This window comes from Aotus nancymaae, unplaced genomic scaffold, assembly GCF_030222135.1.
Source record: "Aotus nancymaae isolate 86718 unplaced genomic scaffold, 86718_ANA_hifiasm-v0.15.2.pri h1tg000089l, whole genome shotgun sequence".
NCBI lineage: Eukaryota > Metazoa > Chordata > Mammalia > Primates > Aotidae > Aotus > Aotus nancymaae.
In genome coordinates this window covers 12,885,170-13,029,348 of record NW_026988504.1, presented here as the reverse complement: position 1 = coordinate 13,029,348, position 144,179 = coordinate 12,885,170, and the positions used below count along the sequence as shown (strand labels likewise).

The window sequence follows — 144,179 nt, the reverse complement described above, 5'->3', positions numbered from 1 at the left end:
GCCACTGAGAAATATCTTCATGTTAAAGGTTTGTTTACAAGGAATTGCTGTTTCCACTTGCTGGAGCAGCTCTTAAATATTTTTTTTTCTAAAGTTGTTTTTTCCAACCACTAAGTGGATCTAAACATTAAGTGTTTCTGAAGTTGGTTTTCCAGCTCCTGGACTACTATTAACTTCTGCTGGGATGAAACAGAAGGTTGCTGCCTCCACTCAGCCATCCGTAATGTAAGAGCGTAGTATTTTGAAGAATTTTTAAAAAGGGCTTACTGCACAATATTTATATTTCATTCACATCAGCACAGGACAGTGTTGACACAAAGTTCCATTGTTGATGTTGGCTGCACCTTTTTTGCTTCCATCCCTCAGAGCCTAACTTCCCACTCCCACTGATGGAAGCTATATTTGCTCCAAGAAAGAGGCCAACCAGATAAACCCAGACAAAGCAGAGCCCACAGAGCCTCCCCTTTTTAAGAGGAAAAACTGAGAGATCCTGTACTGAGAGGTCAGTTTGAAAGGAGAAATGATAGAAAACTTCTTCCCGACCTTAGAATCAAGGCACTTTGAGAGTTAGATGTCTCTCCCTCTCTCCCAGAAGGGAGGAAAAATGAAGTGTGCTGTGGTTTTTCATAAAAATCCATATTTCACACTTCCTTATGATTGCCATTATCAGATATCTTTAAGGAATTTCTCACATTATGTTCCAAAAACCAGTTAGAGTTAGTATGCATTGGCAATCATGGTAACCATGATAGATAAAGAGATGTTTGCAGAACAAAACTCCAGCACCTCCCAGGCTTAACACCTTCTATTACACTGTAATACTTGAATAAATACTAATAATAGATCCCCAATGAGCAAGAATATCTTTATATAACATTTTCCTTCCTTGTCTTCTCCCTGTACCACACACACATGTTCATCCGCATGTATGAGCACTTCTTTTTGATCAGCTTTTTCATCTAACCTCTTTCCCAAATTCACAGTCAGATTGGCAACAGTTGCTGTTGTTGTAAACAATAAGTAAATATCCTCAAAAGACCATTATCATCTTTTGTCAAATTTTAAATTCCGCTTATTTCTGGGAATTCAGGAAAGAGAGAGAGAATGAGAGAGAGAAACAAGGAAGGAAAGAAGGGAGGGAGGGAGGGAGAGGAATGATGGAAGGGAGGAAGGAAGGAAGGAAAGAGAGAAAAGAAAGAAAGAAAAAGAAAAAGAAAGAAAGAAAGGAAAGAATAAAGAAAGAAATGAAGTAAGGAAGGAGAGAAAGAAAAGAAAAAAGAAAGAAAGAAAGAAAGAAAGAAAAGGGAATGAATGACTTTATAAATATTTTCTGTAGGATCCTCTGGAACCAAGATTAGTCCTCAAGTAGTAGAGACAAAATAAAGTAAAAAATAAGCAAGCTATGTGTGGCTATCATGAGACTAATATAGACTTTCATGACATCTTTTTTCCCTTGATTTTCTTTAAAACAACAAAAATAAGCCAAGCTCAGGGCTGATATCAGGTTGTTTTGATTCTAAGAACATAACCTTGCCAGTATTTTACCAACTCCACTTTGTGTAGGCATGTTGTTTTTTGGCTCATTTGGAGATGAAGAAATGAAAGTTCATGGATTTTTCAGTCACTGGCTAACCCACCTTCCTCCCCACCACTCTCTCTTTTGCCAGCATATTCTTCATTCAGCCTTTGTCCCATGAGGGATATAAGTTTAGAAGAGAAACCTGTAGATAATTAACAGTCCGGAGTGTCTGTCATTCCTTTGATAAAATGTGTTGGGTGTGGTTTCTCAACATGCAGTTGATAAAATGCATTGGTGGTGTTCCATTTCATTTGACTTTCCATTAGTTTTTTTTCTTTTATTTTCCTATGAGAATGTGTTAATGGCCAGCTTCTGTTTTCAATCATGGGGGACATTTCTATGGACTTATTTTTACATTTTCCAATAAGAAACATATTCTGATCCTTTAAAGGTTAAAAGTAAAGTATGGAAGGGTGAGTGACAGAAGAAAACCTTCCCTGCTGGCTTAAATTAGCAAAAGTGTATGTAAGTGTGTGTGTGTGTGTGTATGTGTGTGTGCATGTGTGTTTGTGTGTATGTCTCTTTAGTATCTGGATTTTCTTTCTGACTCAGGGACAGAGATCTTCCCATATTCATGATTTGTTTAGTTACTATATAGCTTTAATGCCCTAAGATTGGAGAAAGAGTCACATCATTTCATTTATCTCTTTGGCTTAAGTTCCTTACTGGGTAAGCATGAAGAAAACTCCTTGGGGCTTTGAGCAGCAGATTGTACCTTGAATAGCAAAATAGGTTTGTGTGATTAGGTTTTATGCAGGACTGAGCAGGTGAGGGTGCAAATGAAAAGAACACTGCAGTGAATTCCAGCTCACAGCTTTGAAAAGCTGTCATTTGAATAAGTCACCCAGCCTTGCCACCCACAGGAGCCTCAGCAAGCACATGGGTGCAGTGGGTACTGAATAAGAAGAAGAATCCCTGGAGAGAAGTCCTGCTGCCCTTCTGCAGAGCCCTGACTTGCCCAGGAAAGGAGCTCACATTGTCTAGATTTTATTATTGACAATCTAGGGCAGTAGGCACACAGCTCGGTCTGCATTAGCATGCAGATGTACCTGTCTTTGAACTTGAGATGCTAGTCCTGCTTGGAATTCTCTTATGCTTCCATTCTCCTATATGTTAAAGGCTCAAGATCTTGACCTGTGCCTTGTATATACATTAAAATTCTCACTTTGCCCCATTTAGATATCTGAACTTAAGACATGTCTCTTCTTCTTACACTCAGCCAAGCTGAGGCTTCTCAAATGTCATCCTCAAACTATCTACATAGATTCTGATTCTTGGTTTTGTCTTTAGCTAGCATACCACTTAGGACACTGCCTTTATTGTGAGTTTAATATCCCATTGGTGGTACTTCTGCTGTGTGCCCTTCTAGCCTTTCCATGGACTAGCATGATTCATCTCTGGGGCTGCCCTTTCTCAGGCTCTCATTACTCTGTTAGAGTCCCATGCCTTCATTTGGGCTGTTGCATGTACAACATTGAACTGGCTTATACCAAAAGGCCGGTCCCATTTTTATTCATCCTGAAACTGGAACCAGAACTCTGATATTTTCTTCTTGAGCTGGAGAACCTCGAGTTCTTGGATAGAGACTCCTCTTTCTGTTTGCCATCACTGTTCACTGTTGCTATCACTGCAGCCCAGTCCAGCAGATGATGTCCACCTGCCACTGCTGATGCTGAGCACTGACATCTATGGTGGCAGACACTTTTAGTTGGTTACTCAACAGCCATCACTACCACTCTCACTTTTTATTTACAAACAGAACCCTGGATTTTGCTCAGAATGACAGTAAGTCCCAGTGATAATTTATCATTTTCTAACCCAATCATAGTAATTATAGTCATTTTTGTTTCCTGTTTATTTTCCAAGCTTCCCTTGAGGCCTTAGAATGTTGTTATCATATGTATTAGTCCACTTGCATGCTGTTATGAAGAAATACCTGAGTCTGGGTAATTTATAAAGAAAAAGAGGTTTAATAGATTCACAGTTCCACATGGCTAGGGAGGCCTCAATCATAGTAGAAGTTAAAGGAGAAGCAAAGGCACGTCTTACATGGCAGCAGGCAAGAGAGTGTGTGCAGGGGAACTGCCCTTTATAAAACTATCTCATCTCGTGAGACTTATTCACTCTCATGAGAACAGCATGGGGAAAACCTGCCCCCATGATTCAATTACCTCCCATGGGGTCCCTCCCACAACACTTGGGGATTACGGGAGCTACAATTCAAGATGAGATTTGTGTGGCACAGAGACAAACCATATTATTGTTTAAGGGAAAATCCACTGAGGAATATTTGAAAAGTGCTTTAGTGACACTAAAAGAGACCAGTTTATAAAGAGATCTTGTTTGCTCCAATGATGGACATGGGTGAGGGACCCAAGTGTCAACAGTTGGAAGTGAATGTCAGAGGCTGCTTGGTCTGAATTCCAGCTCCCTTGCTTACTAGTTGTATCCTCCCCATCTAGTTATCTCAGCTTTTCATACCTTGGTTTCCCCATCTGTCAAATGGAGAAAATTATCATGGCACCTACCTTATAGGGTTGTTAAGATAACTAAATTAATTAATAGCCATTGAGAACTTAGAATGATGCTTGGGTAACAAAGCATTTTATTGCAATAAAAGCAATAAATCCTGAAAAAACATTTGTTAAACATATGAACATGGACATCTTTCAAGGTGAATTTTGATTTATTTAGAAAACACTTAACATAGCATTATTTTTCTGTGAAACTGACAGTGATAAAAATGAGTGATAGGGTTCAACAATGGCTAGGTGATGAGGAAATGCTTGCTTTCTGACACTGCTTTGCAGAGGGTAAATTATATATCTTCTGACCTAAAAATCTTTTCCAAAAATGCAAAAAATATTTAAGGATGGAATAGTAGCCCATCAACAATGATAACATATACTTATGTTTTTTGACATGAAATATTGTTTAGGGTTAATGAAGAAAAGAGGTGACACAATATTTTCTATAGAATAATGGCATTTATAAAAAATATTTTAGTCAATGTATTAAAAATGTGTTGAAAATATTAGAGAAGACAGATACGGAGTAATGGAGAACTGGATGATTGAAAATATTTTCTTTTTTGTTTATTTGAATTTTCTATGTTTTCTATGATGTCTTGAGTGGCTAGTTGGAGAAGAGCATATATAGTAAGATTCCATTTTTATAAGACAAATATAATGACTCATAGTAATAAGTAATGAAATCTAGATAGTTGCACATATAAAACTGTCTGGAAGGATATATACCAAAATGACAATAGTTGTTACTTCTGGATTAATGGTATTATAGGTTATTTCATTTTAGTTTTTGAATATTTTTGCTTTCTGTTTTTACTACAATTATTATGTAACATTCTAAATTTCACAATTTTTTTTTTTTTTTTTTGACAGAATCTTGCTCTGTTGCCCAGGCTGGAGTGCAGTGGTGCAATCTTGGCTCACTGCAACCTCCACCTCCAGGGTTAAAGAGATTCTCCCACCTCAGCCTCTCAAGCAGCTGGGCTTACAGGCACCCACCACCACACCCAGCTAGTTTTTGTATTTTTAGTAGAGACGGGATTTCACCATGTTGGCCAGGCTGGTCTCGAACTCCTGACCTCAGTTGATCCACCTGCCTTGGCCTCTGAAAGTGTTGGGATTACAGGCATGAGCCACTGCACCCAGCCACAATTTTTTTGTAAAAAGAGCTAAGCAGCATATCTTTCTGGTACAAATGGTCCTACTAATATTATTCCTCTGTAGGTAGCCAAGTAGGAAAATTCTATAAGTGCCAGATATTTGAGCTTATAAAGATTCCAACAGAATCTTCCTTCACTTCACCACCAACCCCACACATTAGTCTGGAGATATTTATATTTGCTGCCAAATATCTGCCCCAAATCATTCCATATTGCTGACATTTTGTCAGATTAATAGATCCCGGGTGATATGAATATGTTGATTTTGTGTCAGACTGCCAAAGAATCATTTTTATAGACAAAAATGGATATGATAAATTATGTTTATTGAGGTCCCGATGTTTCTATTTAAAGATGTCTGTAGATACTCAGCCCCTTCTAAAGGTACCTTAAAATTGCTCTTTAAATGCATTGTACTACATCTTTTCTTTCATGCTTTGAGAGCAAATCAGGGTTATGCTGGGGGTAGACACTTTTGCCCCTGTCTTGTGGTTTGTGAATTCCTTGGCTCACCTGTCAATGTAAAGCATTCTCAAGTTCATTCATCAGTCTAGGAAAATGCTTTTCCTTTTTGGAGAACCTGGATTGATTGGTTGGAAATATAATTTGGTTCCTGTGTTTGTGCTGGATCACAGATTAGAAAGCAGTTTCAGTTTGCACTGGCTCTCGGATTTCTTTACTGGTGAAATTCAGAAGTACAGCAAGAGACAGGAAAATCGGAACTGTTTATACAATCTCTTTTCTTACTTTCCTTGAGTGTTTTAAAGAGGAAGATCTGGGCCTCCAAATTTCGACCATTGGCAGCATACTATTGTATGCTGTCAATTCTTATTCCTTTAACAATTCTTCTGTGAACTGGAAGAGAACAAGGCAGCTAGCGGGGGGTAAGCGTAAGTGGAAGGCATTTCCTTGGGTATCTTGTGTGAGACACAGTTCTAGATCTGTGGAGGTAAGCATAAGTGGAAAGAATATTTCCTTGGGTATTTTCTTTGTGTGAGACACAGTTCTAGATCTTGGGCATTTATTCTCTCCATTAACCCTCTGACGTTTCAGAGAAAACTGATGTTTTGAGACAGTATCCAATGTACCCACGGACATAGCTGCGATGATTGACAGAAGTAAGTTCGAATGCCAGGCCTGCCTTCTTTAAACCAGAAGTGTTCCCACAATGCTAAGCACAGGAATTTGAGCTTATGGCTTATAGGATTCAAGGCCTGGAATGCTTCACTGTGTTGTATGTAGATCAAATACAACAATGATGATGATGATGCAGGAGGATGGATGGAGGATGAAGATGGTGATGATAATAGTTCCCACCTCAGTGTGATTACCTTGATTGCAAAGCTCAATGTGAGCGACGCCCTATAAGCATCTGACTTCTAGTCTGCTGTCTTTTACCCTATTCCTATTGGCCACATTCGCCATAGGGAAAAGCAGCTTTGATAATCGGTGGCATGTTTCATAACTGTTCTAATTGACATGAAAATAAGCTCTCCTTGACTCATCCTAATGTCTGCTCTTATCCATACATCCCAGAATTTAAAGCACAGGTCACATTGCAAGTCTCCATCTTTATAAACTTCTTAAAGAATCTGACATGCATTCTGATAGCAATGGCATGCACAACACTTCCCAGATTCTGGAATTGTCTGTTTAAGAAGGTTGCAGAAGCCAGGCATGGGAGGCTCATGCCTGTAATCCCAGCACTTTGGGAAGCTCAGGTGGGTAGATCACTTGAGGCCAGGAGTTCAAGACCAACCTGGCCAACATGGTGAAACCCTGTCTCTACTAAAAATACAAAAAAATAGTTTGGTCATGGTTTGCACGCCTGTAGTCCCAGCTACTCAGGATTCACTGGGAACCCGAGAATCACTGGAATCCTGGAGGAGGCTGCAGTGAGCCAGAGATTGCGCCACTACACTCCAGCTTGGGTGACAGAATGAGACCCTGTCTCAAAAAAAGCAGTGGGGGAGGGGGCTTGCAGAGTGATCCTCATTATCAGACTCCCATCTGATTGGCAGGATGTACATGGCCACGACTTAATCAACTCCTTGGGGATGCCTCAAGAGGAAAGATACAGTTTCTGTCACAGCCCTGGGGTCCCAGGCAGCAAATAAATAATGCTTTTCCTGAAATGGCTTAATTTCATGCTTCCCTTTCCTCATTTTTTCATGGTGCCTGGGGCCTGAACTTTGGATCAGGGGAACAGCTTTGTCAGGAATTCTTCCACAATTTTATCGTTAAGTTTTAGCCATCATATTTTAGTCCTAGAGCCTACGATTTGTTTTTTCTCTAAGACTCCAAGATGCTTCTGAGTCTTTGAGAGGCCTTTACAGAGTGAATGTGTGGGATAGAGAAGAGGCAGGACAGGGCTTAGACTGGGAGAGGGAGGAAGACACAGCCAACCACCGAGTGGTAGATATAATAATCTGCACTTGTAGGTCAGTCACTGTACAACTGTCTTTCTTGCACATGGATGCCAAGACTTGAGTATTGTAAAAGGGAAGGACGCAGAGAAGTAGACTCCCCGTCATGATGCTGTTACTAATAGGCCAGGTCCAGTGTTAAATGCCTTTATTTTCTTAATATCATTTATTTCTACCACTGCATATAAGTTGAGTATTTTATCTATTTTCACTGAAAATAGGTTTAGGGACAAAATAATTTGCCTGAATTTTAACTGCAATAAAAGCAAAGCCTGATTAGAATCTTTGTTTCTCAGTCAAATCCTTAGGTTAAAACAAATAAAAACAAGATCAGTCATAAGAAACAATTTGGAATGTTCTTAATAAATGATAATATTCTTAATAAATGAATGATAAATGTTTGAGATGATAGATATCCCAGTAACCCAGATTGAATCATTATACACTGTATGCCTATATCAAAATGTCACATGTGGGCTGAGGATGGTGACTCTGGTCCATAATTCCAGCACTTTGGGAGGCCAAGGCAGGAGGAGTGCTTGAGGCCAGAAGTTTGAGACCAGCCTGGGCAACATAGTGAAACTGTATCTACAAAAAAAAAAAAAAAAAAAAAAAAGATGGGAGGGATCCAAGATGGCCAATTAGGAGTAGCTCAGGATTGCAGCTCCCAGTGAAAGCATGGAGGGACTGCAGGGAAGTTCACATGGCAGCTGGGCAGAGCCCACAGCAGCTCAGCAAAGCCTCTGCAGGCAGACAGTAACTAGGTTGCCTCCTCGTTGGGCAGGGCAGCCCTGAAAAAAGGCAACAGCACAGCAGAAACTCATAAATAAAGCCCTAACTCCCTGGGACAGAGCACCTGGGGGAGAAAAAAAGGGGGAGGGGGTTTATGAGTTCTGCTGCAGCAGACTTAAACATACCTGCCCAGCAGCTCTGAATGAGCTCACAGCTCAGCACTTGAGCTCCTATAAAGGACAGACTGTCTCCTCAAGCAGTTCCCTGACCCCCATCTATCCAAAGAGTCACCTCATAAAGGAGAGCTCAGACTGATATCTGGCGGGTATCCTTCTGGGACAAAGATAGCAAAAGAAGAAACTGGCAGCAACCTTACTGTTCTGCAGCTGCTGCAGGTGATCCCCAGGCAAGCAGGGCCTGGAGTGGACCTCAGCAGTCCTACAGCAGAGGGGCCAGACTGTTAGAAGGAAAACTAAGAAACAGAAAGAAATAACTTCATCATCAACAAATTGGATGTCCACTCAGAGACCCAATCTGAAAGTCAACAACTACAAAGATGACAGGTGGATAAATCCACAAAGATGGGAAGAAACCAGCACAAAAAGGATGAAAACACCCGAAACCAGAAAGTCTCTCCTTCTACAAGGGATCACAACTCCTCACCAGCAAGGGAACAAGGGTGGATGGAGAATGAGTGTGATGAATTGACAGAATCAGGCTTCAGAAGGTGGGTAATAAGAAACTTCTGTGAGCTAAAAGGACATGTTCTAACCCAATACAAAGAAACTAAGAATGATGAAAAAAGATTTGATGAAATGCTAATGAGAATAAACAACTTAGAGAGGAACACAAGTGAATTGATGGAGCTGAAAAACACAACACGAGAACTTCGCAAAGCATACACAAGTTTCAACAGCCAAATTGACCAAGCAGAAGAAAAGATATCAGAAGTCGAAGATCAACTCAATGAAATAAAACAAGAAGGCAAGATAGAGAAAAAAGGGTAAAAAGGAGTGAACAAAGTCTCCAAGAAATATGGGACTATGTGAAAAGACCTAATCTACATTTGATAGGTGTACCTGAATGTGATGGAGAGAATGAATCCAAGCCGGAAAATACTCTTCAGGATATTCTCCAGGAAAACTTCCCCAACCTAGCAAGGCAGGCCAATATTTGACTTCATGACCAAAACACCCAAAGCATTGGCAACAAAAGCCAAGATAGACTAATGGGACCTAATCAAACTCCACAGCTTCTGCACAGCAAAAGAAACAGTCATTAGAATGAAATGGCAACCAACAGAATGGGAAAAATTTTTTTGCAGTTTACCCATCTGACAAAGGGCTGATATCCAGAATCTACAAAGAACTAAAACAGATTTGCAAGAAAAAAACAAACAAGCCCATTCAAAAGTGGATGAAGGATATGAACAGACACTTTACAAAAGAAGACATACATGAGGCCAACAAACATATGAAAAAATGCCCATCATCACTGGTCATTAGAGAAATGTAAATCAAAACTACATTGAGATACCATCTCACGCCAGTTAGAATGGTGATCATTAAAAAATCTGGAGACAACAGATGCTGGAGAGGATGTGGAGAAATAGGAACACTTTTACACAGTTGGTGGGAGTGTAAATTAGTTCAGCCATTGTGGAAGACAGTGTGGCAATTTCTCAAGGACCTAGAAATAGAAATTCCATTTGACCCAGCAATTCCATTACTGGATATATATCCAAAGGATTATAAATCATTCTACTATAAGGACACATGCACACGAATGTTCATTGCAGCACAGTTTACAATAGCAAAGACCTGGAACCAACCCACATGCCCATCGATGATAGACTGGACAGGGAAAATGTGGCACATATACACCATGGAATATTATGCAACCATAATAAATGATGAGTTTGTGTCCTTTGTAGGGACATGGATGAACCTGGAAACCATCATTCTTAGCAAACTGACACAAGAACAGAAAATCAAACACCACATGTTCTCACTCATAGGTGGGTATTGAACAATGAGAACACATGGACACAGGGAGGGGAGCATTACACACTGGGTCTGTCGGGAGGAAATAGGGGAGGGACAGCAGGTGGTGGCGAGTTGGGGAGAGATAGCATGGGGAGAAATGCCAGATATAGGTGATGGGGAGGAAGGCAGCAAATCACACTGCCATGTGTGTACCTATGTAACAATCTTACATGTTCTTCATATGTACCCCAAAACCTAAAATACAATAAAAAAAAATTAAAACAAAATAAAGTGTACCTTTTAAATATGTACAATTTTTAGGTATCCATAAAATTTTTAAAAGTACATAAATTCTGCTTTTTAAAGGCTATGCACACTAATTCCAAAGACGATCACAAGACATGACTTGAAAACAACGTACAGAGCAAGTGAATTTGTAAAACATTTACCAGTTGAAAATAATTTGGAAAGGGGACAGCTTGTGTTATAGGTGAGCTCTTCAATTTTTATTTTTGTAAGTTCTTTGGGGTAACTTGAACTAATATTTGAGTGCTGACAAGGTTTTGGAACTGTCTTTGATAGCTTCATATGAGATATTTGAGAACTAATCATTTATATGCAAATTGTAGCTGCCAGGTCCTTGAGAATTGCTATATTTTCTTAGGTAGAGTGAACTCCAGGAAACCATTTTCATAGTATTAGCTTTCTTCAAAAATTCTTTTTTCATAGATAATAGGAAAGTTAATTTAAACCCATATAATCTCAGTCAAATTATCACAAATTCCAAAGGAACTGAGTCTGAGTTAATTTTTCTGCAATGCAGAATGTGTATATTTATACAAAGTGGAGACAGAATAATGGAGCAATCAGAATCAGATGCAGTTCAAGCAGGAAATACAATAAATTATAAATTATTTATTTTTTCATGGATAAAATGGAAATTCTATCTTGTGACATTTGATGATTTGTCCTAATCTAAACAAGCTGTTAGTCTCTAAAAAGTGTAATATATCAAGGTGATTGGAGTTTCTGCATTAAATTCCAATTTAAGCATAGGCTTTGGAACTGGACACATTGAAGGACCAGTCCAGTCTTTGCCACTTAGGAACCTGGTTGGGAAAGTTGCTTTGTCTCCCTAAGATTTCATTCAATCCTCTGTAAAACAAAGGGGTGTTGAGAAACAAAATGAATGTATTCAGAGCTTCAGTCTCTAGAGTAAAGTAGGGGAAAAAAGGTGGTTATTGTCATCACATTATTATTTTAGTGTTATCCATGTAGCTCAACGGAATAATTTTAATAATGAATATGTTCTCTTTCATTAGGTTTTTTAAAAAAATACGATAAATTCCATTATTTTCCTCTTAAAAAACCTTTTTTAAGGAAGGTGTGAGGAGATGGGAAGAGATGGTTTTGGCTGACCCTTGGATGGGCAGACACATGCTGAGGTTATAAAGGAATGCTAACTCACCGCTTTTGTTCTCAATGAAGCAACTGTAATACTTGACAAGGAGAAATCCTTGAAAGAGCTTCATGGCTCAGTTAAATCTGCTCAAGTACTAGAAAGAAAGGCCTTGCTAACATAAAAAAGACACATCTGCAGTACATTTTGGTTGCAGTAACAAAAACTGGACAAGTCCCTGGCCCATTCAATCACAAAAATTTACTTTCCCCTTGTGGAAGTTGAACATTTTCCATGGGTTCTTGTTTGGTATTTGAATGGGATGGTAAGTAAGTTAAGCGTTCTGGCATGAACAATCCTCAGTAATGTAGGGTGCAATTTTTACTTCCCCACAAACACTTAGACATTTCTTCTGATGATTATTTAAAGGAATAATACTACATTAATAAAATATCGTTTTCTTTCATCTCCTCTTGTCCTGTTTGGAAAGAGTAATTTTGTACCAAAACAAAACAGAAAAACCACCAACTCAATGTAATTTTTCTGGTTCAACCAAAAAAATCAAAGTACAGTAGTGAATATACAAAACATATTTTTCCCTGGTACCTTTGGAAATACTGTAAAACATTTTCTTTGCCATGCCCTGGTATACCTTTCAAAGGAAATTGGATAGAATGACAAGGGAAGGAAATGCACAAAACATATGAACAGATATAATTCAGAAGGGTACAGGCTACCTGTAGTTTAAAATATTTATTCCTGGTTGAATTTCATGCCTCTGGCTGTTCTCTCTATCATGAAGTGTTCCATTTCTGAAAGTAGAAAGCAAAGAAGGAAATATCTAAGCTGTAAAATGTTAAATTGCTTTCCAAACTTGTTCCAATTTCCAACCACATCAAGAAGGACGTCTGAAAAGACAATCAGCTTTTACACTAACCAAATACATATACAATTATTTATTTTTAAAAAATTTTCCTTGGGAATGCACCATCAAAGGAACATTTAGGGTTATTCTGAGGCTATTTCCCTTCAATCCTTTAAAAACTAGTTTTGTAGCTACAGTATATTTGTCTTTTTTTCCTTTAAAATTTTTGTAAATCAAATAAGCCACAATTCAATTTACGTAGGAAAAAAGTGCCTACAGTTGGATATATTTTATCCATTTTCTGGGAATAATATGTTGGTGCCCTCCCAAAGAACAACTTAAAAAGACATAATCAAAACCTTACTTTTCCCATCCTAATACCAAATAGGAAAAGGATTAAACCTTGATGAGATCTATTTTACCAAGATGTAACATTAGTAGGTCTTATGAAGGAGTTGCTTGTCTATGAAGTCACTTCCATTTCGTAGGACATAGAGTAGAAATTAGAGTTCTGCTTGCATGTTTTAGAACTTGGATTTATAAACAAATTAACATATTATTCTGTGTACTTCAGAAAATCCAAAGGATTTAAAAGACTTCCTTGCTAATTAATTGTCAGGTAATCAGTATTTTTGATGAGTTTAGTATAAATTTGAGTTACATGCAATGTTTTTAGCTATAAAAATGGTTAGAAACTAATGACTTAGAGTCATACATTTTGATAAATCATGTATTTCTTTCTTTTTTCTTTGTGGAGGAGGGGGATGGAATCTCACTCTGTCACTGAGGCTGGAGTGCAGTGGTGTGATCTCAGCTCATTGCAACCTCCGCCTCCCAGATTCAAGCAATTCTTCTGCCTCAACCTCCCAAGTAGCTGGGACTACAGGCGTGTGTCACCATGCCCGGCTAATTTTTGTATTTTTAGCAGAGACAGAGTTTCACCATGTTGGCCAGGCTGATCTGGAACTCCTGACCTCAGGTGATCCTCCCACCTCGGTCTCCCAAATTGCTTGGATTACAGGTGTGAGCTACCACACCTGGCCATGAATTATCTATTTCTAATCTTCCATTTTATCTCATCTACTAGGTTATTAGCTTCATTTTCTTTGCTTTAAAATTTTGGGGTGCCTCTTTTTCCTGTCTGCTCTCTCTCTGTATTTGATATACAGTTAATTCATTCTCATCTCTCATTAATTATCATTACATTGTATATTGTCACCTATACCTCACTTCTGTCCATTGTGCTACTGTTGTTATTGATTTAAAAAAAATTTTATTTACTTGCTGAATGTACTTACATTTTTACTAATTTAATTAACTTTACACATATCATAAGCACCATAGTACATTGTTACGATTTTTGCTTTAGAGCGGTAAGTTACCTTTAAAAGAAATTAAAAAGATAAAACGGACTTTTCTATATTGATGTTTTTAATATTTCCAGTGTCTGATTATCCATCCATATAAGTTCCCTTGAGCCAGAAGAAACAGCTGTATATGTTCTGTAGTGCGGGTGGACTGGTGACAAGTTTGCTCAAGTTTTATGTTAAATATCCTCATTTTACTTTTCTTTTTGAAGATTCTTTTAGCTAGATATGGAATTCTAGAGTGACAAAGTTTTGTTTTGTTTTTCCTCTCCTCTGCCTTGGCATTTTAACATTGTTGTTTCATTACCTTCTGGCAAACCTTGCTTCTGATGCGTGACAGTATAGTTATTGCTATCACAGTGGTCCCGCATGTAAAATGTAGATTTCCTCCTTAGCTGCCTTTAAGATGCTCTCTTTATTACATACATGTGGCCAACAATCGTGTGAAAAGATGCTTAACATCAATGATCATTAGAGAAATGCAAATCAAAACCACAGTGAGATATCATCTCACACCAGTCAGAGTGGCAGCTACTAACAAATCAAGAAATAGCAGATGCTGGAAAGATTGTGGAGAAAAAGGAACACTTGTACACTGTTGGCGAAAGTGTAAATTAGTTCAGCCATTGTGGAAGACAGTGTTGTGATTCTCCAAAGACCTAAAAACAGAAATACCGTTTGACCCAGAAATCCTACTACTGGGTGTATACCCAAAGGAATATAAATCATTCTGTCATAAAGACACATGTATGGATATGTTCATTGCAGCACTATTCACAATAGCAAAGACGTGGAGTCAACCTAAATGCCCATCAATGATAGGCTGGATAAAGAAAATGTGATACATGTACACCATGGAATACTACAGAGCCATAAAAAAGAATAAGAACATGTTCTTTGTAGGGATATGAATGGAGCTGGAGGCCATCATCCTTAGCTAACACACACAGAAACAGAAAACCAAATACTGCATGCTCTCAATTCTATAAATAGAAGCTAACTGATGAGAACACATGGACCCATAGAGAGGAACAAGACACACAGGGGGTTTTCAGAGGGTGAAGAGTGGGAGGAGGGAGAGGATCAGGAAAAAAACTAATGGTTACTAGGCTTAACACCTGGGTGATGAAATAATCTGTTCCACAAACTCCCATGACACAAGTTTACCTATGTAACAATCCTGCACTTATACTTCTGAACTTAAAAGTTAAAAAAAAAAAGATTTTTCCTTATCATTGGATTTCAGCAACTTGCCTAGATGTGATTAACTTTGTATTTTTTCTGCTTATCTTCAGGCAACTTTTTGAACTGTGTTAATATTTTTCATCAAATTTAGAAAATTTTGATAAATTCTTTAAATATTTTCTCTTTTCTACCCCATTTTATCTCTCATCTGTATATTGAACTGTTTGATATTACCCTACAGCTCACTGATGTTTTAATTATCTTTTTAAAACATCTGTGTCTCTATTCTTTATTTTTGTCAATTTCCATTGATTTATTTTCAACTATAGTGATGTTTTCTGATTCATCAGTTATGCTGTTAATAGCCCATTCAAACAAATATATTTTTAAGTTCTAGAATTTCCATTCAGTTCAGTTTTAGTTTTCATTTCTTTCCTGAAATACTCTACCTATTTATTACACCCATCAGTGTGTTTTTTTGTCCTTATCTGTTATTTCCAATAAACTGAGTCACATGTGATTCTCATTCTATTGACTGCTCTTCCTTGATTTGAAATTAAGGGTGATATTTTCTTCTTCTTTCGCATGTATCATCATTTTTAATTGCATTTTAGCACTTTATATAAAAGAACAGTGGAGACTAAAGAATCTTAAAAAAAAAGGTATTTGTGCATTTATCAAGGAGTTGCTTGTCTGTTCATTCTCTTTGGTTAAGGTAAGGGGTTGATCATTTGAATCCTTCTAAAGTGGGGCTGAGAGCCATAGCTCTTGTTAGATTTTTTTCATCTGTGCCAAGCCCAACCCTAAAGCTCTGCCAATATTATCACCTTTTATGGGGTCAGAGGTGGTTGACATACAATTTCACCTTTAGATTCCATTCTGGCAGGACTTTGGAATCCAAGCACTGCAAGAATGCACGGGACTAGGTGAGCTCTCTTTGCCTTTAGCTTACCCTCCATTACTTTTTTTTTTTCCCACACAGTTTGCAGCTGGGATGGAGCTATTGTCAGGTTAAAGGATTTATTTTTGTGTTTGAGGCTCTTTAGGATTCTTTTTTTTTTTTTTCACTAACACCCACTGTTATGTAAGGCAGCTAATTTCTCCTCATCTCTCCAAAGGGATGTCTTGTTTACAGTGCACCTGCTCCTCCTTGTGTTTGCACCTAGCTCAGGAGCCTTCCTGCAGGTGTGGAAGCTGCTGTGACTCTAGCCTACTTATGGAGGGCTTGTTTCTCCCTGGAATTCAGTTCACCAAAACTTCCTTTAGCCCATCGCTCCTCACTCACTCCATTCAAAAGTACACTGGGTTTTTGTTTTTGTTGATTTTGGTCTTGTCTTTTATTACTGTGACCATAGCAGGAATGATCTATTACATCCGTTTTTAGTTTTCTACATTTTGACTAAAAATTATTTATAAGCATGCATTGCAAACAACACAGTCTCTGAACCATTTCAAAAATCACCTTCTCTGAATTTCACATCATGTCTCTTCTCTTATTTCCTTTTTTAAACACTTGATCTCATTCATTTTTGACTATAAAGGATATTTATTATCAGTTTTGTCTCCAGCCTTATTTATTCCTTTCATTTTTGTACATATCTGTTCTTCATATGTTCCTGTTCCTCATCAAGACTAAAATTCCTGAGTCCAAAACTCCCAAATCTTCTTTTTTATTATATGAGAAGTTGTGTTGTGCTATAAATGACAGAAATGTATATATATATATATATATATATATATGTGGTAAGTTTTGACATATTTATACATCAATGAAGCCGCTACAATAAAGGAATTAGCATAATCATCACCCCCAAAATGTCCTTATTTCCCTCTATGGATTATAAAAGGATATAAATGATTTCCCTTTCTAACTTTCCTTCGCTCCCACATCTTTAGACAACCACTGATATGTCTTTTATTCTACAGCATGTTCTAGAATTTTATACAAATGGAATTATATACAATTAATACAATTATATACAGTCTTTTTTGACTGACATCTTTTCTTCAGCATTAATATTTTCAGATTCACCCATGTTGTTACATGTATCAACAGTTGATTTCATTGTTGAGTCGTAGTGCATTGCATGAGTATATCACAATTTGTTTATCCACTCACCTGTATGATCACCATTGGATTATTCTCAATTATTAGTTATTTCAAATAAAGTTGCTGTGAGAATATGGCACAAATTTTTGTCTGGAAATATTTTAAATTTATATTGGGTATATACAAAGAGTAGAATGGCTAGATCATATAGTAGGTATATACCGATCTTTTTCATAAACTGCCAAACTGTTTCATGAAATGGTTATATCATTTACATTTTTACCTTATATAAAATTTCCAATAGCACCACATCCTTACCAACACTTGTCAGGGTTATTCTCTTGTTGTAGAATTCTTCATTTTTTAAATTATTTATTTATTTAGAGATGGAGTCTCACTCTGTTGCCCAGGCTTGAGTGCAGTAGCATGATCTGGGCTGTCTGCAACCTCCACTTCCCACGTTCAAATGATTCTCCAGCCTCAGCTTTCTAAGTAGCTGGGATTACAAGTTTGTGTCACCTTGCCCAGCTAATTTTTGTATTTTTAGTAGAGACAGGATTTCACCACATTGGCCAGGCTGGTCTTGAAATCCTGACATCAGTGATTGGCCCACCTCACCCTTTCTCAGTACTAGGATTACAGGTTTGAGCCACCACTCCTGGCGTCTTGTTGTAGAATTCTAATTACATGTGTAATGATATCTTATCATGGTTTTAATTATTTACATTTCCCTAAGAAATAATGATGCTTAGCATTTTTATGTGCTTATTTTTCACCTCCACATTTTCTATAGTTAAACAGCAGTATAAAATCTCTTGCCCATTTCTTATCGGGTTTTAAAAATATTTTTGAGTTTTGAGAGATTTTAAAGATATTTTGGAAAAAAGTTCAAATATATTTTGGATAAAGAACTTTATTGCACCAGTGTTTTGCATAGATTTTTCTCCCAGTCAATGTCTCGCCTTTTCATTTTCTTAACAATATCCTTTAAAAAGCAGACATTAAGAAAAATTTGCTGAAGTCCAGTATATCAATTTTTATCTTTATACATCATCCTTTTAATTCAAGAAATCTTTGCATAACCCAAGGTCCCAATGATTTTCTTTTACATTTCTGATGATTCATTTTACATTAATTTCCTCAATGTTGTAAATTTAAAGATGTGTGGAGGATTGGTTGAGTCAGGCTAATGTTTTCCTCACTACCTTGAGGTTCCTCAAGGTATGATGTGAGAGTCGCTGTAACTAACATCATTCTCTACCTAGAACCTATGATGTTCTTGAAAAATGTATTCAAAATGATGTAGTTATAGCTAATATGTATGTCTAACTGGATGGATATATATTCTCTCACACTCTCTCATTTAGCTCAATGGTAGCAAAGATCAAAGTCAGGTGGATAATGAAATTTCCATCATTTCATTCCAGGAATAGTCTCACTTAATCCCCTGGTACTGCCACCAAGGCACTTTCAATATTAAATTATAACCTGAATTTCCAACAAAACTTAATGAAGATAGTTCTCATATCTTTGTGGGTGGCTTGCTTATATGTAAGAATTAAGAAACCTTGCATCTTCTCTTCACTTTCAAAGGCAGGAGAGGAGACTTAAAATAGTATATTGTCAGATAATTAAAAATTTAATGTGAATCTGAGAAACGTAAAAGAAAAATAGATGTGTCCTTATAATTTTATAATTGACATTCCTTTAACAAAACACAGCTAGTTGCAGGAGATATGCCTGAGTGTCTTGAAGGTCAAAATAACCCAATTAAAGACACACAGATGGATTTTATATGAGTTCATTTCACTAGATGTGAAATATGCTATCTCTTGTTTTGCAATATGAAACATTAAACAGACCTCTCTGATGGTGACTTAGGAAGGACACAGCAAAGGTGGGAAAGATTAGGCAGTTGTAGTAACTGGCAGACTGAGTGCCTTCCAAAACTTTGCCTGGATTCATGAGGCATATGCAAGTCAGAGGATGCAAAGAAAGTCAAGGAGGTATGTGATATTTTATTAAGATAACTGCTTAGTAAAAAGCATTATTTCACTTCATTTCCACTCACATTTATTTATTCATTTACTCATTCAATTTTCATTGAGTACTTAGGTTTAGGGCACTATGATAGGTCTTGGAAAAGGTATATGCTATCGCTATATCATATACTATCTCTGTTCTCAAGGTGCTTACAGACTATTTGGATATTAAAAATACACCAAAAAAGAAAAAAAAATGGAATTCAAAAGGTAGAAATATAATATGTGCTCTTCTAATGCAGTCAGAATTGTTTCGTTTTTGTTTTTTAGTGAGGAAGTTTGGAAGTCTCTTAGTGGAGTAATGAATATTGAGTTGCAAATCTGAATGAACAAAGAAATGAATAAACTATCCAGAAATGTAGGATAAGGTGCTCTAAGCTATGAGGACAGTGTGAACAAAAGTATACAGGTAAGAGAGCCCAAAGAGGGTATAAAAACACTGAACTGTTCAAATGTAGTTGTGTTGAATATTAAGGAGAAAAAAAAGACAAAGATGGAAAAAACTCTGAAAATATTCGTATGTTCCATTTACACGTTCTGAATCTCCTCATGGAGTGTAAATTGGCTAAATTGTTTTCAAACTATCCATATTTTCATGGTTTGCATGTGGGCTACAATGCAAAAATCAAAGTTTCTGCTGAGGTTAAACAATTTGCCCCAGCATTGGGCCCAGAACACTTACTTCACCATTCAATTGGCACAAACCCTGTAATGGTTAATTTCACACTTTTGACTTGACTGGGCTATAGAGTGCCCAGATATTTTGTCAAACATTATTTTGAGTATTTTGGTGAAGATTTTTTTGGATGAAATTAGCATTTAAATTGGTAAAGTGAATAAGGCTGATTAACCTCCTTAATGTGAATGGGCCTCATCTAGTCCATTGAAAGAACATTAGCCTGATCCTTTTGCAAGTAAGAGAGAATTCTCCTGCCCCATGGCCTTGAACTGAGACATCAGCTCTTCCTGCTTTTGCAATGGAGTCTGTCCTTTGGAGCTAAACTGGGACACTGGTCTGCAGATTTTGGACTTGCCAGCCTCAATAATCATGTGAACTGTGAACCAAAATTTTCTATAAATGTCTTTGTGTACGTGCATGCATGCGTGTATGCACACGTGCTTGCGCACACACACACACACACACACATATCCTATCAGTTCTCTGGAGAATACTGACTAACCCAAACCTTGTAGGATTCTGGGTTCTCATATACACAACAACAGAACCTCTATGAGCCCCTTGGTATGAAAAATAGTGTTTAAAAATCAGTGCCATTTCTTCCAGGTAAGAGCCCCACTTCTGCCAGCCAATGACCATTTCTCAGTCTCTGACACTACAGCCTGGCAAAAGGAAACGATGACTTTTGCAGTACTGAGGAAAGAACCTTGTTCCAGTTATTCACCCTGACCATTTCCATCTCAAGGCTATGTGGTTGGCTGTTAAAAATATTCGTTGCACTTGCATTGGCAAATATTTTATTTCTCCAAATCGGATCTAGAGTCATAAATACCTGTATGGAGCTCAGCTGTTAAAAATAGCTCAATAGCATCCTGCAAACAGTACATACTTCCTGTTGAACCAGATGGAGAAATCTGCACACACCAAGCCAATGTGGAGAGAGCAACAGCAGTCACTGGAACCTAGCCACTTATGCCAGAGGAGCTGGCAAAGGTCTGCACATAAAATGTAGTCTAGACCTGGTCAAGCCTTTAGCTTTTCCAGGAAACTGAGCTCAAAGTGAGGAATTTGGGCTTTTATTTTCCCTAGTGGGAAAATACTTAGAGATCATTCATATGATACTCCATGATTATGTGTAAAAATAATGTTTTTATTTTCCTTCTTTAAACTTCTTGCATTACTTTTCTCTTTGGAACCTTCAATTCAACATGATTTTTCTAAGTGCATTCATTCAACAAACATTGAGCATCCTTTGCATGCCTATACAATGTAAGGTCCTCATTTATAGTCTCTAATGCAAATTGATCTATGTCTTCATTGTCATTGTCTCTCTCTGATACTTCAAACTACATCCTTCTGGTCACTTTACTACTTCTTACTCATCTTCTTTTTTTTGCTCTGGCTTGATGATTTGTCCCTTTCTCCCTCTCTGGTCCAGAGAAACTTGACATAATGTGGCAACTATTTCCTTTACATAATGATGGGTTGGGAAGGAAGAGGTGGGTTAACTTTCCTAATAGTCAGCAATTGGAAGGAGTCACCTCTACCAATGTCAACTGGCTCTTCTCCTCAGCCTTGATTTTTTTTTTTTTTTAAGTGTATAGCAACAGGGAAAGGTCTATGCCTTTACTAACTTTTTTTTTTTTCAAGTAAATAAATTAAGAGGAATTATAATGGATTCTTCAGAGTTTTCTCCATTTGTCTTGCAGATTTGATGAGAACACCTGCTAGATTTGATGAGAACACCTGCTTTTCTTAACCTTAGGGTTAGAAAAAATTGTTTCTCTTGCCTTTGAATTTGCAGCTAATCAAAAAGTAGGAAACGAAGATAATATAATTCATTTAGGTACTCATCTGACAAGCATAATCCAAGACATAATGAATTACATATTTTTCATGAATAAAATACACTTTTCATACACTCATTGAATCCCAGAAGCTGAACACTCAGACGATGTTAGATACAGAAATTATTTCCAAATTAATCAGTGGTCCACATTTTTGCCAAAATTTAGCAGTAGAGTCATTTTAGGACAGGGTCTGGCAAACTTTCTCTTTAAGTGTCCAGATAGAAAATATTTTCTGCTTGTGTTGGCTATGCAGGCTTTATTGCAAATACTCAATTGGGCAGTCATAAAAGCAGGCATAGATGATGCAAAAATAGAAGGGTCTGTGCTCTAATAAAACTTTATTTACAAAAGCAAACATGAGACCACTTTGGCCTGAGGCTTTTGTTTTATGACAGTAAGTTTCAACCAATAAAATAAAATCCATAGAATATATTTTAAAAAGGTATTATTATTATATTACTTAAAGGAAATATAATAAAAAACAATGTGTCTTAGAGATACCCAGAATGAATGCTATAAATGCAGTTCAGAGCTCTTGTCTCAGGCGTTAGGTTTCTGGAGAAGACCTAGAAATCTGCATATTAATAAGCATCCCTAGAGACCATTTGCACGAACTTGAGAACTCCTACCACTACAGAGCCATGAATGCATAGATTAGCTTACCCACAAAGCAAAAAACCTAGGAGGCAAGATGTTGACTGGGTGGGCACTTTAATTCTTTCTGAGTTGTGTTTCTTTTAATTCAAGGTATGATTGACTGGTTAAGAGAATGGGTTTGTGCATCAAAAAAATATGGCTTTAGATGTAGTATATGTCATTTCTAATTGGGAGACTTTTGTTGGTGAAATGGAGCTCATACCTATGATATATCTAGGATCATGTGCGAAATTAATAAATTGAAGAGTGCAAAGTGCTTAGCATTCTTCCAGTTTCATCGTCAGCAGTCACTTTGTAGAAGATGTTTTGATGCAGTAATTACCCACTCCTGATTCTGTGGTTAATAGGAGCTAATTCTGTTCAGGATTGTGAAAAGAGAGTATGCGATGGTGAGAGAATGCTCAAAGGTTCAGCCTCTGTCCCAGAAATCACATAAACACAGAGTTAGTACCTTTCTCTTTTGTTCTTCAATGCACAATGACTTGATTTCGAATTATGTGAAAGCAGAGTAGGTTTCCTGATTGCTCACCCAGTTAGAGAAAGAAAACAGAAGCAGATGAGCAGTTCATGAGTTAGCCCTCTTAAGAATGATCTCTTCACTTATTTCAGAAATAAAATCCTTAAATGTTAAGAGAATATGAGTAGAATGTTTGAATCTTAGAATCACAATACTATTGATCCCTTATTATGTGGCAGGTGCATTTCATATGTTACCTTAATCCTTATAACACCAATAAGTGGTATGTGCCATTAATGCTGCATCATTGGTAAGGAAAATAAAGGTGGAGAATTCATGGGTTTCACCAAAGTCTATGCAGTGGTAATATCAGAAATGATATATGCATACAAACTGCCAGTCTTGAACCTTTTTGAAATATCATCATTTTCAACACTTGCAGTTCATTATAATCAATCTTAGAAGTAAAAACAGTAATACTGCTCCCTGAATTTGATTCATTTCCAGGGATTCTGATTTAATCTGTCTTGGGTGGGAATCAGGCATTTGCATTTTTAAAGAATAGCTTCCCCTTTACTGCCTATTGTGTGTGAGGGTTGAAAAGTACTGTACTTCACACTACTTTGTTATTTAAAACTGCATGTTTTCTTCATATAAGTAATCCCCTCTCCTTGTATGTGTCAACATTATTAACTACAGTATCTATAAACATCTCAAATGTTAAATTGAGAGCAAGCCAAATACTAGGATATTTAAAAACCTTGTCTTGACGTCAAGCATGGAAGATCAAATACACTAACTTTGTGGTTGCCAGTAAGTATTCCCAGTGTTTGTCTAGCTCCAAAAAAAATTATTGTATTTGTTTTTTGGCATCTAAAAACGGTCAGTTCCACAAACCACGTTTGCTTTTGATCAAAGGCAATTCTAGGTCACTGGCTGAATCGGATGGGTCCAGCTAGTATTCCTAATCAGATGGTGTCATCCACTCTGAAGAAGGTTGACAAAAAATTAAGTAGTGTTTGGTGAGTTAATATGACTGAACTCAATCAGATACCTGGCCCTGTTAGACTTTTATTCTTCAAGGCCACTTTAGCCTGAAGACTCTTAAGAAAGAGCATGGAATGTGTAAAAGCAACCTAAGAACTGAGGAAAGGTGAACAGACCAGGTCACTTTGGCTTCTGTAAAATGCTAATGGCAAGAGATGAGACTTTACCTGCAGGTGAAGTTCTGGGAACACTGGGATATAAAGTGGTATGAAATTGTGAGCTAGATTTAGCTGGATTTGGTTTTCCTTTGGTATGACATGGGCATGTTAGTTGATATAGTTTGGCTGTGTGTCCCCGCTGAAATCTCATCAAGATTATAATCCCCATGTACTGAGAGAGGAACCTGGTAGATGGAGATTGGATCATGGGGGTTATTTCCCCCATGCTGTTCTCCTGATGGTGAGTTTTCACAAGAGCTTATGGTTTTAAAAGTGTGGCACTGCCGGGCACGGTGGCTCACGCCTGTAATCCCAGCACTTTGGGAGGCCGAGGCAGGTGGATCACGAGGTCAAGAGATCGAGACCATCCTGATCAACATGGTGAAACCCCGTCTCTACTAAAAATACAAAAAATCAGCTGGGCATGGTGGTGCGTGCCTGTAGTCTCAGCTACTCAGGAGGCTGAGGCAGGAGAATTGCCTGAACCCAGGAGGCGGAAGTTGTGGTGAGCTGAGATCACGCCATTGCACTCCAGCCTGGGTAACAAGAGCGAAACTCCGTCTCAAAAAAAAAAAAGTGTGGCACTTACTTGCTCTCACTGTCTTGTACCACCTTGTGAAGGAGGTGCCTGCTGTTCCTTCACCTTCCACCATGATTGTAAGTTTCCTGAGGCCTCCCTGGTCACATGGAACTGTGAGTCAATTAAACTTCTTTTGTTTATAAATTACCCAGTCTCAGGTAATATCTTTATAGTGTGTGAAAACGAATGAATACATTAGTCAATCTGTTTAATAAACCCATACTGTTATCATTCACCTGGAGAAAACAATAACCTACTTCTCGAAGTTAAAAGCCTTAGTTTTGGAGATCATGAAGGAGACAGGATTGGACTGCAATAAGGGATGGTTGCTTATGATTATGTATTTCATACATTTTACCGGGTGGCATGTTTATGTGGCAATTATTTACTGCCTTAGATATTAGGTTAAAATAAGCAATTTTTGTTAATTATATTACCATGACACTATAATTTTGTTAATATTTTTGTTAAATAGGGCATAAAGGTTTTGAGTAGCAAAAAAGCTGAACTGATAGTATTTATAGCTTATCCTTAGCATATGCATATATCTTGGATTGATTTAAAATCTTTATTTTAATATGAGACTATGATTTTTTCTGCAGGAAGAATTTATACTTTGTTTCTAGCTTCCTATGAAATTTTTTTCCAGATTTTTGGGGAAAGTATCTTTGTTATATTTGAGAGTCATTGAACCTGTAATTTATTTATTCACACTGAAAACAGAAAATGTAGCTAATATTAACAATAGTTTCATAAGTTATTGAGGACTACCAAGAAATTTAATAGCACATAAACCACATGTTAATGATTAGAGTTCTTTATTTTACAGGAGTATATATTTGAGTTAAATAACATATTCCAGTTCCTTATTAGGGAGTAAACTAGAATAATCAAGGTGATGTAAGATTCTCTAAAGGCTTTACATTTGATCTATTGAAATCAATTATTCTGAGTGGGTCTGAAGGGACAATCGTGTTTTATGGGTTGTAGGTTATTTGGTTTTAACAGCTTTATTGAGGTATAATTGATATCCCCCCAAAATTACACACTTAGTATATACAATTTGATGAGATTGGACATATGCATATACCTATGATATCATCAAGGTATTAAACATCTCTATCACCTCCACACATTTTCTTTTTCTCCTTTGTGTTTTTGCATGTGTGTGTGAGAACATTTAATATGAGATCCACCCTCTTAACAAATTTTGTATTACACACTGCCATATTGGTGACATAGAGGGCACTATGCTGTACATCAGATCTCTAGAATTTATTCATTTTGCATAATTGAAACTTTACACCCATGGAACAACTCTCCATTTCCCCCTCCCTTCCAGATCCTGGCAACCACCATCCTGTCCTCTGCTTCTATAAGTTTGACCATTTCAGATGCAGACAATTCTACCATTTTAACAACATGGATGAACCTGCAGGACACTGTGCTAAGTGAAATAGGCAATCCCAAAATGACAAATACTACATGATTCCACTTATGGGTTTCTTTTGAAGGTGGCTTCTAGAGTTTCTCAACCTGGACAGAGCTGATATTTGTGGTCGCATGATTCTTTGTTGCAGGGAGGAAGGCTGTCCTGTGCATTGTAGGATGTTCAGCAGCATCCCTGGTCTCCCCTCACTAGATGCCAGTAGCACCCTTCCCCAGTTGTAACAACCCAAAATGTTTCCAGACATTGCTAAGTGTCTCTTACAGGGCAAAATTGCCCACCTGCTGAGAACCACTGTATAAAGGGAGGTGAACTTTCACCCCTGGAGAAAATATTCTTATTTACTTGCCATGACTGTTTGGACCAGGAATATGGTAGTCCTTGTCCTGAATAAGTTTTTAATTAGATGAGAGGGTTACATGCTACGTGGAAGCTATGGTATAATGGGGGATTTAATTCAAGGTTAGAATCTGAAGATGGAGAGAGACTGTTAGATTTTAGAAGGAGAGAGGGCAATGTATTCACAAAAGGCAATAGTTCTGAGAGGATCCTTATCTGTGCTATAAGAATGCTTAAGAGTTCATTAACCTCATCGTGTATTATACATCTACATTTCTATTGTGATTGATGAAGAAACTAACATTGGGCGTTTAGCTGAGTTAACTAGAATGCACAGGTAATGAAAGCAGGAGCCACATCTCTCTTGCTCATCTTTTCATAGCTCTGAAAGGGTCCACTTTATGAAGTAGTACTTAGTATTTGTATAGAAAAGTGAATAGATAAAAAAATAAATGAATTACAGGGAATGTAAGTGCATCAGGAGATCTGAGAAATGTTCTTTCTCTTTTGAGAGAGGGTCTCGCTCTGTTGCCTAGGCTGGAGCGCAGTTGCATGATCATGGTTCACAGCAGCCTCAAATTCCTGGGCTCAAGCAATTCTCCCACTTTGGCCTTCCGAGTAGCAAAAACTACAGGTATCAATCACCACACCTGGGTACACATCACCACACTTGGATATGCACCACCACACCTGGCTAATGTTTTTACTTTTTTGTAAAGATGGGGTCTCCCTGTGTTGCCCAGGATGGTCTTGAACTCCTAGTCTCAAGTGATCCTCCCACCTCTGACTCCCAAAGTGTTGCAATTACAGGCATGAGCCACCATGCCTGGGCCTGAGAAAAGTTCTTATTCTGCTTCCACCTTATTGAGCAAGTCACTTCACCTTCCTGAATGTCTTGATCTAAGAAACGGATAGTGTGTTAGGTGATCTTGAGGGTTTCTTCAGGCTGTGAAATCTCATGACTCTGAGAAGGTCACAGACTGTGTTGCATAATCATGATATTAAAATTCTTTGGTAACTTGAGCTATGAAAACTTGTGTGTGGGGCAAGTTGGTCTCCCTAGTAAGAGTTTGTTTCACCAAAGGCAATCAGAGAATGTTGGTCATAGTTTCCCAAAAGAACACATGCTACAGGTGGATACAAAATGAGGAGTGGACAAAAACAAGCTTCTAGAACACATAACTTTTTATTATGTATGTTAAGTATTTTTTTCTTTAATGAGGGTGAAATACTGAAGATCTAGTAAAAAGAAACTATTAACCAACATTTAAATTGTCTGGAAACAGGATGGAATAATCTCATAATAAGAAATAGTACTATTCACATATGGATTAAATGTTAAAGTTATTTTTTGCAGGTATTTTTAAAATAAGTAATAAATGTTCAATATATGTTTTAAGATATCTCTTGTGGTAGAAATAGATTAGTCCTAAAAGATGTTATTTTTCCTAACATATGGTCTGGTTGTTAAAAATTTTAGAAACTCATAATATTATAACAAGAACGTTCAGATGATTAATTAATTTTGGAAATTCATCTCTCACCCAGACTCTAAGCCAGACAAACTACTTCCACAGGAAGACTAATTACCACCCACATAAACTAGTCAGTAAAAGTGACCACAGTTTTACATCCCTGCAACTTGGAAAAGCAGAACACAAGCAGATTGCAAAAAAAAAAGCTGCTCATACTCTCAGAGCAAATCCAGATGTAAAACCAATTTATTTTTCAACTGTCTACCTATGCTGATTTAGCCAGGGTTATGTAGATAATGCTAAGTGTAATTTATGGTTGAGGCAGACTTGTTTGGCAATGCTGAAGGTTTTCTGTGGGAAATTAGAACAGATAGAGGCCTCCAAAAGCTATCGCGACTCTTAAATTAGAGAATGTTTGGTTGATGACAGGTACAGAAGATGTGGTTTTTCACACTGGCTGCTAAGAGTGCCTAAATAGGCATGGCATCCAGGATTAGCTCCATGTGTGGCAGTCTGATGCCAGTCATGCGGTGATATGGTTTGATTGTGTCCCACCCAATCTCATCTTGAATTGTAACTCCCACAGTTTCCATCTGTTGTAGAAGGAAACTGGTGGGAGGCAAATGAATCATGGGGGTGGGTCTTTCCCATGCTATTCTTGTGATAGTAAGTCTCACGAGATCTGATGGTTTTATAAAGCAGAGTTTCCCTGCACAAGCTCTCTTCTCTTTTCTGCCACCATGTGAGACATGCCTTTCACCTTCTGCCATGATTGTGAGGCCTCCCCAGCCATGTGGGACTGTGAGTCCATTAAACCTCTGTCTTTTATAAAGACCTACCCAGTCTCAGGTATGTCTTTATTGGCAGTGTGAAAATGAATTAATACATGTGGCAATCCTAGAGGAGCAGAGAATCAAGCTATGGATGTTAGCAGGAAACCACTGGGATGGCAGGAAAATGACTGTAGTGCTGATGGCATTGGGAAGAGAGGGCAGGGAACAAAAGAAGCCAAAACTCAGCAAGGATCAGAAGCTCTAGTACTGGGGCAGATGTTGAAAACAAAGAGCATCTAACCATGGTATATGGCCCTGGAGGGACAGTTATAAACTGAGATCATGAGAGAAATTCTGCCAAAAACAAAACACAGATTTTCAGAAATTCCTAGACTCTAGAGACATGGAAAAGAAAGAGAATCGTAAGTTGGAATACAGAAAAGGACCCCTCTAGGATCCAGCACTCTGGGACTGGCAGAAGGCCAGAGAAATCCTGGGAATATAAGAGACCAGGTTGGATAGAATCTGATCAGGTAAGCAGGATGACTACCTTAGAAATATTTAAGAGCTGCCAAAGTTGCTTCATTCAGCCGCAAAAATCTGCTGAGTTTTTACTATAAGTACCATAGTAGGCTTGGAGATGATAAAGATTAAATCAGAAATAATCTCATTCTTCCAGCATGGGCTACATAATGAGAACCCATCTCTACAAAAATATTTTTTAAAAATTAGTCGAATAGGCATGGTAGTTTATACCTAGAGTACCAGCTCTCTGGGAAACTGAGGTGGGATGATCACTTGATCCCAGGGGTTTGAGGCTGCAGTTAGCCATGATAGCACCACTGCACTCTAGCCTGGCTGACAGAGCAAGATTCTGTCTCAAGGGGGAAAAAAAGAAGAAACATTCTTATTCTTGAGAAGTACATTTAATCTAGAAAGGGAGCAGGGGAGGCATAAAGGTCAAATATCAAAATGCTATGGAAGGGCTACCTAACTTAACTTAGAACAATCAAGGAAGGCTTCCTAGAGGAAATGGCATTTGAACTAAAACTAGAAAGAAAATTAATAAGAATAAAGTGGCCAGAAGCTGTGACTCAGACCTGTAATCCCACTGCTTTGGTGGGATTACAGGCATGAACTGAAGGTGAGGAGGACCCCTTCAGCTCAGAAATTTGAGATCAGCCTGGGCAACATAGCAAGATCCCATCTCTCTGAAAAACAAACAAACAAACAAAAAATAACAATATGGTGGTGCATGTCTATAGTCCCACTTACTCGAGAGGTTGAGGCCGGACAATTGCTTGAACCCAAGAGATTGAGGCTTCAGTGAGCTATGATTATGCTCAGCCTGTACAATAGAGCAAGATCCTGTCTCAAAAACAAGAGAAAGAGTAAAGCAGTGAGAAAGTACTGTGGTTAAAAGTGACGCAAGCAAAGGAAAAAAAGTTGCTAATAAACATGTGAGATGTGTATGTGTGTTTGTGTCAAGGGATGGGAAAGACAAAAATTTGTTTGGTATTTGGATATAAATTCAAGGCAGGAAGTAGCATAGACATGAGTGGAATCTATATAGGGGGAATACCTGAAAGCAATTGTTATGTCATGCTAAGGAGTTTGATTTTATCATATAGGAAGTTGAGCAAGGTTATCATCAAGGTGATTCCTTAGATGTCCAAAAACCCAAGTCCAAAAATCAAGTGTCTGGAGAGAGATTGTTTTACTTGGGGACTCAGAAGAATCTGTTCTATGGCTCTCTTAACTTCTGGCGATTGCCATCATCCTTGGTGTTCTTTGACTTATAGACACATGACTCCAATATCTGACTCCATCTTCATCTACATGACATTCTTGCATGCATGCTGACATGGTAGCATGCCATCCTTGGTGTTTCTCGGCTTGTAAAGGAATAACTTCAATCTCTGCCTCTGTCGTCAGATGGCAATCTTCCTGTGTGCCTTCTTGTTTTTACTTGTTGCTCTCCTTTCTGTGGGTATCTGTCTCTTCACCTCTTCTTATAAGTATGCCAGTCATATCAGACTAAAGACTCAATTTACTTCAGATTGACTTCATCTTAATGAATCAGATCCACAACAACAGTATTTCCAGATAAGGTCATATTCCAAGGTAACAGGAATAACATGAACTGCCTGGGGGATACTTTTTAATTCAGTATAGATAAGTTCACCAGTAGACTCTACATAGTCAAGAACAGAATCAGTGAACCTGAAGACAGGTCAAAATAAATTTCCAAAGCTGAAGTACAAAAAGAAAATATAGATTTGATGAGTAGAAAATATATAGATGAAAGAAAACAGAATGGATTATAAAACAGCTGTGTGGTAATATCAAATGACGAAACATACACATAATCAAAATCCAAGGAGGAAACAATCAAGAAAATGGGACATTAGATTATTTGTAAAGAAATAATGGCTGAGAATTTTCTAAAATAAATAAATTTTCTAAAATAAATAGGCACCAAAACAGATCCAAGAAGCTCAGAAAACACCAACCAGAATAAAATTGTAAAGGGAGTGAGAAAGAGAGAGAGATGTGTATGCGTGCATGCACACACACACACTCCTAAGCATATCATATTCAGACTGCAGAAATTAAATATAAAGGGAAAACCCTGAAGATACTTGAAGAAAAATGAGACATTAAACAGTTAAATAAACATAAACAGTTAAGTAAATTAGACTTCTCATTAGAAGTAGTGAAAAGTAGAAGACAACAAAGTCGTATTTTTAAAGTACACGCAGGCAATAAACAAACAAACTTGTCAACCAGGAATTCTTTACCTGGAAAAAGTATCTTTTTAATATTTGGAGAAATAATTATTTTCTCAAACAAAAGCAGAACAGACTTTATTATGAGGAAAGCTTATGGAATCTTAAAATTCCATAAGCAGAAGGAATATGATACCATACTGAAACTTCAACCTGCAGAAAGAAATGAAGGGAACTGGAAAGGAAATAAATGAAGGAATATAAGATTCATCTTTTGTTCTTCTTAATTACTATAAAAGAGAACTAATTGATATGGTTTGGATGTGTAGCCCTGCTCAAATCTGATGTCAAATTATAATCTCCAATATTGGAGGAGGGGCCTGGTGGGAGGTGATTGGATCATGAGGGTGGAGTTCTCCTGAATGATTTAGAACCATCCCTTTGGTGCTGTTCTTTTGATAGAGTTCTCATGAGATCTGGTTATTTAAAGGTGTGTGTCACCTCTCCCCTCTCTCTCTTTTGCCTTCTCTGACCGTGTGAAGACTCTTTGTCTTCTGCCATGATTATAAGTTTCCTGAGCCTCCTGCCCCCAGAAGCTGAGTAAACTCCAGTATTGTGCTTCCTGTACAGCCTGCAGAACCATAGGCCAATTAAATCTCTTTTCTTTATAAATTACCCAGTCTCAGGTATTTCTTTATAGCAAGATGAGAATGGACTAATATAGAGAACTGGTATCAAGGAGTGGGGCATTGCTATAATGATACCTGAAAATGTAGAAGTGGCTTTGGAACTGGGTAATAGGCAGGAGATAGAAAAATGAGGAAAAATTTGGAACTTCCTAGAGACTTGTTAAATTGTTGTGACCAAAATGCTGATAGTAATAAGGACAATTAAGTTCAAGCTAAAGAGGTCTGAGATGGAGATGAGAAACTTATTGGGTACTGGTGCAAAGATCACTTTTGTTATGCATTAGCAAAGAGGTTGGCTGCATTGTGCTCCTGCTCTAGGGATCTGTGTAGCTTGGAACTTGAAAGTGATGATTTAGAGTATCTGGAAATAAGAAATTTCTAAGCAGCAAAGCATTCAAGATGTGGCCAGGCTGCTTCAACAACCTATTCTCATATTCATGAGCAAAAAAATGACCCCAAACTGGAACTTATATTTAAAAGGGAAGCACAGCATAAAAGTTGGGAAAATTTTCAGCCTGGTCATGTGGTAGAAAAGAAAACCCAACTTTCAGGGGAGAAAATTCCAGCTGGCTACAAAGATGTCTATAGCTAAAAGGAAGACAAATGCTGATAGTCAAGGCAATGGGCAGAAGGCATCAAAGGCATTTCAGAGACCATTGCATCAGCCTCTTCCATCACAGGCCCAGAGGTCTAGGAGGGAAGAATGGTTTCATTGGCCAGGCCAGGGTCCTGCTTCCCTGTGCAGACTCAGGACACTGCTTTCTGCATCCCAGCCACTCCAGCTCCAGCCATTGTTCATAGAGGCCCAGGTACAGCCTGTGCTGCTGCTTCAGAGGTTGCAAGCTGCTTTTTGTTTTTTTTTTTTTTTTTGAGACAAAGTCTTGGTCTATTGCCCAGGGTGGAGTGCAGTGGTGTGATCTCAGCTCACTACAGCCTCTACCTCCTGGATTCAAGTGATTCTCCTGCCTCAGCCTACTGAGTAGCTGGGATTATAGGCACTCACCACCACACCCAGCTAACTTTTAAATATTTTTTAGTAGAGATGGGGTTTCACCATGTTGGGCAGGATGGTCTTGGACTCCTCCTGACCTCATGTGATCCACCTGCCTCGACCTCCCAAAGTGCTGGGATTGTAGGTGTGAGCCACCACTGTGCCTGGCCACAAGCTGCTCTTATGATCCAGAGGGAATATACAGTATAAAATAATTTGTATGATATTTATGGTATCTTTTATCATCATAGTCTATGAGCCTATTATGATTATTATGAAGCTCCTGCACCATTAAATAATGGGGACAATGTCCATCAACTAGCTGCCTTTTATTTCTCATTTGGACAATAATTTAGTTAGTCAATTGGAGAAGATATTTACATTTACTTTATTATTCTTCATGGAAATAAAAATAAAAGTAGAACTTTTAACTTGACATCTAGAATTCTCATAAAAATGACTGGTACTGACTGAAGGAGCTGAAGGCATTCTATAGAATTCTAAGATAACCTGTAATCTTATATGTATATATGTGTGTGTATATGTCAATATACAGGACTATGTGTGTATACATCTATATCTATACCTGTAGGTCTAGATCTCTATAAAACCATCTCCTATAATTCATTACAGAATCACTACAGACATTTATAAGCCAAAGTGGCAGATATATTAAAATAAATAACTATAATATTTTAACTCTGATCAATGTTTTACTAGTATAGTCCTTTCATATTCCTATGCAGATTTCTCTAACTAATATATATTAAGAAATAAAGTTCTATTTAAACCAACAGAATAAGTTGGGAATCAGTATATTAGCAAATGATTACTAGAAACATATTTTTTCAACTTAACGATTACATCAGAAATATACTTACTGAGAATAAGCTGCATTCCTGGTAATGAGAAGGCAAAGAAAGATTCTGCAGGATTTGGCTCCACTAGATCTCCTTTTGGCAATTTAAGGTCATTTACCATAGTGACTAGGAATTTCAAAAGGTACATGTGTTATTTTCAAGGAGAAAGAAATAGAAGGTACTTAGGTTGGTTTAATTTGCTTTAATTGAAAGGGCATAAGGACATTCAATATTTATGTATTCACCTTCTTTTAGTTTCCCTGTGCTTTGCACAGGGAAATGAAATGAACTTTGACATTGTATAGCCTTGATTTATAAAACAACTCTACTACTTATTTTTTAATAGTAAATACTTAAACTTGCTGATCTTTAGTTTCTCCTTCTTTACAATGAAGAAAAATATAGGATTTCTTATAAGAATTATATTAAATTAAATAGCATGTGTAGGAACCCTAACACAATGGTTGGGTCATAATCACTCTTAATACACATTAATTTTATTAATCATGTCTTACTCCTTAGGAACTATTCTTCATTTATTACTCAAAGGTGCTTCTGTATGGACAAAGATAGTAAGAATTGCAAACAGTAAGGGAGAATTTTTATGGACTTGAGAAAGCTGTAATGAGAAATATGTGGCAGTCTAATGGAGAACTGAAATAAGTTAATTTACACTGCAAATCATATATTCTTTATATTTGTCAGGAACAACCATAATTGATTTGAAAGTGGACATGTGATCTCTAGGTGTCATTTCAACGACATGTTGAGTGATTACTGTATAGCAGTGTGAGTGAAACTTTTATCGACTCAGCCACTTTATAATTCTGTAAATTATGGAAAACTGAAAGGAACACAAATGTTTCTTGTGTGTTGACAGGCAAGTGAATTTTGTCTGGAAGATTTATAATTGACTTCTACCCTGTAGAATAGGTAATTCAAATAGTATATGTTTTTACTGGTAGTGATCCATTTTGCATCTATTAGCAAATTTTTTTCAGAACTTGTGATTACCTGTATTTGCATCTGTGTTTAGATTTTCTTTTGGACTAATTTTAACATCCCATGAATTTCTTCATTAATGAGTTAAAAAATTGACACACATATTTATTGTATATTTTTATGAGAATCATAATTTTATCCTTCTGAAAATTATGTTATAACAAACTTGAACTCAGGTCTTCTGTTTCTAATCCCAGAGTTTATAAATGGAAAATTCAAAGGAACTAGATAAACCTTGCCTCTGTCAATTGTAAATTCCAAAAAAGATTACCCAAAACACATTGATCAAACCTACTACAATAAGAAAAAATGCCACTTTGCCAACAAAAAGTTTTTACACTTACATACAGGGAGTCTGAAGAAAAAGAAGATTGTCTTTATTTGCAAAGGCATGATTGTGTAAGTAGACAGTACATAAAAATCTATAGATAAAGAACTCACATTAAGAAGCGATTTTATCAAGGCCTCTGGATACAACAAGTAAATAGAATTAAAAAGATACTATTTATAATTGAACCAAAACAAAATATTTAGGAATAATATATAAAATGCCTATATAGAAAACTGCAAAATGTTAGAGAGAGAAATAAAGAAGACCTAAATCAATACATACATATTTGGAAGAGTCAATATTTTATAGATTACAGTTCATCCTAAACTGATCAATAGGTGGAATGCAATCACTTGAGGTGCTTTCTGGAAACTGGTAAGTCAATTCCAGAATGTATTTGGATATGCAAAGGACCAAAAATAACCAAGAAAATCTCAAAGAATAACAACCAAGTTGGGAATGGATAGTTTCAGGTATTAAGAGTAATAATGCTGCAACATTTTTGAAAGTGTGGCATTGGTATAAGGTAGACAAACAGAACAAAATGAGAAGCCTATAAAAAGAAGACGCAGGTATGGCTGTTTGATTTCTTACAAAGGTGAGACTGCAGTAGAGTTTAGAACGAGTGGCCTTTTCAGTTATTGGGCCTACGTCAATTTGGTTTTCTAAGTAGATAAACATCTTTCTTCTCTGTTGTCAACTCCTCAAAAGACCACCACAAAACCTGTTGATTGAGCAAACAAAGTTTATCAGATTCTGTTTGACAAAAGTCAGCGAAAACTATATGAGGCTTTGGATTTGGGCCTAAGTGGTTAAAGTAAGCTCCTTCAAGGCTAGGAACTGACTGAGATTAGGAAAAATCAGTTTTGTAGTAGTTTAGGATTGGTCATCACAAAGACAGGTTTGAAGTAAGTTTAGATAAGGAAACTGATTTTTTGATACAGAAGCTGCTTGCCCTGGTGAGACATCTATTATCCTGATAGAAAAGGTACTCATAGATAAAGGAAGTATTTTTTGAGAGAAATTGGTTTGCAAGAATTCCCTGGAGCAAAGAGTTATGTCATGTCTGGGTTCTCTGTCTAGCTCTGTTAACTATATGAATGCAGTTATCTCTCCTCCACCCTCTACCTCACACTGTATGCAAAAGTCAATTCTAGGTGGAATGTAGATCTAAATCTACGACTAAATAAAGCTTCTAGAAGAAGAAATAGGAAGGTATTTATGTGGTCTTCAAGTTGGCAAAGCTTTTTAAAATCAGACCCAAAAAGCTCCTTAACCATGAAAGAGGGAAAGGTGGATAAATCAACCTACATTAAACTATGAATCTGTTCATTCAAAATAAACCATTAAGAGAGTAAAAGGGCAAAAAAAAAAAAAATGAGCATAAAGTTTGAACAAGAACTTGACAAAGAGGGCATTCCAATGGTTATTCAAGCTGAGAAAATTATATTTTAATAATCCAGCAATTCTATTTCTCTAGGTATATACCCAAAAGATGTACATACACATGTTCCCCAAAAAATGTACATGATAATTTTCATTAATGGAAGAGTCTATAAATAAATTTACTGTGTATCCATACAATGAAGAATGAATAAGCATGAACAAATTATTGTGACAGGCAGCAACATGTATTATACCTACAAACATAATGCCAGGCAAAACGAAGCCAAATCCAAAAGATAATAGACTAGATGTTTCTCATTCCATAAAGTTTAAATGTAGGCAAATTTCATCTAGGTTATTATAACTCAGAACAATGTTGACCTTTGGTAGTAACTGGAAGGGGACATCCAGACCTTCTGCAATGTTATAAATTTCCTATTTTGTGATCTGAGTGCTGGTTATGCTTACAGGCTTAGTTTGTGAAAATTCAGGAAACTTTCTTTCTATACTTTTAATGGATTTTACAAGAAAGCTGTAAAAAAGGGCAGAGGAAGAAGAAGAAGGCTATAAGGAAAGGCAAAAAGGAGGAAAGAAGGATTAAAGGAAGAGTCACTTTCTAGGGATCTGCAATCTAATAGTCATCATCATGACATGGAAAACAATGCGGAAAAAGAGACTAAACTGATTCCTGTTCACAGTAACCAAAACAAATTGAAGAATGAGAATGGTAATCTGAAGTGTGCATAGCTTGTTCACCTCTTTTAATTCTTAGAATTCTCCACTGAAAATTGTTTCTTGGTGACAAGCTTAGTTCTTCATACCTCATTAAAGAAGCATTTACAGCTGAATGGTTGCTATTTCTCTTCACATGAAGCCAAATTTGGATTTTAATTGACAGCCCAGACCCTGTTCTCTTTATTTCCTATGTGCAATTAGAAAGACAGAGCATATGTTTTGAAGTCAAAGCTCAGGAATGGGATGTTTGGAGTTCCTGAAGTCATTCTTCACTCTGTGAAACCTAAATTCGTCCCACTCTCTCCTGACTGCACATGTGCAGTGTAACATTTGCTGCAAGGTGACTCTAACATGAGCTTCAGCTGACATCCTTTCTGCTAGTTCCAGAAATACAAATTAGCCTGTGTTGGCAGAAGATTAGGAACTGCTCTTTAAGCAGTCTTTCATTCTGCAGTTTTATTTTCCATTCATCTTGCCAAGAGAGTATCTTTTTCCAGAAGTTTCTCCTCTGCTCTCCCCTGCCCTTTTCTTTTTTTTTTTTTAGTTCTTTTTTTCTCTCCAAGATCCAAATGTATCTGTACTGAAGTCTCTTGCTGTTTCTTATCCTCATATTTTTATACTGTCAATTGCTTTCATCTCTGCACTTCACTTATTTTAAAATTTTTGGCCAGTAGTAAAAACATACATGAATTAAGAACAAGCCATGAAGTAGATAAATTACCTGTTTTGTTCAATAACATTATAACATTTCATTTACCATTTCGCATATTTATTTTTTTAATTTTTGAGACAGAGTCTCATTCTGTCACCCAGGATGGAGTGCAGTGGTGCAATCTTGGCTCACTGCAACCTCCACCTCCCGGGTTCAAGCGATTTTCCTGCCCCAGCCTCCTGAGTAGCTGGAATTGCAGCTACCCACCAACACACCAGGCTAATTTTTTTTGTGTGTGTGTATATCTTTAGTAGAGATGGGGTTTCACCAGGTTTGCCAGGCTGGTCTTGAACACCTGACCTCAAGTGATCCACCTGCTTTGGCCTCTCAAAGTACTGGGATTACAGGCATGAGCCACCACCACCGGCCACCATTTAGACATTTTGAATGCTTTAAGTTTGAGATGTAAGATATTAAAATAATTATAAATCATTAGCAAATATGGATTACTTATATGCTGTCTATAATGATAGTTTTATTTTCCCTTAAGTCATAGAAATATCAATAAGAGGATATAACCATCTTCCTACTCCTCTACCTTTCAAATTTAGCTCCTTTAAGAATATGCTGTTTTATAGTATCTATCTGGGAAGTCTAAGTATAATTAGCCCATTACCTAATGCGTTCATGTGTCTAAAGGCAGCTCTCTTTGACTTTAGTAGCAGTGGAATGGGGAGAAGCCAGGGCCAGTTGCATTGCTGATTCTCTGCTCTCATTTCCTTCTGATTCTGCCATAGTAGCTCTTGATTTTTCTTGCTTACAATTTTTGAGCTTTGGATGTCTCTTCTCTCTCTTTTTTTTTTTTTTTAGGACAGAGTCTCACTCTGTGGCCCAGGCTGGAGTGCAGTGGCACAATCTGAGCTCACTCCAACCTTAGCCTCCCAGGTTCAACTGGTTTCTAGTTAATTTTTGTATTTTTTTTTTCAATGGAGACTGGGTTTCACCATGTTGGCCAGGCTGGTCTCAAACTCCTGACTTCAAGTGATCTGCCCACCTCAGACTCCCAAAGTGCTAGGATTACAGGCATAAGCCACCACACAGGGCTTCATGTCTCTATTATCAAAGGCCTTGCCGCTTACGCACAGGAAGGATGACTGCTCAGTGCTGGGGTCTGTAGTTAATCTGCACTATTTGGATATCGCTAGAGAGGGAGGAAAGGACAGTAGTTTGGGCCCAGTGGAAACTCTGCCTAGGGACCTAAAACCGAGGCATTAGTTAAGACGTTTTGTGGCATTAGCTCACACCCTCCCAGTTTAAACTTTTTAAAACATTATTCTTTTTGTCATTGTTTTCTATGAGGTTGAAATATCCAGGCTTCGCCACTAAGGAATTAAGGTTTGCTCTTTTCTTGATAAGATATTTAACTGAATTCCTATTTTGAACACATAATATGTATCTTTATGAAGTTATGGACAAGTTCAATAACAACCCTCCCCAAATCTTGGTTTTATTTTCACTCTGTTAGAATTGATTAAGGCTTCTATGGAGAAAGAGTCACCAAAACACTAACATTTTACAACTTTTATTTTCCTTTTCATGTTTTATTTGTAGTACCATTTGAACATAATTCGGTGATAAAGCCAGTGAAAGAGGGATGGATTTGGACATACGTAGCTAGAATTAGAAGTTCTAGACATAATGTCTACTATATTTTAAAGATTAATGAGTTATTATTTTTTAATCTGGACAAATCAGTGGCCTAGAAATTCAGGGAATTGTTAGAATTGAAATTTCAATTCTCTCAATTCTTTGTCTATTTATCTGTTTACTGTTCATTTTCAGGGGAAGATCGTGACACTAAATATGACAATGTCATTTGGGTTTCGTTCTGTGAGTTGTAGGAGAAAGGTGTGTGCAGTCCATTGTTTTTTTTTGGTCTAGTTCCATCCTTGGAAGAAGGAGGAGGAGAAAGAGGAAAAGGAGGAGGGAAGAAGAAGAAGAAGGAGAAGGAGAAGGAGAGGAGGAGGGAGAGGAGGAGGGAGAGGAGGAGGAGGAGGAGGAGGAGGAGGGAGGAGCAGCAGCAGCAGCAGCTCCATCATATTTGCTCCACCATAGTGAAATGTTACAATAGTGTAGTATCTAACTCCTCTCAGTGTTGCTTTTAGAAAACACTGATGCAAATAAACATGAGTCTTTTCTTCAAACCACAAAAAAGATTTAAACTTTAAGTTAAATGAAATACTTGTCAAATGGGTTAATGAGCAATTTTCCATGTGGACAGGGGTGGGCTCTGATTAGAGAAGGAAGCAGATGAAAAGGCTCACCTGGATTTAGAGCGAATCATTTTATGTTCATGTATTAGGTTGGTGCAAATGTAATTGTGAGTTTTGCCATTACTTTTAATATGGCAAAACTTGCAATTATGTTTGCACCAACTTAACATATTATCTATCCCTTCATTTTCCAAAGGGATACTTTCACCTTCCAAAGGGATACAAAAATGATCACTTAATGGGAGTCTAGAAAAATATGCATAATTATAATTTCAATTAAGCTTTACATAAAATATGCTAAAGTTTTCGATGTGTGAAGCTTGAGAGTTAGAGTTTTATTATTAATTTTTACAATAATATTTTATGGCCAGTACTTTACCATCAACTGAACATATTTCTACATATTATATCATTTAAGTCTCAGAATGATCTGGAGTGGTGGGTAAATAACAGGTATGATGATTTATATTCTAAAAATAGAATCTTGAGCATTCAAGATGTTGTGACTTTTCCATCTCCAGGGTCACATATCATTAAAGTAGTGGGCTACGTGTTAGCATTTTAGCATCTTTTCAGTGGATTATTAACTTTAGAGATTTTAAGAACACTTTTAAAAATTCCATTTATTTTTTAAAATTATCCACCCCCAACCTCTAACTAAAAAAGGAATTCTCTTTGACCAGTTGGTAATTGAATTCATTACCTGGAACTAACTAGAGAAGAAACAAAACTAAATCAAACCAACTGAAAGAAAAAAAATAGAAAATTGTAACCCTCTTTAACTGAATTTATTTAAGATATAACAAGGGAAATGAAAAAATTGGACTATCCTGACGGATAACTTTGTTTGCCAAACTGCAGGCAGATCAGTATCTAAGAGGCTTACTCTTAAACTCCTGGAAAATAAGAGAATGCTTCCAAATGAATAATTTTTAAAATGACTTTTTAAAGTAGGGCACTACAGAGCAGTGAGATGGTACAAATACACAAGTTAATAAAGAGAGTATAATTGACTAGACTCTAGACACACTTACCAACATATCTAAAAGAATTCTGTATGTGTTGACAATAATTGTTATGGTCAGTGGTGCAAAAATATTATCTGCCCTCCATAGTTTCATGTTCTCTTCCAGTTTATGACTGTTAAAATTCACTGAAGTCCATGGGGCTGCAGTATAAACAGAGATATATAAACATGCATGCATTAAATGTCTTCACCAGCGACAAAAATGTTAAATCGATTTTATGAGAAGTTGGTTTTCCAGCCACTGAGTGGCTGTAAATGTTAAGTGTTTTTACAGGTTGTTGCTTTCCCAGCTGCTGAGCTGTTTTAAATGTTATCTCTCACACGCACACACACATACACATATCCTTGCTTTGCCAGCTGTTAAGCCTCTCTGCACATTTTTATAAAGTTTTTTCCCCATTTTTTTACTTGCTAAATCTATTTATATTTTACTCACATAAGCAAGTGCAAAATTGTCTTGGCATCCTCTAACTTTTATTTTTATTGAATTTTTTTAACTACAAATAAAAATTCCATCCCTGTTTCAGTGCTTTCCAGAGAGTAGGGGCTGTAGTTATAATGAATCCAAGATGAGCATTACGAGTTCATCTCAAAATTTAGATACCACAAAAGCACTCTTCTTGTGGTATTCTCAGTGGAAACACTGTTTTTGTGGTTTTTCCATTGGAAATATTGTACTTGTGGTATTTTCAATGGAAAAACTATTACTGTGGCATTACTGAGTGCTGTAGGAAATGCTGGCTGGAGTCTTCTAACAAATGGCCCACAGAAGAGGGAAACAAGAGAGTTAAAGTAGCAACCAATGGAAGGAAGGAGTGATGATGATGATGATAATATTTTATTTAAGAATTCAAAATTAATCCCTGTTACACTATCTATGAGTAAAGGGAGAGATTCATTTCTAGTAAGGAAAAGTTTTGTAAAACCCTTAAAATAAAATGTGAGTGAGAAACTAGACTTACAGTAGAATAAAAATAATAAAAACAAAAGACAAGTGAGGTAATAAGCCATTTTGGGAGGGGGAAAGGGGGACATGCCTTATGACTTTCTTTTAGTGTCTGTTCACAGACTCTAGAAAAGAAGTGCTTAAGGAAAAAAGACACCAAGTAAAAGTTCGAAGAAACAGACACAAGAATTTTCTGAAGGATTTTCCCAATCAAGTTGGAGGCTGGATTGTACTGAAGTAAACCAGCTTAAAATAATTATCTAGCTCCCTAGGCTGTCCTGAGTCTGGCTGGGGCTTGGTGCTTTTCTTTATTACCCAGCACTCCTCAGCAGGATTCTCTGCTTCTGTTGGGCGGAATTTTCACATTTTCCCACTGATGCCTGACTTTTTTTTTTTTTTTCCCTTGACTTTCTGCTCATGATCATCCTCCCTGCTGGGATACCTATCACTTATCTAAATACCTCTCAGGCTTCCTTGAAGGTCAAAGTCCAATTCATCAAAAGAAGCCTTTCATGGCTCATCCTTCAGCCTTCATAGATCAACTACTTAAAAAAACTGTCAAATAGAGGTACTTCTCTACACTTCAGCATTCAGTGGTGTCTCTGTGGTCTGTGCCTTACTAGCAATATTGAAATCAGACACTGTGCTTTTTATTTCTTTATAATTTACATCACCGAGCACAGATCTGAACACTGATAGATACTTATTAACTAGTAATTGCTTACCTGAGGTAAAGCAAATATGATACCTTGATTTCTCTGAATCCTCATTGATTATTTTAGTTATAATAGTACTAGCTATTATAAGAGCTAAAACCCCAAATTGCAGAGCCTAAAACAATAATTACTTTTTCTTATTCATATTGTATTCCTATGTGGACATTTCTGGTAGAGTGACTCTTCTCCAAGTAGTGACTCAGGGATCCAGGATCCTTCCATTGTGTGGCTTTACCCCATGGCTTCCAAGATTGCACAGAAGGTGGTCTCTATCTGGAAAGGGAAAAATAAATTAAAGGAAAGAACTGTGTATTTAATGTATATGTAGAATTGAACTGAAAGTGGTATCTGTGACTCCTGCCCATGTTTTATTGGTCAAAACTCCATTATATAATGTATTGTGTTGACTTGTATTCCCCCAGGCTTATACATTGAAGTCCTAACTCCCAGTACTTTAAAATGTGACCATATAGTACTTGCAGATAGGGCCTGTAAAGAGGTAATTAGCTAAAATGGAAGTTATTAGTATAGAATCTAATTCAATATAACTGGTCTCCTGAGAAGAAGAAGAAGAAATTTGGACACAGATGGGTACAGAGGAAAGACCATGTGAAGACATAGGTCAGCCATCTACAAGCCAAGAAGAGAGACCTCAAGAAACCAACGAGCTCTTCCACTACCTTGGTCTCAGAAATCTAGCCTCCAAAATTGTGAGAAAATAAATTTCTCCTGCATAACACAGTATCAGTCTGTGATACTTCATTATAGCAGCCTCAGTGAATTAATACACATGGCAACACTTATCTGCAAGGGAACCTGGGACATGTAGTCTTGCTGTGTGTCGAGGAATAAAAGGAAACCGGCTTTGCTGAACATACAGCAATTTCTGCCACAGTACTAGAACTGGGTAGGGCATTAAGAACCATCTACTCCAATATTGTCTTTTCTTTTTAAAGATCAAGATAAAGCTGATAAATGAATTGACTTGTTCAAGAACCCTCTGGATAAGTCACCTAACTAGTGACTGTATTATTCATCTAATTAATTGGATCAAAAATTTGCTAATGATTATTGTCCACCAATGTTCCACCTATCCCCCATTCCCTTTAATGAGTTTCACCCTAGATGGATTATGTAACTGTGAGGCCTAATGCAAAAAAAAAAAAAAATGAGGGTGAGGGCCTTTGTTAAAATTATTAAGAATTCCAAAAAAAGTGACAGTAGATCATTAGACCATGCACAGGACCTTTCTGACTGTGGGTCTATGTGAGTGCACAGGGTGCATGCCCATGAAGCTGGCCCTGGTGCCACATATACCACCAATGCTACCACTACCATGGGTCTTGATGGCTTGAAATTGACATTAGAAGGTTGGAGAAAAATTTGAAGAGCTAGTCCACCCCCAGCCCATGTTGGGTAGACTATCAATAAGAGGTTGATGATGCTCAGTCTAAAACATTGGTGTGTAAACATAGATCTGCCTTCTGTCACCAAACTTCTTATGTTAGAGTCACATGGGGGAGTATTTTTATTTTTTTATCATATAGAGATTCTAATGAAATTTGTTGGGACACAGGCAAGATTATCTTTTCAAGTGCCCCCAGCTGATTCTTTTGCCCAGGCCACATTTGGACAGTACAGGTTATAACAATTTGAAATCTTATGAGTCTGTTGACTTTAACCTACCTAACACCCCCAAATTTGTCATTCCTTACTTTCCTTACTCAGAGAAGGATTTTATTTATAGATAAAATTTCTTTGGATAAGATTTGACAATGTTAATGAAGTCAATATTTCCTCCCAAAAGTTCTTAAAATTAATTTTCTAGTATTCAACTCAATTGTCCCTAACTCCCTTCCATGGTTATCTCTGGTGACCTTAAAAAAGATATAGTGTGTTCTTGTTATGTCCGTATTTTGCATCATCAAAATTATTCTCAGGAAAAAGCCTAGTAAATGTGTTTATATTAAAACATTAAAGACAGATATGAACTGATATAGCAATCCTTGTCAGAATCTTTTCCTTCCAAGGCAAAAAAGGATTTAAGCCAAAATAACAAATCTGTTATTGCAGGATTTCAGGCACTGATGAAATTTTAATGGGTCAAATATATATGTTGTGAAGTTTTAATTTTATTCACTCATTGACTTATTTATATTTTTTTATTTTTATTTTTTTTCAAATTTATTATACTTTAAGTTCTGGGATACATGTGTAGATAATGCAGGTTTGAAAATGTATTTAATTTTAAAAGAGAGATTTCATTATTAAGTAATCCCCACATTTAAGGAAATCTTATTTTAAAAAGGTACATATACATATTAAAAGAAAATATAGGAAGTGCTGTTTATCTACATTTGTATTTATTCTATTTTTTATAACTATCTCTCTGTCTCTTATCTAGTTTCTTATCTATCTCTAGGGAAACCCAGGAGAAGAAATAATGCATTCTGTCTGAAATCAACAGAAAAGATGTAGACAGTAGGTGTGCAGTTTGAACTGAATTCTAAGACAGCATGGTATAAATTTTAGTGTCAAACATGAATGTCTGTCATTTGTTTAATAAAATCAGTTTGGGGAAATTACTTTGCTCAGGGTAAACACTCTGGAGTCAGACTGCTGGGGTTTGAATCCGGCTTCATGACTAACTGTATAGCCTGAGGCGATTTATGTAACATCCCTGTTCCTTATTTCTTCATTTATAAAATGAGAATAAAAATAAATAGATCTGACCACATTGGTTTTATGAGAGGATTAAAGAATTAACTCATGCAAAACATTGAGAACAGGGCTTATTTCCTATTATAAACTTCGCTATAACCCAGTTTATTCTCTCTAAGATGAGAAGAACAATATATGCCTTTAAGACTGATCTGAGTATCAAATTGAAGAATGTATGCAAAACATCTAGCCAATGTAGTCTAAATTCTAATGTGGGCTCAGAAAACATTGTTTACTCAGTGATTCACTCAACAGACATTAATGTAAGTTACATCTATACAGATTACCTTTTCCTTTTACATAGATTACCTTTTTGTTGATTAATTTAACTTTATACGGATTAGTATTTGAGTGCTGGAATAAAGTGAGCATAGATAGCATATTTAGTGTTTTTATGTCCTATAATTGGTTATTTTGCTTTTCATTCAAATATATCTTTATGATTACACCAAACAACTCAAATTAGGCTATCTGAATCAGTACACCATGAATAGAGCTATAAAAGTATTTATTCTCTAATTAACAACCTTTGAAATCTTCAGCTGAATGATATGATGACAAAAAAAAATAATTGCTCATTCAAGCTATTTTATGTTTTCATATCAATTTTGAGATTTTTTTCTTAATTCTGTAAAAAAATAACGTTGGCATTTGTATAGAAACTGCATTGAATGTGTGGATCAGTTTGGGCAGTATGATCATTTTAATGAATATAAATTAGTACAGCTTCTATGGAAAACAGTATGGAGATTTCTCAAAGAACCAAAAATGTAACTACCATTATATACAACAATCCCACTACCGAGTATCTACCCAAAGGAAAAGAAGTCATTATATCAAAAAATTGCCTGCACTTGTATGTTTATCGAAGCACTATTCACAATAACAAAGGTATGGAATCAGCCTAAATCCATCAACAGAAGACAGATAACTGTATCAGTCAGAATTCTCTTAAGGGACAGAACTCATAGAATAGATGAATATATGAAAGGGAGTTTGTTAGGAGAATTGACTCACACAATCACAACGTGAAGTCCCACAATAGGTCATCTGCAAGCTGAGGAGCCAGGAAGTCAGTGCAAGTCCCACAGCCTCATCAGTAGGAAAGCCAATAGTGTGGCCTTCCGTCTGTGGGTGGAAGACCTGATAGTCCCTGGCAAATCACTGGTGTAAGTCCGAGAGTCCAAAAGCTGAAGAACTTGGAGTCTTCATTTGAGGGCAGGAAGCATCTAGTATGAAAGAAAGATGGAGGCCAGAAGACTCAGCCAGTCTAGTACTTCCAGGTTCCTCTACCTGCTTGTATCCTAGCCACACTGGCAGCTGATTAGATGGTACCCACCCAGATTGAGGACAAGTCTGCCTTTCCTAGTCCACTGACTCAAATGTTAATCTCCTTTGGCAACACCCTCACAGACACATGCAGGAACAATAACTAGCATCCTTCAATCAAATCGACACTCAAGATTAACCACCACAATAGAATAAAACTGATGATAAAGAAAATGTGGGGCTGAGCATGAGGGTTCACACCTTTAATCCTAGCAGTTTAGGAGGCCAAGGTGGGAGGATCAATTGAGCTTAAAAGTTCAAGACCAAGCTGGGCAACATAGTGAGATGCCATCTCACAAAGAAAGAAAGAAAGAAAGAAAGAGGAAGAGAGAAAGAAAGAGAAAGAAAGACAGAAAGAAAGAAAGAAGGAAGGAAGGAAGCAAAGAGAGGAAAAGGAAATAAAGAAAATATGGTACATATTACACAATGGCTATTTAGCCATACAAAGAATGAAATCATGTCTTTTGCAGTACCATGGATAGAACTGCAGACCATTATCTTAAGTGAAATAAGTCAGACTTGTATTGCATGTTCTCACTCGTAAGTGGAAGCTAAATAATAGGTACACATGGACACGGAGTGTGGAATAATAGACATTAGAGACTTGGAAGGGTAGGAGCATGAAAGGGGGGTGATGGATGAGGAATTATTTAATGTGTACAATGTATATTTTTCAGGTGATGGTTACGCTAAAAGCTCAGTCTTCACCACTACGGAATCTATACACGTAACAAAACTGCTCTTGTATCCTTTAAATTTATACAAAATTAATGATATGGTTTGGCCATGTCCCTACCCAAATCTCCTCTTGAATTATAGCTCCCACAATTCCCATGTGTTGTGGGAGGGACTCAGGGGGAGGTAATTGAATCATGGGGGTGGGCCTTTTCCTTGCTAGTCTAATGATAGTGAATAAGTCTCACTAGATCTGATGGTTTTATGAAAGGGAGTTTTCCTGCACAAGTTCTCTTTTCTTGTCTCCTGCCACGTGAGATGTGCCTTTCACCTTCCACCATGATTGTGAGGCCTCCCCATCCATGTGGGACTGTGACTCCATTAAACTTGCTTTTGTACTCTTTCTTTTGTAAATTGCCCAGTCATAACACACATACACACACACACACACACAATCTCAGAGTGAAGAGGGTCAAGCAATCAAGTGATTCTATAGCTCTCTTTAGTATGCCTTTTTCAGAATTATTTTTAGTCAGTACTTATGTTTCACATCGTTAAAAATATATATACATGTGTTTTACTTGGCTTGAAGAAATACATAAAACAAAAGTAAAAACAAAATACAACCCAAAAAGTAGACAAAGAAAAAGTTAAAGTGGCAAAATAAGAAAAAGTACAGGTTTCCATCTATGCATGAAATTTATACTGTAGGTCGAATTATACTACAGATAAAGGTGGACCACAAAAAATGGTTCTGAAGTTTCTAGCAGACAGACCAAAAAGGAAAAACAATCAGATTCATAGGGGCCATCAGATAAAAGCAAGCATGTCAAAAGACAGCTTTATTACAGCTCAATCTTTTAACCATCCAAACACTTTCTGAACTCACAGACACTTTACCTAAGCCTCTTTTTTGCATGCATCTCTCTTTAACTTATGAACTTATGTTTAGGCATCTTGATCCACTGCAAAACCATGTGAACTGTAAAGACAGAAGCCTTAGCATATTAATTTTTTATAACACTGTGCTTCACACAAGACAGGATTTCCATTACATGTTTGCACAATAAATTAATTAATGACATTTTAAGATGTATGTCAAAAGAGAGAAACCTGTTCGAGTGAACCTCACGCTTTCAAAGCACACTGGCTGGGAAGATAGGCTGACAAATTGTCAGGTGGATCTCTCTGTGTTTATAGGAATAATTATTATGACAATTTATTATCATTTTTACAAAAGGGAAATAGAATGGAGGGGTTGAAGAAGATAGCTTGAAAAGAAGGGAGAAACTATTGAATACAAACTCTTCATTACAAATTTTTATCAAAATCTGAATCTCTGTAGAATAACTATCTGAAGTCACTGGGCAAATGGTCTTCATTCACTTTAAAATTAATAATCATATTGTTTTTAAGTTACAAGTTTCCCATCAATTTAAGTATCTTTAAGTGTATTCCAACAGTTCATAATGCTAACACATTTTATTGTATCCAAAGTTTAGAAGCATCTAGTTAAATTACTGTATTTGTTATATGGTAATCAGTATCATTTTGGCCTTTAATTTCAGAATTCTATGTAACAGTTATCTAAGTGGGGGTTACTTTGGGTATTTCACACAATTTCCTTTTTATTCGTATATTTATTTGGCAAGCACTTACTATCTGCTCACAATGTGCCAGCACTGTGGGTGAGAAAGAAACACGGTATCACTAATCAAGGAACTTACAGTCGAGAAGGAGAAATAACTACAGCAGAGGAGTGCATATTTGTATCCACCAAGGAATGGTGCAGAGTCCTCCAGGAGCTGGAGGTCGTAAGAGAAAAACAGCTAACTTCTTGGATTGATCTAAGGAAAAACAGCGGAGGAGGTGGCATTAGATCTAGTCTTAAATAATATGCAAACTTTGGATTCCTATTTAAGGGCACATGTGGAAGCAGAGGGGTTCAAAATTGTTAGATGGAATTTAGGATGAAGCATCTTAACCTCAAACAAAGGAGCAGTGGAAACAGTTGTGTAAGGGGAAGGGAAGAGAAGGGAAGGGAAGAGAAGAGGGCGTTAACATCTTGATGAAAGGGATAGCAAAATCAGAGTGACGCATGATGTGAATTATCGATGGAGGTGTACAGGAAAGAATGTACTGCATTTCAGTGTCTTTTAATACATCCAGAAGAACAATGCCAACCAGAGGTTGAAGCACATTGTCCAGTATAGGCAAATGTACAGAGACAGAAAGTAGAGTAGGGGTAGCCAGAAGCTGGGGCCAGGGGGAAATAGGGAGTAACTGCTGATGGAAATGGTTTTTTTTTCCTTGTAGGGGGAAATAGGGAGTAACTGCTGATGGAAATGGGTTTTTTTTTTCCCTTGTAGTGATAAAAAATGTTCTGGAATTAGGTTGTGATAATGGTTGCATGATTTTGCATGTGTTTAAAAAGTCATATGTTCTCCACTTTAAAAATAGTTCCCAGCCGGGTGCGGTGGCTCATGCCTATAATCCCAACGCTTTGGGAAGCTGAGGCGGGCAGATCACCTGAGGTCGAGAGTTTGAGACTAATATGGAGAAACCCTGTCTCTACTAAAAATACAAAAATTAGCCGGGCATGGTGGCTCGTGCCTGTAATCCCAGGCTACTAGGGAGGCTGAGGCAGGAGAATTACTTAAACCTGGGAGGTGGAGATTGAGGTGAGCCAAGATCATGCTATTGCACTCCCCCTCGGGCAGCAAGAGCGAAACTCTGTCTCAAAAAAAAAAAAAGAGTTCCCACTTAACCTTTTCATAGTGTTTAGATATGGCTTTTTCATTAGTTGTCCGTATTTATGCTCTGTTTTGATTTAGTATTGGCTCATGTACTATGCTTTATGTCCTCCTCAGAGTAGCAATCCTGTTTTGTATCACAGCTTTCATGGTGGCCTTGCTCCAGGATACCACTTCAGGTCTTGTCGCTGTTATCCCTACTGTGGATAACAAGAGCGCCATCCTAGCAGATAGGGTACTGCCAACTGAAGCTATTCTCCACCTGGCTCCAAGCCTGAGGGGGCAGGGGAATTAGGCAGATACATTCAATCAGAGTCATGAAAATCAATTAGGCAGCATTTTAGAGCAGTTGTAAATTGCTAAGGCTTAATTTAGGTTGGGGTAGGACTGAGAATGAAAAAGAATAAACGAAAGAGATCTTGTGCAAGAACAGGCAGGGAGTTGTTTCAGATTACATCTGGAATAGAGTCAGAGTAACCAAAAATAAATCACATTTGAAGTCCCAAGTGGCACAACTTTTTGTCACAGTTCCTTGGAAGTTCTACCAGAGGGTTACATATTATGATATAACACTTTACATAGTGCTCGGTATCCAGTAAATATATGTAACGGGTTTTGCAAGGATTTTATGTTTATGTTTTGTTTTCACTTCTTCCTAGGAGACTCTTGCTTTTGAGTCAGTTCATTAATCATTATCATTCTAATCTACAGGAGCTAGGAATTAGTATCCTCATTTTGTAAATGAGACTGCTGAAGATGAATGAGATTGAATGACTTAACCAAGGCCTCCATGTTGGACTGTGATTTTGCAGAAAGGCAGAGCAAATTCTGTTAGTTCTACACAGGAGATGGGAGATGACAGGGAATCGATGGAATCTAGAGGGACAAAATGGAGATGAGAAATTAGAAGTAAAAATGGAAACAATGAAGATGCCAAGAAAAGCAAGGTCAAGACAGGTGAGAGCAAGACCTAGCTTTGGGGATTTGCATTGGCAGGGCCAACCCTGCAAACCAGCTTGGCCAGAAGAAGGGCAAGCTGCCTTCTCTATGTGTCAATGCTTTGGAGTTTGAATGGGAAAAGCGGAGAGTCCCTGGGAACCTAAGCAACCCAGGAAGAAGAGGGCCAACTATAGCAGATCTCATAGAAAAAGTATTTATGGAAGTATGTTTTTCACTTACTGCCATTGTGAATTGTCTGGCAGTTTCATCCTGAGGTACAGAACAGCAGGAAGGCTATTCAGAATCAATCTCATTTCTGGGATGAAGACTCTAGTATGTACGAAAGAGTTGACTTTCATAGAAGAGCAGCCTGCAGATAACAGCACGTTACTATAACCCTACTGCTCCTCAAAGAACCAACGCAACTAGTTTGTCCTAAAACCAATCATCCCTTCTGATAAACCCCAATGCCATGTAGCCATTTGATACTTATCATTTATTATATAATGAGTTACCTTTTCATATATTTATGCTCTCTCTCCAACTCGACAAAATATATTCTACCAAGACAGGAGTAGGTATTCTTTTCTCATTTTCCTATGGATACAAATTTATACATTGTACCCATTTAATCAAGCACTTGACTGATTGGATGTCTGCATCGAATGCAGACATGACTCCCCCAAAATGGGCTGTGTAGGAGCCTATGTGGCAAAGATTAGGGTTCCTGGGATGCAGATCGGAGATGAAATTAAGAGCTCATTATGTTAATTAAGGTGCATCCTTAGCATCAACACCTCTTGAGGTAGGGGAAGGAAGCAGACAGGGCAGAGAAAGAAGCTGAGCTTCCATGGAGACCCAAACACAGCTTCAGCGAATCCCATAGGGATTTCTAGAGCTAGAATGACCCTTCAGCATTTTCTCAAGTTGAACTGCAATGAACAGGCCGTTATACTCCCTCCCTGATCAGTTTTTGGATGTGGGCTGCCTGTAAAGTTGTGTGTCTTTGGGCAAGGCTGCTCTCTGTAACTGAGGCAATCCTTGGAAGGGCAGCCAGCTTATGGACATCTGCCAACAGCTGAAGAGCAACAAGTTCTTCAGCAAAGGAAGGCCTGGCCAGTACAGCACCAGGCTCACTCACATTAGGTAACTCCAGGTAAATGTAAGTGCATTTCTTAGAGGTGGGATAAGGTACTTTGAAGTACTTTACTGAGTTCAAAGACAAAGGTATTGATGCCCACAGTTAGCATTCATTATTTCTGGTTGAGTTCAGTTACAATGAATTTGCGATGGCAGTTAGAAAATTTACTGTCAGTAACTGCAAAAGAAGAAAAATAAAAAGAAGAGCATTGTCTTTGTGATTACGCTGGGACATTTTAAGAGTAAGTCCCCAAGATACATGGTCCAAAAAAATACTGACATCATACTCAGTTGTGATTCTTTGCTTTCTCTTTCTAAGAGAACTTCAGCTTCATGTTGGATGGAAAAGTGTACAAAACAAGGGAGACAGAGGAAAAACACCGCTTGTTAATATTCACTGCTAGATTCTGTAGAGGAATCACTTGATTTTACAGATGCAACTAGCTTAAGTAGATCTAAAAGGCATGTAGCTACAAAGCTGACTTGCACACTAAAAGCTAATAAAGGGAAATGCAGCTTTCCCAGAGTAGGTTCTTGGCACTTCTCTGCAAATAGGTAAAAGGGAATGGCAGATATTCAAGCTAAGGGAACAAGCAGCAAGGACAGAGTCTTCCCCCGTCTCTGTGTGTTGAAGTCAGCAGATAGCACACCTGCTGCTGCTTGAGTTCCTTCTGCCAAGCAGAGTAGCACAGCTGCAAGACACTCTGCTTCTGGCTCTGAGCTTTGCCTGTCTTCAGGGATGGAGCCCCTCCCAAGGCAAGTTCAACCGGGTTCTTTGGCAGCGGAAGTCTACACGGACCCTGCAGGGAGTGGAGGAGAAAAGTGAGTTTGACATGCTTGGAAATATTTAGATCTTGGATGTAAACTTCAAGGAAAATATTTACTCTGTTTGTTTTAATACCACAGAGGTTTGGATCCCGGGAATCTTCAGACGAGTACAAAAGGCTCTTGCCAAGGCACCAATTTAACAATTTGGTCAGTGACAAAAGGGCATCCTGTTTAACTAGTCTGAATTTAAATAGCATGTTTCCAATGTATTAGCATGTCTGTCTCATCTGTTTACTGAACTGTTTTCTTTAACCCCTGAATTTTGGGTTTGGTTTATGAATTTGCACAGAATCAAATACATTTTTTAATAGAAAGCAAGCAAAAAAGCAGGTCATCACATAGTTGAAAGCATTGCTATTTGAGCGTTGACAATAAACTTCCCATGATTACTTGACCATTCAGAGTGACCAGATCCTCATAGAAGGGTACAAGCTCTCTTTACTCATGGCTTGTGGTGAAACATTCCTTACTGTCTCTTTGTTGGTGTTGAGAAATACTGCAGAATGCTAAAGGACTATTCAATTGTATTTTTTTGGTGAGTGAATTATGATAAAATAGAAGACTTTTGTAAATGTGACTTGAAAAGTTGCGTATTTTGTGTCTTCTCTTTGTGTTTCATGGGGAATCCCCCTGTAGAACACAATTTTCAGGACTCACACTAACCACTGATTTCCCTTTAATTTTCCATTTTTGTTAGTCTGCAGCAGAGCGGGAAAATAGTTACTGTAAAGGGAAGTCTTAAGAAAACATGTCAGATATGTGCACAGTATATGCACATATCTGGAGGAAAAATAGACAAAAAAATGAAACTGGCATCACAATGATCTCTCTAAGGACCTATAAGAGATAAACTGGGACTCCTTCCTGCCTTCATATAGCACATCGGGCAGAGAAAATATTAACCATTTTTCAACTCTCAGAAAAGTAGATTTTATGATCTCATACAATTTCCCATTCCAATATAGGATTGCTTCCCCATTTTAGCAATTTTAAAAAATTAAACTTTTTTTTTTTTTTTTTTTTTGCTATACTGCCAAGCCAATTTCTCCTATACAATTGTTTTTAGACATGGCAAATGAACAGCTGCTTTTCAATTATTGGACACAGTTGTATTTCAATTCTCTTTTAACAGCTGTGAAACAGAATTCCTATTCAGAATTTTATAACAGTAAACCACACAAAAAGACTACTGTTGTCTCTCTGCTAATGGAGATTTTGTGTCTTATTTCTTTTTCGGTACCATTTCCAGATGCTGTCTATTATCTTTTCTCCATCTTTGCTTGACTGTTACTACCACGTGTATGATTCCAGCCAAGTCTGATGTCTGCTGATTAAACTTTATTTACAATATCTTTGTCAATTTTGTCCTCCATTGGAAGAGAAATTTATCCCACTTCTCCTAACCAGTTGACAATTAAGTGAAGAAACAATTTTAATACTGAAATAGTCATTCTGTCACTACCAACTATTGTCACATTTCTTCTTAGTGCGTATCAATCATGAGGACAATTATAGTGGGAAAAAGTCAAACATGTAAAAACTCATATTTACTAATAAACTAATTTGCGTGAGAACCATTAGAGAAATGTAGACTCATCTGCTTTATAGCAGCTTAGAACAGAGAGGGATCTACAAGACCAGTTAGTGTAACTCTAACGCCTTTCATCTTGGAGGAAGAAAAACAAGCTAGAGTACTAAAGTAATTTTTCTGTTTTCAGATAACCCATCTCTTTTGTAGATTAGTTATCCTACAGTTCAATTTCCCAGTTTTAGTAGCTTCCTTACTCTTTAACAAATGGTAATCTAAAATCAGAGAAAGCATTATTCTGAAACATTGGAAGGTAAACTAAGAGAACTATATGTTGCCATTCAGCTGGCTGTAATAATAATTCTCCCACTCTCTAGACCAGACTGAATTTCCATCTGGTAGAGATTTATGCATTAACTATAATACTTGATTTCCCTCTAAAGTTAAAATCTTCCTGGAAGGTATTAATTTTATGTTATTTAGGAGTTTATACAGAGTATGAACTAACAATCTGAGTATGTTTTTATAGGCTGAAAGGAGGAGATGCATGAGGGATTTATACAATGCCATTTAATTTAAACTTAATAATATAATGTTAATGGCTATGTATTAGTTTTCTTTTGCCACTGTAGCAAATTACCACAAACTTAGAGGCTTAAATAATATAAATGTATTATCTTCTAGCTCTTAAGTTAGATGTCTGAAGTGTTTTTCACTGGACAAAAATCAAGGTGTTGGCTGGGCTACCTCCCCTTCTGGAGACTCTAAGGGAGAACTCATTTCCTTGTCTTTATCAGATCCTAGAGGTTACCTGCATTTCTTCACTTTTGCAACCTGTCTTCCATCTTTACAGCCAGCAACAGTGAGTTGAGAGTCCTGATATGGCATCACTCTGATCTCCTCTGCTGCTCCTTCTTCCATTACTAAGGACCATGTAATTACATTGAGCCTACGTGGATAACCCAGAATAACTCTCTCTTCTAAGATCAGCTGTCAAGCAACCTAAATTCCATACAACCTTAATTTCCCCCCTTCAGCCATATAACTTAATATATTCACAAGTTCCAAAGATGAGGAAGTGGACATCTTTGAGGGTGTGTTGTAATTCTGCTTAACACAGGCTGTAAGAGAAAAGATACAAGTATCAGTGGCTTAACTAAATAAAAGTTTATTTCTTATTCACATCAGGAGTTTCTGGAAGAGTAATCCTCTAGGTGACTATTCAGGGACTTGGACTTCTTTCATATTCTGCATCTGCCTTCCTACTGAGCTTGATAGCCTTCCCTGTTCGGTTAAGACACGAAGAAAGAGAGAAAGGCTTTTGTGTGTGTGGTTTTATGCATCAGGCGTGGAGGCCATGAAAATTATTTCTACTTATATTTCCTTGACAATACTCAGTTATGTAGCTTTACCTAAGTATAATGGAAGTTAGGAAATATAGTCTATCTATGTGCTTGGAACATGAAGAAAATGCATTTGATGAAGAGCTAGTCAGTCTGTGCCAATTCTGTTTGTTTGTTCACCAAACATCTATTCCATTTTACCTGCCACACATGGAACACAGGTGTCCTTTCTGAAAGTGGAAAACTCAAAGTCCCAACAAGTCATTGCATAAAACTTAAAGTCCAGGATCCTTGAGTGATGCTCATCTCTCTAAACCAGAATTGAAGTGGCTTCTTTAAATCTATAAATGATGTATATTTATATATATATACACACACACACACACACACACACAAACACACACAGGCACACACACTATGCAGAGGCAATACATAGATACAGGAAAACATTTTAGACACCTGTTTGGTCAAGGAAAAAATGAGAGGCATGCAGCTGTTACTGGACCATAGCAATTTTGAAATTCTGCCAGGCAGGTATTAAAGGTCCTATCATTTGGCTGGAAAAAAATCTTTCATTTATTCCTAAATCATGCTCCCTAGAACCTCCCTTCTTCACTCTTCTCCATGGTTACCAATTCCCGCCTCTGAGAGATTCTTTTTTGCCTGCCTTCCTCATGGCCTTCAGGAAGTGGGAGTTGGGGATTATGTTTGGTGCTGATTAAAGTTGGTGGACTCAGCACTAATCTTAAAGCTTAAGAAGTCAGTACTTTAGTCCATGCTCATAGAATCCTTAACAAAACAATTTTCCCCAAACTAATAGGCATTTAAATAGTTTTGTTTCTAGTCAATTCCATGTGCCAAAAACTACATTTGAAGTTTTTTTCATCATGATAATTCTCATGCCTGATTTATTTTTTTGCTTCCTCACCTATACCCTTCCAGGCCACTGCCAACCTCCCTGAAGCTATCTGAAATAATATTTTCGAATACTGTTTCCTTAATCTAATCTTTACATTAAATTGTCTGTCTGTTTTTTTTTTCCCAATAATCTTATTTGATTCTTGTCATTCAGAGTCTTTTTCAATTTATCTTAATTAGGATGCAGAAGCACTTAGGTTTACTAACTCTAAAAGTTATTGATCTCTGGATACATATCCACTTAAATTTCTGCTTCAAAACAAGCCTGTTTTTATCTGTGCTCATCTCTTTCTTGTAATATATTGCTAAGAAAGGCCAATAGTAGCCAATAGACACTGTTAACTCTCGTATCAATCTCTTGCCCTAACATCCAAAAACTACAGGCTTATAGGCTCTTGAGGGGTGTTATGCTTTTCTGTTTAATGTATGAAATGGTTTTACCATATGTTTTGCCATGAAACAACATGACCTGGACCTTCATTGTTCCAGCCTCATCTATCAGCCTCCATGAAGCTGTTCAAAATAATATTTGTGAATACCCATTTCCTTAATCTGATCTTTATCCTAAGGTTGTGTTATCAGTTTTCAGATCCTTCCCTTTTCAGGGACAAATGGAAAAAAACAAGGGTCACTTGTGGGATATTATGATAAAATGGGACTACAATTGATTAACATCTTTTCTGCCTACAATCTGTTGGTCACAATTAAGTCATATGACCACATTTAATTGCAAAGTGTAATAGGAAATGCATTTGTGTGTGTATATGTGTGTGTGTGTGTGCACCCAGTGGGAAATGGCAATGAATTTTATTGCATATTTGCAGTCTCTGTCACACCAAAAAGCACAAAACTAAGTATCTGGATATGCCAAAAGTCAGCTGTATTGTTAGATAATATTTCTTAGAGCATTATGAACTATTATTGATAGTTATTGAACATTTAACAGCAAAAGATCTGTTGACAGTATGAGATCAATGTGCAGAGATTTAAAAATCTTGAGGCATTCAAAGTCTCATACACAAATCAGGGTAATTCATTTACTTAAGCGTATTATTGACTACCTATCATGTATTGGACTTTATGTCATGTGTTCGTAAATAAAAAGCACAGGATAAGTCTGTAACCTCAAAAAGCTTTCAGCATCCCAGAAGAGGCAAGCATACATACAAGTAACTAAAATGCATTTTTTGATCTATTATCCAGTTATAAACATTGTATAGGAGCACAGAAGAGGGAACTACTATGTCCTAGTCTTATTAAGAAAAAAGTACACAGAGACAGCAAGAAAATAGCAACTATTAAGAATGTTGTGTTTTTCTGTTTTTGTTTGGTTTTACTATGAAAATGAAGTATCTCATCAAATAAGGAAGACTTTATGAGCAGAAAATTATCAAAATGCTGAACATACTGCACTGAAGAAGCAAAACCCAAAGGTGTTCAAAAAGGTCAGTGCTTTGTCTAGTTCAATGTTTTGGGGAAGAGATCTTGAAATCTTAAAATCCAGAAGAATATTTAAAGTAAGAAAATAAGCAAAGCCATTTTTTCCTTTTTGGTGGTTGCTATTGTTGACGTTGAAGAGTAACTGGAAAGAATAAGTTAAATGGTCAAAAGTTTGTTTTTGAGATGCCTGCAATATGGCACTTGGGCAACCTCCCATGATGCTAGATCCCTGTTGGGTCTGACGAAGGCAGACATTCATTAAGTCTCTCACCACCAGCGGTTGGAACCCATCCACTTCATGCGAGTAGACAACCACAAATATTTTATTCCGTATATCAGTACCAGAAGCTAGAAGCATGGAATGCACACAGTATGCTTTGAACCTCATAATTGTTCCTTGTAATAATAAATTTTTACATTTGAACCTGTGAGTTATCAAGGAAAAAAAAACAAAAAGCCACTTTGGTTAAGGGATAGACTTAAAATAACAGGAATTATGGAAATGGAAAAATACCACTTTTCTTTGTTGGCCCAAGGATTTATGTGTGGGGAAAAAATGATTCAGAGGTGATGGCCTTTCTTGGACATTAACAAACTGTAGAGGAGTTTGCGTCCCTGACAATGGATGGTATGTAAATCCTAATGGTGGTGGGGGTGGGAGGGAGAGGGTGGATGTGGCAGAAAAAGAGAAGCTGAGCTCAGGCAGTTCCATACTTACAAAGGGAGAAGTTGTTTGGATTTTTTTTTTTTTTTGGAAAGAAAATCTATTGTTGAAAGTCACTTCAGCTTTTTCTACAGAGTGAGAATAATTGGGCTTTAAACTATTAATAGAATATGAATATTGATGAAAAGTAAAATATCATACAAATGACAGTTTTTTCCAGCCAATTTGTATACTCAACTCATGCTTATCGCAATCTGAGCTTTGTACAAATAAACTTTAGATGGAAAAAAATCACACATTTAAACGTTAGAAATCTCATGACAAAAGGATAAAGACAAAAGAATAAAGAAAAATTTATTTCCAAAGAGTAGAAATTAAAGAAAAAATTGACATTGAAATTTCAATATATTAAAACATTTCTAATGTAAAAAAAGTTATTTTCTGTTGAAAGGCAAATCATATATTACAGGGACAGTTGTGTTAAATAGGTGATTGAGTTCATCTCTTAATGCCTCATGCAAATTTATAAGAAAACAATTAGCATGATTGACAATAATTTACTGATTAATATTACAGTAAATGTAGAAATGGGCAAATAAAAATAGCAGATATGCTAATGGAAACTGTTTAATTATGCTAGTAATAAGAAAGTATCATAAATTAGGGTCCTATTTCACATGTTAAATTGTAGTAAACACAGAAAGAGAATGTTTAAAGCTAGAAAGAGTCTCATGGGACTGATTCTCCTTCATTGCTCATGATATTGTAAATTGGTAAACATGTTTTAGAATGCAACTTGAAAATGTGTGTATTTGTCGATTGAATAACTGAATTTAGTGGGTGAAATTGTGAAACGATTGTATTTTTCTTCAGCAACAGCCCATTAAATTCTGTGTTGAATTTTCCATCCTTGCCCCTGCACAAAAACTTCTGATAACTAATCTTCAGGTTACCAGTAGAGCTGATGTACAAAAACCTAGTCAAACTTAAGAAACAAAACAAAACCAAGACACAAAATCTTTCATTGTCTCATTCTCTTTTAAGCTTCTCTCCTGGACTCCTGATGTGGGACTTGGAAAATTATAGTAAGGAAAGCAGATACCCATTATTTTTCCACTTTTTATTCTTTTTTCTTCCCTTACTCAAGATGTTATTTCTTGACCCCCCTCTTGGTGATGCTGGGTGGAAAAGAAAAACAAGGATTGAAAAGTTGCATATCAATCAACACAGTAGTAATCTAGAGCCAGGCGGATACCTAAATGCTGTCTTCCTGCTGAGGATATTTTGTAGGTTCTTCGAAAAAGCCAGTGAAAACAATCCGCTATACTATTCACTGACTTGGGCAGTACCCCAACTAGCTGGCTATGAAGCAAGGGTTGAAAAGTTATTTATCAATCAATGGCATCCACCTGAACCCCTGCTTCTTGGGTAATCTTCCGATAGCCTCTTAGTTCTGTTGTCTGTTAGCCCTTGCAGGTAAGCCACCTATTGGGATCCTTTCCAGGTAATTCATGCCTCATTACCCTCTGGAGTGTCCACACTGGCTCTACTTTTTCTCCATGTTCAGCCATCAGGACTATTTCCAGCCAATCTCCTGTCTTTATATTTTGCAGATGAGAGCTGGCCTCTTTGCTTTTTAAATCCCTCACATATCAAGTTCTAAGTTCCCTCACTTGGCCTGAGGTTAGTTAAGAAAGTATGGAGGAAGGAAAGAGAATTGCTGAATAATGCTGACAATTGCTCCAAAAAATAATTTATCAGTTCCCCTAATGAATGCTTACCTTTTGTTATATAAGGGAAGGTAAGTGATGGACTAAGAGAGGCTGAAACTGTTTTGTGAAAGCCCTTTTGTAGCTCACATTGAAAAGATCAGGCATCTCTCTTCAGAAGGTAACAGTAATTGTCACATATACTTTTGATCTTTGAAATCCTAGCCAAAACTGAGACAATGGAAAAGTCACATTTAGATGTTACACATTTAAAAAATCTTCAGAATTTCCAAACCTTTTAGCCTATAGGGGAAGAAAACAGAAACAAGTAAATGATTTAAAAGCGGGATTCATTAAGATAGTAATTATAGTATTAATTTGAAAACTATAAAATTTGAAAATGGGAATTTGAAAGTAGTCCAATATCTCATAATAGGAGAATGGTTAAGAAAGTTAGGAAATATCTAAATTAAAGAAAACCAACCTGCTAAAATAACAAGCTACGTTCTTGTGTAGAAAACATAATTGATCGTTGAGTTGGAAAAACAGGACATGAAATGTTATTTACACTATGTTTACAACTATGTAAGTCACATATTTAAGAGGCTTGGGTCAGGAGATCAAACAACCAGTTGTCTGTCACAGCCCTGGGACTTGGTAGCTCGGTAACCTTAAAGACATTATTTAAAGTCTCCAACTCATCTCTCTAAAAAGAAGTTAATAGTTTCTATTGTTTCCATGAGACTTACATGTGCTAAAGCGTTGCCTGGCACTTAGTAATTAATTTTGAAGCTCTATTAAAAGACAAAGGAGCACACAACAATGAAAACAGGAGTGATGTTAAAATTATTTAAAATCTCTTTTACATTATTTTAATATTCCCATAATGCTGTTATATTAATTCCATAATTAAAAACAAACTTAAAAAGCTAAACAGTAGGGGGACAATATATTGGTGACACCACCCCACAAACATTTAGGATATCTAAACAGGAGGCTGTACCAAATTGAGGCTTACTCACATTTCATGGACAAACTTGTTTTCCCAAGATACTGTGTTAACCGATCTAAAAAAATGACTGTTCATTCCAATCAATTGGCATTCTCTAGTAACCTTTGCATCACCTGGGTATCGTCATAGATTTTAGACATACATTACAGAAGTTCACCTTGCTTTCTTTGTAGTCCATTTCTGTCAAATTACAAAACCCAAATAAAATATTTCAGAAACAAAGAAGGGCTATTTTCCAGTTTATGAGCACTTAGATAAAAAGGGAAAAATCACAATCCCGTGAAGTAGGCTTAATTCAAACAAGAGAATATATCTTGCAAACCTTTTGATAATTTTTATTATAGTTTTTAATGCGCTCTATCTAGACTATAATCTGCAAATGAATTGGGTATTAAAGTAAGCTACTTTTAAAAGTTTGCAAATAAAATCTCGCCCTATATATTATCACTCTTTTATTTGCTCTTATTTGGGCTAATAAATATGAAAATGTTATGTGCATTATTTCAAACCAATAAGAGAGCCAAAAAGAACTTTTAAAAACAATGTAAAGTTCGAAAATTAAAATTGCTTCCTCTAGTGGGTTTTGGACAAGAACCTTGACTATATCCCAGAAATATATAATTGATTCACCTAAGCATGTTTCTTAAAGACTAAGTAAAACTAACATTTACTTATGTATTTCTCATATGGCTTTATGCTCTTGCTTCTAATGATAACTTAAAATAACTTTTAAAATACATATTCTCAGATTTGAGGTGAAATCTGAACAAATGCATCTACATGCCTTTCTTCATAGTTATATGTGGATAAACAACTAAGAATAAACCACAAAATAAAAACATTTTAAATACAATATTTGAGGATTTTCTTCCGTCAACTCTTTATAACTTAAAAGATGGTGAATTTTGGCTGGAACCTTGTGGTCAACTATTTAAAAATGAATATAGAATTGGAGGTAGTAGGTAATTGACATTTCTGATTTTTGGAAATTGGAGCTCAGTGGTGTGTCCATCAAGTCTTGCTAGAAAACAATAAGATCTGAGTGTCATACAACTATACACACTGGTTTCTAACTTATGGCAGCTGGGTGGGAAGGGTACATCTGGTTGATCTTGGCTGACTGAGATCAGGTGGTCTTAGGCTTTAGCCATCTATTCGGATCAGTTTTGCTCCAAGTGTTCTCATTTTTGAGACTAGTAGGCTGGATGGGGAATGTTTGTATGATGTGAGATGAAATGTCCCAAAGACAAGGAGAGGAAAAAGAAAAGGATGCCTCTTAAGACCTAGGCCTGGAACCTAGGTCATTTCCACCCCATTATTGTAAGTTACATGCCCATGTGTTGCTAATGCCTATTTCTCTCAGAGAGATAAGAAAGAATGGAGTGACCATTCTGAATAACAACTTAATCTCACACAAGTGATACATATTGTACTTCATGATCCTACAATGTTGTTATGAACACTTCCATCCAATGACTGAATTCTCCCTCTTCTTTTATCTTCAATGTCTCTTCCTTCTTCTCTAGTTTCTTGGGTTATGAATGTAACACATCTCCTTTCAACTATTACAATGATCTCCTTCCCTGTGCCTTCATGGACTTAACCTTCATCTTCTAAAATACTTTCATTGTTAACTCTGTAATGTAAAATTGGGGCATATCATTCTATTCCTCATAATTCAATGACTCCTTATCATAATAGGTGGGCAAATCTTCTTGAGGTGGAATAGGTGACCTGGTCAAACTAACTTATGCATGGATAAATGACTAAAAAATAACCCCCAAATAAAAAAAAACCTATTAAATATAATATTTGAGAATTTTCTTCCATTAATTCTTTATTACTTAAAAGATGGTGAATTTCATCTGGAACCTTGGTGGTCAACTATTTTAAAATGAACATAGAGTTGGGGAGAGTTGGTCATTGATATGTCAGATTTTTAGGAATTGGAGTTCAGTGATGTATTAGTTCATTTTCATAAGCTATATAGAACTGCTGGAGACTGGGTAATTTACATAGGAAAAGAGGTTTAATTGACTCACAGCATGGCCGGAAGGCCTCGGGAAACTTACAACCATGATAGAAGGTGAAGAGGAAGCAAAGCACCTTCTTTATAAAGTGGAAGGAAGGAGAAGTGCTGAGCAAAGTGGGAAGAGCCCCTTATAAAACCATCAGATCTTGTGAGAACTCACCATCATGAGAACAGCACGGGGGAAACTACCCCATGATTCAATTACCTCCACCTGATCTCTCTCTTGACATATGGGGATTACAGGGATTATGGGCAAAGAAAAGAGTGACAATTCAATTCAGGGATTACAATTCAAGATGAGATTTTGGGTAGGGACACAGCCAAACCAGATCAAGTGTTATATCAATCAAGTTTTGCTAGAGAACAGTAATATCTGAATGTCATATCATACAACTATCAGCATTGATTTCTAATTTATGGCAGCTGGGTTAGAGCTTCTGCTTTAAATTTCTGCATTACATTTTAGACATCCATGATTCTCTCATGATCTCATACACCTTGATGCCCATGTCTCTGCAATATTGTCTATCTGTAGTGTCTTCTTCCAATGGTCCATGAGTCAAAGTACTCCTTATCCTCCAATTCTAGCTCTTGTCTGAAATTGAACCAGTCAGGAAACACTAGGTTAGGAACCAAATGACAGTGGCTTAAAACCACAAACATGTATTTCTTGCTCACACTACATCCCCACTGCTGATTGGTTTTAGAACTCTTTATTTCAGGACCCAGACTAATGGAATGACTCTTATCTATCTATTTCAACATAGGGAAAATAATAATAGTGAAGCATGTGGTAGCTCTTAAAACTTGTGTTTACTACTACCACACTCATATTTCATTGGCTAAGTCAACTCACATATACATGTCAGAGTTCAACATTATGAAGGTGTAAAACTCTTCCTCAAGAGAGAAGGACACCTCAATGTTAACCAGTAAATAGTTTGAAGAGTGTTAAAATCTACCACTGAAGTGGCCCTTTTGTCTTCCTGTTAAAGATTTCTTTTACTAGGTTACAACAATAATTAACATAACTATCACTTGTTGAAATATCTATGTTTGATATCTATATATCTTTATTGATCACTCAGTGTATAGAGTACTTTTTCTACTTCCCACATAACTTCAGGCAAAAGCATTACTAAATTTTCTGCTACAACATAATGAGATCCCTCTTTCTCCAGTTTCTAACATTTACTTCATTTACCTGTGAGCCCTCACCTGTAGCTTTAGGAAAAACCACAAGTCTTCTATTAACAGTGTGTCCAAGGCACTATAAGCTGTCACTAACACTTTCCTCAAACTCCATCGCTCAGTTCTAAAGCCACTCCCACATTGTTAGTTGCTGTTTTGCCACCATCTCACTGTTAATATTAACATATGGTAGTTACATATTGCTCTGTAACAAATTACTATAAAACTTAGCAGCTTAAAACAACAAACATTTATTATCAGTTTCTGAGGGTCAGGAACCCAGGAATGGATTGGCTGGCAGATTCTAGCTCAGTGTTTCTTGTGAGGTTGCATTCAAGCTGTCACCAGGCTGCAGTCATCTAAAGGCTTAACTGGGGTTGGGAGATCTGCTTTCAGTATCACTCATGGGGTTGTTGGAAGCCCTCAGTTTCTGCTGACTGTTATTCAGAGGCTCCAGTTTCTCACCACATGGGTCTTCCCACAGGGTTTCTTGAGGGTTTTCAAGACCTGGCAGCTGGTTTCTCCCAGAACAAGAAATCAAAGAGAGGTCCAAGAGGGAAGCTTCAAGCCTCTTCTAACTTAACATCAGAAGTACCTACCATACATTCTGCCATATTCTATTGGTCACACAAACTGTGATACCAGTATATGGAAGACTACACAATACTAGGAGATAAGGATCATTGGGAGAACAATTTGGTAGACTGGCTTTGACAAATAGTATTTTTTTCAACCTTGAAAATCCAGAGCTACCAGAGGAAAAAAAAAAATAACTTCAATGTGACCAGTTCAGTCGACTATTTATATAGTTATTTTAAAAAATCTCTTTTACCTGTGTACTAGCCCCTGTGATAGTTGCTGGCTACATAGAAACGAAAATGTTTTTTTCTTTGAAGAGCTTACAAACTTTTAAGGAAATAGACATACACAGTTATATATCACATAATTTTTTTCATTAGCAATAAACTGCATATAACTATCCCATATCACAATGATCCCATAAGATTATAATACTGTATTTTTACTGTACTTTTTCTATGTTTAGACACACAAATACTTACCATTGTGTTATAACTGCCTGCAGTTTTAAGAAGAATAATATGCTATCCAGGTTTATAGTCTAGAAGCAACAGACTAAACCATATAGCCTCGGTTTGTGGTAGGCTACGCCATCTGGGTTTTCTGTGAGTACACACTATGATGATTAGTAACATCACTGCCTCATGATACATTTCTCAAAATGTATCGTTATCATAAAGGGATGCCCCATTGTACAGAAGTTAAAAATTGCTTTATACGTTAATTGTTGTAATGGAGTACATACATATAATGAGAGTCAAAATTACAAGTGGTTAAAGACTTTGGCTTTTGGGGTCAGATCACAGAATTTTGATTCCGTTTATTAGTTGTAGTACCTTTAGCAAATTACTTTACCTTTTGTGACTCAGTTTCTTCATTCATTAATACAGAAAATAATAGTGTTTTCCCATAGGGTTGGTACAAATTTTAAATGACTTCTCCACATACAGATATAAAGGCAGGTACGTAAGTAGGTAGGTAGGTAGGTAGGTAGATAGATAGATAGATAGATGATAGAAGATAGATCGATAGATAGAAGATAGATAGATAGATAGATAGATAGATATGTTTGCAGGTAGGTGAGTCAAAAGTTATTTAAATTTGACAGAAGGGATGCTCTTGTCATTCAGTGATAGCAAATTTAGAAACATTATAATTTGCAGTTCTGTGTAAAGTGGAATATATGTGCAATAAATTGGATGATCTAGATAAGTTGTGACAATGATGATGTCAATTGCATGCATGGGTGGAAGAGGATACAAAGGCAGTTTTAGATAAAGAATCTCATCCTTTATTGGAATAGGCGTTTCCTATTTCTTGCTTATTCTCAACATTTGAGCTTATAATGGAGAATCAAAGAGGAACATTTTTTTCCTCTTTGTAAAAATAATGCCTTTAATTATCTGAAGAATATAAATGTGAAATGGATAATTTACTGTGTGGATATTTGTGCCTGTCAAGGTAACAGAGTCTGAATATGATTGAAAATTAGCCATACAAAAATTCTAGTCTTTCTTACTGCCATCTAGCCTGGTTTGGCCAAGACTGTCATAAAAAGCTAGAGACATTGCATAGCCATTGTGATAGTCTCTTCTGGTGGACTATTTGCATGACCTTAGTTATAAGGTCATGAAATGTGCTAGAGTTGGTGGAGAAAAACTTGTGCCTTTGAAATTTAAGAGCACTTTTTATTCCCTCTGGTAATTTTTCTGAAATTCTGTGAGTAGGACTTACCTAGCTTGATTCTTCATTACTTGGAAATCCTGAATAGTTTTTCTTGGAAGTAACCAGATGGAAAAAATTAAAAATGTTTCAGAAGAACTATTAATGCTGGGAAGTTTTTTTTTTTCTGGAAGCATTTTATTTTTATTTAGACTTAGATTAAAAACTTTATGAGATTAAAGTTAGCTGATCCAGTATGATAAAAACTGTTTTTATTAGAATTTCAAACCATAGCTATTTGCATCAGTGGGCTTGACTCTGTTTTTAACAATTGTCTTTACCTTTCTTGCACTTTAAGATAACAAAATAAAAGCATTTTACTACAATTTTGCTTCAAATGATGTGTTATTGTCTTAAAAAATAACATGTTCTAAGGAATGTTTTAAGGACGAACTGTGACTGTCTCCAGAATCTTTTCACAGAGAACATTTAGTCCCATTCTTATTACCCTTAATGGTTGCTCCTTTTTAAAGAACAAGTACTGAATGTATGATGGGGACTTCCCAGAGAAAGACTAGGTTCTATTACTGAGTTTCTGCAGGAAAAAAAATATCTATAGGAAATGTGTAAACCTAAAGGAATTCCATTTTTTGAAATAAGATTTTTAAACACATACTATAGTCCTAAAAACAATTAGATAAAATTCAGATATTGAAATTCTCAAAATCCACAAGTGGAAAAACATTTTGTAAGATTTTAATGGTGTGGACAATGCTGTGGATTGGACAAAGGTAGAGCAGGCTTCTGAAGTCCGAGGAGAGAGCCAAATAATTGGACGCTTTATGATGTGATTTAGTGCCTCCACCAGAACAAGGCATCCAGGAATTAGTGTTTCCCCCTCTTTTAGTTTTGCAAAGAATAATTTGTGGTGTAGAAAGAAAAGAAGAGACTTTGGAATAAAGCAGACCTGGGTACCACTTATTAACACCTTCAACTTCCACAGACTTCTGAATCTCCCCAAACATCTGTTTTTTCACTTCTGAAACAAGGACAGAAATTCAAGGGATGTTGGCAAGTGAAATATCTACAGGACTCACCAAGGTTAGTGGCCTTCTACTTGCTACTGGCGTTTGTATGCGTTAGGTTTATATTTAATTTCTTAATGTAATTCACCAGAAGGCTACAGTTTTCTCCATGCACAAACAAGCTCCACAATGATACAGAAAAATTTATCCTCTGTGAAGAAGACAAAGGTCTTAGAAGGGTAAATGTTAACCTGTTTGAAAGTAGCTATGGAATAGTGGAAAAAGAAATACTCATGCAATTCTAACCCAAGGCTTAGCCTGTCACCCTAAGCTGTCAGATCCGTGGCTTCCTCCTTTATGTGATGAATTTAGTGAGGTAAATTATTCAAAACATAGCAGATGCTCAATAAAAGTCCATTATGAAAAATAAAAATAAAAGTGAACAATAACTAACTGAAAATGAAGGATGCCTGCCCTCCTGATGCATTTTTAGCATAAAGTAAACAGAGATACCTTAGAACCATGGGGCGTCTGTGCTTTTTCCCCTGTTTTTACGTATATGTAACAGCAAAAGGAAAGGGATATTGCCATAAATCATTTTCTCTAAGTATGCTTTGTTACAGCAGCTTTACCAGTTAATTCTGCCACAACCCAATATGTGAGTGAAGTCTTCTGTTCAAAGCCTTTGAAACAATCAAGTGTGTCCCAACATGTTTTATTTCTCTTTTCAAGTTCTACACACAAATCCTGATCTGTTTTCTTCTGGTTAGCATGTTGCTGCAGAAAGGGCTTTATCAGCCTCATGAGTTTCAGAATCAGACTGAATGTGCTGTTATGCTTATGGAAAGATGACAGTAACTCTTAAAACAGCTAATGCTGTGTGATTTTGATCACGTTTCAGGACTGAAAGTGTGTTAGCATAAACCATTCCCACACATTCAGCTGCTGCTCCTGTGACTGTGCCCTGAGACCAAAGACATATTTTTGAAAGAAATTATACAGGTCTCATGTTGGGTAACAGGTCAAGTAACCATCTCGGAATGCAGTTTATGCTAGAGCATCATTATTAAATGGTCTGCCTCTCATGTGAAAGGACTTTAATGGGTGGTTTGAAAAATGTATTCTAATTATTTTTCAGTCAATGAAAATCAGTAACCAAGATACAAATGATACAGCAAAGATTCCATAGAAATAAATTAATTAAAATAACTGTGAATATGATCTTTGTGTGGTTAAATATTTCTAACATGAATTTTCAGTTTTATATTTCCTAAGATTTCAGTAATGAAAAACTTTTATTGTCTTTTGATTTTATTGTCTTTCAAATTTTATATGTCTTTCAAAGTCAGTCAACACTGACTTTGTTCTGAACCTTGAAGGTCTTGTTTGGTCCACTGCTTTGAAGTCTGAATGAAAAGAAACTAATCATTGTAAAACAATTTTCACATATTATAAGATACAGTATTATCTGTACCTTAAGTCACTCACCGTGTTCTTTATTCTAAAATTCTTTGGGAGCATAGTTTCATTTTCAGTAATAAAGAAAGGTAAAGAGAGAAATGATTACACCAAAAAATAGAAAATTACTTGTTTACTAGGTTTACTAAATTTATTTATATCATTTTCTTCTTGCAGTTTTTTGTTCGCTTTGTTTTAATTTGTGTATAAAAGCGAAGAAGGCATACCATGACTCATACTTTCAGATCACTGCATTCCTGCAACTCCCAATCTCTTACAGCAGTAAAACTTCTAATATTGTATTTACAGTTGAATTTTACCCTGATAATATATACTGTGACTATAGTGGTTGAAAATGGAACATTCATACAGTTACTTTAAGTCCAGAGACAATCAATCAAGTAAAAAGTATAGTCCAATCGTTATTATCAAGTGAACTAACCTGTATAATACACATTTACAATGCCCAAAGTTTAGATGGAGTAAGGGGAACACATAGACAAAAAGAATCAGTCCAGCTAAAATGATTATTTACAAAACTTCGTCTTCAGAGATATTTGGCCCAACTCATTGATGGGCATGTTCAACATCCCCAGATATTTAATGCAAGAAGGCCTGGTTTTCTTTTTTTATGCTATTTTTTTAGGAATTGGCATGTTCAGTTAAAAAAATCCAAATTTTAATATTGGAAAAGTAAATCAAATTGAATGGTTCCTGGAACTATTCTTTATGCAGCCTCAATGTTCAGAGAGCCTGGATGAGGTGAGGTTTACACTGACCTTCAAAGTTGGAGACAAGTTCTTCTGGCCTACGCTTCCACATGAATAATGATACCTGGAATCAGTGAAGTTACAAAAGAGAGACATTATCTGTATAAGTATCTGTACAAGGTTTCAAGAACATCTGGTAGTTTCTAGGTTTTCTTCCCTCACATTGTTGCTCCCATATATTTTCTTTCAAAGCAGAAACACTTTAGATTATAGACTGATGACTGTATGAAAGCTGCTCAGAACTGTAAATAATGATTTTCCATGATGCTGCTTTTTTGTACATATATGTGATAAGGCAGAGAGGAAACAATTAAAAATAATGTCTATTTTATGGCAACTAAGTTTACAGTCTTTCAATGTAGCAACTCCTGCAAAACTTGGAGAGGCATTCAAAAGACTCATAAAATGCCCTTAAGTCTCAGTTTGAAAGTGAATGCATGTGTAGCCTTTCCGTTTTTGCCAGAACAAACAAACAAAAAAAATCCTGAAATGTTTGTCATTTTTTTTTCCCCTCAGATGAGAGGTGTAATGTCCTAGTTGCTGAGGTCCTCTGGAAATTATCGAGATAACTTAAAATGTTCTTATTCTCCCTCATTTAGGAAATTAAATAAACAAGCATATCTTTTAAGATGTGGCAGTGGGAACATGAATGTATTGACTAATCTTTTGGAGAAGTGAGGTGGAAAGTGTGTTCTTTATTCAGCAGCAGATATCTGATATTTTCCCTTAAATAAACTCAGCCATAGACTTAAGATTTCTTAAAAGTTCATTTGTATGCCTGCCCAAATGATACATCTAAATCAAGTTTTTTCAGTCTTGACTTTATTGCCATTCTGAGTCAGAATATTCTTTATGTGAATGAGGGAGTGTCCTGAGCATTGTAGAAGGTTTAGTGGCATCCTTGGCCTCTGCTGACTAGATGCCAGTAGCTTCTCCAAGTCCCACCTCAACCATGACAGCCAACAATGTCTCCAGACATTGCCAAATGTCCCCTGGGGGAAAAATAGCTCTTGGATCAGAATCATTATTGTAAATCTTGCAAAATAATAATACTTTACTACTTCTAAGCCTTAATATGTTAGTTATCTAGGATATATGGATAAATATATTTATATCCTCTTATATATAGTTTTAGTCATTCATATGTAATTCTCTAAGCTCCTTGGTCTATTACAAGAAACTGAAGATTGGCTTAAAAGTAATTTTCTTCTCTATTTTATAACTCTTGCAACATACCCTGTGTGTCTATTATATTTTGAAAACCTATTTTAATATGTTGGCTGTCTGTTCATTATTGATATAAACCACTTCTTGCCTTTCTACCTCACTCAGGGGATCTCAGATCTTAGTTTGGGAACAGTATTTTGCTGGGCTAGCTTCATGTGTGATCATGTCACTATTTAAAAATATATTTGCTAGTACAGTCTTATGTACAGCTGTCTTCAAGAGCTAGCCAACAGCTATCTCATCAGAATGGGTTTTCCATCTTCTTCTAATGCCTTTTTTTCTTCCTTCCATGCAATAGGTATATTGATCTTGAGGCGAGGACTCACCCCTCACCTGGAGAAATAGTTAGGAAAGCAATATGTGAAACCAAAGTCACGAATCTGACAAGAAATGTTCTTAAGGTAAGTAAGAACATGGGGTTGCATTTTTACGACGTGTTAGAAAAATTGTCCTAAAAAAATCTAGCTCTGGAAGCCAGCCATTTTTCACTTTGTGGGGAGCGTGTCATGCAAAAGATCTGATTTTAGGAAATCACACAATGACCTATGTTGTTCTGGATGTCAACTGAGGAACATGTACCCCGCTTCAGTCTAAGAAAGAATGTTAAATTAAGGCAGCCACTTTCTCTGGGCCAAATTACATTCTTTATAATCTCCCAAGTGTTATATTTAATTTACATTTGAAATAGAAAAGATGTGAACATAGACTTTGGCTCACAAATTATGTCAGCTTTCTGAATTCAGGGGAATGTGCTTATTGAAGCAGATGTTTTTAAATTTTTATTACTAAAATTTCCACAAATGTAAATCATTTTAAAATACGTGATTTAAGAGTTTGATAACCTGAAAATAACCACCCAGCAAAGTTTTGGTATCTTTCCTCAGCATTTCTGATCACATATTTTCAAGAAAGCATTGAAATTTTTATCAAAGCTTCTCATGTAGATAATCTCTTAAAAGTTCAAATCTCTTCTAGAGTGTCAGAAAGATATTTTTTGACTTCAATTTAAATGGTATTCTGTGCTCTTTACAAGCCCCTAAATATTTGATAACTCTGAAAGATGCAAGTGGAAATTTTGATATGAATTGAATTCCACCTGTTGATAAAGTTGGAGATAATTGACATCTTTATTATATCGAATCTTCCTATCCATTACAAGGTCATCTCTCCACTATTTAAATGTCCTTTGCTTTTGTCGCTTTGTGCCCTGTCATTTTCAGCATAGAGAACCTACGTGTACTTTGTTAGATTTGTATCTAATTATTTCTCTCTTTTGAAATAATTGTAAATAATCTTGTATTTTTAATTGCATTTTCCACATATTCATTGCTAGCATATAAAAATATGATTGATTTTTGTGTGTTGGTTTTGTATCCTATGATCTTGCTAAACTAATCTATTAGTTCTAGCAGTTTTTAAAAGATTGCCTGGCAATTTCTGCATATACAATTATGTCTTTTGAAATAGAAACAGTTAAATTTTTTTTAATTCAAACTAGCAATAGTTTGAATGCATCCCCCAAAGTTTTGTGTTGGAAACTTAATCCCCTAAATGCATCCCCCAAAGTTTTTGTGTTGGAACCTTTAAGAAGTGATTAGGTCATGAGGGCTCTGAATGGATTAATGAATGATGTATTGTAGGAATGACTTAATTATCTCAGGAGTGGGTTCTGGATAAAAAGGATGAGTTTGGCCCCTTCATATAATCCTTCCCCCATCCTTCTTTCTCTCTTGCACCCTTGCCCTTCTGCCTTCTGCCATGTGTTGATGCAGCAGGAAGGCCCTCACCAGATGCGGGTCCCTGCACCTTGAACTTCTGAGCCTCCAAAACTGTAAGAAATAAACAATTTTCTTAATAAATTATCCAGTCTGTGGCATTCTGTTATAGCAACACAGAATTAACTAAAAATAATTTCAGTGCCTTTATTTCCACCGTGTGCCTTATTGCACTGCACCAGTGAGAACTTACACAGCACTATGTGGAATAAGAGTGATGATAGCAAACATCTTTGCCTGGTCCTGATCTTAGGGGGAACTAATTCAGGTTCTCACCATTAAGTGTAATGCTAGCTTTTGTGTTTTCTGTAAATGATCTTTATCAATTTGAGGATAATTCCCCTGTGTTTCTTATTTTTGGAGAGATTCTTCAAAATTATAAATAGATGTTGAATTTTATCATAGATTTGATCTTCATCAACTGATATGATCATGTGATTATCCTGTTAATGTGGTAGATTATATTGACTTATTTTCAAATATTTAAAAACATTGCATACCTGGAATAAATCCCACTTGGATATGGTGCATAATTCTTTTTTACGTAAGAATTACATAATTATATAATAAGAAATACATAGTAAGAATTATGCAATTATGTAATTCTTATGTAAAAAAGAATTATGCATTCAAGTTGCTAATATTTTGTTTAGAAATGTTATGTCTAAGTTCATGTGAGATATTGATCTATAGTTTTTCTCTTGTAGTCTCTTTAGTTGTATTATCTTGGCCTCATAAAATGAGCTGGAAAGATGCTGTAAAGAATTTCTAATTTTTGGAAGATGCTATATAGAATCAGCGTGAGCCTTCTTTAAATGTTTGGGAGAACTCTAATATTGGAGTGACTTGGATTTTGGTCATAAAACCTTGATTCTTTTCTATCTACATTCTGTCCTTAGGAAATTTAATTTTAGTCTGTTTTAAAATATGTTTCACCTGCCAATAAATCTCAAATTTATATCCCCAGCTCCATTCCATTGCACTTAGAATAAATCAAACCTTCCTAGCCATAGCATATCAAATTCCTAACTGGCCTCATTTTTAACCAATTCTTAAATTAGGTCCCTGTTTGTCTGCTAGGGTTGCGTAACGAATGACCACAGGCTGAGTGACTGAAACACCAGAAATTTATTTTCTCACAGTTCTGAGACAGGCTAGAAGTCCAAGATGAGGGTGCCAGCAGGGTTGGTTTTTGGTTCTGGTGAGGTCTTCCTTTCTGCTTTGCATATGGCCTCCTTCTCACCGTGTCCTCACATGGTCTTTTCTCTGTGCATGGAGAGAGAGAGAGAGAGATAGATAGAGAGAGAGAGAGAGATCTGGTGTCTCTTCTTATAAGAACATTCATCGTATCAGCTTAGTGCCCTGCTGTTAGTCTTCATTTAATCTTAATTACCACTTTAAAGGCCATATCTCTCATGCAGTAACAGTGGGGGTTAGGGCTTCAACATATACATTTTTAAGAAACACAGTTTAGTGCCTAGCAGTACCTAATCTTACTTCCTAGAGTCTACATACCTTGATTTTCTTCTCTAAATCAAGGTCACCCAGCTTATTCCTATCTTGGGAGCTTTATGATTACAATTCCTGAAGTAGTTTTTCCCTAAATCAACATGTTTGGATCACTTTTATTACATCTCAGCTCAAATGGAATCTCTCTAGTGAGTGTCATGCCCTGACAACCCAATCCAAAGTCTTCTCCACATCTTGGTCATTGTTTTCTATCCCATTGCCTTGTTTAATTTACCTTATGTAACTTACTGCTGTCTAAATAATCTTTTTCACTTCTGTATTCTGGGTCTCTTGTCCAGTTTCTGGGACATGGTAAAGGATAAAAAATAATTGATAAAGTTTAAGTGAATGGGTTTGGTTTAATCAATGTAGGTAGATTACATGGGACCTATTCACTGTATGGATTTCAGTGTGCTTGGTGGTCTTATGAAATCCCTAGAAATGATCCATGAACAAGAACCTCTGGCTTATATTTATATTTTCAAGAAAATTAATAAAAATAACTCTATAATTTGTTGATTACAGAGAACACATTTAATGACTTTAAATTCCTATTTCCTAGGGTTCAGGTGGAAAAATGATAACAATACTAACCATCTTAACTTCCTCTAGTTTCCCAGATCAGAAATGAGGACAAATAGCATGACTTCATTCTTTGGATTCTTCCTTTCTAATTTATCATCCAGAAAGTGCAAAGGACAATGGATATTCATCTCCCCATGTATACAATCTAAACAGTGCATGTGAAAAGAGAAAGAAAATATATACATGTACCACATTATTTTCAAAAAGAAATTGTATTCCTTACCCACACAGTGTTCTCCATTGTGAATTTTATGGTAAACCATCCATGCACCTGAACATAATTAGCTTTGTTAGTACTTTACTTATATTTAGCTTCCCTTTACCTGCAAAATAGTTGTTAATGGATGAAGTTTGTTCTAAGTGAGGTAATAGGGCTTCAATCTTTGAATAAAATAGGGATTTATAGGAAATTAGATATCCAAAGGAGAATAATTGAGTCTCAACCTAAACCTAATACTTCATTTAAAAATGCATTCAAAGTGTATTGTAGATTTAAATATAAAGTGTAAAACTAAAAAACTTTAGCATAAAGCAAAGAAAAACTTTAGGGAGTAGGGCTAGATGCGAAGTTTTTAGATATAACACCAAAAGCACTACTCATAAGAGAATATAATTACTATATTGGACTTCATAAAAATTAAAAACTTTTTCTCTGCAAAAGATATTAAGAGAATGAAAAGTTAATCTCAAGTTAATCTACAGACTAGAGGAAAATATTTGCAAATCACAAGATTCAACATAGGACGTCTACTTAGAATGTATAAAGAACTCTCAAACGGAACATTAAAAGAAGACTGGTCTGGGGCCAGGCGCGGTGGTTCACGCCTGTAATCCCAGCACTTTGGGAGGCCGAGGCGGGTGGATCACGAGGTCAAGAGATCGAGACCATCCTGGTCAGCATGGTGAAACCCCGTCTCTACTAAAAATACAAAAAATCAGCTGGACACGGTGGTGCATGCCTGTAATCCCAGCTACTCAGGAGGCTGAGTCAGGAGAATTGCCTGAACCCAGGAGGCGGAGGTTGCGGTGAGCCGAGATCGCGCCATTGCACTCCAGCCTGGGTAACAAGAGCGAAACTCTGTCTCAAAAAAAAAAAAAAAAAAAAAAAAAAAAAGAAGGCTGTTCTGAAGATAGTGAATTATCTTAATTGATTGTTCACAGTTCATTTCTTACTCTTTGTTCTACTCTTTCCCTCCTTCTCACTACTGCACCTGACAAATTAAAAAAAAAATTAAATTAGAGAATTTATAATCAAAATGAACAAAAGGTTTTTAACTGGGGAGAGATGATATCTCATTTTAGTTTTGATTTGCTTTTCTCGATAATCGTTGATGCTGAATGCCTTTTTATATGCCTGTTTGACATTTACATGTCTTCTTTTGAGCTATGTCTATTCAAATCTTTTGCCCATTTCTAAAATCAAATTATTAGATTTATTTTCCAGTAAAATTGTTTGAGCTCCTTATATATTCTAATTACTAATCCCTCATCAGATGCGTAGTTTTCAAATAATTTCTCCCACTCTGCACATTGAATCTTCACTTCGTTTATTGTTCCCTTCATTCTGCAGAAGGCTTTTTAACTTGATGTGACCCCACCTCTCCATATCCAAAAGACAGGCAATAACAAATGCTGGTGAGGATGTGGAAAAAAGGGAACCCTTGTACACTGTTTGTGGGAATATAAATTAGTATAGGCACTCTGAAGAATAGTTTGGAGGTTCCTCAAAAAACTAAAAATAGAGGAACCATATGACTCAGCAATCCTATTCCTAGGTATATGCCCAAAAGAAGGGAAATCAATGTATCGAAGCTATACCAGCACTCCCATGTTTGCTGAAACACTGTTCATAATAGCCAAGATTTGGAAGTGATCTAAGTGTCCATCGATAGATGAATGGATAAATAAAGTGTGATACTTATACACAATGGAGTATTATTTAGCCATGGAAAAGCATGAGATCTTGTCATTTACAACAACATGGATGGAACTGGAGATCATTATAGTAAGTGAAATAAGCTAGGCATAGAAAGACAAACATCACATGTTCTCAGTTATTTGTGGGAGCTAAAATTTAAAATGATTGAAGTCATAAACATAGAGTATAGAGGATGGTTACCAGATCCTGGCAGTCCCTGAATATTGCAAGGAAGAGTCTTGGATACGACAGAGCCTTCAGTGGCATATGCTGAGTTCTTAGCACAAATGACTGGAAAATGGTGTCAGTTAAGACAGCTGATTTGAGCTGCTGAACGCCTGCTCCTTTATGGTTAAAGAGTCTTCCAGTGACAACTGATCATGGAACAGTGTACTTGTTTGTTTCCTTACCTGGTTAGATGCAGTCTTTACTTTTTTGTTTATTAAGCAAAACATCTTACCCTTGTGGTTAGATGCAGTCTTTGTTTTGTTTTGTTTTTGTTTATTAAGTAAAACATCTCACCTTGTGGGCAAAGGGTCTTACGAAATACAAAATGAAAACTTTTTCTAAAGTGGAGTTAGTTATGTCAAGTGCTCTATAAATGTAAAAATGGCATATTTTGGGGTATTGGTTTCTAAACCCTAACAAACTCTTCCTAGTTTTTATGATAGCTGCAAAGGACAAGGACTGGGAGAAGGTCAGAGAAATCCTGCTTCTGCAGTCTTCTCAAGTGTCAAGGTGACATATTTTGAAGTAGTGTGTCCTGAACCCCCATCATTAATCAATAAAGATAAACCTAATTTCCAAAGTAAATTTATGACTAGAATAAACTGATCCTTTTTGAGTTTTTTACATTTCCTTTATACAGTTTAGATAGAATGTCCAGATGTTTGTGGCAAAGTTAATCAAATAAGAATGAGACAAAACCAAAGGGAACTGATGGAATACTTGAAAAAGGCAATTAGAGAAAAATACGCTATTTTCAGTCATAAAATATTAACACCTTTAAATGACCCCTCATGTGTCAGATGATGGGTTAAGGCCTTGTATACTATTCATTCAACCCTTACAGCAGCCTCAAGAAGCCATGATTATTATTACCATTTTATAGATTAGAAAACCGTCTTAGAGAGGTTACATATATATATAGAATTTTTTCAGAGTTTGTAAATGGTGAAGTCAGGACTAGAATCCAAATCCCTCTGCCTGATTCTCCTAAAGTGACACTATGATAAGAAGTTTCTCTGGACAAGGTCAAGAAACAAGGGCTAAGTATTTAAAATATTTTGGCACGCAGTGAGCCTGTGGGTTTAGGTAAGGGTAAAAATAGTATCATTCTCATTTTATCTTGATAAGTCTTTAGGTTATGGAAGCTTTAAATATAAATTATTTGGGATTCAGTGGTATTGTGTTTCCTCATTTAAAAAAAAGGATTGAATTTCAAGCCAAGGGATTTCTGGAAAGAGTTATGCATGAGAGACAGCGGTAGTACTCTGGAGGTCCCACCATATTGGGACCAGTCCTAATTGGCGGAAAGAAAGGGAAAAATTCATAATGAATATAATAACAGGGAGAGATGGAACAAAAAGGGCTCCATTCGCTTCTCTTTCTAATCAAGGGCCCTGATAAAAGACACACAGACACACAGCAAGAGCATTCCAAGATTGAATCATAGGATCCAACTTTATTTCCAAAGCTGCTGTTTTTTAAAACGTAGGTTCAGAAAAACAAGCAACCAACAATCAAACACATTCTCTCATCTTGGGCCAAATTTTGAGCCAAACTAAAACAGAATATTTTCTAGAAGCTTATTAAATATTTGGCACCATTAAGCAATCTCTTATTTGCTATAAAATTATTCTTAAGCTCTCATAGCTTCAATGATACTAACAGGTTTAAGTAAAGAGACAAATATGGGGAGAAATGTTAATGATAACTATTCAAATGGACTCATGTGAAACACAAGGGCAGGACTACTTCAATCACTCCTTTTTATATTATTACAGGTGCCCACTTTGATGACTTTTTGTACTAGTGCCTTTGATCTCCATCATAGAAAACGCTCTGCTCCATTTCCAAAGAGATTGTCATGTGTGTTATTTGCCATTCACTGGCCTTTAGATCAAACCAGCAACAGACCTCGCAGATAGAATTCCACCATTGGCTATTCACAAGGAGGTAAATTGTAGGTCTTTTGAATCATTTTCAAATATTTTTTTAAACAGAGCAGTTTACCAAAATAAATAAATAAATAAAAAATAAATAAATAAATGTTAACTAATATTGCCATCTGCTCTGGTCTCTAATAAGGTTTTGAGCCTGGGCTTTTATCATAAGGTGTTTTGCCAAAGTCCTTTTATTTTCAGCTATTTTAAGGAAAAAACAAGCCTGGGTAGACTGTGCAATAAATATTTCTAAATGTTAGCTTTACGTCTTTGCTGCTGTTGCTAGTAACACTCCTAACTGCAATTCAAACCTTAATTTTAGATAAGGATGAGCTGCTGAGCCATGATCAACTAAAGGAGACTGAATTTTCCATGGGAATTTTCCTACTGGCAGAAATTTTTCATCTTGGGGCCAGTAAGACACCTATTTTTGAGGCAAAGAGAAGGCATTTTGCCTTTATGGGGAGCAGAATGAATGTAGCTGGTCCTTCAAAGGACTGAAAGTATGGCTCATTAGCGCTGTTTTAATAATCTGGGGCTAAATTAAGGAAAGCAGTGCACAGAGTGGAATAAACTGGGACTGTAGTCAGAGGTCAAGGGACAAAAGCCAAAAGTTGCCATTTAGTAGTTAACCTTGGGTACGTCAATTCAAACTTCACAGTCTGTTCCTTTATCCGAGACTAACAACATGGGCTTACCTCAATGAACAGTTGATTTAATGCTTACGAAAATCATTTGTAAGCGGTAAAGTCCTGCACAGATATTGAATAAAATAATACCTGAGCCACAAGGCCCAGTTCTAGGAAATGTGAGAGAATATGAATTATAAGGGGTTAATAAATAATGCAATATGGAAAAATGAAATGCTCATTTATATTAGTTTTCTACTGTCACATAACAAATTACCAAACTTTATGACTTAAAACAAGACACATTCATTATCTCACAGGTTCTGCAAGTCAGGGGTCCCGGGTGGCCTAGCTGGGTCCTTTGGAAAGAATCAAGATGTCTACCAGATTGAAAAAATATATAAAAAAAAGGAAATTCTGCCATTCACAACAACATGGATGAAACTTGAGGGCATTATGCTTAGGGAAATAAGTCAAGCACAGAAAGATAAATACCATATGATCTTACTTATATGTTAAATCTAAAAAAAATCAAACTCAAAGAAACAGAAAGTAGAATAGTGGTTGCCAGGCGATGGGGATGGGGGAAATGAGGAGACGTCAGTCACAGAGTACAAACTTTCTGATATAAACTAAGTTCTACAGACCTAATGTATAGCATGCTAACTATAGTTAATGCTGTATCCTATACTTAAAATTTGCTAAAAGTGTAGATCTTAAGTGTTCTTCACACACACACATACATACACACGCACACACACAAACACACTAACTATGTGAAGTGATGGATGTGTTATTTTGAATATATGTTTCCACCAAATCTCATGTTGAATTGTGATCCTCAGTGCTGGAGGTGTCTGGTGCTGTCCTTATGATAGCGAGTGAGTGAGTGAGTTCTCATTTCTCATGAGATCGGGTTGTTTGAAGGCGTGTGGTATCTTCCCCTATGCACTGTCTCTCTTGCTCCTGCTCTGGCCATGCGATGTGCCTGTTTCAACTTTGCCTTCAGTCTTGAGTAAAATCTCCCTGAGGCCTCCCCAGAAGCTGAGCAGACCTTTCACAACAAGGCAGGTCATTCCTTCAAAGCCAGCAACAGAGAAAGTCTCCAGCATGAGCCTGCTAGCAGGGCAGCTTTATATAATGCAATATAATTATAGGAGGGACATCAGCACATTTATCATATGAATGACATAATTGCAGGAGTGACAGCCTATTACCTTTGCAATTTTATTGGTTAGAGGCTAGTCTTAGATCCTGCCTAAACTCAAGGGAAGCAGATTTCACAAAGGCATGAATGCCTGGATGCAGGGATCACGGGGGTTTCCTTAGAGTCTGTATACCCGCTATTCATTATTAGGTCTCTGGAAGTTAAATATACATATCAGAGTAATTTTTTTTTCAATTCATTAAACACAGGTTTTAGGTATCTTCCACATCTCTGCAAAATATAAAACATACACAGTATTTTATTTATTTACCCAAACTGGGTATCTGGCCCAGATTATTCTCCTCTAAAGCACGATGAAGTTTCTTTTAGTTTCAGTGAAGTTGGGTAGTCAGAGTGAGTGCTGTTCTCTGGGTGAGCTATCTTGGGATTGCTCTTCTGTGTCTACTCTGCTACTCTCCATCTTGCTCTGTAACCTGGAAGGCTGACCTGTACAAACCCCATTAAGTCTCCAATGGGACCCTACAGTTGAAGAGAGAAAAGTGAGGTCACTTTGTCTAACCCCACTACCCTCTCTGTGAGGTCAACTAAGGCTGCCTGTGTTCCTCTCCTGAGCTTTATCCTCTTTTTATGGCAGTTTCTCTACAGGAGTCTCTCCTGCCAGGATCCAGTAACATCTCTCTTCCCTTGTGTGTGTTTAGGCCTAGGAATAACAACAATTTTGGCATTTTTAGCACTAGGCTACCACTGGGTTTTAGTTTTTGCCTCTGTTTTTTGATTTCTCTGAACTCTAACCATAATTTTGCTAATAGTTTCTTTATTAAATCTTCCTCAAGTCCATTGAATGTGGCCTTTTTTTTTTTTCTTGCTGGGACACTTGACGGACATGCCATCCAAAGAGTTAATGTTCTATGAGCACAGCAGTTTGTTAATAAGGTATAATCAAAATGCGGTTGTTGAATGAATGAAGAAAAGAATGAGTCTTTGCCAGCAATTGTGACCTTTTCCCCATTTGATAATTCATTGTGTTTTGAGGGACTTCCTTTGCCTTGCACAGTTCTGGTAACGAGAGCCAATGTGATGATCCATATTTCCTGGAAATGGTTCCCACAGGTCTGGGATGATACATATTGTTTATTCTGAAGTGAATAAGAGCATTGGTTTTCTTCTTTCTCTCTTACTCTTAGCCAAAAGATATGTGTGGGGTCAAAAGCAGCAAAATGGATACATTTGCAATAGGATCTCAGAGTTAATTTCTGAATTTAGTTATGTCTTAATATACATCTGTGGTAGAAAAAGCCACAATGCAGAAACAAATATTACAATACTAAAGGAGAGTTACTGCAACATAATGGAAAAAGATAAAATAAGTACGAATATTGGATAAAGCTATGATTTTAAAAAATAGGCACTCTATCAGGAAAATCTAAGTAAAAACATGTGAGATCATGGAACAAACACTCAAGAAAGTGTAAAGTGTTTGATTTTTAAAGATAACCAAAAAGATATTTGGCTGGGTATCCCATATTGCATGTGGACAACTGGGAATATATATGAGATTAAACCAATAATTTTGAAATCTTGGTGTGTCTGGTTTATAGGACTATTTCATTTTGTCCTGGTATCAATATTTGGTCATGGCTGTCTGATCAATAAGATATCATTGATATGTCTCAACCATTTGTTTTAATCACACAGACATAAGTTATCATGGCTTCCAATAGGAAATAAGCAACTGCCAGACTTCTGGACTTTGTCTTCATTCCTTTCTCTTATTAGTTTTGACATTACAGACACAAGATATCTTGGATGGACCAAGGACTTTGGAGTATGAATACCATTCCTAGACATAGAGTCATTTTGTTTGTTTGTTTGCCAGCTCATGGGACCCATAGAATTCCTCTCGGTTAGTCTACTTCCTGTTCTACTGTAAAAGTAGGACACAGCATGTCATGCCTGAAAATCTACTCCTCGGAGTTTTAAAAGGGTAAGATCCCAACTCGGATACTATTCATAGGCATCCTTACTTTTAAGCTGTACTTTGTACACTTGGTTTTATGTAATTTTCAATGAAGAAAATGCATTTGCCTACTTACTTCTATGAAAACTCAGTTACTTATAATATTACACATGCACAGAATGTTCTACTTATGAACATGTTCAGAAGACTTCTACTAATATTTTATTCCCATTTTTGAAATCTTGGTGGAAATCACAGGTTCTGGGAGCAGTTGTGTCAGAGATGCAATAGATACAGTGTTGGACCCATGGGCTAGAGACTTGTGTTCCAAACCTAGCTCTGCCACCAATTGACTGCAGAGCATTGATCACTTTACCTCTCTGGGCTTCATTCTCTTCTTCTGAACATACAAAAATAAAAGATTTGCATGCATAATTACTGTGATCCATATAGTTTTAACATTCTCTAATGCATACCCTAGTTGCTCAAAATACATATGAAACTTCTGCGTTAACCTAGTTTGAAATATTTATTGAACATTTACTTTATTCAGAGATAGGGATGGGTAATACACACAGAATAAAATAGCATAGTTATTGAGCTTTGTTTTTTCTTTAATGCACACTCTATAAACATGATCACCACTTTTTAGGAACTTACATGATTGGTTAAGGAGAAAGGGCATGTTCAAAAATAAACCCGATGCTTGACAGGGACTAAAAAGGGAGGCCAGGATTATAATCCAAAGCCATAAAACTATTTTTGCATCTAGGAATCTATGGTAAGAAATGCAATAATAGCTAATATGTAATTTTTTTCTCTGTGTCAGACCCAGGCCAAGTGCTTCTCATAGCTTAAAACAATGTTATTAAGTGAATACTATTCTTTACTCCATTCTACAGACTACAAAAGAGTGTCACAGGCATTAGTCAATTTATTTGGGATGGAATCAAGATGCTAATTCAGGCTGCTCTCTGATAGTGAATTCACTTCTTTTTAGATTTAATAAAGATACTTGATGTATTCCTTAAAAAGTGAAATAGTTTTTAACAAGTGACATCTATGAAAACTTTAGACAGTCTATATTTTAGGTCCTTACAGTGTTTTCCAAATATTTTTTGTCCCATGACCACCTGCATGAGAATCACTCAAGTGAACTTGTTAAAAATATAGATTCTTGGGTCCTTCCCCTGACTTATTAAACCAAAATTCTGAGATTGGGTAGGAAAATCTGGATTTTTAATAATCTTTTTTGTTTATTCTGATGTATGTTAAAGTGGAGCACAAATTCTAAAGGGAAAGATCAGATTTCAATAGGTGAATAAGTTGGACAACAATTGTAGATGGACAGAATATAGACAAAGGTATGGCCGCTGAAAATATGCCATGCTGGGGATTTGAAAGCAAAAGTTTGGCTGGGGTGTAGGGTGCATATAAGGAAGTAGCAAGATACAAGCCTTGAAAAAGTGCAGGTCAGTCTTCATTGAGCCTCGAGTAAAGTAGTCAGGGCTTTGAGCTTTCTAGACTTTATTTGAACGGAACTATTTGGTGTTTGAGGGTAGGAAAATAGCCTATTAAAGTAGAATTTAGGGCCAGGCACGGTGGCTCACACCTATAATCCCAGCACTTTGGGAGGTTGAGGTGGGTGGATCATGAGGTCAGGAGTTCAAGACGAGCCTAGCTAACATGGTGAAATCCCATCTCTACTAAAAATACAAAAATTAGCTGGCCATGGTGGTGGGTACCTGTAATCCCAATTACTCGGGAAGCTGAGGCAGGAGAATCACTTGAAACGGGAAGGTGGAGGTCGTAGTGAGCAGAGATCACCCCACTGCACTCCAGCCTGGGCGAAAGAGCGAAACTCCATCTTGAAAGAAAGGAAGGAAGGAAGGAGAATTTAGGCAATCTTGTCTTGTAGCCATTAAGATGTTTGATAATTGAGCCTTTTACTTAATGCATGGATTAATTAATGTATGAAATATTATTTAATGATATTGAGTACCCGGCGATGAAAATATGAAAGTAAAATACATTGTGGGAAAACAAAATAAAGCAAAATTGCTTATAGACATTTCCTGGGTATAGATATTGAGAGAGGAGTCCAAAAGATAAGAGCTTGGGTATCTGAGTGTCTGGACCAATGGAGCATCAGTAGCAGGAAGAGGTGAATCTGGAGGAGACACTGGCTTAATGTCAGGTGGTAGAGAATTCATTTTTAGAAGTGTCTGTGGCACCAGCAAGGCACTCGGATCTTCAGGTCTTTAGGCAATTGGGAATTCAAGACTGAACTAAAGGTGAAATGTCACAGCCTGAGGCATAGATTTAGATGTGCTGGTGCTGCTCATGGAAGGAGAACATTGAAGGTCAAGGAGCGAATGAAAACACTTAGAGAATTACAGAAACAACAAGGCAGCACCTGGGGAATTGATATTGTGGAGAAGAGATTCAGAAAAAAAAACGGACACTATTCACAGTAAGAGCCAGACAAACTTAGAGCCTGAAGTGGCTCTGATATATTCTCATCTTAAATAGGGAAATATGTGCATAAACATCTTAAAATATTACCAGTGGCCAGCATTATTTGTATTTCTGGAAAATTTATGGTTTAAATTAAGGTCAAAGAATTTCCTGCTCTGGTGGTTATAAAGAAAGAAATTGACATTATATGTCTTAGTAATCACTCTTTAGATTACAGATCTATAGATCTTTAGATTCTCTACTGAATAATAAATTAAGTGTCATTTAAACAAACCTAGTGAGCAAAGCTCCTATCTCATTAAAATTATTCGATTCCCAGAGTGCCAGTCACAGTACTCTCAACCTAAATTGTTCTCAGCGCTTTATGACTGGTGGTAAAAGCCTCTGCCTGAGTCAGGCACTACTTGAGAACAACTATAAAGCTTTCAAAATAAAGTTGTGTTTTTCTGCATCATGAAAAGTTCTTCTCTGAAAATACCGTATTGCTGAGAACTTCCTTAAATGTGTTCTCAAGTTCAATCTGAAAGCAGAACAAGGCAAAAATGTGTGTGTGTGTAAAATATATATGTGTATATATACACATATATATACATGTATGTGTATATATATATGTGTGTGTATATATGTTGATACATATGTATATCAAAAGCAAAAGGGAAGTCAAATTGATAGAAATATCAGAAAGGTCAAGCTCAGATGGCTCCAGCTTTTGGTGAGGATTTAGTGAGGTCTTTTTCATTAAAAACAGTTTCCTTTCACTGACTGTGCCTCTGGGCACACAAAAGCATCCTCCCATGCAATGGTGAGTTAGTGTGTTTGTGCATGGGGGTAAGGCTGCCTTTGATAAATATAAAACCCCATCATTATCTCATTTTGGTATCTTCTGAGATTTTCCTAAACAGATGTCATGGAAAATTCATTGAGAAAGAATATAACTTGTTACCAAAGTAACCCACAGATTTTATCTTTCTCTCTTTTGCCTTAAAAGTTCAAAGTTTGGAGAAAACGACTTAATTGAGATAACTTTAACAAGAAAAAGAACAGAAGGATAATTCGTGTGGCACTGACTGGGTAGTATTAACTGAACTGTGTTGGATGGAAATTTAAATGCCCTAAATGCCCTGTGATAGTGTTTGGCACTTTAAAAGTATTCCATTTTCTTAAAGTCTTCATCATTCTCATTTTGATTGTTGCTACTCTTCGTGTATTAAGAAAATGCGACTATGAACAGAACAGTAACTTTGGGTTTATTTTCCAAATAATGGCCTGACTTTTCTATGAGCTGTTTGCAGGCTTGATACCAAAAAGGATGCATTTGCAAACAGTGAATTGAGTTCAGTGCTATGACAAAGGGCAAAGAGATTGTTATTTGTCTATTACAGAATCAAATCTTTGACTTTGATCATCATTTAAATGCTTATTGAATTTGTTACTAAAATAAGGAAGTATTTCTAAAGGTCCATATCCTGGAAAATAGTTTAGGGTAAAGCTAAATAAATGCCTTAACTACTATCCATCTATTATAATGGTTAAAACAAAGATAATACTAATGAACGGTGAGGACGTGATGCAATAGGAACTCTCATAAATTGCTCATGGGAATGCAAAATGGTGCAGTCACTTTGGAAAATGTGCTGGCAATTTCTTATAGAATCAAACATACATTTACCTATGACCCAGCAATTTTACTGTTTGGTATTTATGCCCCCACCAAAAAAAAAAGAAAATTTAGTAAAAACCTGTACATGAATAGTTGCAGCAACTGTACTCATTATTGATAAAACCTGGAAAAAATCCAAATGTTTTTCAATTGTTGAATGGAGAAACAAACCATGGTATATCCATGCAATTAAATTAATTGACCAAATAATAGAGATGAATCCCAAATGCTTTCTTCTAAGTTAAAAAAACAAACAAACAAACAAAAACAAAGAAAACAGACCCAAGAGGCTACATATATACTGAATGATTCAATTTATATGACATTCTGGAAATGGCAAAAAATGATGAGGAAAAAGAACAGATCAATGGTTGCCTGGGGTTTGGAATGGAGGAAGAGTTGGCTGAAAAAGGAGAGTGTGTGGGAATTTTGGGAGTGCTGAAACCATTGTGAATCAAACCCCATGGATCTGTACACCACAAAGAGTGAATTTTGCTATATGTAAATTTTAAAATAAAGAAAGATATATAAATAGAGACACCAAAAATTTCTTCCGCAATATTTTATTTTGTAACTGGAATTGAAATCCAGTAAAATAGCTATAACTAATGTGTACAATCATTTTTAAGAACACTGAGAAGAAGTTGATGCTAGGTTTTGAGCTCCTGACCTTGGGTGATCCACCCACCTCGGACTCCCAAAGTGCTGGGATTACAGGTGTGTGCCACCACAACTGGCCTATCGGGAGTATGTTATTCTGCCTCCAATTCATTAACAATCGTCACTGTTTGGGATAACCTATAGGCTTTGTTGAAGTCTTAATCCTAATCCAAGAAAAAGTTGAAAATAATGTCTGGACGTTGACTGGCTTCATGAAGGTCTTTTATGCTGCATGGAATATGTTAAGACACTTTCCATGTAGATCACCCTTTAAAAAAGTAAGCAAGTCGATGGATGACAGAATACAAACAACCTAAAGTTAGTTATCTATTCTTGCACCCTTCCCAGGCAGCTCATCCTAAGTAACTCACCACTAAAGCAAAATCACTGGCCTCCACTTCCATTTTGTCCTTATTTAATGGCATGTTAAGGAGTCTGTTCACATTTAGGACCACAGTCCCATTTCTTCATTTCGACACTAATAAAGTGGTCTTTCTTGCGAGAATTGCGTAAAACTCTTGCTTGAGATGAAACAGAGTTTTTGTAACGCTTCTGTGTTTGATGCCTAATGGGATTTCCTGGTTTGGGGAAGTTTTTAACCAGACTTAGCTTTTTGATCTACATTTTTCAAAATAGTGATTTAAAACAACACAAATAACCAGGTGATCTGACTAATATGGTGAAACTCCATGATCTGTCTGCCTCAGTGATCTCCTGACCTCATGATCTGCCTGCCTCAGCCTCCTAGAGTCCTGGGATTACAGATGTGAGCCACTGCACCCGGCCTGCCCTTATTCTTTAGAAACAAATCCCCAGGGTTTTAGCCAGGATTATACATATCTTATATAAAAACAACTCTTCCAAGATTCCTTTGCAGTTAGTGTGCACTAGCAACAATGTTCAGCCAGTGATACAGAAGTGAAAGCAATGGTGTAACCTCCTGGAAGGAGGAGGCATGTTCTTTTCCCTTTCTTTTCTCCTTCCTTCAGGAGCTAGAACAATCAGTTTGGACCAAGGTGTAGAAAATGGTAGTGTAGCAAGAGTAAAGGACCTTAAGTCCATGATGATTGTTTAAGCCACTGTTATATTTTCTATTACTCATAGCCAAACCTAATTTAACTAATTCAGTTAGCTACTCTGAAACTAACAATATCTTAAAAGTCTGCTGTGAGGACTAAATGAGATCGTATAGGTAAACCATCTAGCTTACTAGAATGTCTACAGAAGGTAAAATAAATGTTAATTATCTTTTCTTTTCCATGATAACTAGAGGTTTAAAGATCTTCACCCACGAAAATATCTCAATGAATACTACCTTCAAAGTTAATGGCAAAGCAACGTTTTTGACTTGGAGGTAGAGATGTCTCTAGAAGGACAATTACAAAACTTCTGTTTCTTAATTCATCCATTTATATCAATTTATCCGACGTAGTTTGAGTACTGATTATGCTGCAAGCATTGTGTTAAGAATTATTGTTTTAAGTAAAATTTAGATTTTGCCTGCGGTAAGCTCAAATTTCATCAAAAAAGGAGGCAGAGAAGCAGTAATAAAGATATAATGTGACAATTACTATTGTTAGAAATATTCACAAAAAGATACTATGGGAATAGAAAAGAACATAGCTCAGTCTGTCTGAGGAAGCAAGGAAGATTTTATGAAGGAGAAATTTGAACAGAGAGCTAAAGGTTGATTTGGTATTTGGTAGATGGTGAAGGGAAGAAAACGTTTTTGAAATAGAGAGAACACCATGTTGGAGAATGAAATGCATATTTAGTAGATACGGGTGTAGTTTTGCAAGGCTGGAATATTAGGAAAGAGAAGTGTTCTGAGGTAGGGCTAACCAGTAGGTTAGCATCAGATTGTGACAGAAGATAGATCTAGTGGCAGCACAAAGAATGTGTTATCAGGTCATATATATGGGGTGACATAACCCCAATAGGCCATAGAGAGTATAGTTTCAGGGTATGGTAGGAAACTAAAATTTCAGCAGAAATGAGAAAGGCGAAAATATTCAATAAAACCTTGGAGATGAAATCAATATAATTTGATGACTCCCTGAATGTTGTGATAAAAGGGAAAAGTAAATCTAGAGACCGCTCAGGTTTCTAGACAAGCCGAGCAATATAAAGCCATTAAGCAAAACGGAAAAGATGCAGACATGAAGGAGGATGTTTTTTAGATTAACTAAGATACAATGAATTCTATTTGTCCATGTGACACTGAGGTGAAGATATTCGATTGACCGTAGGCACAATGAATCTGATAATTATTCCTGACTTGTGTGGGGGTCTTTCACCACATGGAGAGAAAGAGAGACCAGAGAAGAACTGTGAACACCAGGAAAAACACTTTTAGAATAAGACAAAAAAGCTGAAGCCTAAGGAATACATTATTTAAGAGAGAAATAAACTAGGCACACCCAAAATTGGTTTAGAAATTAAGGAAAATAATAAGAAATGTTTTAGAGTTAAATTACGTGACAGAATGCTTCAATATTGAGAATACTATAGAATAGTATGGAAATTTGTATTTAAGTGCAGACACCTCTGCACTTAACACTGAGATTTAACAACTGTTTTAGAAATTTTACAGTTTTGGTTCCTTATATTTTGGCCTATTATCTATTTTGAGTTGTTTTCGTATATGATGTGTGATAAGACTTGAGGTTCATTTTAAATAGATAATTGTTCCAGCACAATTTGTAACAAAATCATCTTTTCCTCTGATGAAATACCTTGACACCTTTATAGGAAATCAATTGCCTACATACATGAATCTATTTTTTGTACTTTCTGTTCTGTTTTGTTGATATATATATATATATATATATATATATATATATATATATATATATATATCTGGTATAGGATATATATATAGGTATATATATCCTTGGTATAAGGATATATATATATACCCCTTGGTATAAGGACAGATATATATATATATATATATATATATATATATATATATATCTGTCCTTATACCAATACTATGCTATCTGAGTTATTATGGCTTTATATTACAGGTTAAAATCAGGTGATTTAAGTCTTTGAACTTTATAAATGTGTATGTATTTGCTCCTCCAGGTTCTTCTGATGGCCATATACATTTTAGAATCAGTGTATCAACTTCTTAGAAAAATCTGTTGGGATTTAGGCTGGGATAGCATTGAAATCCATGAATCAACTGGGTAGAACATTTCTATTTCAATATTGAAAGTTCTCATGCAATGAACATAAAAAAATTCTTTGTTCAGAATTGCTAAGTAAAGCCACCTGAGCCAGGAAATTTCTTTATGGGAATATTTTTAGTTAGAAACTCATTAAAAAAAATAGATATGTGGTTAGCTAGTGGTTTATTAATTTTATTGCATTTTTCAAAGAGCCAACTTTTGTTTTTTTCAGTTTTCTACCATTTTTGTTTTCTATTTAATTAAAATCCATTCTTATATTTGTTTATTTTTTTTTTTTTCTATTTACCTTGTATTGTATTGGCTCTTGTTTTTCTAGATTCTTAAGCTGGAAGTTAGATTATTGATTCTAATCATTTAAAATTCTTAGGCATTGATTTTAAGTATTAAATGCTTAAACACTGATAGTAAGCATTTAAGGACATGCATTTTCCTCTAAGCTCTGCTTTAGCTGCATCTCTCAATTTTTGATATGATATGTCTTCTTTACTTTCATTTCAAGATATTTTCTAATTACCTCTGCTATTTTTTATTTGATCCATGGGTTATTTAGAAGGGTGTTAATTAATCATCAAATATGTTGATTTTTCTAGCTATCTAGATATTTTATTAAGACTATTGCTTTTCAATTTAATTTCATTGTTGTCACGGAACATGCAATGTATTGGTCAGGCATGGTGGCTCACACCTATACCAGCACTTTGGGAGAGTGAGGTGGACAGATCACTTGAGGTCAGGAGTTTGAGACCAGCCCAGTCTCTACTAAAAATACAGAAAAAATTAGCCAGGCATGGTGGCAGGTACCTGTAATCCCAACTACTCAGGAGGCTGAGGCAGGAGAATCCCTTGAACCCAGGAGGTGGAGGTTGTAGTGACCAGAGATTATGCCACTGTGCTCCAGCCTAGATGACAGTGGGAGACTCCGTCTCAAAACAAACAAACAAACAAAAAAGCAACGTATGATTTCAAACCTTTGAAAGTTATTAAGACTTGTTTTATTATCCTGCATATGGTGTTTGGTTACATGATTCAGTATATAGTGTATTTTGTGATGTGGTTTGGATGTGTGTCCCCTCCAAATCTCAAGTTGAAATGTGATCTCTAATGTTGGATGTGGGCCCTAGTGAGATGCCTTTGAATTATGAGGGCAGATCCCTCATGAATGGCTCGATGCCTTCCCCACGGTAATGAGTCCACATGAGATCTGGTCGTTAAAAGGAGTCTGGGAGCTCTCCTATCTCTTGCTCCCTCTCTCATCACATGAGATGCCTGCCCCCCACTTTCCCTTCCACCATAAGTAAAAGCTTCCTGAGGTTTCATCAGAAGCTTAGTGGATAAAGCTTCTGTGCTTGTATAGCCTGCAGAACCATGAGCAAATAAACCTCCTTTCTTTATAAACTATCCAGTATAAATAATTTACAGCAACAGAAAACAGTAAACAGAAAATTGGTACTGAGGAGTGAGGCATTGCTATAAGATACCTGAAAGTGTGGAAGCAGCTTTGAAGCAGGGAAACAGGCAGACATTGTAAGAGATTGGAAGACTCAGAAGACTGGAAGATAAGAGAAAGTTTGGAAATTCTTAGAGGCTTTTTAAGTGGTTGTGACCAAAATGGTGGCAGAAATATGAACAGTGGAGGCCAGGCTGAGGAGGTCTCAGATGGAAGTTAGGAGTTTATTGGAACTGGGAATAAAAGTCGCTCTTCTTAAGACACAGCAAAGACCTTGACTGTACTGTGTCTATGCTTCAGGGATTTGTGGAAGGTCAAGCTTAAGAATGATGACCTAGGGTATCTGGTGGAAGAAATTTCTAAAGAAAAGTATTCAATATGTGGCACAACTGCTTTTAATAGCCCATGATCAGATATGGGAGCAAAGACATGACTTCAAGTTGGAACTTCTAGTTAAAAGGGAAGCAGAGCATAAAAGCCTTAAAAATTTGCAGCCTGACCACATGGTAAAGAAGGAAAGAGAGTTTTCGGGAGAGGAATACAAGCAGACTGCAGAGCAATTATTTGCTAGAGGGATTAGCATGACTGAATGGGGGCCAAGTGCTAGTAGTCAAGAAAATGGAAAAAAGGTCTGGAAGGCATTTCAGAAGACTTCAGGATAGTTTTTCCAACACAGGCCCAGAGGCCTAAGAGGAAAGAATAGTTTCAGGTGCCAGGCCTGGGATGCCACTGTTCTGTGCCACCTTAAGAGGCTGCTCCCTACATCCTTGCTGCTCTACCTCCAGCTGTGGCTTAAAGACCCTAGACACAGCTCAGGCTTCTGCTCTGGAGGGTACAAACCACAAGCATTGATGGCTTCCACATGGTGTTAAGTCTGCAGGTGCACAGAATACAAGAGCAAGGGAGGCTTGGCAGCTTCCATTTAGATTTCACAGGGGGTATGAGAAAGCCTGGATGCTCAGGCAGAAGTCTGCTACAGGGGCAGAGCCCCCATAGACAGCTTCTACTAGGGCAATGCCAAAGGGAGACATGGGGTTGCAGCCTCCACATAGAGTCCTCAGGGGGTACTGCCTAGTACAGCTGTGGGAAGAAGGCTACTGTCCTTCAGACCCCAAAATAGAAGAGCCACCAGCAGCTTAAAACCTCAGCATGGAAAAGCTACAAGCACCAGATGCCAAACCGTGAAAACAGTCACATAAGCTGCACCTATCAAAGCCACAGGTCCAGAGCTACACAAGGCCTTGTGAGACCACCCTGCATATCAGTGTGCCCGGGATGTGGGACCTGGAGTCCAGGATCATTTGGGAGCTTTCAGATTTAGTGTCTGCCCTGCTGGGTTTTGCATTTGTGTAAGGCTTATTGCCTTTTTATTTTGGCTAATTTATCCCTGTTAGAATGAGCATGATTACCCAATGCCTGTGCTACCATTGTATTTTGGAAGTAAATGACTTTACGGGCTCATAGATAGAAGGAACTTGCTTTGAGTCATGCTGGGATGAATTAAGATTTTGAGAACCTATTGAGAATGGATGATTGTATTTTGCAATGAGAAAGACATGAGGTTTGGAGGGCCAGAGACATACTATGTTTTGATGTATATCCTTTCCAAATCTCATGTTGAAATGTGATCCTCAGTTTTGGAGGTAGGGCCTGGTGGGAGGTATTTGGGTCATTGGGGCTGATCCCTAATGAATGGCTTGGTGCCCTCCCTATGATAATGAGTTCATGGGAGATCTGGTTGTTAAAAAGAGTCTGGGATTGCCTCCATGTCTCTCACTGCTCCCTTTCTCATCGTGAGACATGCCTACTTCCCCTTCACCTTCTGCCATGAGTAAAAGCTTTCTTTCTGTCTTCCTTTCATGGCGGATGTGGGTGCCATGCTTGTACAACCTGGAAAATGATCAGCCAAATGAACCTCTTTTTTTAAAATAAGTTACCTAGTCTGAGGTATTCCTGAATAGCAACACAAAATGGACTAAGGCACTTGACAAATATTCAATTTGCACTTGTAGAGAATGCATTGTGCAGCTACTGAATGCAAACAGAAAAATAAGATAGGAATGGAATATCTTGAATATCTTTATGCCAATCAATTTGACACTTAGATGAAATGAGCAAATTCCCTGAAAGATAAAAGCCACCAAAACTAATGTAACACAAAATAGTAAAATCTGTATAGCCACAAGGAGTTCTTTATATATTCAGAATATAGTGTTTTTTTCAAATGGATAAATTATAAATATTTTCTCCTGGGCAATGGCTCACATTTTCATTTTTCTTACTGGTGCTCTTTGAAGAGATGTTCTAATTTTGATGAAGTCTGATTTATCAGTTTTCTTCATAATGTTTTTATATCCTGTCTTGTCTACCCTGGGTAGGGAAGGTATGATCTGTCTTCTTTTAGAGCTGTTTTAGATTTAGTTTTTACATTCTTGTTTATACTTCATTTTGAATTAAATTTTGCATACAGTGTGACAAGTCTCAGCTACTTCATACTACACGTAATGCAGAAGGCCCTCTGGGGACAATCTGTGTTAAATGGGACTCTCACCCAGTGTGTTTTTCTTCTTTCAAAGATCCAATGCCCGCTACTTTCTGCTTGATTCCTCATTCTCCAGTGCCTTCAAAATGCTTTTTACATTTTGCTCAGCTTTTAATTGTTATTGGCAGATATATTAGTCCATTCCACCACTGGGCTCAAAACTCTCTGAGTCTCTTTTTAAAACCACATGTCTGACTGTATTTAAAATCTCCAGCAATCCTGAAAAATTTCCAGCTACTGTCTATTTAAATATTTCTTTTATTTTCTGTTCTCTCTACTTTCTCCCGTTGTAATTCCTATTAGGCATTTTTTGTACTTCCTTATTCTGGCCTTCTTATTTCTGTTAATGTTTTATATTCTGAATTTCCTTTTCTCCTTATATTGCATTCTGAATAATTTCCCCAGATCCATTTTCCAGATTACTAATTCTCATTTCAACAGCAGTTTAACTTGTCCAGTGATCTTTTTTCTTGCTTTGATTACATATTTTAATTCTGGACTTCCCTCTCTTTCCCCAAATCTATTTATTTTTGTCATTGTGTTTTTATTGTTTATTTTATATCCTTAATTATTTGACTTACATCTGTCTTGCAGTCTTCTTACATGACTCTGTTACTTCAAATTTTATATATACTAATACAACTGTTTCTTGCTCCTACCTCATGTATTGTTTCCTTGGGCAGTTTATCACTTTTTATTGCGAGAGCATCTTCAGCAGAAGTTGAGTTTTTATTTTCTCAGTGTAACTGCGTGTGCTTTTAGTATGCTCTGCAGTTTGCTCCTGAAATTTCAAGGGCTTGTGATCTGTCTTTATGTTGTTTTCTCACATTGGAGAAACAAGTACCACGTACGTAACATAAACTTCACCCTCTATTGATATGTGGTGCTGGTCGGAAATGTTTTATTTCCATTAAAGACTTAATTGTCTCCTCCTATGAAGAGGAGCACGGGCAGATGGGAGCATTTTTAATGCCATATTCATAGGCCACCGATTAGGTTTTATCTAGCACATGTCTTATAGAGGGTCAAAGCTAGACCTAACCTAGCTGATGTAAGGGTCTCAGTTCTAATTCTCAGTCAAATGCTAGATCCATGCAACCTCTATATTAGTTAAAAGATCTAGCTCCAGTCTCAGATTCTGGAGTTCCTAGTACATCCATTCATAAGCTTCTCTCTCTGACTTGAGTTGTGTCTTTATTTCTGGAACCTGAAAATTTGTCTTTTTTTCATTTTAGTGCAGCTGTATGACTAAGCAAATATTCCTGTTGTAGTGAGAAGATAGTACCTAATTGCTATTAAAACTCAAAGTTCACATTAGATTTTAGATTTTATTAGATTTTGTTTTTGTTGAAGGCATGTAGGGGTATGTTTTATTTAGTTGTTTACTGTCATGCTTAGCATAGTACTATAAAACTCCGTTGCTGCTTAATAAAAACAAAAAAGAATTTTAAAAAGGCAGCTTTACATAGTAAAAGCTAAAAGAGAAGGCATTCGTGTTTTAAATAGACGAATTCCCTCTCCCCACCTCAAGCAGTCAAAAGAGCTCGGTGGTGGGGTGAGATACGGTGGATGCTATTGCCTTCCTCCGTAATGTATCAACAATTGCAATGTACTGCTTCATTTCAAAAAGAAAAAAAGTACCATGCTGGTTGCTGTCCACAGAAATTCTGCCAACATCCTGGTGGTTGCTGGTTTGTAATTTTATGGGTTTCCAGAGAATCAAACACTGTATTATTATGTTTGGCTACTAACTCAGGTCAGCAGTTCAAAAGGAGAAAGAAGGGGAGTGAAATGAGTTGGAGGGAAAAGAGAGAACATGCATGACCTGATATATTTAAAACAATAGATTTAACTTACTGCGTTTGAACCCATCTTTACTGTATCTCAATTTCATTCTTAACAGACAGAAATTAGTCTATGTTAAAAGCTGTGTTTTATGTAAATAGAAGATGTGGCCATTGCATACCAGTGTTAATTTTGACTGAAGAATAGAGTAATAGAGTTATAGGTTGTTTGTCCCATGACTATCCTTTTACAAAGATTTTGAGATGGGAGATTTTTATTTCACCTATGACAAAAACATAGATTTTTGAGCATACTCCTTATCCTGAACCCCTCTCTTTTCACAATATACTTATTTAAGTAAATGTTATTTGTAGAAATATTGATATTAAATACTACAAGCATAATTATTGCTATTATTTAAAATAATCTCAGGCCGGGTACGGTGGCTCATGCCTGTAATCCCAACACTTTGGGAGGCCAAAGCAGGCAGATCATGAGCTCAGGAGATCAAGACCATCCTGGGCAACATGTTGAAATCTGGTCTCTACTAAAAATGCAAAAAAATTAGCTGCGCCAGCTATTCAGGAGGCTGAGGCAGGAGAATAGCTTGAACTCAGGAGGTAGAAATTGCAGTGAGCTGAGATCACGCCACTGCACTCCAGCCTGGTGACAGAGCATGACTTCTGTCTCAATAATAATAATAATAATAATTCCATAATTATGAAGTGATTAAAATCTATAAATTATGTGTGCATTTTTCAGAAAAGGAACTTGTATTAATATAAGAAACTCTATACCTTGACCATATCATTATAGAAATATTTCCTTGATATTTTCTTTAGTCTTAGAAAGTAATGGGTATACATGTAACTCTTATAACAAGCATAGCATGAATAATCTTACAGGGCCAAGAAGTCATATTTGATTTCTTTGCATAGTTTACTTATTTGCCTTAAATTCAGAAGGAGCTAGGAAAAGAATGGGTAAAATAGTGTGATTATCATTGTATTTAACATAATACAAATGAATGAATTTTGGATCTACTGCCTCTCTTTCTGGCTCCATTCTCACAATAGTTATTTAGTGGCATGCGCTCTTTAGTTAGCTGGCTACCTGTGAGGCCCAAAATAAACAGGAAGGCATTGTGCACTGGCATTAGAAAAATATCAGACACGTTACAACTGCTTATCGTTATTATTTGAGGTAAAAGTGCACATACATAAATACATTTTATTAATTTATCTACTCTATTAATATTCTATTATCCTTTCATCATACACGTATTTGTGGAACACTTATGTTATAGACACCAGGAATGAAATAGTAAAGAAGGAAAATTTGCCTCCAAGGAGCATCCATTCAGGCATAAAGGTACAAAAAGCAAGAAAATAAAGAGCTCTGTGGATAAAATAGAAAAAAGACACAAGAGTGACTGGCTTGTACTGGAAGAACTTGTACTGGAAGAACAGAGTGATCAGAGGTCCTTTCTGAGAAGATAATATGTATGCAGACATCTGAAGGACAAAAAGGACCGTTTTGTTTTAAGATTGAGAAAAGGCATTCACAGCACGTAAACAGAACCCAGGCCCTCCCCTAACATCTTTGGGTTCCATAATGACAGTACAAATGGTGGCCCACACACCCTCATCTAAATAGTTAAAAGTTATAAATCTAGCTAACTATCTGTTAATACAATATTATCTATTCTCCCACTTTGACACATTGCCTTCGGAACAGCCTGGAAAGTCTGCCTTGAATTTAGAATTCTTGCCCTCCTTGAAATTTTTTGTTGGCACATGGTAGCATAAAGGCAAGCTAACCCCATCCCTAGGCCTGTTCCCCAGTTTTTCTCACTCCTGGATCCTTCCCACAGTGTCAGACGCCTCCAAGGTTCATGTAGAGATCCCAGTCCATACATTGAAGCTCTGTCCACAACCTACTCTCAGCCACCCCTTCATAAACTCTGGAGCCCCGAGGGTGCATACACCTGTGGCATGACTCCTCAGCATCTGAAGATCAGATTTAAGGAAAAACAAGAGGCCTGTGTAGGTTGTGGAAGCAGGTTGACAAACATTTAAGGAGAAAATCTTAGGGCTTTGGGTATTGGTAGTGTGGTCTCAAGAGGAGGGGTGTGGATACCAGGAGGGCATGCTCCTTTTACCCTGTGGACTCCTCCTAGCCCTGTAGAGGGGAATGAAGCTCATGGGAGGAAGACTGAGGCTTTCTACACTTTTAGGCTCAGGACAGCAACCCTTTTTGCCCAGGTTTAACATGGTAACTAACCAGACTAAAAAGGTTTTTTAGAAGAAGTATTGTGTACAACTTATGTGGGCTTGGTCATCTGAGGGGACCAATAGAACAAACTCCATGTCAATGTTTTCAAATTGTCTGACTTTGCTGAAAGTCTTCCCAGATCCAAGAGCTGTGAATGTAAAGTTCTGGAGCTGTGACTGAGGTTGCAATATTTTAGAAAAATCAAAAAGGCTAGGATGCCTCTTTGGAGTAAACAAGGAGATGAAGTAGAGAGAAAAGCAGGAGCCAGAACATACAGGGATTTTTCAGTCATCTTAAGGAATAATTCTTCCCAAGTATAAAGGAAGGTTGTTAGTTTGAGCATAATCTACTATGCTTCAAATTTATCTTATATGAACATTTTTGTCTGCTAAAACTTGTACTTCAAAATGCCAGACTGGATTGTGGATTCTAAGGAATAGTTTCCAGTTAAGCCCCTGGCATCACTTTTCCCCTCTCCACCTTCCATAAAATAATATTCTTACTACAAGAACACCTGAATGGGGAAAGTATTACCAGCTCCATTTCGTGGGTAAGACAATGGAGGCTCAGAGGGCTCTATAGAACTGCAGAGTCAAAAACAGGGACATTGAGATCTCTGATTTGGGTCTTGAGTGTCCTATATGTTGGCCATGCCTCTTTGGATGAGTTAACTTCTATACGCTTAGTTTATAACTCATCTGATAAGTAGTGATAATAATAGTATTCACTACATGAGGTTGTTGAGGTAATTTAAATGAAGTAATGCAAATAGTGTGTTTAGCAAAATGACACTTAAAGTGTGGTCAACGAACATTTGTTTATTGTAATTACTGCTGCTACCACTAAAACTAACTCCACTCGTTACTCTTTAGGGCTATATTTAACAAGCAAGGAAAGTTAAATTTAGGTTTTCTGATTCAAACACTAGTGCCCTGGCAGTCTTAAACTGTGGCTATTTATAATCATATGCACACACATACACAAATTAAAGAGCACCACTATTTGTAGATAACCACCATTATATTATGAAGGGTATTGGTATTTCATAGTTTTGTAAAGACATAGCCACTTCCCTGTCTGTACAGTCTCACGCACTATGAAGCTGGTTTGGAATCAGCAGCTGGAGGAAGCTCTGGAGTGTTCTCACAAATGAAATGTGACAGCTCTGAAAATATAAAGCAATGAATGACAAAAACTAATTATAATTTGTCTTTAGGCTTTGGAGCTTGAGGTTCAAACCTCTCTGTCTCTACTTCTCACACAGATACATACACATATACAGACACACACACACACACATTTATCCACATGCACACACACACATACACACAGTCATTGGACATACGTGCAGTTTTTTTTCTATATTGACCTCTTCTCTCTGCAACACACTTTGGTGCCCTACAATTGGAATAAATATATAGACATGTCACACTTGAAATTCCAACATGACGGTAAATAACTTGTTCCACGAGACTTTGCATTATATCCATGAAAATTAAGTGGGTTAGGAGATGGTAAAAAGGTTTTTTTTAGAACAAAATATTTTGTTCTTAGACATTCTACCCAGACATTGTATTGCTTCTGGGAAAACTTCTAGCCATTGCGTGTGGTAAGAATTTTGAGCTCAGGTCGACAGATCAAATCCTGGCTCCCTATTAGGGCAAGTTTCCAACACTATGAGGCTGTTTCTTTTTCTATAAGAACTACCATAAATAACCACTTTTGTTACTGTTAGTATTTATTATTATTATTACTTGCAGCCAGGGCTGAGAGAGTCTGAGAAACCGGTAGCAATCCAAATCTACCACTCAAGGGGAAAATATTTGATGAATATCTTAAAGAACAAGTTATCAGCCTAAGTTTCTCAGAAAGCAAAGCCTGAGGCAAGGGCTGTGTGTGAGTAGCTCATTTTTGGAAGCAACTTCAGATATGAGGAGTGGAGGACTGGGGAAAATGAGTCAAGGATGACAGAGAAGTCAATTAATAGGAACATTCTGAAGTTGATCTTCATTGGGCTCAATAGTTCCATTGCCTGTCTCTACAGTGTTCCTCTAAGGAACTGGGTGTAATGCAGCTTAGAATCGCCCATCTGAAAGAAGAAAAAGGCATTTATTCACTAGCTTCCATCTTAATGTTCAAATGTTGACCAGTGGGGCAACAACTCCCTGGAGCATCCAGGATTCATGTGTGCTGGTGCTGGAAATGTTTTTATAATCATTTCACTGTGTGAGTGTGAGAGAAGGCCCATGGCAGAAGTGAAAGATACTCATTTCAGCTGAAGTAAGGGGCTGTCAGCTCACACTGCTGCTAGCTGGCTGCCCATGGTCCTAGTCAATGATAGACCAGGAGGATGTAAGACTTGGCCCAAGGTCAATCTTCTACAAGTGTTTTCCCTAACAAGAGGTTCACAGTAACCATGGCTGAAAAGCCAGCTTTACTAGGATTTGCAAGATTATGAACTGCTTAATCATTAATCATTAATTTCCTTGGGGAATAGAAAATGGAAGGAAGGCTGGGCAGGGCACAGTGGCTCACGCCTATAATCCCAGCACTTTGGGAGGCTGAGGCGGGTGGATTACCTAAGATCAGGAGTTCCAGACCAGCCCGACCAACATGGTAAAACTCTGTCTCTACTAAAAATACAAAATTAACCAAGCATGGTGACACATGCCTGTAATCCCAACTATTTGGGAGGCTGAGGCAGGAGAATCGCTTGAACCCAGGAGATGGGGCATGTGGTGAGCCGAGATTGCATCACTGCACTCCAGACTGGGTGACAGTGAGACTCCATCTCAAAAAAACAAAGAAAGAAAAAAAAGAAAATGGAAGCAAATGCATGATTTCCCCTCTTCTATCTAACATAAAGCTTTTCAGCTTTGGCACTGTTTACATATTGGACTTAATGTAAAGTTTTTCAGCTTTGGCACTATTTACATATTGGACTAGATACAATTTCTTTGGGGAGCGGGCTGGCTTGAGCACTGTGGAGTCTTTGGCCGTATCTCTGGCCTCTATCTACTATCTCTATCTGCTGTGGCGATTTCCCCTCCTTCCCCACTCAATGTCTCCAGACCTTACCAGATATTCCTAAGGGACAGGCAATTGCCCCTAGTTCAGCACCACTTATCTAATAAAACTGAGATGTTTCTCCCACCTCCCCTTTCTCTCTACTCTCCAACCCACAATCTAGGATCCCCAAAGCTGTTCTACTGGCCCATGCACAAGTGTCTCATATCTATAACTTGCACCTGCATCCTAGTGACCTGTACCCACCAAGGTTTTTCTCTGCAGCGCTGACTAGAAAGGCTGTTTAAAGCAACTTGATAGGGGCCATTGCAACTGGATATAATTAAGGGCAGTTACATCAGAGAATCTTCTGAAAGAAAAAAGTATGAAGGCAGTCCTCAAATAATTTGCTGCCATGAGTTATGTTTAAAAACATTTTTTATGTGGTTTTCTCCATGTTAAAATATCCGTCATTTCAACAGGAATCGCTGAAAGAGTATTTTAGAAGGTTTTCTTTGGTAAGCACACACCAGACCAGCAAGTTAAAGAAGATAGTATAAGTCTGCCCAGGAACAATATTTCCCCTTTCAAATGTTACATCCTTGTCAAAGTAAATTTTAGATTTAGAATAAATTTTGACTTACAGAAAAAAATTGTGAAAGTCACACAAAGGCTTCCTATAAGCTATGTACTCAGTTATCCCTATCTTTAATAGCTGACATTAGTATAAGTTTGCCACAGTTAATGAACCAATATTAATAGTTTAATGTAGACTAAAGTCTGTGCTTTATTTAGATGTCTTTGGATTTTCTCCTAATGTCCTTTTTCTGTCCAAGGATCCCATCCAGGACACCACATTACATTTATTCATCAGGTGTCCTTGGACAGTTCTTGACTGTGACATTTTGTAGCATCCTTTTTAAGCCGGGGTTCCTAAATCAACAGGCATTAGGTAAACCTTAGGTTGGAGCAGTCATGATTAGGGATGAGGAAGCAAGAACTGATGCTTTGCTATCTCTCTGTACATAAGGTGAATGCTAGATAATTGGAATTTGATTAGATAGCTCTAATGTTGAAACGATAAAGGATGTAATTTCATAACTATACAAAAGGCTCCTAGACACAAAAAGACTTTCTATGGCTTTGGATCTTGGTCCTAGCCTCCCTTTTTAGCCTCATTTATTTCTGTTACTCTTGTGTCCTAAGATCAAGGTGTCCATAGTAATACTGACACGGTGCTAGATATGTGTTGTTTGGAATGTGTTTCCCCTACATCTCTACCTACTGACATCCTAACCACTTCTCAAGGTCACGTCTTCTATTGTGCCTTCCTGACCATCACTAACTTCCTCATTGACTCTGCTCCACAGTCTCAACTAGTGCTTTTCCAGTTAATTTTGTATTCTAGTTATGTGCAATTAATAATAATAACAACCACACATTGCATTTTTACCGTGTGCCCTGTGCAAGTCATGCATTGCCTCATGTAATCTCTATGATAAGCTTAGAGAGCAGCTACCAGTTGCCCCTACTTTAAGGAAGACGCTGTTGAGGCATAATACATTTAAGTCAGTTGCTCATTCTCTCACAGGATGTGGGCAAGCAATACCTTGAGGTTAAATCCTTCTGATTCTTAATAAGCTCTGACAGTAGTGCCTATTTATTCTAGCTTCTCATGCGTCTCTGCTACCACCTTCCTTGATGAAATCCACTACTCTCTATTCTACAATAGCCTGCAAGCTACTTAGAAAGAGGGATTCCATTGTATTCAAATCAGCATCCACAAAGCTTTATGCATTTAAGGCTTTCACTAAAGGATTACTGAAATGATTTTCTTAAATTAAAAGAAAAATATCAACGTTATTCTGGCCTGTAACCTTGAAGCTGGCAGCTCCAAAAGCAAGTTGGAAGAATGCTCATAGGAGGAGAAAAGCTAAAAATACCTTCTCATTAAAGTAATAATCAGAAATACCAGTGAACTTTGCGAAGAGAAATTCTTCAGGTTCTCCAGCATTAGACAGCTCTGGGGCTGAGGTCTCATTGTAGGAAACAGTGCCCTGTCCAGGGCGCTTCTCTTGCCCACACTGGAAAATGACAAGGTGTAGTGGAATGCGGTCTGCTCTGGGATTTAGGGATTCAGCTTGCAGCCTGCCAGGAACTAACTCTGTGACCTACAGAAAGTTTCTTAATCTCTCTGGGCTCCAGTTTACTCACCTGTGAAATGCTGATGAAGGACCTTGGGCAAACCCTAAAGATTCTTCCAGTTCTAACATTCTATGATTTTAGATGTAATTATGTGAATCCTGGAAGCAATGCTCATCTACACAGGCTTTCTGGAAAAAAAAAAATGGGAAGGAAAAAGGAAAAGAAAAACACTTCCATAAAAGTATTTATAGTACAGCCAGTGACTATGAATCATGGCATAATTCTCTTTTATAAAGTTGCCTTGTTTCCTAGCAGTGCAGTAATTCCCAAGCCCTGTTCAACGGCACCTTCATTGACAGATATGTCACTTTCCTTGTCTCTTTGCACTGAATAAGTTCAAACCATCCAGACTAATCTCAGTCTCTGTCAGCTCCAACTGTCTGTAGCTAAATGATTTGAATCGTCTGTGACTGACTGGCAGATATGGGTGCTAGAGGACATAAGATATATGTGATCTATCTTGACTTTAATGAAGCTCTGGATTAATTTCCTTACATCAGTTTTGTCCATCAACTTTCAATATTAAATCCTTTATAATTTGATTATGATTTGCCTAGAAAAATCATAGCCATAGACTGATTTGAAATTGCTGTGTGCTAATCCTGTAGTTATGGTAGATAACAAAAATCCTCTTCTGCAAAAACATTTACACATCCATTTCTTAAATCAGATTCTTTTGGGCTCAGATTCTGATAACTTGCCTTCCTAATAATACCTTCCTGACGAATGTTTTCTCATAAAACATTTTTCTCTAATTGCAGATCCCATTCTAGGATTCTTTAAATGGCACGCAAAGAGCTACCTGCATGTATTCGTGCCAGAGAGCTTGATGTCACCTTCATTATGTTTTATAAATTTTGGTTTTATTTACTATATGTCTACTACCAAAATTGAATTGAGAAACCATGTATTTTCAGTTTCTTCTCCCTAAATTAGGAAACTGAGGAATTAGAATGAAGTTAACAGTAGCTAATTTTATGTTGAGAAATCCTACAGAATGGCCGAAGTGAGAAGACTGATTTGCCCACGCAGCACATGCATGAACTTCCTCTCACCATTTATTCTCATCTCACATTTGAATTTTGGTAGCAACCATGTGGATAAAGGATAATGCAAATGCAGTTTAGATTTACTCTGGCTTTGAGTAAGGTGGTTTACCTTCCTGATACTATTTTTTTTCACATGTAAAATAAAGAAGTTGGGCTGGCTGACTTCTGAGACTGTGTAAAAATTGGTATCTAAACTAAAGATTTCACAGAGCAATCTACATCAATCTATTCTATAACTATCTAAGCTGATTCATGTCCTAAAACAATAGATTTTTAAGGATCATTTTAAAATTCCTTTTTAAAATAGTTTTTATTTTGAAGAATATACCTTTATTGTGCCCTTTCATGGTAAAACTACATAAAATATATGATCACAGGGTAGTGAATTTATCCAACGGAAACATCATCATCTTTTTATCACCTATGATAGTAATAGAATTTTACATGCTGCAATAAAAGCCTAAACATTTCAGTCACTCAGAAAATAATCAGTTTGCCATAATTGTCCCCAAGTAAGAGAGCTATGAGCCAGACAAGAAGTATAACTCTTGGCAGAAATAATGAGTTTTCTGAAATCAGGGTCTTTAGCATCCACTTGACCCTACATTAAACAGACTTAAAAGCACTAAAGCGTTTCCAGCTTGATCTCCCTATTTAATTGCTTTTAGCAGAGAGTAGTATTTAAAATGAGCTCTTTAGAGTTGTGTCTTTTAATGAGACATCCTATTTGAAAGCAGAGAAAATTTCAGTTACAGAAAACAACAAATATACTCTTTCTTGTTTTAATGCGATTTTATTTTGTGAGAGAAAAAGTCATCTGTATTATTTTATATCATATGCAGTACATCTTGTAAATTTATAAAGAAACTCTCCAGTGTTGTCTGTAAAAGGAATTATTTTGTACTGTCTGGAGGGCATAACCTCATCTGATATCATAATGCAGCTTACAGTTATCCATATATATAATTTGATGACATTGGAGAAAGGGGTGAGGAATGCACAAATGTTACAGAAAGATTGCAGAGGAAATATTGCATATTTAAACAACTACTGTTCCGTGCAGCAGCACAGGCCTCCGATGCCCTTTGTAATAATGTGCAATGGGAAAGTCTCAGTAGAGTCCAGACAACTTTATTTTCTGAGGTAAGGATCTGATTCTTTCCCAGGCTGCTGAACGTCAATGAATAGTCATGCCGATTTCTCACACTGCAGTGTCTCTCACGATTTCTTTGACTAAGTGGATAAATCAGCTGGAGTTCTGAAGCTATGGGTTCAATGTGGCAATTTTTTATTTCTATCTACTACAAAAATGAATTCCAACTAGGACTTACTTTGAAATAAGAGAAATAATTTCTGCTTGGTGTTGTCTAATACGTTAGTTGATTCCAATCTTTAATCTTGCTTTGTTGTCTCAATCTAAGAGTGATGTCATCATTTTTTATCTGGGGCATGTCATTAGTTCCAGTTGTCTTTTGCAATACATGCTTTGTCTACCTGGAGCTGGGGAGAATGAGAACCATAACACTGAGAAAAGAAATGGAGGTATATTTCCTTGTGTCAAAAAACAAAACAAAGACTCTACTAATTCAAAACTAAACAAACCAAACCAAACAACCTCTTCCTTTGCAGGCAGACACACGTGATTGGAAGCAGAATAAGAATTGTTCTCCCATTGTATATTGGCACTCACATAAAAATAGAGTTTGACTCATTTATACTCTATCATTCTTTAAAGTTTTATACCAATGTGTCTTTTTATAGTTCTATTAACATTACATTATCTTAAATGGTTTTTATTTTCAAGGGATTCCCCTTTAGCAAGTTGAGCTTCATTGTGTCATATCTTCCATAGGAAAATCATTGCAAGTACTGCTAAAACCTGAATATTAAAAATGAATTGCATGATTTGCTTGCAAATATTCAATGCATGGTTACAGATGGTTTCAAAGTTATGGAATCTTTCATTTCTTGATCAGCAGATGACCATCCAATTGAGTAATGAAATCATGGTAGGAAGGGAATAGGTAGGGTTTATTTGATCCATCATCCCCCCAATTCTGAGTAAGGTAATATGCATCTGAACTCTCTCAGAAAGACAAAAATCATCCCTATTTTAGAGCTTCCAAGAAAGAAAAAACACTGTGTTTTAGTAAAAAACTATGATCTTGATTATACCTGTGTTTGAATTCTAGCTTCTTCACTTAATAGGCTTTCAAAGTAACTTTTGTTGTGCTAAGAGAGAATTTGCTTGAGGGAATGAGGAGCGATATTTTACATAGTTTGTAAAGTCTGACTGTCATAGACAAAGAACCAGGATTCTTCAGTAGGTTCTTGGTGTGCTTGAGTCAGCACTGGAGAAATATTTTCATGGATACCTTTCTCTCAGCCCTTCCGATTTTCCCCATCATTTCCTTCCATTTCTTCTCATCATTTTCTCAGGGAAAAATCCTAACATCACGTAGACTAAGATAAAATATAGGTGAATAAAATGAAATATAACTTTCTTTTTACTTTTATTTTAGGTTCTGGAGGTATATGTGGAAGTTTGCGATGTGGGTAAATTGTGTGTTACTGCGGCTTGGTGTATAAATGAGCTCATCACCCAGGGAGTGAGCATAATACCAAATAGTTTTCCAACTCTTGCTCCCCTCCTAACCTTCCCCCTGTAGTAGTCCTCATTGTCTATTATTCCCACTTTTGTGTTCATATTTACTCAATGTTTAGCCTCACATATAAGTGAGAACATATGGCATTTGCTTTTCTGTTCCTGTGTTAATTTACTTAGAATGGTGGCCTCCAACTGCTTTCATGCTGCAAAGGACATTATTTCATTCTTTTTTATGTCTGTGTTGTATTTCATGGTGTTTATGTAACACATTTTCTTTATCCAATCCACTGTTGATAGGCACTTTGGTTGATTCCATATCTTTGCTATTGTGAAGATTGCTGTGATAAACATATGAGTACATGTCTTATTGGTGGAACAATGTAGTTTCTTCTGGATGTATACCTGGTAATGGGATTGATGGGTTGAGTTGTAGTTTTGTTTCAAATTCTTAGAGAAGTCTCCAAACTGATTTTCACAGTAGCTGAACTAAGTTACATTCCCGCAAACAGCATATAAGCATTCCCTTTTCTCTACAACCTCACCAACATCTCTTATTTTTTGACTTTTTAATAATGGCCATTCTGACTATTGATTTTAATTTCTCTAACAATTAGTAACATTGAGCATTTTTCATATTTCTTGGCCACATGTGTGTCCACTTTTGAGAAGTGTCTGTTCATGTTCTTTGCCCTTTTTTAATGGGGTTGTTTTTTGCTTGCTGAATTGTTTAAGTTCTTGTAGATCCTGCATACCAGATATTTGTGAGATGCATAGTTAATAAATATTTTCTCCTATTATGTATGTTGTCTGTTTACTCTGTTGATAATTTATTTTGTGGTGTAGAAGTTCTTTAGTTTAATTATGCACACTTGTCAATTTTTGCTTCTGTTGTGATTGCTTTTGAGGATGCAATCATAAATTATTTGCCAAGGCTAATGTCCAGGATGTTATTTCCTAGGTTCTTTTCTAGGATTTTTATAGTTCGAGGTCTTACATTGAATTCTTTAATCCATCTTGAGTGAAAAGTAGGGCTCAATTTCCAGTCTTCTGCATATGGGTAGCCAGTTATCCTCGAATCATTTATTGACTCAGGAGCCCTTTCCCCATTGCTTGTTATTGTTGACTTTGTTAAAGATAAGATGGAAAGATGAAACATAAGGGAGCAATTTAGTATTTTTTTGTTGGTGTGAGGCTTTATTTCTGGGCTCTGCATCCAGGTCCATTGGTCTATATGCCTGTTGTTGTAACAGTGTCGTGCTGTTTTGGTAACCATAATCTTGTATTATGGTTTGAAGTCAGGAAGGGTGATGCTTCTGGTTTTGTTATTTTTGCTTATGATTGCTTTGGCTATCTGGGTTCTTTTTTGTTTTTGGCTTCATATGAATTTTAAATAGTTTTTTCTAATTCTGTAAAAAATGACATTGATAGTTTGATAAGAATAGCATTAAATCTGTAAATTGCTTTGGGCAGTATGGCCATTTTAATAATATTGATTCTTCCACTACATGAACATGGAATATTTTTCCATTTGTTTTTTTAACCTCAGATTTCTTTCAGTAGTGTTTTGTAGTTCTCCTTGCAGAGATTTTTCACCTCCTTGGTTATGTAGTTTTTAAAATCTTTTTGTGGCTACTGTAAATGGGATTTCATCCTTGACTTGGCTCTTAGCTTGAATATAATTGGTATATTGAAACACTACCAATTATTGTACATAGAAACTTTACTAAAGTCATTTGTTTTAGGAGCTTCTTGGTAGCGTCTTTAGGGATTTCTAGGCATAGAATCATATCATCTGCTAAAAGAAATAGTTTTACTTCCTTTCTTCCTGTTTGGATGTCTTTTATTTGTTTCTCTTGCCTGATTGCTCTGGCTAGGAATTCCAGTACTATGTTGAATAGGAGGGTGAGAATGGGCATCCTCATCTTGTTGCAGTTCTCAAAGAGACTACTTCAAGCTTTTGGCTGTTCAGTAAGATATTGGCTGTGCTTTTGACATAGATAGCTCTTATTATTTTGAGTTATGTTCCTTTGATACCTAAATTGTTGAGGGTTTTTAACATGAAGGGATGTTGAATTTTATGAAAAGCCTTTTCTACATCTATTAAGACATTACATGGTTTTTGTGTTTTTAATTCTGTATACATAATGACATTTATCAATTTATATATAATTTTATATTTAACATTTATTTTTATTTTAAGTTTAGAAGTACATGTGCTGGTTTGTTGTACAGGTAAACTTATGCCATGGGGGTTTGTTGAACAGATTATTTTATCATCCAGGTATTTACCTAGTACCCATTAGTTGTTTTTCCTGAGCCTCTCCCTCCTCCCACTCTTTACCTTCTGATAGATCCTAAAGTGTGTTGTTCTCTGCTATGTGCCCACGTGTTCTCATCATTTAGCTCCCACTTATAAGTGAGAACAGGCACAGTATTTTGTTTTCTATTCCTGCATTAGTTTGCTAAGGATAATGGCCTCCAGCTGCATCCATGTTTCTGCAAAAGACATGATCTCATTCTGTTTTGTGGCTGCATAGTATTCCATGGTGTATATGTACCATGTTTTTTTCTTTGTTTAACCTACTATTGATGGGCATTTAGGTTGATGCCTTGTCTTTGCTATTGCAAACAGTGCTGCAATGAACATATATGTGTATATGTCTTTATAGTAGAATAATTTATATTCTTCTTTATATAGACCCGGTAATAGGACTGTTGGATCAAATGGTAGTTCTGTTTTTAGCACTTCCAGGAATCACCAAACTGCTTTCTACCATGGCTGAACTAATTTACACTCCCACCAATAGTATATAAGCATTCCCTTTTCTTCACAACCTCATCAGCAACTGTTATTAATAATAGCCATTCTGACTGGTGTGAGATGGCATCATATTGTGGTTTTGATGTGCATTTCTCTAATGACCAGTGATGTTGAACTTTTTTTCACATGTTTTTTGGCCACATGTATGTCTTGTTTTGAAAAGTGTTCGTTCACTTTGTCCTTTGCCCATTCTCTAATGGGGTTGTTTGTTTGTTTGTTTTTCATGTGAATGTATTTAAGTTCTTTACAGATGCTGGATATTAGACTTCAGGGTTACAATAACCAAAAGAGCATGGTACTGGTATAAAAACAGACACAAAGACCAATGGAACAGAATAGAGATCCAAGAAATAAGGCCACACATCTACAACTATCTGATCTTCAAAAAATCTGACAAAAACAAGCAATGGAGGAAGGATTCCCTATTTAATAAATGGTGTTGGGATGACTGGTTAGCCATATGTAGAAGGTTGAAACTGGAGCCCTTCCCCCATATACAAAAATTAATGCAAGATAGACTAAAGAGTTAAATGTAAAATTCAAAACTTTAAAAACCCTGGGAGGTAACCTAGGCAATATCACTCTAGACATAGGAATGGCAAAGATTTTTATGATAGACACCAAAAGCCATTGCAACAGAAGCAAGAATGAGCAAATAGGATCTAATTAAAGTAAAAGAGCTTCTGCACAGTAAAGCAAACTATCAACAGAGTGAACAGACAACCCACAGAATGGGAAAAAATTTTTCCAAACTATACATCTGACAAAGGTCTAATATCCAGTATCTATAAGGGTTTGCATATCTTGAAACAGTCCTGCGTCCCAGGAATAAAGCTTAATTGATCATGATGAATTAATTTTTTGAGGTACTGCTGGATTTGGTGTGCTAGTATTTTGTTGAGGATTTTTACATCGTTGTTTATCGGAGACATTGGCCTGAAGTTTTCATTTTGTTGTGTCTATGCTAGGTTTTGATGTCAGAATGATTCTGGCTTTATAGAATGAGTTGGGGGATATTTCTTCTCATTATTATTATTCTTTTGAATAGTTTCAGTAGAATTGATACTAGTTCTTATTTATATGTTGGTAGAATTCAGCTATGAATCCATCTAGTCCAAGGATTTTTTTTGTTTGGTAGGTTTTTATTACTGATTCAATTTTGGAACTTGTTATAGGTCTGTTCAGGATTTTAATTTTTTCCTGGTTAAATCTTGGGAGGTTGTGTGTTTCCAGGAATTTATTCAATTCTTCTAGGCTTTCTAGTTTGTCTACATAGGCCAGTTCCTAATAGTCTTTGATGATTTGGGGCATTTCTGTGAGAAGTAGTAATATCACTTTGTCATTTCTGATTGTGCTTATTTGAAACTCTCTTCTGTGTTAATCTAGCTAGTGGTCTATTAATCTTGTTTATTCTTTCAAAAAACAGACTTTCGGTTTTGTTGATTTTTTTGTATAGCGTTTTCATCTCAACTTTGTTCAGTTCTGCTCTGATTCTGGCTATTTCTTTCCTTCTGCTAGCTTTGGAGTTACTTTGCTGTAGCTTTTATAGTTCTTCCAGGTGCAATGTTAGGTTGGTTAATTTGAGATCCTTCTAACTTCATGATGTAAGCATTGAGCACTATAAGCTTTCCTCTTACTTTAGCTGTCTGCCGAAGATTGTGGTGTGTTATGTCTCTGTTTTCATTACTTTCAAAGAACTTTTTGATTTCTGCCTTAGTTTTATTCTTTACCCAAAGTCATTCAGGAGCAACTTGTTTAACTTCCGTGTAATTGTATGGTTTTGAGATAACTTCTTGTTACTGATTTCTGTTTTATTGCACTATGGTCCAAGAGTATGTTTGGTATGATTTCTATTTTTTTGAATCATTGAGACTTGCTTTACAGCCAAGAATGAGGTCAATCTTAGAGTATCTGTCATGTGTAGATAAGAAGAATGCATATTCTCTTACGGTTTGGTAGTGTTCTGTATGTGTCTATTAGGTCCAACTGTTCAAATGTTGAGTTTAAGTCCAGAATAGCTTTATTAATTTTCTGCCTCGATAATTTGTTCAATCCAGTCAGTGAGGTGTTGAAGTCTCCCATTATTATTGTGTGGTTATCTAACTCTCTCCATAAGTCTCTGGGAAATTGTTTTATAAATCTGGGTGTTCCAATGTTGAGTGCATATATATTTAGGGTAGTTAAGTTGCTGAATTGAACGCTTTATCATTATGTAATGCCCTTTTTTGTCTTTTTTTTATCATTGTTGGTTTAAAGTCTGTTATATCTGATGTAAAAATAATAATTCTTGCTATTTTTTGTTTTTAATTTGCATGCTACATATTCTTGAAATCTTTTACTTTGAGCTCATCAGTGTCATTACATCTGAGATGAGTCTCTTGAAGAGAGCAGATAGAAAGATTTTGCTTCTTTTCTCAACTTGCCACTCTACGCCTTTTAAGTGGGCATGTCCCACTTAAAATGGGGCATTGTCCCATTTACATCCAAAGTTAATACTGATAAGTGAGAAGCTGATTCTGTCATTGTGTTGTTCCCTGGTTGTTACGTAGACTTGTTTGTGTAGCTGCTTTATAGTGTCAATGAGTTGTGTACCTACGTGCTTTTGTGGTGGCAGTTACCTTTCTTCCGTTTCATTTCATTTTTTTTCATTGTTTAGTAGTCCTTTAAAGATCTCTTTTAAGGTAATTCTAGTGGTAATGAATTCATTTAACATTTGCTTGTCTGAAAGGATTTTATTCCTCCTTCACTAATGAAGCTTAGATTGGCAGAATATGAAATTCTTGGTTTAAATTTATTTCCCCTGTAGATGCTGAAAATAAGCTCCCAATCTCTTCTGGCTTGTAACATCCACTTTTAGGCTGACTGGATTCTCTTTGTAAATGGCATGTCCCTTCTTTCTAGATGCCTTTAAGATTTTTTTCTTTTGTATTGACCTTGATCAATCTGATGACTGTGTCTGGTTGTCTTGTATAGTATCTCACAGAAGCTTTCTGAATTTTTTGTATTTGCATGTTGACCTCTCTAGTGATATTAAGAACATTTTCATATACCATATACTCAAATGCATTTTCCAAGTTACTTACTCTTTTTCATTCTCTTTCATGAATGCCAAATGAGTCATGTTTACTCTCTTTACACAGTCTCTCATATTTCTCAAATCAGTGGTTTTTTTTTTTTCTTTTTCTGATTCTTTTTTCTTTATTCTTGTCTGCCTGTGCTGATTAAAAGAAATGGTCTTCAAGCTCTGAGACTTTTCACTTAGTTTGGCCTATTCTGTTGTTAATGCTTCCAATTGAACTCTGAAATTCCTATAGTAAATTTTTCAAGTCCAGACATTGTTTTGTTCTTTCTTAAGATGGCTATTTTATCTTTCGTCTCCTGGCTTGCTTTACTGTTGCCCTTGGATGAGGTTTCAACCTTCTTGTATATCTTACTGAGTTTCTTGCTGTCTGGATAATGCATTCTATATCTGTCATTTCAGCCATTTCAGTTTGTTTAAAGACCATTGCTGGGGAGCTAGTGTAGTTGTTTGGAGATAAGAAGACACCCTGGCTTTTTAAGTTGCCTGAATTCTTATGCTGGTTCTTTCTTATCTATGAGGACTAATATAACTTTATTCTTTTAAGTTGCTATCCTTTGGATAGGGCTCTTTGTTTCTATGTTCTTGATTTCCCTTGAGATATGGTAGATTGGCTTCATTTCTAGATGCCTTCAGAGGGCCAAGGCTTAGTTGGCCCACTGAAGGCATCTAGAATGCAAGCATTGCTGAGTTGAGTTGCATTCTCTAAATCCAGGGGGCTGGGACTGGGCTGATGCCTTTGTCCTCTGGCCCCTCAAGGTAAGCAGTAGCTATGCTGGGGGGCCCAAGGTGCTCCAAGGCTTCTGACAAAAGCACTCCCTTGGTGACTGCCAGTGAAAGTGCTCCAGTGTGGTAGCAGGGGTTAGCTAGAAAACACACTCCAGCAGGGTGGCAGGGGGCTACTGGTAAAAGCACTACATCAGTAGTCACTGGCAAAAGAGCTCCAGCAGAGCAGTGGAGGCTGCACTGGGTGTCCACTCCCAAAGGAACATCCAGGTAGGGATTCTGAGAGGGGCTGGCAGACAAGGGGGCAGATCAGACTCACTCTGGTTCCTCAGCCCTGTTGTCTGCAGGCTGTACTGTTAGGAAAAGTCAGAGCCAGCTGGGGGAGTATGGAGAACCTTGGGGGATAGGCACCTGTCGCTGATTTCCTTTGTAGCTATCCCCACACCAAACTCCCTGGGCTTGGCATAGACTCAGGCTCTGTCTCTACTGACTTTCCAGGCAGATCTCCCTGACAACTTACATGTCCATAGGGGTCATAAGATCTGCAGCTAGGATGTGAGAGGTCTGTGGCAAGAGTAGGTTGCACTGCAGTTATTTCACTCACCACTATCTTTACGAGTGGTTCAGCGTCAGGAATGAGTTCTGATGCTTGGCAATTGCACACAGGGTTTCCAGCTTCCTCCTTCTTCAGTTCCTGTGTCTGCATTATCTCTCCATCCACTGTTAACACATTTTCTCAAAAGAATTTCTATTTGGAGTATGCTGGTCTGCTTGGTAGTCTGATGTCTCTAGATGGGAGAAGCTCTTCCCAGCTGTGTCTAGTCAGCCATCTTTATTCTTTGTCTTTTGCTCTGTACAGCTAGTCACCTCCAAGATAATCCCTGGAAGATGTTTCAAGTTCTCTGTTTAAATTGTGTGACTATTAATTATGTCAAAAAATGTATGTGGTAAGGTAATGTATTGTTTCAAATAAAGTTTAAGTTAACTAAAGGAATACATGAGTAAGGAAATAATTTTTTCCACTTCTTTTTAGCCCATTTCATTAGCCAATCCAATTCCACACTCTTAATAGTCTCTTAGAAAAAAAAAAAAAAAAAAGTTCTACTTATGTAGCTTCAATGGATTGGGAAGGAACAAGTGGTACCAAATGCTCATTATATTCTAATTTTCCACCCTGGGTCTCAAAGCAATATTGTCTTATAGTTTAGGTTTTTCCTCTTGTGCTGGACATGATATGTGATGGAAAGAATGCTTGGTAATTAACCTTGGATCATGGCTTGGCAGCTGCTAGGTCTCCCATCTTTAACAGCCATTCACAAGAAGTTGAATAGGGTCCCAAGCTGTCATCCTAATAAGCAGAATATGTCCTAAGGCAGAGCAAATCTCATTACAGGGCTCCAGGGCTATTCCCTTTCCATTCTTTTTAAAAGGAGGCCACGCATACTGCTCCCGCTCCCCTCATGCATTTTGCAGCAGTATCAGGTAGTTCCCAGTAATTCACTGACTTGACTCATAAACCAAATTAATTGAAGTTCTGATTCTTACTAGTCCAATTGAGGTCTTCTGGTAATTGTCTTCCAGTAGAAAGTTGTGGCTTTTGCATTATTATTATGGGACCTGTAATTTATAGACGAGACCACATACTCTTTTTTCATATTCTCCTAAATTAGAAGACTTCAATGAGTTTGTTATATATCTCTATCCAACAAATATTTATCTTCCTTGGCTTTCTAGCATCCTTTACATTTCTCCCTTTCCCTAGGCCCCTAGCAATTATGAAATCCATTAACTATAATTATAAAGTTCCATTAAACGTTGATATACACAGCAGCTAATATTCACCATCTATAATCTTCCAAATGAATATTTGTTTATTTCAATACTTCAGCTGGTATATCTAAAAATGAAGGTAAATAATTTGACAATGGCCTCAAAAGCCTTGAATATTTTATTTCAGCTGAGCAGTTTGTGACTTCTTAAAATATCACAGGCTCTTTCTTTCATAGAACTTATATGAATATCCCTATTGATTTATTTTTTTAGAAAACTAGAAAGGGAAAAGACTTGGGTTACAAAATTCTTACTTATTTTTAGTAAAGTATTTAAAAATCAAAAGACACTATTAGAGAAATGCTACCATATTGTCAGTGAAATCCCCAGTTAATAAGTGAGACACTCAATTTAAAATGGTCAAGAGAAAATCATCATCTAAGGAATCTAACATACTAATTCTAATCAGAATTCTTGTTTGGAACAGAAACCAACAAACCCAGACTGGTTAACTTAAGCAGAAAAGGGATAGCTCATCAGATCTATGCTCTTAAATTCAAGTTGGAAAATCAGACTCAAGGAGAAATTAAGGAAGTAAAGGTGCAGCCGGGGGGTCCCCAGTGGATTTCATGGTATCACTGTTCACCAACAAACCTTTGTTATTGCTGTTTTTGGTGCCTCCAGTCCTAGACACTGGCTGGCTGCTGCTCTGCCAGTATCCACTGTCTCTAAATATTTGTTATGCCACTGGAATCTCCAGATTACACTGAAAAAATTCTGGCTCTACACTTGCACTTCTCTTCCTTTTTCCCTCAGTGTCAAATGTAGGCCACAGCTTCTGATTAGTTGAACTGTTAATATGTCCAGGGTCTAGGTCCCCAGATGTATTAGGCCATTTTCGTGTTGCTGATACCGACATACCTAAGACTGGGTAATTTATAAAGAAAAAGAATTTTAAGGGACTCACAGTTCCACATGAGTGGGGAGGCTTCAAAATCATGGTGGAAGGCAAAAGACACATCTTATATGGCAGCAGACAAGAGAGAAATCAGAGCCAAGCAAAAGGGGCTTCCCTTATAAAACCATCAGATCTCGTGAGATTTACTCACTACCAGCAGAATATTACAGGGGAAACTGCCTCCATGATTCAATTATCTCCTACCAGCTCCCTTCCACAACACAGGGGAATTATGGGAGCTACAATTCAAAATGAGATTTGGGTGGGGACACAGCCAAACCATATCAACCTCTACCTATTCTTTGAGTAACCATCAGCCCTGATTTGCTGCAATAGTCATGATTTTACCTGTTGTTCAGGAGTAATAATTAATAGTGCTCCCTTTTTTCCAAAATGCATTCAGGTTTAGATGATACATGATATGTTTGTTCTGCTTGCCATAGGATTTCTCCTCATATTCAAAGGATGTTTAGATGCCAGGAAATCAGATTTTATATCTTTGTCACTCACAAAGACACAAAGTGTGACTGGTGCTCTTCTACCGTTTTTCTCCCCTCAAAATGGGGACGGAAACATACTTTTGCATATCATTACTTCTTGAGGTACTCTCAAGTTTAATCCCTTTGAATAAGCAAAGAGTCAACACTAACCAAGCACAAAGATTAGCTTCTTTCAGAATCTGGTAATGCATCCCATTTATAGGCACTTTCCTTATTGAGGGGTGAAAAAGGTAGAGAACAACTAAGTTCTCTCATACAAAAGCTTATAAAAATAATTTATCACATGTGCATCTACTGCTAAATAGTATCATTTGTGTGCCCAAAGCAATATGTGCTCAGATGAGAAAGCTTTCTAAAGATAAGTAACTAGAGTAGTTTATAGTTTTGCTAATGTGAGCCAAGTGGGATCAAAGGGTAAAAGAAATTATTTCCCTCCACCCACAATTGGAATGGTGACCAAGATAAGCCACTTACCTGCCATAGCCTGCAAGTGACATCTTCTTCTTTTCCCCTTGTTTTTCTAGCCAATTGTATCTGGGGCATTCATTTTCTTTTATCACTCACTTCCTGGTAGTATTTATTATCATACTTTCTTCCTATCTAGATAATACATATTCTCATGGTTTATACCACTTAAGTTGGATACCCTTTGAAGTAGGAAACCATACCTTGATCGTCATTGTTTTTTTAGTTGTACCTGACACAGCAGTTTGTATGCAAAGGTTCTTGATTTTTAACACTATAATTAAAATTTAACAGTGCACAATGTAATATACATAACAAAGGTTCAAAATGTGTGTTAAATGATAGAACATAATTCTGAGTAAAAAGAACCATTTGGAAATTATGTAGTTTCTGGAGATACTGGATGTAGAGTCCTCAGGATCTTGGAAACTAAATCCTGCAAAGAAATACATTAGGAATCTTGGAAGATGTCTTTTTTATGTTATTCTGGAAGATGTCTTTTTATATGTTATGCTGTTAATATAATATGATACAGGAGGAGCAGTCTTCTTCCCAAAGGAACTTACTAGCTCTCTGGAAATTCCTGTTGTGAGTTTATTTGAATGAATTTATATCTTATGGATTTTGATTGACAAGGACTAAAATTTGTGACCTTTATGACTTAACTTGATATTTTAGTTCCCTGAGATGAGTTTGTTCTTCATCATTGAGAAGTAATAAACTGAAAATAGATGCCTCCACAGAGACCATAATAGAGAACACTTTCAAAGGGGAAATTGCTTTTGCTCAGAGAAATGTTCTCACCATTTTACTTTTTTGATTGTTTTCTCACACCTTATTTCACATAGGAAGACGTTTTCTTTAATTACCGTAATCAAATGTGCAGCTCATAGGATGTGACTCAAAGGAAAAAGGTGTAGACTCCTATGAACTGATAACATAGAAGCTGGTGACCACACAGGAAGGCCTTCAACATGGAAACACAATGTTAGTTTTCTGCCAGGATTTCATGGCCAATGATAAGACATTGCACTCCCTTGTACATATTTACATAACTTTATGAAATTGCTTTTAAGTAAGGCTTGCAAGATGCATTACATATATGGAATTCACTTATATTTAATTACATTGTATGGTTTAGGCTTGTTGAAATGCATACTTCTCCCAGTTTTTAGTCTGAAATAAAGAAGTAAATATTTGTTCATTCACTTGACAAATATTTATTGAGTGTCTACTATGTGCAAGGCATTATTCTAGGGTCTATAGATATAGAAATAAACAAGGCAACGTTCTTTTCCAGCAGGGAATATTAGGGTAACATGGAGAATATGGGAGTGGAGACAGAATAAACAAATGGACATATATATAAATAATGTTATAATGTAAATATATTTTATCAGGTCATTGTAAGTGCATTGGAAAGCAGGAAACAAGGAGAAGAATAAGACACTGCCAGTGAAATCAGGAATTTCTATTTTAAATAGGTGGTCAAAGAAGTTGTTCTGAGGAGATGTTACATGATATAAGATCAGACATAGATTTAGTGAGAGTAAAATCATGTGGATAAGCGACAGCAGAATTTTCTGGACAGGAAAATCTTTGAACTTGCTATCCTAAGCAACATCCTCTTCCAAGAAAAGGCAAGGTGTTTGGATAGGGAGAGTGAGTGTTAGAAGATGAAGTAAGAACATAGCAGGAACTATACTGCCTTGATACTATCTCTGAATTTTATCCCAAATGTGTGTGTGTGTGTGTGTGTGTATACACACACTTATATTTATAAATGAGGCCTCTGAAACATCAATTTTCTTTTTTTGTATTATACTTTAAGTCCTGGGGTACATGTGCAGAATGTGCAGGTTTGTTACATAGGTATACATGTGCCATGGTGGTTTGCTGCACCCATCAACCTGTTGTCTACATTAGGTATTTCTCCTAATGATATCCCTCCCCTAGCTCCCCACCCTCTAACAGGCCCCAGTGTGTGATGTTCCCCTCCCTGTGTCCATGTGTTCTCATTGTTCACCTCCCACTTATGAGTGAGAACATGTGGTGTTTGGTTTTCTGTTCTTGTGTTAGTTTGCTGAGAATGCTGGTTTCCAGCTTCATCCATGTCCCTGCAAAGAACATGAACCCATCCCCTTCTATGGATGCATAGTATTCTATGGTATATATATATATGCCACATTTTCTTTATCCAGTCTATTGTTGATGGACATTTGGGTTAGTTCCAAGTCTTTGCTATTGTAAACAGTGCCGTAATAAACATGCATGTGCATATGTTTTTATAGTAGAATGATTTATAATCATTTGGGTGCAAACCAAGTAATGGGATTGCTGGGCCAAATGGTATTTCTAGTTCTAGATCCCTGAGGAATCGCCACACTCTCTTCCACAATGGTTGAACTAATTTACACTCCCACCAACAGTGTAAAAGCATTCCTATTTCTTCACATCCTCTCCAGCATCTGTTCTTTTCTGACTTTTTAATGATCACCATTCTAACTGGCATGAGATGGTATCTCACTGTGGTTTTCATTTGCGTTTTTGTAACAACCAGTGATGATGAGATTTTTTAAAAATATTTTTGTTGGCTTCATAAATGTCTTCTTTTGGGAAGTGTCTGTTCATATTCTTCACCCACTTTTTGATGGGATTGTTTGTTTTTTTTTCTTGTAAATTTGTTTAAGATTTTTGTAGACTCTGGATATTAGCACTTTGTCAGATGGATAGATTGCAAAAATTTTCTCCCTTTCTGTAGGTTGCCTTTTCACTCTGATGATAGTTTCTTTTGCTGTGTAGAAGCTTTTTAGTTTAATTAGATCCCATTTGTCTATTTTGGCGTTTGTTGCCGTTGCTTTTGGTGAAACACCAACTTTCATGTCAATGTAACTGCATCTTCTATCTCCTTTCTTTCCCTCCTTTCTTGTTCTTTTTCAAATGTATCATAATTGAGGTTTTATACTACACCAGGTTTTTACATAGAAAAGGAAGAGACCTCACATTTAATGAGAGTGTGCTGGTCCCTGCACAAAGAATATTCCCATTTGATCATTACAACTACTTTCTCAGGCAAGGCTGAGGTTAAGTAAGGAGTCATACAGTTCATAAGGTTAAGGCTGTTTGAGCTCCTCCTGCTCTGCCACACTGCCACCAACTCCATGGCTCAAGGGATGAAGTGGACCCTTCATCATCTCACCTGAAAATTGAGTGGGTGGACTTTACCCCAAAGGGCATGAAAGGTTGACTTTGAACTCATATCTTAAAGCCAGCCAGACTATTTTCCAGTTGTATCCAGTCCTTACTCACTTCCCTTGTCTGCTGCCAGGGGGAAGAATTCTAAAGTAATTAGCTAGAACTGGTCCTGCTAGAGTATAGTGAAGGTGACTTCTGCCCAAGAAATTTACCTTGTTTTGGGTCTCTCTGTTCTTGTGGGTCTCACTCATAGGTGAATGTGGTATGGCCAAGAGTAGAATTGAGAACTCTGCCTCCAATGAGACAAAACTAAATAAGTGAAATTTCAAGACCTATATACCATGTCTGGGTTTCACAGTTAGGTTACTCATCCCTAATTCCTGTATGCTTGTAGTCACTTTTCATTTGCATGTTCCCAGAGAGAAATAAGATGCTGATATAAAAAAAGGAATTGGAGTAAGGCAGGTTGGTTCTTGGGAGATACAAATATTAAGTCTTATTCTGTCTCTAGGTTTTCTGTTTCAAAATATTCTGTTCACCGCTAAGATTTTAATGAAAAGAAATAGCTGTAAGAAATGTTTCTCTATTTGTACCTCTTAGAAATGTAATTACTTATTTATACAAATGTACACTATTAAAATGACTAACTAATATTGATTTATCATTCTAATGCCTCTTCTGAAGAACTTTTCTAGCCATGAACTAAAAGTTATATCCCGAAAGTGTGTAGCATTTGGAATCAGACAAAGCAGAGTTCAAGCCTTGGCTTCCTCGCTTACTGGTTGTATTTCTTTGGCTAGTTAAGTTCTGTGAGTCTCAATTTTTAAATCTCAAAGTGGGTATAATAACTCCCCTAATTATACTGTGAGGTATATATTATTATGTGAGGCAATGTATATGAAAATGTTATACATTGGAAAGTCCACAAAGGTAAGGTATTATTAATAATAACCATCATTTAATGCTGTTCACACATGACATGTATATATAGTCACTCCACAAAGCCTGTGATTATCTAAATTGGTGATTAGAAGAGTAACAAAAGTTCTTCCTAAAAACAACACACAAATCCAGAGATTAAAAAGACTTCTTCCATCACAAAGAGAAGGCTTTACACTTTCTCTTCTATTTTGTGAAGAGGAGATTGGAATTAAATTGTCTTATGCATTTTTTCCAAAATACGGATGTTGAATCAGAACAAAAAATGAGAAAAAAAAGAACAAAAGCCGCAATAATAACAACAGGAGCAGGCACACCAAGAGTCTTCCGGCTCCGCTCAAGGCAATAACCTGTATTGCAGGCAACAATAGTGATTACTCCATATTTTTTTCTTTTTATTAATAGAAGAAACTCAAAGAAGAAGAAAATTTGGCTTCCTTTTCATATTTTTGACTATACATAAAATAGAACCGGAAAAGAGAATAATTATCCTCTCGTTTGATTTATGTCAACAGTTTGTTTTAGTTTCATAAAGACAAAATAAGGCAAAAAGCATTCCCTTCTAAAAGTTTGACTTGTTACTAAATTATCTAGATAATTTCTTCTACTCTGTTTTACTGTGCTGAATGTTTTACTTACTGTCCCCAATAATGTTGTATGGCCACGTTCCAAAGATTTTTAAAAACATTTTGATTTATGCACATTTTCTATTAGCCATTTTCTAAAAAGATTTTTTTCTCAAAGCAAGTTGAGTAGTCATGCTTTCTATTTTTAATTTTTACTTAACACTCTATTTGAGTTCTCACCATTCATGTGCTCTGTGTTTACTTACCTCACTTCAGATAGGTCTGTTTCCCTTTCTCTTTTATGGGAACCTTCACCATCTGTTCCCATTACTATAATAGCTTACCATGACGTTTAGGTATATAGAGGGTAGGAGTGGCAGGTGGCAAAGAAAGTAAGGAAAAGACAGAAAAACACAACTAAACTGTATCAATTAAAATTCAAGTTAATTAATGGAAAATTTTGGGGTTAATAAAACATTTTTATTGCATTCTATGACATGAAGCATGCATTTCCTAAAACGTATTCATTGTTATATATACTATTAATATGATTCAGCCTTTTTTTTTTTTTTTGAGACAGAGTTTTGCTCTTGTCACCCAGGCTAGAGTGTAATGGCACAATCTCGGCTCACTGCAACCTCTGCCTCCTGGGTTCTCTTACCTCAGCCTCCTGAGTAGCTGGGATTACAGGAATGAGTCACCATGCCCAGCTAGTTTTTCGTACCTTCAGTAGAGATGAGGTTTCACCATGTAGGCCAGGCTAGTCTCGAACTCCTGACCTCAGGTGATCCACCTGCCTCAGCATCCCAAAATGCTGGGATTATAGGCATGAGCCACAGCACCCAGCCTTTTCAGACCTTCTCTATTTTTAGAATGGTTGGTCTTTGCACATTTTAAATTGTCATCACACCTATAAGTGAAATCAGTTTGAAATCAGCATTAAGACTATTTTACATTAAAAAGAAAGTAACTCTATGGAAACTTTTCACCAAAGAAGATATACGAATGGTCAGTGAGCACATGAAAAAATGCTCAATATCTTATTCATTAGGGAAACGCAAATTTAAGCCACAATGAGGTTCTATCTCACATCCACAAAGATGATGATAACAAAAGAGTAGATAATAACAGTTGTTGAGGATGCAGAGAAACAGAAACTTCATGCACTGCAAAGAGAAATGTAAAATGCCGCAGCCGTTTCGGAAAACACTTTGGCAGTTTCTTAATCCGTTAAACAAATTTATCATATAACCCAAAAATAAAATTCCAGTTAAATAAAAACATATGTCTACACAAAAACATATACATGCATGTTCATGGCAACATTATTCATAATAGACAAAAAGTGGAGCCAACTCAAATGTCCATTAACCAGTGAAGGGAGAAATAAAATGTAGCATTTTCATACAATGAAATACTATTCAGCAATAATAAGATAAAGCACTGATTCAGGTTATTGCATCGGTGAATCTTGAATGCATTACGCTAAGTGAAATAAGGCAGGTACAAACGATCATGTAGTAATATGATCCCACGTGTGTGCAATGTCCTGAAAATACAAATCTATAGAGACAGAAAATAGATTAGTGGTTACCTGGAATTGAGGTGCAAACAAGCATTAACCATAAAGGGGCATGAGTGCTCTTATTGTGATGATTGAAACATTATAAATTTGGATTATAGTGAGACAGATGCACCACTGCTAGGTACTTTACTAAAAACCATTGAATTGCATACTTAAAATGGGCTTGAGCACTGCAGTGGGTTTTCTGTGCAGGTGTCTCAATAAGGTTTCGTATGGAAGGAAAGGCTAGCCCTCATCTGGGAAAGAGACCTGCTAGGATTTAGTCGATTTTGTCTCTGTTTGTGCCACCTGCCCCACTCTGAAAGCTTTATGACCAATAAAAACAGGAAATATGCCATTTCTGGAGCCCGGGTTTTATATTTTTCTTCCCCAGAGGACAACATAAAATCCATGTTAATCCTAGATTTTATGCATTTCAGGTGTTCAAAACAAGGTACAGTTTAATGCAGGGAACTTGAAAAGCAGAGTGCTTGACCGCAGCATCCCGAAATCAGATGTGAGAAGAAGGAAACAAGACACCTTGTAATTAAGACAAATCTAACGCCAAATGAATAATAAATATGGCCGAGAAATGTGAGCAAGTGTGACCAGAGAGGCTGAGCAGTGGATTTTAATATGCATCCTTTCATACTTAATGGAAACTTCCTATGTTAAAATTTAAATAAAGTCTCAAATTTAAAATCATTCTTCCTTTTCACTTTGCATTTATTATAGCAGCCCCTTTGAAGCCATTTTCTATACAATAATTTAGTATCTCAGCAGCAGCATCATTCATTTTCTTTTATTAACATATATTAATTGGCCTTTGACTCTGTGGACATTCTGCTGAATGGAGGAGTCCAAAGTGGGTATCAAATATCCTTGCTCTTTTCACCAATTTACAGGACAGTGGAGGATACAAATCAAACATATACATAGATAAATAACCTCAAGAGAGCAGGAGAGCACATGCTAACAGCCAGGAGAGTAGAGAGTGGTAGTTCCTAAATGCATATTGATGATCTGTTCCTAGACTGGTTGCATCAAAATTGTTTGGAATATAAATAATAATACAACTTCCCTAGTCCTACACTATCCCCTTGCTATTCAGTGTGAACTCAGGTTCAACAGCATTGGCATTGCCTGGAAATTTGTTAGAAGTGTTGGACTGCCAGCTCTGTCCTAGACCTAGTGAATCAGAATCTGCATATTCACTAATTTTCCTGGATGATTCATAAGCACATTAAAGTTGAGTAAGCACCCTGGACTATAGACTTAGATGTGCCCGTAATGAGATTCTGAGATTATGTGTGTGTTTTTAATGTATGGTTACTAGGTTATGTTTCATTTTATTATTTTTTTTTTGCTATTGTTGTTCATTTTACTTGTTTATTCTACTTGAAGTAAAAATTGCATGTATTTATTATGAGCAACAAGTTTTTTGAAATATGTATACATTGTGGAATGATTCAATTGAGCTAATTAACATATGCATGACTTCACATGTCATTTTGGGGGTTTGGAAACACTTAACATGTACTCTTAGCAATTTTCAAGAATACAACATATTGTTATTTACTATAGGCACCATGTTGTGCAATAAATGTCTTGAACTTAGTCCTCCTACCTAATTGCAATTTCGTAGGCTTTAACTAGCACCTCTCTATCCATCTTATGAGCTCGAGCCTCTGGTAACCACCATTTGAGAATGTGTATTTTTAAAAGGGTCCCAGAGGGTTCTGTGTTCAAATTGTCCAGAGAAGCCAGTGATCACAGAAGATGGCTAATTGCAGAGGTCCCCAGAGAGGGTGGTCTTGCACTGAGTAGGAGAGTAAGTGGAGAGTGGGTGGGGAGAGCCATCAGCAATAGCAAAGGTGTTGAGCAGCATTGCTTGAGACCTGTATGAGGAATCATGAGCAAAGCTAATTAGCTGGCTCCAAAGGTCTGAAAAAGAGCCTGAGAGGTTAGAAACAGGGGCCAGTGAATCATCCACATTCTGAATACAGACTAAAGTTTGATTCGATAGGCAGTAGAAAATCATTGAACACTTGGAGGAAAGAATTGTGTAAATAATAAGTGATATAAAGTATTGTTTCAGAAAAGCTAATTTTTCAGTAGGACTTGCCATGAATGAAAGAAAGACTGCTCCTGAATTTAAACCTGGGTTTATGGGTTTCTTCACGTCCATTCATATCTTTGAAACAGTGCTTTTTCATCATGACCGTTTCTGTGCACGTGAAAGGCACTGCAATATCTGCGTACAGTTGTTTTGCCTCAATAATGATGTAGAATAATAGATGTAAATAGTCCTTTTGACTAGAGCTGTTTTCTGGAATGGCTCCAATACTAAGAAGGGAAAAATGCAAAAGCTAAAGAAATAGATAGCTCTTAGATTGTGTTGTTCTCTCTGAGAAGATAAAACTGAAACCCCCATTAGAAAGGCAGGATTACTGAGAGATTATGATATGTGCAAATTACAATAGGCCACAGGAAAGTGTGGTAGACGACTTATAAGCATCTACTGCAAAGGAAGACATTGTTCTTTCTGATTAGGAAGGTCATAACCTGATCTGGAGGTTTCTTCCTTTGATGCTGAGAGAAAGAATCCTAAGAATAATAAGAAGCAAATATATTACAATAACTGTTTTATGGATTACTCTGAGGCCCAAAATTCCTAGAAAAGATTATTGTTTTCTTTGAAAAGCAAGAGTTTGCTTTTGTGCTTCCCAGAGGAGATCATTTAGAAAAAGGAGCTGGTTATTTATTGGACACTTTCAAGATTCTAAAGAGAGGTAACCTCAGTGATTGAAAATAAAAGACAAAAATATTTTTGAGCTGTCTCTTGGCTTTTCATTTTGCAAGGGCTTCACATATATTATTTGGCTATTGCTAAATTTATGAAGCATCCTGACAAACTCAGACCCTTTCCCCCTACTTATTTGGATATCTCTGCCCTGAAAATTTGGAATCTGAATCTATCTCTGCTCCTCTACTCAGGTCTTTGAGCACAGCCAGAGAAAATTTTACAAATGTGTGGCTTGATGCCTTTAAAAAGCATAAGTCCTATCTCAACTGCTCATTCAGTATCACTGGGAAATTAGGGGAATGATTTTCCTTGTCTTCAATGAGCTCTTCTATTCTCACAGAAGCTCGGGCAAGCTATTTGTCTCAAGCCCATTGTAGAGGCCCACCCTCATTCCCAGGAAGATGAACTCTCACATGGCTTCCTTATTCTCTCCCTGGCCCTGTTTCTGCTCTGCTATAAATGTTTATTATACAAATAGATCTTTTTTTCTTCTCTTAAAGAAAGAAATGTTTCTTTTCGGGATGACAGCAATTCTTCCACTTGTACTCTTGATCCTACATTGCATTGCCTCTGTTTTCCTTTAAGACCTTGTCCCAACAATGACCCCCTTTTCTCCATATCTTCAGCCTTTCCTTCTCTACTGGCTCCTTCCTTTCAGTTATAAACATAAACAAATTTCTGCAATTCCAAACAAACCCTCCTTTGACCTTGCATCTCCTTCCAGCTACTACCTATCACTCCTCTGCCCTCCACAGCTTTGAAAAAAAATGTAAACTGAGGATGTTTTTATTGCAAAGGAGAACATCCTCATTATATAAAATTAAGAAATAGAATAATCCTAGAAGAGAGAGATACAGGAATAGAGAGAAGAAGTCAGAAAGTACAACCATATACTAATAACTAGAGATGATCACTGTTATCAACTTTTATATATTTCTAGGATACCTCTATGCATAAAGGCACCTTGGAAGCACAAAATTGATCTATATTGTTCACATTATTTTATAATATAAACATTACATTTTTAGTGTTTTGAAGATAGTTCAGTTATGTCGCATTTCAAACTACAATGCCATTGCTAGTGGCTAAATTTTATTCAATAATGTAGCTGAATATTTTGAAGTATTAACTAATGTGTTTCCTCTTGTACACCCTCCCTGACACCATCTCATACCCTTGCACCTGCTCATCACTACCTCCTTCTCAGTCTTTCCATATATACCAGACCTAAATGTGCTACTGCTGAAGCATAGGCAGCATTTAAAAAAGAGACTTTCTGGCCAGGTGTGGTGGCTCACGCCTGTAATCCCAGCACTTTGGGAAACTGAGGCGGGTGGATCACGAGGTCAGGAGTTCGAGATCAGCCTGGCCAAGATGTTGAAACCCCATCGCTACTAAAAATACAAAAATTAGCTGGGTATGGTGGTGCGCGCCTGTAATCCCAGCTACTCAGGAGGCTGAGGCAAGAGAATCGCTTGAACCTGGGAGGCGGAGGTTGCAGTGAGCCGAGATCACACCATTGCACTCCAGCCTGGGTGACAGAGTGAGACTCCATCTCAAAAAAAAAAAAAAAAAAAAAAAGAGAGAGAGACTTTCAAAACTCAAAGTAGAGACACTGGATATAATAGAAAGAAATGTTGAGTTTATGAGTATTTCAGGAATCTGGTGTTGAAAATTTTATGTTACAGCTGTGGGCAGTGTCCATGGTCACCATAACTAGGATCTTATAAGCAAGAGATTGAGGGTTGAAAGTAAGCAAGCTTGTGTTATGCCCCTTTTGTACTAAACCTGGGGGTATGGAAAATAGAGAATCCCTGAATGATATGATCTGAGAATAGAGAGCAATTGGGCTTGGCATTCCCAAATCCCAATGCTGCCATAATAAGAGTTGAGCAGCAATAAAAGTGAGGCAGAGAGTCCGGTGCACTCCCAGGATGTCTGTGGCTGCAGAGTGGTCTGGGAGAAGGGTTAGATTTTCCTATACCTTTGTAAGGGATGCGGGTATGAGATAAACAAAAATGTGTTGGCCAAAATGAAGGGAACCTGAGCCAAGGGCACGTCACATGGGAAATCTGCAGTGGCGGCATTCAGGACCAGACAAGCATGTGGACATCTCAGTAGTGAAGGGCAAAGAGACAACCACAGCCAAGAGTAAGGCTGAATAATGAACGCATGGATTATATACCCACAGATGACAACCAATGATCAGCTGCCTTATCTTTCTCCTCTCTCTCCCATCACCCTGTTTTAGAAGGGTGTACCTTAATTTATTTAACCAATCTCCTATTTTTGAAATTTGTTTTGCAACTTCTTTGCATACCTGAGTAGAAGCTTACAAAAATTATATCTGCTTCACTAATAAAGGTGTACCTTTATTTATTTAACTAATCTCCTATTTTTGAAATTTGTTTTGTTTTCAATCAGTGTTTATAATAAGCAATGTACAGTCAAGCATCTTTATTCATTCTCTCAATTGTTAGACTTTAGTTAATTCGTCAACCAAGAGCAACCTGTTTCTTTTTTCTTTTCCAGCAAAGCAACCCTTATGAAACAGCCAATGAACTTCATCTTGCCAAACCCAATGGACTCACCACAATCTCTACACAGTTGACATCAATTCTTTATTTGACATTGAGGCGTATTCCCTTCTTCTGAAATTCTCACCTCTCTTGAATTTCTCGATATGATTATTTTCTTAATTTACTCTACTTCTCTGAATTTTATTTCTTAGTCTCCTCCATTTTCATTTTTTTCCAAAACTCACTTGGGTTGGCAACCACCATGCTTCCCTTTTCTTATTGTATTTATGTTTTTAATATGAGCGCTCAATCAATATCCCATGTTTATCTCCTAAATACTGTCATTCCTAAATCTTTATTTCCTACCAGAAACGTTTACTATCTTTTTCATTAGTGATATCTTATGGATATTAATTCGTCCATCCATCTATCCATACATCCATTTATTTATTCAATACCCTTTTGCATACCAATAGAATGCTTTGCCACTATTCTAGGCACTCGTCATACAACAATAACAGACATGAATATCATCACTCAGAGACTTTATACTCTAGTTTGGCACAATAGACAATAAACAGACAGCAGAGGAAAATAATATTTTTCAGTCTACAACTCTAAAACCAGCTCACTATCTTACTCTTTTATACCTGTGATTTCTCCCTTAACAGCAATAGCCATAAGTGGTATGATTATCTATCAATCAGCTTTTCCATTCTAGCATGATCACAATCAACCTCAATTCCTCTTCCACTTTTACAAGTATTCAAGGGCAGTATTGTCTAGTGGTTAAGAATCTGAGCTATCCCATTCCACAGACCTTGGTTTAAATGTCATCACTACTAGTTACGTAATTTTGGTCTAGTTAATCTCTTTAAGCCTGCTGTGGTGTCAAAAAAATTCTACCTGACAGGTTTTATGAGTGTAATTGAGATAATATATGATTATTATTATGTATGTCTCATATTTAGTACTCAATGAATGGTAGATCTTGTTCTTTTATTATCATCAATTATCCAATTGACCATTGTGTCTCGCAAATTCTGTTTTCTAAATCTGTACTGTCCAAAATGGCAGCCACTAACGTGTTGACTGAGCATTGGAAAGGTGGTTAGCCAAAACTGAGATGTGCTCTAAGCTTATACACTGGATTTTGAAACCTTAGTACCTAAAAAGAATGTACAATATAACACTGATGATTTTTGTATCAATTACATGTTCAGATGGCAGTATGTTTTATCTATTAGGTGAAATAAAATGCATTAAAATTAATTGCATACTTGTTTTACTTTCTCAATGTGGTTAATAGCAAACTAAAACTTACATATGTGGCTTTTGTTAAAATTCTATTGGACACTGCCATTCTAAATATTCCATATATTTGCTCATTTGCATTAATAAGAGTTATCATCTCTCTTCTCTATTTTTGCCATGATATCCTACCAGCCTCTGCCCCTGATTTTCCTCTGAACTTTCAATCCATCCTCTCCAATGTTGCCTGATTGATACTTATAAAATGTTAGAAAATAATTAATTGGCTTTCCGCTACCTGGAGCGTAAGTCCAGTCTCCTTAACTTGGCACATAGAGCTCTTTGCCATCCTGCATTTCATGTAACTCCAGGTTTTCTTTGAAGTCTCTCACAGTTCCCACAGAAAATGGCTACTCGGAGCCATTTCATGCTTTATGCTTTTTCACATGGTTTTCTTCTACCTGAAATTACCTCTCTTACCCTGACTACCCAAAGAATTCTTCTTTTGTTCTCAAGAACCACCTTAATTTACCTGTGTGAATTTTTGCCCACCTCTCCTCTTAGCTTTCGGTTATACAACCAGGTTTTCACTTATGGTCCTCATTTTCCTGTTCTGTAACTTGTTATCTCTCTGTGGACTTTGAATTTCCTAACAAATAAGATTGTAATTTCTTACTCTTTGGATTCACCATACATATTACAAATACTCTGTATTTGTACCACATTAAGTACACAAAAAACATTTAAAGGATAAATGGATTATAGGCCTATTTTTTAAAAATAAGCAAGTAAAGAAACCATAACAACATAAGCTGAACATTCGGTATTGTTCATATCCAATTACCCAAACAAATAAAATGTAACATCTATTCCCCTAATATGATGGCTGTATTTTGTATTATTACAAACTAGTTGAATTCAGAGCCAATTTTGATTTCCCATTTCCTAGTTCAGTTATTAGGAAGCAATTGTGAATAGTATAAGACCTCCTAAAATAGGCAATTCTTTAACTGAAATTCTAGTTTGCCTTCTTTACTCTTTGGTACAATACTATTTTCTCCAGTTTTTAAAAAGTAGTTAATTATCATTATTGAAAGTTTTGCTGTTATTTTTACCATGAAACTACTACGACAACTACATTAGCAATACTGTTAAGGTACTGGTGCATAGTATTTGAAAGTTTTCAAGTCATAGAGCTAGGTGTGGTGGTGATTGCCTATGACCCCAGCTAATTGAAAGGCTAAGAAATTGGGAGGATTGCATGATCCCAAGAATTCAAGACCGGCCTGGGCATCACAGTAAGATCCTGTCTCATTATATATATATATATATATATATATATATATATATATATATATATATGAAGATTGCAAGTCTTTTTATCTTCAAAGTATTGTCTGCATATCATTGTCTCCCATCTGACAGAAACCTGGCCTGGGAATTACCCCTTCCCATTGGGTGAACACTGAAACCACTATCAGGTGCTAATGATTTCTGAACCAGACAAAAACAACTTAGAGAAGCGAACACAGATTTCTGTCCTGTCAGCTCCTTCCCGTTGATTTATTAGCTGGAAGGCATTGTTTGTTTTAAAAGGTGGAGTAGCTAGGGACGGTCTACCATCATCTTTGTGATTTCTTAAGATCCCAAAAACAGACATAGTGGTACAGTGACCTAATTTTCCAGGCAATGGTTACCCAATAGGTCAGTCAGCTAATTTCAGAATTTGATGCTACATGAAAAAGTATTGGATCAGGAAGTCAGCTGAGCAAAAAGATTGTCCTTAATAAAAATAAATGACATCAAATTGGCAATAGCCTTGCTCGCCTTAGGATATTTAAATTTCATAAGTTATCACAGATGAATGTTTGTGCAGTACTGGTTGTGTAGCGGCAAAAAGATATGATACACATTGTCGGAATTATTAGTACTGAGAAAAAAATTACCAGAAAAGATATTTCAGATTAAGTGAGTCTACAATCATAATATAAACCCACTACATTGCAAAATTGGCTATTGTGAAATACCAGTGTTTTTGTACCATACCTTCCTTACCATTGGCATCATTATTACTAAGTAATTATTGCATTAATAGATCAGAATAGCTATGTTTCTATTTCATTTAAGATTACAAGTTTCACATTTAACCTTGCCATTAAACATTTTTTAAATAAAAACAGTATAACTGGTTGGCTACAACAGAAATCAACAAAATTTTACTGTAGAGGTCCAGATTTTAAATAATTTAGTATTTGCAAGCTATACAATCTCTGCAGCAACTAGTCAACTCCCGACTTGACTCATGAAAGCAATGATAGACCACATATAAATGAAATAACAGGTCTGTGTTTGAATAAAGATTTATTCACAAAAGCAGGTAAAAACAGTTAAATATTCAGTGGTCTGTACTTAGGCCCACAGACTATAGTTTGCCAGCCCCTTGGCTATAGTATAAGTGTAACATCTTATAGCTACACCTTAACTTACTTGACCATTTTCTTATTATTGGGGATTTAGATGATTCTCCAAATTTCTCTATTCTAATAAAAAATTTCAACAAACATCTCTATGGTTAAAACTTTGTCTGCATTTCCAAAATGGTCCTTAGAATAGTTTTCTAGAAGTGGAATTTCATGGTCAAAAGCTATAAATATTTTTAAGGCTTTTTATTCTTTTGCCACTTGGGAATGTAAATTGGTGTGTCATTTCTGGAAAGCAGTTTGGCAATGCCTAAGTAATCCCTCCCTAATATCTTACTAGTTCTAAGTACAATCATTTGTAAAGGAAAACAAACAAATAAAAATTCTGCATGAATTTTATGTTTTTTTTTAAAAAAAGATATCTCAATGTATTAGGTTTCTGTGTACATGACAGGTTACAAAAATTCAACATTTTCACATTTATTTTCCTTTTGTATTTCTATTTTAATATTTTTTATTTCTATCATGGCCCATTTGTTTGTTTGTTGTTTCTCTTATCATTTTGTCTTTTCTCTCCAATTTTATTTCCACCATCCATATTTTAGATGGTAAAAATTTAAGAGCACAGTTTCTAGGATCAGATGCTCCAGGTTCATATCATAATTCTTCCACTTCCTGGCTGTGTGACCTTGGCAAGTTACTAAAACTCCCTGTGCCTCAACTTCCACATTGCTAAAATGGAGTCACTTAGAGGATCTACATCATGTTCTTGCTTTGAGAACCCAATGAGAATAGCATGTAAAGAAAGCACTTTACACATTACCTAGCACACGGGAACTGTTCAATAAATACTACCTATGACAATGATAGTGAAGGCACATTTCCATCATTGCTTAAATAGTCACTACCTATCTGGTGATGAAATACACATTTATCTCTATTTTATTTGAACTTTATTACAGTTTAATTTGAAAAACTTTCTTTGGATGTTATTTTGGTGCATAGTGTAGAGACAGTGTCTAAACTGATTTGTTTTCTAAAGAGCTAAGCAATTACTGGCCAGACATGGTAGCTCATGCCTGTAATCCTAGCAGTTTGGGAGGCCAAGGTAGGTGGATTGCCTGAGCTCAAGAGTTCAAGATTGGCCTGGGCAACATGGTAAAATCCCGTCTCTACTAAAAATACAAAAAATTAGCTGGGCATGGTGGCACATGCTCATAATCCCAGCTACTCCAGAGGCTTAGGTGTTAGACTTGCTTGAACAATCAGGAGGTGGAGGTTGCAGTGAATCCAGATTGCACCACTGCACTCTGGCCTGAGCAACAAAGTGAGACTCTTGTCTCAAAATAATAATAATAATAATAATAATAATAATTAATAGCTAGGCAATTACTGCAATAATTGTTATTAAATATACATTCCTTTCTCATTAGTGTGTGCTGTGATCTTTATCAAATATTTTGCTTTTACAGTTTTTAGAATTTGCTTCAGGGAAACCTTATGTCTTAGGGGTATCTGCTGGTATAATCTGGCTTCTTCAACATTGACTTAATTATTATGACTTTATAACACTTTAACACCCAATAATTCGACTCACCTGCATTACTCTAATTCCCCATTTTTTCTTAGACATCCTAACAGATTTATTCTCCTATTTGAATTTTACAGTCATGTTGTCAATTTCTATTACTTAAAATTGGTTACTTAATTTTGGATTACTGTTACTTAAACTTGGATTGGAAGTGAATGACACTTATGGAATAACTTGAGAGTTGACATGTGTAATAATGAGCATTCTTCACATCCTGGGACATAATGTGTATCTGCATTTTCTGATTCATTTTTCAATAAATTATTGTGGTTTTCTATGTCACTAAAAGAACTAGTAACACATAGAGGTGCTCGATGTTAATGCTGGATGGATAACACAGCATTGCTGGAGGGATTAAAGGCAAATTACCCCTTTTGCCTTTGAAGGTTCTTCTAAGTGGAGGGATCTGTTGCTTAATTCACATTTTAATGCATTTAATAGCTCTGAAAATATGTTATCTGCACCTCCTATTTGCCAGATACTCTATTAGGTTCTGTGAAGAATTTAGACAAAGACTAAGCCATAGGTCTTATCACTGAGGTTCTTCCAGTCTATGAGGAGACACAAGTCTGTACAAATGTAATTACATTACAATATTGCAAGTGTAAAATAAAAGTACAATAAGAGCACAGAGCTTGCATATGATTAATATCTATGATATGTGGGCAAGCCTTCCAGATAAGTTGCTGATGAAACCTGTGTGAAGCACCAAAAAGATGGGTAAGACTTTCATAGGATTGTACAATGAAATGAGCATTATGTGTTTGAACGTAAGGGGTATGAAGATATGGAAGACATCATCTGTGATTCTTCCTGAATCTTGGACTTTGTAAAATCCACATTGTCAGCTTGTAAATCAACTTGAAGCGCAGAGGCTGCCTGTGTTGGCAAAAAGGGTGTGAATCTCCAGGGTAATGATGAAGTCACGGATGCTTTGATGTTGTTTCCTTAAATGCATCTATCTCATGTGTGTTTCTCTCTAAATATTTGGTGATCATGTGGTTTGGCTGAAGGAGAGAATGTTTGTTGAACGTTGTGTCAGCATAATATCAACTGTGGAATTTCACAGATATCTAGGTGTCCTAAGAGACCAACTGGACTGGACATCAGATCAAGATTCTGATTAAAAGGGATAACAGAGATTAACCAGAGTAGGAAAAGTGCTTTCCTGAGCCAGAGATAACAAGAGAAACTTAAAGACAGGGCTGAAGCAAGAAACTTTAAGCCTGTGAGTAGGTAAGTAAAAATTTTAATTTTTTATAATAATAGCAAAGAAGATTTCCATTTCTAGCTATTATATTAAATTAATGCTATCAGCTTTGGTCTAGATGCTTCTGTCTGAAGTATAGTGCCCATAGTATTGTCTTTGGAATAAATATTAATATGGTTTGTTTCTGAGTATTCGTTTTTATAATTAATTGCTTCAGGTGAGCTATATAGCAATTAAAGATCATTTTGAATCAACTTCTACATTTAAAACACAAGGAAACTGAGGCTTATAAAGTGACATTTGGAAGTCTCTCTGACAACCTATGCATTTAACATTCATATGTAACTCTAACATTTTACATTTGCTGTTTTCCTTTGAGTAGAGAAGGCATCATGAATGATTTGGTGTTTTTTTTTTTTTTTTTTTTTGAATGGTCTTTCGTTTTTAGAATCATTTTTGGTTTGTAGCAAAATTAAGTGGGAGGTACACAGATTTCCTTTATATCCCCTGCCCTCAAACATGCATAGCATCTCCTGTTATCAAACATCCCCACCAGAGGGGTACATTTGCGGTAAGTGATGAACCTACATTGACCTATCACTATCAGTTAAAGTCCATTGTTTACATTAGGATTCACACGTGGTGTTATACATTCTATGGATTTGGACAAATTTATAATGACATCCATCCATCATTACAGTATCATACAGAGTTGTTTCACTGCCTTAAAAATACCCTGTGCTTTGCCTATTCATACTTCCCTTCCCCCAACTCCTGGAAAACACTGATCTTTTTTACTGTTTTCCAAAATGTCATATAGTTGGAGTCATGCAGTACGTAGAATTTTCAGATTTTTTTTTTACTTAGTAATATGCATTTAAGTTTCCTTCACCTCTTGGTATGATTTGAAAGCCCATTTCTTTCTAGTGCTTAATAATATTTCATTGTCTACAGGTACCACAGTTTATTTATCCATTCACCTACTGAAGGACATCTTGGTTACTTTGAATTTTTAGAAATTTTCAAAAAAGCTACTACAGATTTTTGTGTGACATAAGTTTTCATCTTCTTTGGGTAAATACCAAGAATTTCAATTGTGGGACTATATGGTAAGAGAATGTTTAGTTCTGTAAGAAACCCACCAAACAGTCTCCCAATGTGACTGGACCATTTTGTATTGGCACTAGCAATAAATCAGAGTTCCTGTTGCTCCACATCCCCCCCATCATTTAATGTCAGTATTCTGTATTTTGATTATTCTAGTAAGTTTATAGTATTAGATAATTGTTTAAATTTGCCTTAACAATACTCCGTATCATATGTCATCAGAAAAATGCAAATTTAAACAATAATCTGATACTTATTAAACATCTAATAATTATTAAACAACAAGTATCAGATTATTGTTTAAATTTGCATTTCTCTGATGACACGATATGGAATATTTTTTCATATGCTTATTTGTCATCTGCATATCTTCTTTGGTAAAGTGGCTGTTAAGTCTTTGGCTTCTTTTTTCAATCAGATTGGTTGTTTCCTTATTGTTAAGTTTTGTACATATTGAATAATAGTCCTTTATCAGATATGTCTTTGTCAAAAATTTTCTTCCAGTATGTGGCTTATCTTTTCAGTCATCTGATAGTGTTTCTCTCAGAATGGAAAGTTTTAATTTTAATGAAGTCTGACTAATTAATTATTTATTTAATGGCTCAGGCCTTTGACATTGTATTTTAAAAGGCATTGCTAAACCCAGGGTATCTAGATTTCCTCCTACGTTGTCGTCTGAGAGTTTTATGATTCTGTGTTTTATATTTAGTTCTATAATCCATTACAAGCTAATTTTTGTGAAGGGTGTTATCTGTGTCTAATATTTCTTTTTTTTTCCTTTTTTTTTTTTTGCATGTGGATGTACAGTTGTTTCAACACTATGTTTTGAAAAGACTAAGCTTTCTCCATTGTATTTCCTTTGCCCCTTGGTCAAAATCAGTTTACTATGTTTATATGGGTTTATTTCTGAGCTCTCTATTCCATTCCATTGATGTATTTGTCTATTTTTTCACCAGTACCATTCTTTCTTGATTACTGGAGCTTTATACTAATTTTTAAGTCAGGTGGTATCAAGTCTTCCAATTTAATTCTTCTTCAATATTGTGTTGACTATTCTAGGTCCATCTCATATAAACATTAAAATAAGTATGTTCATATCCACAGGAAAATTTGCTGAAATTTTGATTGAGATTGCATTGAATCTATATATCCAGTTGGGAATAACTGAAATCTTGGAAATATTGAGTCTTTCTATCCATGGAAATAGAATATCTCTCCATTTATTTAGCTAATTTATTTCTTTCATTCCAGTTTTGGAGTTTTTCTCATATAGGTCTTGTACATATATACGTATTTTTAAAGGTTTAAACCTAAGTAATTGTTTGATTACTAATATAAATGGTATTGTGTTTTTAATTGCAGATTCCATTTGTTCATTGCAGGTATGCAGAAAAGAGACTGACTTTTGTGTATTAACTTTGTATTTGTATATTAACCTTGTGTATGCAACCTTACTATAAATGCTTATTACTTCCAGGAGGTTTTTCTTTCTTGTTTGCTTTAGTGCATTCTTTTAGATTCTCTACATATACAATTATGCCATCTGCAAACAACAACTATTTTATTTCTTCCTTCCCAATCTGTATGCCTTTTATTTCATTTTCTTATTCTTATCATATTAGCTGAGACTTCCAGTATGTTGAAAAGCAGTGGCAAAAGAGGACATTATTGCCTTGTTTCTTATACTGGTGGGAAAAACTTTAGTTCTTCACCATTGAGTATGATGTTAGCTGCAGGTTTTGTGTAGATATTCTTTATCAAGTTGAGGAATTTCCCCTTTATTTCTAGTGTACTGAGAATTCTTACCATGAATAACTATTGAATATTGTCATGCTTTTTCTGAATCTATTGATGTTATCATGTGTTTTTTTCTTTGATCTGTTATGGTAAATTACATTAATTGATTTCTGAATATTGAATTAGTCTTCCACTCCTGGAAATAATCCCATTTGGTCATGGTGTCTGTTTCTATATTTTGTTGGATTTAATTCATTAATATTTTGTTGAGAATTTTTGTGAATACATCCATGAGAAATATTGATCTCTTGTTTCTTTTCTTGTAATTGTCTTTGTCTAGTTTCAGTATAAGGGTGGTTCTGACCTCATAAAATGAGTTAGAAAATATTCTCTATGCTTCTATCTTCTAGAGATATTGTAGAGAATTGGCATAGTTTCTTCCTTAAATAGTTGGTAAAACTCACCAGTGAACCCATCTGGGCCTGATTTTTCTGTTTTGGAAAGGTATTAATTATGTATTTAATTTCTTTACTAGATATAGGCCTATTGAGATTGTCTATTTGTTCCTGTGTGAGTTATGTAACAGTGTATCTTACAACTATTTTAAGTTAACAAATTTGTGGGCATAAAGTCATTCACAGTTTTCCTTTATTTTTTTTGTTAGTGTCTATAGGATTTGTAGTTATGCCCCTTCTTTCATTTCTGATACTAATAATTTATGTTCACTCTTTTTTTCTGTTGTTTTCTTAGTCTGGTTAGAGGTCTATCAATTGTATTGATCTTTTGAAATAACTATCTTTTGGTCTTGCTGATTTCCTCTGTTGATTTTTTTTTATTTTTCATTTTATTGATTTCTGCTCTAATTTTTATTATTTGTTTCTTTCTGCTTACTTTGGATTTAATCTGTCTATGTTTTACTAGTTTCCTAAGGTGGAAGCTTATATGATTAATTTTAGATATGTTTTCCTTTTCTAACATAGATATTCAATACTACAAATTTCCTTCTAATCATTGCTTTTGCTGTATCCTGCACTGTTTGGTAAGTTCTGTTTTTATTATCATTTAGTTCAAAATATTTTTAAATTTCTCTTGAGATTTTTTCCTTTGACCTATATGTTATTTAGAATTGCACTGTTTGATCTTTAAGTTCTTTTTTTTTAGTGGAGGGGTGGCTCCTGCTATCTTTCTGTTATTGACTTTTAGTTTAATTTCATTGTAATCTTAGTGCAGATATTGCAGAAGTTCTAGCCCTTTAAATTTGTTAAAGTCTGTTTTATGGCAAGAATGTGTTCTACCTTGGTGAATATTTTATGAGAGTTTAAAAAGAATGTGTATTCTGCTCTTGTTGGATGAAGTAACATAGATGTCTATTACATCCAGTTGATTGATTGTGTTGTTGAGTTCAACTATGTCCTTACTAATTTTCTGCCTACTGGATCTTTCTATTCCTGATAAAGGAATGTTGAACTCTCTAAATATAATTGGATTCATCTATATCACTTTCAGTTCTATTAATTTTTGCCCCATGTATTTTTATAATTTGTTTCCAGGTACATACACATTAAGGAGTATTATGTCTTGTTGGATAATTGGTTCCTTTATCATTATGTAATGCCTTTCTATCCTGATAAATGTATTTGCTATTAAGTCTCCCATTTCTTTTTGTTTTTTTGTTTTACTTTGAGTTCTGGAATACATGTGCCGAACATGCAGGTTTGTTATATAGGTATACGTGTGCCATGGTGGTTTGCTGTACCTATCAACCTATCATCCAGGTTTTAAGCTCTGCATATATTAGGTATTTGTCCTAATGCTCTCCTTCCCCTTCCCCCCACCCCCACCCCCACCCCTCGACAGGCCCCAGTGTGTGAGATTCCCCTCCCTGTGTCCATGTGTTCTCATTGTTCAGCTACCACTTATGACTATATACCCAAATAATTAGAAGTCTGCCATTTCTAAAATTGACAAAGCTTTTCTTACTTTTTTTTTTTTTTTTTGGGACGGAGTCTCGCTCTGTCGCCAGGATGGAGTGCAGTGGCATGATCTTGGCTCACTGCAACCTCCCCCTCCAGGGTTCAAGTGATTCTTCTGCCTCAGCCTCTCAGGTAGCTGGGACTACAAGTGCTCACCACCACACCCAGCTAATTTTTGTATTTTTAGTAGAGACAGGGTTTCACTATATTGGCCAGGATGGTATGGATCACTTGACCTTGTGATCCGCCTACCTCAGCCTCCCAAAGTGCTGGGATTACAGGCGTGAGGCACCACGCCTGGCCTTCTCACTTTCTTTTTATTAGTATTAACATAATGTATCTTTTTTCATCCATTTACTTTTTTTTTTTTTTTTGAGACGGAGTTTCGCTCTTGTTACCCAGGCTGGAGTGCAATGGCGCGATCTCGGCTCACCGCAACCTCCGCCTCCTGGGTTCAGGCATTTCTCCTGCCTCAGCCTCCTGAGTAGCTGGGACTACAGGCACGTGCCCCCATGCCCAGCTAATTTTTTTTGTATTTTAGTAGAGACGGGGTTTCACCATGTTGACCAGGATGGTCTCGATCTCTTGACCTCGTGATCCACCCGCCTCGACCTCCCAAAGTGCTGGGATTACAGGCGTGAGCCACCGCGCCTGGCCATCCATTTACTTTTAATCTATATATATATTTATATATTAAAGTGGGTTTCTTGTACAAAACATATAGAATCTTATTTTATATACTCTGATAGTATCTGTATTTTAAATGGTGCATTTGAACCCTTGACATTTAAAATGATTATTAATATAGTTGGGTTAATATCTACCATATTTGTTAGTATTTCTATTCATTGTCTTACTCTTTGTTCCTATTTGTGTCTTCCATTCTTTTTCTGCCTTTGTGGTTTTAATTGTGAATTTCATATGACTCAATATTTTCTCCTCTCTTAGCATATCGGTTGTACATTTATTTATTTATTACTACTTTTAGTAATTGCAGCCCTACAGTTTGCAATATACATTTACAACTAATCCAAGTCTACTTCCAAATAACACTATATTGCTTCATAGGTGTTGTGAGTACCTTATATACTAAAATAATCCTAATTCCTTCCTTCCATGCCTTGTGTCATTGATGTTGTTCATTTCATCTATACATAGATATATGCTTATGTATATATATCTACATATATACCTTATGTACATATGCACACACACATATGTATACATAATCAAATAGATTGTTGCTACTATTATTTTGAACAAATTGTTATCTGTTAGATTGACTAAGAACAAGGAAAACAAGAGCTTTTATTTTACCTTCATTTGTTTGCTCTCTGATTGTCTTCCTTTTTAAATGTAGATCAGAGTTTTTGACCTATATCATATTCCTTATTTCTAAAGAATTTCTTTTAGCATTTATTTCAAGGCAGGTCTACTAGCAGCAAAGTCCATCAATTGTTACTTGTCTGAGAAAGTTTTTATTTCTCTTTCACTTTTGAAGGTTAGTTTTGTAGGATGCAAACTTGTGAGTTGCTTTCTCTCTCTCTCTCTCTCTCAACACTTTAAATATTTCAATTCATTCTCTTCTTTTTACATGATTTCTGAGAAGTCAGATGTATTTCTTATCTTTCATTCTTTATGGTAAGGTGCTTCTTCCCTTTGTCTTCCTTAAAATTTTTTTTAAAAAATATTTGATTTTCTGCAGTTTAAATATGATATGCCTAGGTGTCGTTTATTTTGGACATTAATCTTGTTTGGTGTTCCCTGAGCTTCCTGGATGTTTGATGTCTGACATAAATTTTGGGAGAAATTATCAATCTTTATTATTTCAAATAATTCTTCAGGTCTATTTCTTTTTTCTTCACTTTCTGGTATTCTCATTAAAAAAGTACTACACCTTTTGTAGTTATTTCACAGTTCTTGAATATTCTAGGGTTTTTGTTTCAGTCTTTTTTCTTATTACTTTTCATTGTTGGAAGTTTCTATTGAGATAACCCCAAGTTCAGATTCTTTCCTCAGCCATGTCTAATCTACTAATAAACCCATCAAAGGCATTCTCTATCTCTGTTACACTGATGTTGATCTCTATTATTTTTTACGCTTTCCAAAAATGTCCATCTCTCTGACTACATTGTCTATCTGTCCTTACATGCTGTTAACTTTATTCTTTAGAACCTATAGTACATTAATTATAATTGCTTTGAATTCTGGTCTTATAATTCCAACATTCCTGTCATATCTGAGTCTGGTACTGATGCTTGCTCTATCTCTTCATACTGTGTTATTTGTCTTTCAACATGTCTTG

At 36.5% G+C, this 144,179-nt stretch overlaps 1 long non-coding RNA gene across 1 annotated transcript; it reads left to right on the top strand.

The window, feature by feature from the left end:
* The first annotated feature begins 72,264 nt into the window (after positions 1-72,264).
* On the top strand, positions 72,265-125,965 carry LOC105718181 (uncharacterized). The gene is made up of 3 exons (XR_001107699.3): positions 72,265-72,461; positions 73,833-73,891; positions 125,701-125,965. It is a non-coding gene; the product is annotated as an uncharacterized LOC105718181 (long non-coding RNA).
* Positions 125,966-144,179: the final 18,214 nt, after the last annotated feature.